The sequence below is a fragment of the Oncorhynchus masou genome, chromosome 6, assembly GCF_036934945.1.
Source record: "Oncorhynchus masou masou isolate Uvic2021 chromosome 6, UVic_Omas_1.1, whole genome shotgun sequence".
Classification (NCBI taxonomy): domain Eukaryota; kingdom Metazoa; phylum Chordata; class Actinopteri; order Salmoniformes; family Salmonidae; genus Oncorhynchus; species Oncorhynchus masou.
Genome location: NC_088217.1, coordinates 40,480,584 through 40,602,479, shown reverse-complemented (window position 1 = coordinate 40,602,479; position 121,896 = coordinate 40,480,584). Strand labels below are relative to the sequence as shown.

At 43.1% G+C, this 121,896-nt stretch overlaps 2 protein-coding genes and 1 pseudogene across 9 annotated transcripts; 1 reads left to right on the top strand and 2 right to left on the bottom strand.

The window, feature by feature from the left end:
• Positions 1 to 1,556: 1,556 nt before the first annotated feature.
• On the top strand, positions 1,557 to 49,463 carry LOC135542061 (ankyrin repeat and SAM domain-containing protein 1A-like). Of its 5 annotated transcripts, XM_064968687.1 has the most exons (14): positions 1,557 to 2,190; positions 9,441 to 9,510; positions 28,055 to 28,170; positions 38,042 to 38,140; positions 38,451 to 38,597; positions 38,905 to 39,021; positions 39,898 to 40,071; positions 40,686 to 40,823; positions 41,084 to 41,155; positions 41,254 to 41,340; positions 41,536 to 41,673; positions 42,148 to 42,330; positions 45,147 to 45,245; positions 46,145 to 48,673. In XM_064968687.1, the coding sequence occupies exons 1-14, from the start codon at positions 1,900 to 1,902 to the stop codon at positions 46,262 to 46,264; spliced, it is 1,851 nt and encodes a 616-aa protein (XP_064824759.1). In that variant the 5' UTR covers positions 1,557 to 1,899; the 3' UTR covers positions 46,265 to 48,673. The 5 variants fall into 5 exon arrangements, with proteins under 5 accessions (XP_064824759.1, XP_064824761.1, XP_064824758.1 ...); XM_064968689.1 differs by lacking the exon at positions 45,147 to 45,245; XM_064968686.1 differs by lacking the exons at positions 1,557 to 2,190; positions 9,441 to 9,510 and having other exon boundaries at positions 27,551 to 28,170.
• Positions 49,464 to 51,575: 2,112 nt separating this feature from the next.
• LOC135541611 (T-complex protein 11-like X-linked protein 1) lies at positions 51,576 to 62,578 on the bottom strand (annotated as a pseudogene).
• Positions 62,579 to 66,376: 3,798 nt separating this feature from the next.
• On the bottom strand, positions 66,377 to 114,822 carry LOC135542060 (polyhomeotic-like protein 2). Of its 4 annotated transcripts, none has more exons than XM_064968682.1 (15): positions 114,672 to 114,822; positions 94,248 to 94,470; positions 93,135 to 93,293; positions 92,836 to 92,922; positions 92,567 to 92,734; positions 89,158 to 89,307; positions 88,225 to 88,507; positions 80,909 to 81,261; positions 80,561 to 80,744; positions 69,748 to 69,953; positions 68,930 to 69,062; positions 68,671 to 68,791; positions 68,299 to 68,419; positions 67,890 to 68,196; positions 66,377 to 67,677 (listed from the first exon to the last, which is right to left on the bottom strand). In XM_064968682.1, the coding sequence occupies exons 2-15, from the start codon at positions 94,410 to 94,412 to the stop codon at positions 67,523 to 67,525; spliced, it is 2,592 nt and encodes an 863-aa protein (XP_064824754.1). In that variant the 5' UTR covers positions 94,413 to 94,470; positions 114,672 to 114,822; the 3' UTR covers positions 66,377 to 67,522. The 4 variants fall into 4 exon arrangements, with proteins under 4 accessions (XP_064824754.1, XP_064824755.1, XP_064824756.1 ...); XM_064968683.1 differs by having other exon boundaries at positions 92,845 to 92,922; XM_064968684.1 differs by having other exon boundaries at positions 94,260 to 94,470.
• Positions 114,823 to 121,896: the final 7,074 nt, after the last annotated feature.

Genomic DNA, 121,896 nt, shown 5'->3' with positions numbered 1-121,896 from the left:
CCTAATGGAGCAAATATCATGACTAGAAAATATACTCTACTAATTCATGCAGGGGCTTATCCAAGACCCAGTGGTACAGCACACATTGTGGTGGAGGAATCATCCCAGACAACCCTCCCTCTGAACAGGCAGGCACCCCAGCTGTCAGTCTGAATTAGGCCAGGCCTTAGATCCCCACCACGAATCAGGGCAGGACAGACTAAGTCCTCCGATAGGGAGTCAGAGTACAGGCGAACAACGGGACAGCAGCTCCTCTCAGGATACAGTCCAGACAAAGTTTGCAGGTATGGGAAAGCTTATGAATGGGGATTTCACATGGTCTTTTGAAAGCTATTACAGTTCCTGTAAGCAGCTGTTTTTTAATGGAGTACTAATTGTCAAATGACTTACTAACTGTCGCTATGTTTGATGAGTTTTAGAATAACAAGCACAGAGAGCATCCTTCTAGAACAGTAAAAAGCAGCTCGATTCTTGAAAAATGTGGAATCTGATTCTATTCTAGTGCCTTATTGGGATCATTTTCTTTTTTTCTGTCTCTCTGTCTCTCTGTGTGTGTGTGGTCTAACTTTACTATCATTTTGGGTTCCAAAAGTCCTCACAAGGACAGTAAAACAAGGAAGATTCTGACAAGGCTATTTTAGGGGTTAGGGTTCGAATTAGGGTTAGGGGATAGGGTTAGGAGTTAGGGTTAGCTTTAGTTTAAAGGTTATGGTTAGAGGTTAGGGAAAAAAAAGATTTTGAATGGGAATACATGTTTTCTTGAGCACTTGGATAGTAAAACCAATGTGTGTGTGTTTATCACACACGTTTTGTGATTTTCCTCCTGTTCTTTCACTCGAGTGTCTACTTTCAGCCATACACTGAGAATGCAAACTTTAAGAACCATGACATAGACTGACTAGGTGGATATAGTTGAAAGTTATGATCCCTTATTGATGTCACTTGTTAAACCACTTTAATCAGTGTAGACGAAGGGGAGGAGACAGGTTAAATAAGGATTTTTAATCCTTGACACAACTGAGTCATGGATTGTGTATAGTATGTGTGTCGTTCAGAGGGTGACAAAAAGACTGCAATGCTGCTGGGTTTTTCTCGCTCAACAGTTTCCTGTGTGTATCACGAATGGTCCACCACCCAAAGGACATCCAGCCACCTTGACACATATTTGGGAAGCATTGGAGTCAACATGGGCCAACATCCCTGTGGATTGCTTTCAACACCTTGTAGAGTCCATGCCCTGACGAATTGAGGCTGTTCTGAGGGCAAAAGGGGGTGCAACTCAATATTAGGAAAGTGTTCCTAATGTTTTGTAAACTCTGTGTATGTCCTGTCGGGAATAGTCTGTCTAGCCATGTTTGTTTAAAATCCATTTGAACAATACTATGTTGGTTAAGAATAAGAAAGGAGGAAGAGAGAGAGCGAAAGCAAGCGAAATACATTCAGGGAGGGGAAGGAAAACATTAAAAAAAGTCTCTTTGAGGCAGCAGTCACTAAGGGGAGGGCAGCCGGATACCACTAGTGGGTGGCGCCTGATGATTGTATCTGAGCCATGGACACACATAGCAGCAAGCCTCTCTTTTACATACTCCCTTCCCCTAAACAGGAATATATGTCATGTTTTAAACAGGAATAGATTTTATATATTTTAAACAGGAATGGATGTAGTAGGCGGTTTTCTGTCACACAGTTTCTTACATCATCCCTTCTGTCTGGATTTTTCTCAGAATTCACCCAGAAAACAACAATTCGGCACAGACTGAGACTCCTGGATCCTACAGTGTTTTACAGCACTATCTACTCTTACCAGTGGCTGCTGAAATAGGAGGAGAAACTGCTGCCTGAGGCCTGAGAACAGGGAGGCTAAGATTCTAAGACTGCCACACAGGCAGCTCAACAGTCATGTCAGCCTCCCTCCTGGTCGCTGATCCCATCTATGCCACGGTTGTCCACACTGCCAAGGCTAAGGCATGGGAGTCACCAGGTGCCGTGCCTGTACCTCCAGTCAGGCTGAGGGCTCCGGTGGACCTGAAGCTGACCCGCAGTCTCTCCAAGTCAGACTCAGACCTGTTTGTGTCTTCCCTGAGTGAAGAGGATGGGGGTCTGAACGGCCACTGTGAGTCTGTGACCAACTGCAACTCTGGGAAAAAACGGATGGAGAGATCGCCCTCCTTCGCCTCAGAGTGGGATGAGGTAATACTCTGGGCTCTCTGGGTGGGAGAAGAGGCAGGGATTGGCACTGGGAGAGTTAATGCATAGACAGGCTACCAATTGAGCTTTTTAACTCCTATAGGGGCTCAGGGGGAAGGAGGGGGAGTATTGTAATGAGGGATAAAGAGAGGAAGGAAGAAGAGTAAGAGGCAGGAGGGAAAGGGGCAGCAGTGGCGCTGACTTACCTATACAGTCACTGCAGAATGCCTGCAGGCAAGTTCTGAACGCATGAGTGGCCTGAACACTCCCACCGATACCCCATAGCAGCACTGGCACAAATGGCTAATTGGGCTTGGAATGTCACTCCAGATACAGCCAGACTGCTTCCCAGAGGTCAGCCCATGCATGGTTCAATGTCTCCCCTGTTCCCACTGTTTCTCCTGCTCTCTGGAAGGCTAATACAGGACAGAGCCCCAGCCTCAGCGCTTACTGTATGTATACAGATTCCATCCTGGTCTAAAGATGCATTGTGCTGAACTCTAGTCTAGATAGAGGTTATTGCCTCTTTTGGCTCAGCAGTGTCTCCCCCCGTGGCCATTCCCCCTGTTATTCCCTAGTTCCCCGGCCCTCTCTCTGCTCTCCCCTCTATTCTCTGCCCCTGACAATACTGTTTACTCAGGCCCTGCTGGGTGGGGTGTCCTGTTCTCAAGGGCATCCTGTTTTGCAGCTGCCCCCGTGTGTCTGTTTCTCGTGTAGATTGTAGGGATTCATTTGGAGCAGGATGGGGGAGAGGACGCAGGGACAAATACTTACTCAGACATACTCATAAGGAGCTTAACAACCGCCCGTCCCCCTCAGACAGTCCAGAGCCCGGGTCTATTACGCACACACACACACACACACACACACACACACACACACACACACACACACACACACACACACACACACACACACACACACACACACACACACACACACACACACACTTCATAATTTCTGAAGTCATTTACCGGTATATTTGTCATTTCTTGTCATTAGCCTGCCCTATGCTTGTCCCAATTATTTGATTTGATGTAAGGGTTATATTGAGGGCCTTTAAGCATAAGAGTGGTCCTCCATGCACTCAAGCAAGCAAGGGATCATCACACAGTATGCTCATGACAGGTTTGATGACATCAATGATCAACAGCTTTACATCTTGAGCACAAGTGTCCGACCCAGACATGTTAAAGATTGCATATCTCCATACCTCCACTCATTAGTAATGCTTTGAACATCTCCATTCATTAGTGATACTTTGAATATCTTCATTCATTAGTGAGAGTACTTCAAATGAGCTTTTTATATCAGAGAGATGATTGTGGTTCTATTGTGTGTTTGCTCGTGCATGCGTATAAGTGTGTTGTGGCATGCTCTCGTCCATTTCCCTCATTGTGTTAACATTGCTCTAGTCTATTGGGCGCTGGCTGAAAATAATTTCAGCTTGGAAAGACTAACATGTTCAGCACATATGCTGGTTTAAGTCCTTCCATAATTCATGTGGCTAGCTGGGGCAGAGATCTATTTATAATATCTAGTTTGACAAACTCACCTGACAGATTGGGTCTGCATTGGCTCACCCAGCGAAACACAAGGGATGTCCCCATCCCACTGCACCAGACTGACAGAGAGCATGCTGTGTCGGGCATGTGAGCAAATATGCTTGATTGAACATCTGATTAAAAGTCTCTCCTCTCGTCATCTAGGCATGGAGCCAATGGGCAGTTCAGCTGTGAACATAGTCCATAGGTGAAACAGGCATGGCAATGAGATCCATAAAAAAACTCTCGTCTTTGAGGTGACCTCTTGGTTCCACCATCAGTCTATTAGTCTGTACTGTGGCCTGTCCTGCATTAGTGATCCTGTTACATACCAATCTGGCTTAACCCCCTGCCTCATATTACCTCCTGATGGCTAAACTTCACCGTTCATTTGTAATACACACTACAATTAAAAAGTTTGGAGTCACTTAGAAATGTCCTTATTTTTTAAAGAAAAGCACATTTTTGGTCCATTTAAAATAACATCAATTTGATCAATTTGATTTAATGGACAAAAAAATCATTTTCTTTAAAAAACAATGACATTTCTAAGTGACCTCAAATTTTTAACTGTAGTGTACTTGCAGTCAAAAGGCAATACTTATGGACCACACATTCTTATTGTGCCTAGATACTGAGAAAGGCAGGAGAAAAGTTCCATAAAGAGCTGCTGCTATTCAATCTGGCAAAGGGATTTACAGTCCAGGCTCCTAATTGCTAATTGGTAAAGTAGTTTAATGGCTATCCAGCTCAAAGCTTATAGCTGACAGTGATTCGTCATGATCTACACAGATGGGTATATAATTAACCAATTAACTTTTGTTCATATGGGGACTTAGCTAAATTAATAGCTGTGGCTTGACTGTCTTAAATGAGTTGAATTCCCATTAAAAATAATGTGGATACTATACAATACTATACAGATTTAATCCTGAGCGATAGGCCCATGAGAGCCCCTGGTTAGGGTAAGCTTCCCAACAGGTCTTCTCCCTGGGTCTTTGATGTGGGTAACAGAACAGTGTGACAGCAGCAGAGATTGAAGTGCCCACTAAGAGGATTAGCATATAGATCCCACCTGAATACAGTCTGATCACTTTTAAGAGGAGCACAATTGATTTAACAGAGTCCATCAACAGGCCCTTGACTTCATAACTGTGCTATAATATTTATAATGTAATATATTTCTTTGTGGTCACCATTAGAGGTCGACCGATTATGATTTTTCAACGCCGATACCGGTACCGATTATTGGAGGATCAAAAAAAGCCGATAGCGATTAATCGGCCGATTATTTATTTTTTATTTGTAATAATGACAATTACAACAATACTGAATTAACACTTATTTTAACTTAATATAATACATCAATAAAAATCTATTTAGCCTCAAATAAATAATGAAACGTGTTCAATTTGGTTGAAATAATGCAAAAACAAAGTGTTGGAGAAGTAAAACTGCAATATGTGCCATGTAAAAAAAGCTATCGTTTGAGTTCCTTGCTCAGAACATGAGAACATATTAAAGTTGATGGTTCCTTTTAACATGAGACTTCAGTATTCCAAGGTAAGATGTTTTAGGTTGTAGTTAATATAGTATTTATAGGACTATTTCTCTCTATACCATTTGTATTTCATATACCTTTGACTATTGCATGTTCTTATAGGCACTATAGTATTGCCAGTGTAACAGTATAGCTTCCGTCCCTCTCCCCGCCCCTACCTGGGCTCAAACCAGGAACACATCGACAACTGCCACACTCGATGCAGTGTTACCCATCTCTCCACAAAAGCCGCGGCCCTTGCAGAGCAAGGGGAATAACTACTCCAAGTCTCAGAGTGAGTGATGTTTGAAACGCTATTAGCGCGCACCCCGCTAACTAGCTAGCCATTTCACATCGGTTACACCAGCCATTAGGCTGATAGGCTTGAAGTCATAAACAGAGCTGTGCTTGCTAAGAGCTGCTGGAAAAACGCACGAAAGTGCTGTTTGAATGAATGCTTACGAGCCTGCTGCTGCCTAACATCGCTCAGTCAGACTGCTCTATCAAATCATAGACTTAATTATAACATAACACAGAAATACGAGCCTTTGGTCATTAATATGGTCGAATCCCGGAAACTATAATTTCGAAAACAAAACGTTTATTCTTTCAGTGAAATATGGAACCGTTCCATATTTTATCTAACGGGTGGCATCCATAAGTCTAAATATACTTGTTACATTGCACAACCTTCAATGTTATGTCATAATTACGTAAAATTCTGGCAAATTAGTTCGCAATGAGCCAGGCTGCCCAAACTGTTGCATATACCCTGACTCTGCGTGCAATGAATGCAAGAGAAGTGGCACAATTTCACCTGGTTAATATTGCCTGCTAACCTGGATTTATTTTAGCTAAATACGCAGGTTTCAAAATATATACTTCTGTGTATTGATTTTAAGAAAGGCATTGGTGTTTATGGTTCAGTACAGTCGTCCAGCGATTGTGCTTTTTTCGCAAATGTGCTTTTGTTAAATCATCCCCCAGCGTTGCATCGATTATATGCAACGCAGGACACACTAGATAAACTAGTAATATCATCAACCATGTGTAGTTAACTAGTGATTATAATTTTTTGTTGTTGAATATGACCCATTTTTCTCCCCAATTTCGTGGTATCCAATTGTTGTAGTAGCTACTATCTTGTCTCATTGCTACAACTCCCGTACGGGCTCAGGAGAGACGAAGGTTGAAAGTCATGCGTCCTCCAATACACAACCCAACCAAGCCGCACTGCTTCTTAACACAGCGCCATCCAACCCGGAAGCCAGCCGCACCAATGTGTCGGAGGAAACACATTGCACCTGGCAACCTTGGTTAGCGCGCACTGCGCCCAGCCCGCCACAGGAGTCGCTGGTGCGCGATGAGACAAGGATTTCCCTACCGACCAAACCCTCCCTAACCCGGGCGACGCTAGGCCAATTGTGCATCGCCCCATGGACCTCACGGTCGCGGCCGCTTACGACAGAGCCTGGGCGCGAACCCAGAGTCTCTGGTGGCACAGCTGGCACTGGAGTACAGCGCCCTTAACCACTGCGGCACCCGGGAGGCCAACTAGTGATTATGATTGATTGATTGTTTTTTATAAGATAAGTTTAATGCTCGCTAGCAACTTACCTTGGATTCTACTGCATTCGAGTAACATGCAGTCTCCTCGTGGAATGCAATGAGAGGCAGGTGGTTAGAACGTTGGACTAGTTAACTGTAAGGTTGCAAGACTGGATCCTCCGAGCTGACAATGTGAAAATCTGTCGTTCTGCTCCTGAACAAGGCAGTTAACCCACCGTTCCTAGGCCGTCATTGAAAATAAGAATGTGTTCTTAACTGACTTGCCTAGTTAAATAAAGGTATAAAAAAAATGCAAAATAAGAATCGGCAAAATCGGCGCCCACAAATACCAATTTCCGATTGTTATGAAAACTTGAAATCAGCCCTATTTAATCGGCCATTCCGATGAATTGGTCAACCTCCAGTCACCATACTTGATTATTCCCACTCATTGTCAAACTAATCAAAGGCTTGCCACTCAAGAGCTTACTGGAAAATAGTGCATATGTGCATTCTACTGTAAGACATTTCACAATTCAGTTTGAAAAATAATCTATTATGTTATGCGTTATGATAGCTACATTGACTAGTTTTTTGTACATATTTTCCACCGATTTGTTCTCAACTGATGTCCTGCACATCTGGAAAGAGTGATGATGTGGGACAGTTATGTAGCCTTAATTCTATTACTCTCGGGCTGAAATAATCTACCTCTTTAATTGTAATGAGATGGAATTCCTCAAAAAGCTGCTTTTGGGCCGAGATAAGGTGCACTATGGGCAATGTGGTGCTGGTATGTGTGTGATATAGAATGTAACTGGGTTAATTCAAAGTGGAATATGTAAGGTTGTATCACTGTAGGGAGCTGCCATGCTTCCCACGTGTCTGACTTCTAAATGAATCAAGGCTTTTCCTGAGTGTTTATGCCACTAGCAAAGTGCATAGGAATTCTCAAATACTAAATATTGCATCAAATAGCCCTATATTTGTCTCCAGTGTAATTAGTGAAAGCAAATTCAGATTTTCATCCTCTTATAGTTGTATACAATGCAGATTTAATCACAGGATAGCACTGTATTATGGCATTAGCTACCACTTGAACAGATAGTGTACAGTTAGCTCCCTCCATGGCTCTGAGAAGCTCTCTTCCCATAATCCCAGTCTGTCTAGAGGAAAGGGTGCTGGAGAATGTCACACCAGTTCTCACACAAAAATACAAGGCTAAACTGTGCAATATTACTGCAATATTCTTCTTGACTTTGCTTTTAAGATACATTATGATCTTTTCTTTTTCAAGAGAGAAGAAGTTTAGGTCCATAATCTGCTGTATTGTTCTGTGTTAACCCCCAGGCAGACTTGTTGTTTCTCTCTGTATACTGCATGTTTTCCCTTTCTGTTCAGAGAAGGGGCAGAGAGCCTTATTTATTAATCTCATAAAGGTCATTTTGCAGAGATCTATTTGCCCTGCCACTTTCCCCTGTGCTTCGTGCACACAAGGTTCAAATGCTTTAAATTGGGAGTGACCCTATTACCCCGCTGTGTTTTTGCTGAGTGGTGGAGGGAGTGTGAATGACCATTAAAACGCTACCAACATTTTTGTGTAAATGCTGACCAGACCGCTTGCGCACATGCGTCCGCGCACATGCGTCCGCGCACATGCGTCCGCACATGCGTCCGCGCACATGCGTCCGCGCACATGCGTCCGCACACGTGTCCACGTGCGCATGATGATTTTGTCCACCCACACCAGACATGATCAGGGCACGCAGGTTGGAATATCAAAATTAACTCTGAACCAACTATATAAATTTGGTGGCAGGTTGAAAAGCATCAAACATTTATGGCAATTTAGCTAGCTAGCTTGCTGTTGCTAGCTAATTTGTCCTGGGATATAAACATTGGGTTGTTATTTCACCTGAAATGCACAAGGCCCTCTCCTCCGACAATTAATCCACAGATAAAAGGGTAAACCAAGTTTGTTTCTAGTAATCTCTCCTTTAGGATTCTTCTTCCTCATTGGACTTTGTTTGGCAGTTGGCAAACAAGTTTAAGGTGCATTACCACCACCAACAGGAGTGTGGACCTCAGTACATTTTTCAATCACCCATGTGGGAATATGCTCATAAAAACCAATGAGGAGATGGGTGAGGCGGGACTTGCGGCGCGCAAACGTCACAAATAGAAACAAGTTCTATTTTAGCACCTGGCTATGTAGACACTTGTTGACGCACGCGAGCAGTGTGGGAGAAATGATTGAATAACATGTTTGTGTACATTTATTTTGCAATGCTCGCACACGCGACACAAGCGGTGTGGTCAGCATGTTACTCTTAAACAACCCTCCTCCATCTTCATCCCTCCTCCTCTGTCAGCCTCCATGTTCAATCAACATTACACTGTCTGTGACATACAGACATGAGATGTATGAGCAAATGTTGAAGCTTATTAATCAAGGATTTGGCCTGTCTTAAGAAATGTTAGCAGTAAAGGATAAGGTTACAGACTCTGAAAATATACTATATTACATTTATTTGTGTTGTGGAAATGATGAATATGTTTAATAGTGCTATTGTTGAATCTTAGGGTAACCATATCTGGTTTGTTCTGCTGCTCCTCCTCAGATTGACAAGATAATGAACCTGATTGGAGCAGGCATCGAATCGTCCAATGACAAGCAGTGCATATCCCCAGGTAAATGTTATTTATTTGTATTGTCTTGAATACCTTCATGTAGGTAAATGCTGCAGTAAGCTGTATGTCAGCCTTGTGATAGAGTGTTCTGGTAAAGGGTTAACCTTCATTACAGGTAGAATTTGTCTTCGATGTGTCTTCGACTAACAGCCAACAACCCTATTATCTAAGACGTAAATGATAGCCGGTGCGAATTGTGGTGGATTACCCCACCAAGGTAGTGGCAGTGCTGGGAACACTGGCTGTAACCCTTTGGGTGATGGTCACATTCTGACAATCAGGGAGGGGGCAGAATACTGTGGCCTTGGCAGCACAGCATCATAATGGTCTGACTGCATAGGGGGTGCCGGGGAAAAAGGGTCTCCACAGGGGACCAGCGTGAGTGTGTGTTTTGGGGAAGGGGGTATCCAATCTCCATCAGCCAGGAATATACATTGGCTTATCAAATCTTACCATCCCTGCTCAATTTTGGTACGCCTCTCAAACAACTACAATGGTCTATGCATTCACATAGCAAGTCTACTCTTGAGCTAGGCTCTGGGGATGAAACAACTGTTTGTGTATGTGTGTGCATGAGGGCCTGTGCGAGTGTGTAGGTGGTGGTATTGGTGGAAGGGGAGAGGTGTAGATGTGTATGTGTGGATGGGGCGTGTGCTTGTATGCATCAAACAGACGTTTCTATAGAGTAATGATGTTAGGGACCATACAGGATGGAATCACAAGCTGTAATATAAAATAAATAATTTCTGCATGCCTAAATGTTGATTTTCTACTGCTTGTCCTTGATAAAGATAACAATCCTTTGTAGGAAGTGCCTACATTATTATTTTTCAATTGTGTGAAGGAATAAATGTATGCGATTAAAATTTAAATAATTACGTATAGTATAACCGAGGCGAAAAGGTTAGACATGCTTATAGCTACTAACCTGGTTTTGTTCTGTAAGTGTCACTTTGTGCTCTTTTCAAGTGTCCCAACCTCTTAAGGACCCTAGGATCTATGTGTACGGGGGTGGTCTCTCAGTGACAGGGACGACATCTCTACTTGGGAAGGGGAAGGTTTTTGCAGGAGGGAAATTGTAGGATAACTAGAGGTCTACTTAGAGCCAGTTGGGGCTACAGTATGTTTAGCAGGGCATCTATCATGGTACAGCTACATGGATAACAGACAGGTATTGATTCTGGTGGCACTGGTAGGTATGGATAAGTATCTCAAAATGGTGACTAGGATAGTGGTAAGTTTTTCAAATAGAGTCCAACATGGTAATTGGTGAATTGAGTATAGCAAGCTATAATTCCAATGGTTTGGCGATAATAGGGAAAGAAGAGCAGTTTTTACATGGTTAAAGGAAAAGGATTGCGCTATTTATTGTTTACAGGAAATGTATCATTCGGTACATTCTGATGAAGTGGCTTGGGAAAAAAGTGGGATGGTCAAATCTATTTCTGTCACGGTGCTAAGGAATTCAAAAGGTGATAGAATTCTTATAAAAAACAATCTAGATCTTGAGGTGCAATCTGTTAAACTAGATCCAAAAGGAAGATGGATTGCTTTGAATGTACTACTTGAAGATAAAAAGTTATGGCTAATAAATCTATATGGACCGAATAATAATAATAATAATAATAATAATGACGATTCAAAATATTTATAACAATCAAATTAGTCTCCAAGATACAAATAACTCTATTGTAATGATAGGGGACTACAACACATTTTTAAGTACTTAAATAGACCATAAAGGCTATCATGTAAATGTAAATGTAAATGTAATACTACCAACTATCACCCTCTAGCGCTCAAAGAGATTATGGTAATTATGGATACGTTGGAATTGACGGTTATTTGGAGGCTCAAAAAATCGGATCTCATAAGATATACTTGGAGGAGACTTAATCAAGCTCGTCGGATTGATAATTTTCTGGTATCCTTTTCTATGGTGCCAAAAGTGAAAAAGGTATTGATTTAAGAATTGAATGTGATCAGATCATCAACATATCCCTCCATATACAGTTGAAGTCGGAAGTTTACATACACTTAGGTTGGAGTCATTAAAACTCTTTTTTCAAACCCTCCACAAATTTGTGTTAACAAACAATAGTTTTGGCAAGTCGGTTAGAACATCTACTTTGGGCATGACACAAGTAATTTTACGAACAATTTTTTACAGACAGATTATTTCACTTATAATTCAATGTATCACAATTCCAGTGGGTCAAAAGTTTACATACACTAAGTTGACTGTGCCTTGAAACAGCTTGGACAATTCCCGAAAATTATGGCATGGCTTTAGAAGCTTCTCGGCTAATTGACATAATTTGAGTCAATTGGAGGTGTACCTGTGGATGTATTTCAAGGCCTACCTTCAAACTCAGTGCCTCTTTGCATGACATCATGGAAAAATCTAAATAAATCAGTCAAGACATCAGAAAAAAACATTGTAGACCTCCGCAAGTCTGGTTCATCCTTGGCAACAATTTCCAAATGTCTGAAGGTACCACATTCATCTGTACAAACAATAGTATGCAAGTATAAACACCATGGGAACACACAGCCATCATACCGCTCAGGTAGGAGACGCATTCTGTCTCCTAGAGATGAACGTATTTTGGTGCAAAAAGTGCAAATCAATCCCAGAACAACAGCAAAGGACCATATGAAGATGCTGGAAGAAACGGGTACAAAAGTATCTATATCCACAGTAAAACCAGTCCTATGTCAAAATAACCTGAAAGGCCGATCAGTAAGAAAGAAGCCACTGCTCCAAAACAGCCACAAAAAAGCCAGACTATGGTTTGCAACTGCACATGGGGACAAAGGTCATAGTTTTTGGAGAAATGTCCTCTGGTCTGATGAAACAAAAATAGAACTGTTTGGCGATAATGACCATGGTTATGTTTGGTGGAAAAAGGGGGAGGCAAGCCAAAGAACACCATCCCAACCGTGAAGAACAGGGGGAGCAACATCATGTTGTGGGGGTGCTTTGTTACAGGAGGGACTGGTGCACTTCACAAGATTGATGGCTTCATGAGGAAGGAAAATTATCTGGATATATTAAAGCAACATCTCAAGACATCAGTCAGGATGTTAAAGCTTTGTCGAAAATGGGTCTTCCATTTGGACAATGACCCCAAGTATACTTCCAAAGTTCTGGCAAAATGGCTTAAGGAAAACAAAGTCAAGGTATTGGAGTGGCCATCACAAAGCCCTGACCTCAATCCTATAGAAAATTTGTGGGCAGAACTGAAAAAGCTTATGCAAGCAAGGAGGCCTACAATCCTGACTCAGTTACACCAGCTCTGTCAGGAGGAATGGGCCAAGATTCACCAAACTTATTGTGGGAAGCTTGTTGAAGGCTACCCAAAACGTTTGACCCAACTTAAACAATTTAAAGGCAATGCTACCAAATACAAATTGAGTGTATGTAAACTTCTGACCCACTGGGAATGTGATGAAAGAAATAAAAGCTGAAATAAATCATTCTCTCTACTATTATTCTGACATTTCACATTCTTAAAATTAAAGTGGTGATCCTAACTGACCTAAGACAGGGGATTTTTACTCTGATTAAATGTCAGGAATTGTGAAAAACTGAGTTTAAATGTATTTGGTTAAGGTGTATGTAAACTTCAACTGTAGCAATGACAAACTTTCCGCGAGGACAGAGATATTGGAAATTTAACCAGGGATTATTGACTGACACTACTTTCTTACCAAAAACGAAGGAATTCATAACATACTTTTTGTTGAACAATACAGGTTCATGGGACCCACTTATCATATGGGATGCCTTTAAGTGTGCCTTTAGAGGCCATTCAATTCAACTTTCATCCCAAAAACAAAAATGTTATCGGTCAATGGACAAAAGACTTACAACAGAAATTGAAAATCTAACATTACACATCAATGGTGTAGATAAATGTAATACATAAGCACTAAATAATCTAGATGCGAAACAAAACGAGTTTGAGGAACTTATTCAGGAAAGAAAGGTTTCATCTTTATAAACAAAACTGAGCAAATTGGATGGAGAACTGCAAAAAAGTTTTTTCTAAACCTTCAATATAGAAACACAACCAAAAAGATCCTACAAATGTTTTTTTTGCAAACGATGGAGAAATCTTTATCTCACCAACAGAGATTTTTTTAATGAGGAAGTACAATTTTTTAAACAATTGTTCTTTTGTCAAGTTTCTTCAACCTCACTTGACGATGATTTTTGTGATATCCTTCTCCCCCCAAAAATAGATTAAACTATCTGCAACAGAAAAAAAAATATTGTTGTGAAGTATTAATTGCACATGACGAGCTATGGTTGGCAATTGATTTCTATCAGATGGGGAAAACCCCTGGTCTTGATTGCATTCCAATAGAGATATGTACAACTTCTTATGAACTACTGACATATCCATGACTATCATGTTTTAATTACTCATATATAAATGGCAGACTGTTGTCGGACACACAAACAAAGGGACTGATTTTTTCTCCTACTGAAGCAGGAGCCAGGGAGGCAATACAAAGACCCCGTCTCATAAAAAAATTGGAGGCCCCTTCAATGTTGCGAAGCAAAACTATTGGCAAAACGTATTGCTCATAGAATAAAAAAGGTCCTACCAGTTATGTACAACAATTCATCACGATCAGACGGGATTCTTAAAAGGAAGATATATTGGAGACAACATTAGACAACTACTAGAAATAATGGAAGACAATGAGAGTGCAGGGAAACCAGGTACAGTATAATCTTTATGGCAGATTTTGAGAAAGCCTTTGATACAGTATGTCTAGAATCTGTTTACAAGTGCCTGGATTTTTCAACTTTGGAGAATCTTTAATAAAATGTGTTAAAGTAATGTACAACAACCCTATATGTAAAATAATAAATAATGGTTACTTCTTTGATAACTTTGAATTGTCAAGAAGTATAAAACAAGGTTGCCCTCTGTCGCCATACCCATTTATTATGGCCATTGAACTGTTAGCTAATGATAACATTAAAGGGCTAAACATGTTTGGATTACAGACAAAAGTATCAATGTACTCAGATGATTCAAGTTTTCTCTTGAGTCCTCAATCTTCAACCTTGAAGGGCCTCATTAAGGAACTGGATCATTTTTCCAGTTTCTCTGGACTAAAGCCCAACTATGATAAGTGTACTATATTAAGGATTTGGTCTCTAAAAGGCACAAACTTTAAATTGCCATGTGGTCTCCTGATTAAATGGGTGGGTGGTAAAGTCGATATGCTTGGTGTACATATCCTAGAAAGTTGTGCGAAGTTGCAACAATACATTTTGATAGAAAACTTTACAAAATAGATAGAATCTTGAAAATGTGGTGAGGGAAACACCTATCCATATACATGAAGATTACCCTGATTAATTGTCTAGTGATATCACAGTTTACATATTTCTTCATGGCTCTCTTGACTCCGGGAGAGTCCTTTTCAAACCATGCGAGAACAAAAATATTTCACTTATTGGGAATGGGAAACCAGACGAAGTTAAATGAGCATATTTACATAGTGAAAAGGAGTTTTGATAGTAAAGGCTTTAAATCTCTCTCATAAAGCCTCCATTGTACCAAAATTGTATCTAAATCCAAACTGGTTTTCGACTGAGAGGCCCATCCATTGTTTAAGATTGGGCTCTTTGCCTTTTTGCAGATGAAAACTTTACATTTTAGGTGGATTGACAATGGATCCCTTTTTAAAGTATCGTCCTTTTAAAAAGAAGTCATACAGAGTTGGGTACAATTTCAATTTCATCCTCCAGAAAAGGCATATCTAATATTATAGCTAATAATATGGCTAAACTCCAATGTACTGATAGAAAAAATATATACCCTACCGTTCAAAGGTTTGGGGTCACTTAGAGAGGTCCTTGTTTTTTTTAAAGAAAAGCACATTTTTTGTCAATTAAAATAACATAAAATTGATCAGAAATACAGTGTAGACATTGTTAATGTTGTAAATCACTATTGTAGCTGGAAACTGCAGATGTTTTATGGACTATCTACATAGGCGTACAGAGGCCCATTTTCAGTAACCATCACTCCTGTGTTCCAATGGCACGATGTGTTAGCTAATCCAAGTTTATTATTTTAAAAGGCTAATTGACAATTAGAAAACCATTTTGCAATTAGGCCATAAAGATCATCAAGGACAACAACCACCCGAGCCACTGCCTGTTCACCCCGTTATCATCCAGAAGGCGAGGTCAGTACAGGTGCATCGAAGCTGGGACCGAGAGACTGAAAAACAGCTTCTATCTCAAGGCCATCAGACTGTTAAACAGCCACCACTAACATTGAGTGGCTGCTGCCAACACACTGACTCAACTCTAGCCACTTTAATAATGGGAATTGATGGGAAATGATGTAAAATATATCACTAGCCACTTTAAACAATGCTACCTAATATAATGTTTACATACCCTACATTATTAATCTCATATGTATACGTATATACTGTACTCTATATCATCTACTGCATCTTTATGTAATACATGTATCACTAGCCACTTTAACTATGCCACTTTGTTTACATACTCATCTCATATGTACAGTGCCTTGAGAAAGTATTCGGCCCCCTTGAACTTTGCGACCTTTTGCCACATTTCAGGCTTCAAACATAAAGATATAAAACTGTATTTTTTGTGAATAATCAACAACAAGTGGAACGACATTTATTGGATATTTCAAACCTTTTTAACAAATCAAAAACTGAAAAATTGGGCGTGCAAAATTATATACATATATATATACATATACATATATATATATATACATATACATATATATATACATATACATATATATACATATACATATACATATATATACATATATAGACATATACATATATATATATACATATATATACATATACACATATATATATATATATATATATGTGTATATATATGTGTATATATATGTGTATATGTATGTGTATATATATGTGTATATGTATGTGTATATATGTGTATATATATGTGTATATGTATGTGTATATATATATATATGTGTGTATGTTTATGTATATATATATGTGTGTATGTATATGTATATATGTATGTGTATATGTGTATATATATGTATATATATGTATGTATATATATGTATGTATATATTTATGTACCTTAAATGTGAGCGAAAATAGCTGTAAGTAGCAGTAGAAGTATTGTTGTCCATTAGTTTTCTCCAATCAGGTTAGGGGTTGGGGGGAAAAAAATAATAAATGTATTAATAATATTAATTCTAATAATTTAATAATTTAAAATATATATATATATTGGGATTAGAAATTATGTGAACAATTAAATTGATAGTACCCACAATCTATCTGAAATATTAAAGCTGATCTACCCCCCCCCCCAAAGTACTATAAAATCAAATAAAAATATATGAAGATTTGTTTCCCCCATAAATCGAAACAATCCAATATGTCATTAGTTGTGTGTGCAACTTATGTCATCTGTATGGGTTTTTTGTGGGGTGAAGTGTATTTCCACTTTAAAATAAATCTAATTTAAAACTCACTTGACTGTCATTTTTCCTGTGCTGTGTCTCAATAGTGGCTGAATTGATGCTCTGCTTCATCGAGTCTGTCCTTCAGGCTGTGCTCAGGGGGAAGCCAACTGGCAATGGCTGAATTTGTTTAGATTACATTCCCAACTTGATATATGGTATCTCCATTGCACAACAGCCTCGCTTAGATCCCTCTATAAGACTATGTACCTCAGTGAAGTATGGGTCATTTTGCTTTGAGGATTTTTTTGTCAAACTCATATTGATAATGACACTCTTTAGGCTTAATGTTGTAACATGTATTGTAGGTGGGCCTAATGTACAGTATCTTATGAATTAATTTGCAGAAATAGCTAGCTACCCACTGCAGGCTGACTGTGCTGTGGTCTTTTTCATGACATCATACAGCACAGCTGCCTCCCTCTGACGATGTGTGCCCATTACACCGAACAGGCCTCAGTCATAACGTCCATAAATTATCCTTGACACATCATTTATTATCATTAGTCATAAAACTCACCAATTTAGTTTTTCCTCTCCTTCACTTAAAAATATGTATTGTATCCCAATTACTCAATACCACTGGATATTATTTTAATTTCCTTTTCTTTTCAAAGCTGAGGTTATTGTACTCTACGTAATGTGGCTGGAAAATACGGTAATTGATGTGTTTGTTGATGTAGATGGTGCTACTACACTAGTTCTGTATTTACATTTGTCATACAGAGGACTTAGCAGGAGCCTGTCACAGATTTAGCTGAGTCATAGCTTGCTGATTTTATCTCCTGATTGTACTCAGGCTTATTACACTGTCATTGGAATTGGACCCAGGGAGAGAGGGGAGAGAATGAGTGAGGGAGGGAGAAGCCAAATTGTCACTCTTCTACCCTCCCTTATCCCACCATTGTAAAATAGCTCAATTTTCCCACATTCCTTCCATCTCTCTCTCCCATTCCTCCCATCCCCCTCTCGCCATATATCATTTCCCAGGGATGGCCTGGAGCCAAGTTGTGCTAATTAATTCTAAACTATACGATTTTTTTAATATGAGACTGCTGTGCCAAGTTTCCTCTAGAAACATCCCTGCAATTCCATGTGGCATTTTGAATGCTTAAGCATTGTGCTGTTTGCATTTGTGGTTTGAAGGTGCTTCAATTGTCTGTTACATGAGCATTGAGTAAATGAGCTTAAAAGGGAGCAGGGAAAGAGAGAGAGAGCTTTCCTAACAACACACAGGAGACATCCTGCAGCTCAGTTTGTGTATGCCATTCTTCTGACGTTCAAAGGAATAGAGTCCGTCTTCCGTTCCCGTGAATTAATTCAACTCTGCGGCTCATTTTGGTAGAGTTGTTGATGTGTTGACAGGGAGCAAACATTCCTTTCACGCCGATAAAATAGACAGTGCTTCATCTAGGCAGTAGAGCGTTTACCTCTCCCTAAATAGGTCTGTCTGGTTTCCCTCTGAGCCAAGTCTAGACCTAGGTAGCTTTCTCGTTCCATATGCAAAAGCACACTAGCCCAAACTGGATGTCAAGACACATTTACCAGGCTGAGCTGGTGACCCAGTTCCCCCTAACAGTAACAGGAGCGATGGAGTGACCCTCTGTCAGTCAGTAATTAGGCCCGCTGGTCCCTGGGAGGGGTTGTCGTCCCAAATGAATGGCTGTAATTGGGTGGTGAGGGCTGGTATTTTATACAGGCATTGTTTGAGTGATATAGTAAAGGAGCTGACATGGGTGAAGTTTGGGGGGGAGGGGGAAAGGAGAGGGGTCTGACTGAAACATAATGAGTGTTCTCCAATCTTTCCTATTTTTCATTACCATCTTATCTCCCCCACATGCACATTTCATCACCTTCACTATTCATCTTCTTCTGTGTGTCTCTTTTCTGTCTTCTCCTTTTCTCTCCCCCTCCCTTTCTCTCTATCTCAGAGTGTGTCTAATAGAAGGGCTGTCTGTTCTTGATTATGAATTATAAGCGTCAGCTCTTGCTCGCTTGGATGTGTGGCCACAAAGACAGGGCCAAGATTCACAAAACACTTCTTAGGCAAAAACATAAGAGGCTTCTTAAGAAAAAAAATAGGCAGTTCATAAGATAGTTTGTAAGTGCATTCCTCCACAATATCTTAAGATTTCATGATTTTGTTACGAACCTCTCAAATATCTTCTTACAAACTTCTTAAATATCTTCTTAAGATGATTCTCGCTAGGCAACCAATTTAGCTAGCTTTTTAGCTAGCAATGGCAATCATGTTAGCATATTTCCATCTGAGATTACAATTCTAAAACATGCTCTTGAGTTTCAAATATTAATACTGAAACTTTCAGATGAAGTTTGTGAGTGAATTAAACAATTGCTTCCATTAGCTTATTTTCTCACTGCCCTGAGTTTATGACAAGGGTTTAGCTATCTTGGAATTGAAAACATTTCCAAGAGCAAATCCAAGAGCTTTCTTTTCAATAATCTAATTTCTTCCGAACATTTTGCTAAAGGAGAAACATAAGAAATAATGCAAGAACATTTCCAATAACCTTTTTGAGGAATAGAAACATTGCTCAACTTTCTAAGTCTATAGTTAAGGAAAATATTGCAGTGAAGAAGAAGGTTTTGTGAATATGGGCCCTGACCTTTACCTGATCGTTAAGGCACAGCAATTGGGTCACAGCTGGCCAATTACGGCAGGAGCTCAATCGATTGCTCCTCACTTTGCTTCTGTAACCTCCTCTGGCCAGCTGGCTGGGGATGTGATGTGTAAGGTGTTCACAGGCAGACTGAAAGCCTGAATAATTACTCTATGCCTGCAGCTGCATCCAGATAACACCAGTGATGGAAGCAGTAAGCAGCCCTGCGTAGGTGGGTGCTAATGCCTATTTGGACTTATGTCAATAGATGTCTGTGTGCCCATTTTGTATCTTCCTGTTGCATTTCACTGTATGATTCCAGCAGTAATCTGACCTGTAAACGTCATGCATCAACTGTTTTATTTGTGATATGTGCTAACATGAAAACAGAAGCTAATGGAATATGTCTCTCCTGTCATCTTGTAGAATGGGGGGTATCGAATGACAAGGACTTGAGAGTCACTATGTTTGACAGTATGAGAGTCACTCTGTTAAAGCACTGTGTGTATGTGTGCGTCCGTGCGAGTGTGTGCGTAGGTGTGTGTGTGCATGTGTGAGTGAGCGCTGCACTGACTTGAATATGCGTTGCCCCCAAGTCCTATCATCAAAGAGAAATGTAAATGAGTTAAAGCCAGTTGCTAATAAGCTAGCGCTTGAAAATGGTCTTTGTTTTAATATCCCTTGTTAAGCACTGGGAAGCCAAGCTTCAAAATCACTGTCCATGTAAACTCAGCAAAAAAAGAAACGTCCCTTTTTTTCAGGACCCTATCTTACAAAGATAATTTGTAAAAATCTAAATAACTTCACAGATCTTCATTGTAAAGGGTTTAAACACTGTTTCCCATGCTTGTTCAATGAACCATAAACAATTAATGAACATGCACCTGTGGAACGGTCGTTAAGACACTAACAGCTTACAGACGGTAGGGAATTAAGGTCACAGTTGTGAAAACTTAGGACACTAAAGAGGCCTTTCTACTGACTCTGAAAAACACCAAAAGATGCCCGGAGTCACTGCTCATCTGCGTGAACGTGCCTTAGGCATGCTGCAAGGAGGCATGAGGACTGCAGATGTGGCTAGGGCAATAAATTGCTATGTCCGTACTGTGAGACGCAGTGTTACAGGGAGACAGGACGGACAGCTGATCGTCCTCACAGTGGCAGACCACGTGTAACAACACCTGCACAGGATCGGTACATCCGAACATCACACATGCAGGAATAGGTACAGGATGGCAACAACAACTGCCCGAGGTACACCAGGAACGCACAATCCCTCCATCAGTGCTCAAACTGTCCACAATAGGCTGAGAGAGGCTGGACTGATGGGTGTAGGCCTGTTGAAAGGCAGGTCCTCACCAGACATCACAGGCAACAACGTCGCTTATGGACACAAACCCACCGTCGCTGGAACAGACATGACTGGCAAAAAGTGCTCTTCACTGACGAGTCACGGTTTTGTCTCACCAGGGATGATGGTCGGATTCGCGTTTATCGTCGAAGGAATGAGAGTTACACCGAGGCCTGTACTCTGGAGCGGGATCGATTTGGAGCTGGAGGGTCCGTCATGGTCTGGGGCGGTGTGTCACAGCATCATCGGACTGAGTTTGTTGTCATTGCAGGTAACCTCAATGCTGTGCGTTACAGGGAAGACATCCTCCTCCCTCATGTGGTACCCTTCCTGCAGGCTCATCCTAACATGACCATCCAGCATGACAATGACACCAGCCATACTGCTCGTTCTGTGCGTGATTTGCTGCAAGACAGGAATGTCACTGTTCTGCCATGGCCAGCGAAGAGCCCGGATCTCAATCCCATTGAGCACGTCTGGGACCTGATGGATCGGAGGGTGGGGCTAGGGCCATTCACCCCAAGAAATGTCAGGGAACTTGCATGTGCCTTGGTGGAAGAGTGGGGTAACATCTCACAGCAAGATCTGGCAAATCTGGTGCAGTCCATGAGAAGGAGATGCACTGCAGTACTTAATGCAGCTGGTGGCCACATTTACATTACATTTAAGTCATTTAGCAGACGCTCTTATCCAGAGCGACTTACAAATTGGTGAATTTACCTTCTGACATCCAGTGGAACAGCCACTTTACAATAGTGCATCTAAATCATTAAGGGGGGGTGGTGAGAAGGATTACTTATCCTATCCTAGGTATTCCTTGAAGAGGTGGGGTTTCAGGTGTCTCCGGAAGGTGGTGATTGACTCCGCTGTCCTGGCGTCGTGAGGGAGTTTGTTCCACCATTGGGGGGCCAGAGCAGCGAACAGTTTTGACTGGGCTGAGCGGGAACTGTACTTCCTCAATGGTAGGGAGGCGAGCAGGCCAGAGGTGGATGAACGCAGTGCCCTTGCTTGGGTGTAGGGCCTGATCAGAGCCTGGAGGTACTGCGGTGCCGTTCCCCTCACAGCTCCGTAGGCAAGCACCATGGTCTTGTAGCGGATGCGAGCTTCAACTGGAAGCCAGTGGAGAGAGCGGAGGAGCGGGGTGACGTGAGAGAACTTGGGAAGGTTGAACACCAGACGGGCTGCGGCGTTCTGGATGAGTTGTAGGGGTTTAATGGCACAGGCAGGGAGCCCAGCCAACAGCGAGTTGCAGTAATCCAGACGGGAGATGACAAGTGCCTGGATTAGGACCTGCGCCGCTTCCTGTGTGAGGCAGGGTCGTACTCTGCGGATGTTGTAGAGCATGAACCTACAGGAACGGGCCACCGCCATGATGTTGGTTGAGAACGACAGGGTGTTGTCCAGGATCACGCCAAGGTTCTTAGCGCTCTGGGAGGAGGACACAATGGAGTTGTCAACCGTGATGGCGAGATCATGGAACGGGCAGTCCTTCCCCGGGAGGAAGAGCAGCTCCGTCTTGCCGAGGTTCAGCTTGAGGTGGTGATCCGTCATCCACACTGATATGTCTGCCAGACATGCAGAGATGCGATTCGCCACCTGGTCATCAGAAGGGGAAAGGAGAAGATTAATTGTGTGTCGTCTGCATAGCAATGATAGGAGAGACCATGTGAGGTTATGACAGAGCCAAGTGACTTGGTGTATAGCGAGAATAGGAGAGGGCCTAGAACAGAGCCCTGGGGGACACCAGTGGTGAGAGCGCGTGGCGAGGAGACAGATTCTCGCCACGCCACCTGGTAGGAGCGACCTGTCAGGTAGGACGCAATCCAAGCGTGGGCCGCGCCGGAGATGCCCAACTCGGAGAGGGTGGAGAGGAGGATCTGATGGTTCACAGTATCGAAGGCAGCCGATAGGTCTAGAAGGATGAGAGCAGAGGAGAGAGAGTTAGCTTTAGCAGTGCGGAGCGCCTCCGTGATGCAGAGAAGAGCAGTCTCAGTTGAATGACTAGTCTTGAAACCTGACTGATTTGGATCAAGAAGGTCATTCTGAGAGAGATAGCGGGAGAGCTGGCCAAGGACGGCACGTTCAAGAGTTTTGGAGAGAAAAGAAAGAAGGGATACTGGTCTATAGTTGTTGACATCGGAGGGATCGAGTGTAGGTTTTTTCAGAAGGGGTGCAACTCTCGCTCTCTTGAAGACGGAAGGGACGTAGCCAGCGGTCAGGGATGAGTTGATGAGCGAGGTGAGGTAAGGGAGAAGGTCCCCGGAAATGGTCTGGAGGAGAGAGGAGGGGATAGGGTCGAGCGGGCAGGTTGTTGGGCGGCCGGCCGTCACAAGAAGCGAGATTTCATCTGGAGAGAGAGGGAGAAAGAGGTCAGAGCACAGGGTAGGGCAGTGTGAGCAGAACCAGCGGTGTCGTTTGACTTAGCAAACGAGGATCGGATGTCGTCGACCTTCTTTTCAAAATGGTTGACGAAGTCATCTGCAGAGAGGGAGGAGGGGGGGGGAGGGGGAGGAGGATTCAGGAGGGAGGAGAAGGTGGCAAAGAGCTTCCTAGGGTTAGAGGCAGATGCTTGGAATTTAGAGTGGTAGAAAGTGGCTTTAGCAGCAGAGACAGAGGAGGAAAATGTAGAGAGGAGGGAGTGAAAGCATGCCAGGTCCGCAGGGAGGCGAGTTTTCCTCCATTTCCGCTCGGCTGCCCGGAGCTCTGTTCTGTGAGCTCGCAATGAGTCATCGAGCCACGGAGCGGGAGGGGAGGACCGAGCCGGCCTGGAGGATAGGGGACATAGAGAGTCAAAGGATGCAGAAAGGGAAGAGAGGAGGGTTGAGGAGGCAGAGTCAGGAGAAAGGTTGGAGAAGGTATGAGCAGAGGGAAGAGATGATAGGATGGAAGAGGAAAGAGTAGCGGGGGAGAGAGAGCGAAGGTTGGGACGGCGCGATACCATCCGAGTAGGGGCAGTGTGGGAAGTGTTGGATGAGAGCGAGAGGGAAAAGGATACAAGGTAGTGGTCGGAGACTTGGAGGGGAGTTGCAGTGAGGTTAGTGGAAGAACAGCATCTAGTAAAGATGAGGTCGAGCGTATTGCCTGCCTTGTGAGTAGGGGGAAGGTGAGAGGGTGAGGTCAAAAGAGGAGAGGAGTGGAAAGAAGGAGGCAGAGAGGAATGAGTCAAAGGTAGACGTGGGGAGGTTAAAGTCGCCCAGGACTGTGAGAGGTGAGCCGTCCTCAGGAAAGGAGCTTATCAAGGCATCAAGCTCATTGATGAACTCTCCGAGGGAACCTGGAGGGCGATAAATGATAAGAATGTTAAGCTTGAAAGGGCTGGTAACTGTGACAGCATGGAATTCAAAGGAGGCGATAGATAGATGGGTAAGGGGAGAGAGAGAATGACCACTTAGGAGAGATGAGGATCCCGGTGCCACCACCCCGCTGACCAGAAGCTCTCGGGGTGTGCGAGAACACGTGGGCGGACGAAGAGAGAGCAGTAGGAGTAGCAGTGTTATCTGTGGTGATCCATGTTTCCGTCAGTGCCAGGAAGTCGAGGGACTGGAGGGAGGCATAGGCTGAGATGAACTCTGCCTTGTTGGCCGCAGATCGGCAGTTCCAGAGGCTACCGGAGACCAGGAACTCCACGTGGGTCGTGCGCGCTGGGACCACCAGATTAGGGTGGCCGCGGCCACGCGGTGTGGAGCGTTTGTATGGTCTGTGCAGAGAGGAGAGAACAGGGATAGATAGACACATAGTTAACAGGGTACAGAAGAGGCTACGCTAATGCAAAGGAGATTGGAATGACAAGTGGACTACACGTCTCGAATGTTCAGAAAGTTAAGCTTACGTAGCAAGAATCTTATTGACTAAAATGATTGAAATGATACAGTACTGCTGGAGTAGGCTAGCTGGTAGTGGCTGCGATGTTGACACTACACTAATCAAGTCGTTCCGTCGAGTGTAATAGTTTCTACAGTGCTGCTATTTGGGGGCTAGCTGGCTAGCTAGCAAGGTTGATTGCGTTCCGTTACTTAAAAGAACGACAATAGCTGGCTGGCTAACCTAGAAAATCGCTCTAGGCTACACAATTGTCTTAGATACAAAGACGGCTATGTAGCTAGCTAGCTACGATCAAACAAAACAAACCGTTGTACTGTAATAGTTACTACAGTGCTGCTATTCGGGGCTAGCTGGCTAGCTACGTTAGAAGAACGACAATAGCTGGCCAGCTAACCTAGAAAATCGCTCTAGACTACACAATTGTCTTAGATACAAAGACGGCTATGTAGCTGGCTAGCTACGATCAAACAAATCAAACCGTTGTACTGTAATGAAGTGAAATGAAAATGTGATACTACCTGTGGAGCGACGCGGAATGTTGACCGGGTAGTTAGAGTTCAATTCGGTAGAGGTTGGCTAGCTGTTGGCTAGCTAGCTAGCAGCATTTCCTACGTTAAGGACGACAAATAGCTGGCTAGCTAACCTCGGTAAATTAAGATAATCACTCTAAGTCTACACACTCTAAACTGCACAATTATCTTGGATACGAAGACAACTATGTAGCTAGCTGACACTACGCTAATCGAGTCGTTCAGTTGAGTGTAATAGTTTCTACAGTGCTAGTGGACAGTGGATGTTAGCTAGCTGCTTAGCTAGCTGCTGGGCAGATACGTTAGGACGACGAAATACGATAATTATGCAATTGTCGTTGATACAAAGACGGCTATGTAGCTGGCTAAGAAGAAATTGCTAAGATTAGACAAATCAAACCGTTGTACTATAACGAAATGTAATGAAAAGTTATACTACCTGCGGACCGAAGTGTAGATGCGACCGCTCGCTCCAACCGGAACCGGAAAAGCCACACCAGATACTGACTGTTACCCCCCTTTGTTCAGGGACACATTATTCCATTTCTGTTAGCCACATGTCTGTGGAACTTGTTCAGTTTATGTCTCAGTTGTTGAAACTTGTTATGTTCATACAAATATTCACACATGTTAAGTTTGCTGAAATTAAACGCAGTTGACAGTGAGAGGATGTTTCTTTTTCTGCTGAGTTTAGAACGGGAGAAGGGGAAAAACCTACATACCATATTTATTCCGTACAGAGGTCTGTGATCTGGGGCTCCCAGATCTGTTCCCTGCCTCTGATGGTGGTGTCCTTTCTGCACTAGCAAGATCAGAGGGCCTCTGTTCAATTCTAATCAGTGCAGAGGGTGGGAAGAGAGAAAGACTGTATGGTAGAGGTAAAGTAGAGAGACATAGACTGTGGTAGAGGGAGAAGGAGGGTAAGAGTGGCTGTGAGCAAGAGGAGAGAGGCTATGAGTAGAGGGAGAGGGAGGGTGAGAGAGAGCGAGAGACTGTGAGGTAGAGAGAGAGGGAGGGGATTGATATAGTGAGAGTGTGAGCCAGAGAGAGGTAGAGGAAGGAACAGAGAGAGAGCTGATACGTGGAGCTGTACCCTGCTCTATTAGGCAACATACGACAGCCCTGCAGTGCACTGAGACTATGTGAATGAGGGAATGTGATAGAGAGCAAGAAAGAGAGCAGAAGAGAGAGAGCAAGAGGGACAGGGTAAGAGAAATCTTGAGGAATTTGGGAAAGGGGATGAGCATCAAGACTGCCTGTTGTGCATGCAGGAAGGGCACGGTTGAGGCTGCTTTCTGGGCTCGTGAGTATCCAGCATCAGGACGTTATGCCCTGTGAGGGAAGCAGTTTGGAGAGCGTGTGAGCCGAGAGCAGCTTCTTTGTGACAGTACGTGCATCAGACAGGGGATGCAGCAAACCTCTGCCCAGAGCACAGGGGCTTCTGGAGCTAGCTGTACCCACAGCGGGGGAGAGCCAGGTGGGTGGAGGGGGTTTATCGGATGGGGAGGGGGAAAACTGAACCAAGGTGGTCCTGTGGAAATCTCAGCCAAGAGTCAAGAGGTTCACCTGCGCTCTGTTGGAGCTGAGCTTGGATTTACTGGTGTGAGATATAAGAATGTTCTCTGAATGAGCCAGCCTCCAGAGGAGTGTCTATGTTGGGAAGCACCAGGTTTACCACCAGGATCTCTGGGAACACCAAGGACATAGAGCCTCTTTTCACAGGCAAGCAGGTGGGCAGGCGACTGGAGTTTTATCAATGGGCTGGTAATTGAATTCTGATTTGATTCCATCAGTTTTTCATCAACAGTCGGGAGCCACAAGGGAGACCTGAGTTTTGGTGTATGAGATCGGACTCTCATTCCATTTGTGGAGTAAGAAAATAATCCTATAGAGAATATCATGATCCAGATTACATTAATAGCTTACTTTATCATGGATATACCTTTATTCAATGAGCCACATCAGAGCTCTCAGACAGGTTGTCCACTAAAGCCATGGGACTGACACAGAGGTGACCAAGTGCTACAAAGTGTACTCTGGGAGCTGTAATTTACTGTGGTTTATCATACTTTAGTGGAATATAATCTGTTTTAAGGATTATGATGATGGTTTAACCAGGACAGAGGACACAATGTGGAGTGTGGTATCCAGTAATTCTGTATCATTTTTGTGTGGCATTGAAAGTTATTTTGTTTAGTGCTTCGTGTACTGGAAATATTGACACATTTTTAGGCATAGGCAAAGTCACAAACACTTTTTTTGTAGTCAAGGATGTACCTACCAAAGGGATCAATTTTCATGTCAGTAATTAGCTAAAGATTTTTATGGAAGATGCCAGATTGGCTCAATCAATTGAACGTGGTGATCAATATTCAAAGGGTCTACATATCCAACTCTACCTCTACCCTTGCCTGACATTAACACTCACAGTAACGACAGTGGGTGTACAGTATATCACGGCGGGCTGGTTCCACCACTATATCTCCAGTGTAAGAGTAGCCGGGCCCCTCCTGCTCTGTGGGAGCTGCCCTCCCCCAGCCTGGACCCTGTCTCCTCTGCCCTGTTGGTGCTCCTGCACTCGGCTGTGCTGGCCGAGGATGATGTGGCAATGTCATGTCTCGTCCTCGGAGTGCCGCTGCTACCGGCTGAACGGCTTCTCCCTGCTGAAGCGCTTCCCTCTCTCGGCAGATGGGGCCTGCAGCAAAGCCTTGGACCAGCCCGTGGGAGAGTGGCTGGAGCATGTGGGGCTGCCACAGTATGAGAGCAAGCTGCTGCTTAATGGCTTCGACGACCTACGCTACATGGTGAGTCAACATGTCTAAGATATTTTCTACTTTCCATCTCCTTTTCTCCCTCTTCACTTTCTCTATCCATCTTATTCTCTCTCTCCCAGTTTCCATCTCCCTTCTATGGCACAACAAAACCTATTAACATGCCATCTCATTTACAGTAAAATCCCAGTCACGACCATTCCACCTATCTTGGTAGGCTGATTTATGTTCTATAACCTCAACCCCCATGCTTGCCCAGCCAGATAGCATACAGAGTAAAGCTCAGCCAATCATCAGCAGATACGACAAGTGGCTCTGTTGAGGCCACAGTATGGATATTACTTCAATTTCTGCTAACGTCAACTGCAATTCTATGAGATATATTGTGGCAAAGTTAAGATTCCTTTTTTTCAGAGGCATGAATCATTTTTGATGTAGAGACTTAATGCTGTAGTGACTGTCTATTGTGATGTCATGGTCAAATTGTATACTGATTTTTAAAAATGAAATTTTTGTAGTCCTGAAAAATCTTTAACTGATGCCACTTCAGCCAGAAAAACAGTTTTCAACCAGAAAGTTTCATAATTATGACATCCCTTGTGCTTCTTACAGATGCAGGATCTTAATTTGATCACTCATTTGTTGCTGAGTATGTTCCTGCTCAGCAGGAAATGCAAACATGTAGTGTATTTGAGGTTTAAAAAGCCATCTAAAGTTTGTAATTTACACAATTTACACAGATTAGATACACACATTTTTTTTTCAATCCCTACAAAAATGTCCATTCATTATAATCCACATAATAATTCACATTTCCTGTTGCTGCAGGATTTTTTATTTTTCTATTTTTTATTTCACCTTTATTTAACAAGGTAAGCTAGTTGAGAACAAGTTCTCATTTGCAACTGCGACCTGGCCAAGCAAAGCAGTTTGACACATACAACAACACAGAGTTACACATGGAATGAACAAAACATACAGTCAATAATAAATAATAAAAAAAGAAAACAAAGTCTATATACTGTGAGTGCAAATAAGGGAGTTAAGGCAATAAATAGGCCATAGTTGCGAAGTAATTACAATATGGCAATTAAAACACTGGAATGGTAGATGTGCAAAAGATGGATGTGCAAGTAGAGATGCTGTGGTGCAAAAGGTGCAAAATAAATAAATACAGTATGGGAATGAGGTAGATAGATGGGCTGTATACAGATGGGCTATGAACAGGTGCAGTGATCTGTGAGCTGCTCTGACAGCTGGTTCTTAAAGCTAGTGAGGGAGATGAGAATCTCCAGCTTCAGTGATTTTTGCAGTTCGTTCCAGTCAGTGGCAGCAGAACACTGGAAGGAAAGGCGACCAAACGAGGAATTGGCTTTGGGGGTGACCAGTGAGATATACCTGCTGGAGCGTGTGCTACGAGTGGGTGCTGCTATGGTGACCAGGGAGCTGAGATAGGGTGGGGCTTTACCTAGCAGAGACCTGTAGATAACCTGTAGCCAGTGGGTTTGGCAACGAGTATGAAGCGAGGGCCAGCCAACGAGAGCGTACAGGTCGCAGTGGTGGGTAGTATATGGGGCTTTGGTGACAAAACGGATGGCACTGTGACAGACTACATCCAGTTTGCTGAGTAGAGTGTTGGAGGCTATTTTATAGATGACATCGCCGAAGTCAAGGATCGGTAGGATGGTCAGTTTTACGAGGGTATGTTTGGCAGCATGAGTGAAGGAAGCTTTGTTCCGAAATAGGAAGCCGATTCTAGATTAAATTTTTGATTGGAGATGCTTAATGTGAGTCTGGAAGGAGAGTGTACAGTCTTGCCAGACACCTAGGTATTTGTAGTTGTCCACATATTCTAAGTCAGGACCTTCCAGAGTAGTGATGCTGGACGGGTGGGCAGGTGCGGGAAGCGATCAGTTGAAGAACATGCATTTAGTTTTACTTGCATTTAAGAGCAGTTGGAGGCCACGGAAGGAGAGTTGTATGGCATTGAAGCTCGCCGAGAGGTTAGTTAAAACAGTGTCCAAAGAAGGGCCAGAGGTATACAGAATGGTGTAGTCTGCATAGAGGTGGATCAGAGAATCATCAGCAGCAAGAGCGACAGCATTGATGTATACAGAGAAAAGAGCTGGCCTGAGAATTGAACCCTGTGGCACCACCATAGAGACGACCAGAGGTTCGGACAACGGGCCCTCCGATTTCACACACTGAACTCTTACTAAGAAGTAGTTGATGAATCAGGCAAGGCAGTCATTTGAGAAACCAAGGCTGTTGAGTCTACCAATAAGAAATATTGGGATTGACAGAGTTGAAAGCCTTGGCCAGGTCAATACCCAGGTCGATGAATACAGCTGCACCGTATTGTCTCTCATTGATGGCGGCTATGATATCATTTAGGACCTTGAGCGTGGCTGACGTGCACCCATGACTAGCTCGGAAAACAGATTGCATAGCGGAGAAGGTATGGTGGGATTCGAAATGGTCGGTGATCTGTTTGTTAACTTTCATTCGAAGAAAGGCCTTTGAAAGGCAGTGTAGGATAGATATAGGTCTGTAGCAGTTTGGGTCTAGAGTGTCTCCCCCTTTGAAGAGGGGGATGACCGCAGCAGCTTTCCAATCTTTGGGGATGTCAGACGATACGAAAGAGAGGTTGAACAGGCTAGTAATAGGGGTTGCAACAATTTCAGCAGATACTTTTTTAGAAAGAAAGGGTCCAGATTGTCTAGCCCGGCTGATTTATAGGGGTCCAGATTTTGCAACTCTTTCAGAACATCAGCTATCTGGATTTGGGTGAAGGAGAAATGGGGAGGCTTGGGCAAGTTACTGTGGGGGGTGTATGGCTGTTGACCAGGGTAGGGGTAACCAGGTGGAAAGCATGGCCAGCTATAGAGAAATGCTTATTGAAATTCTCAATTATCGTGGATTTATCAGTGGTGACAGTGTTTCCTAGCCTCAGTTCAGTGGGCAGCTGGGATGAGGTGCTCTTATTCTCCATGGACTTTACAGTGTCCCATATTGTTTTTGAGTTTGTGCTACAGGATGCACATTTCTGTTTGAAAAAGCTAGCATTTGCTTTCGTAACTGCCTGTGTATATTGGTTCCTAACTTCCCTGAAGAGTTGCATATCGCGGGGGCTATTCGATGCTAATGCAGTATGCCACAGGATGTTTTTGTGCTGGTCAAGGGCAGTCATGTCTGGGGTGAACCAAGGGCTATATCTGTTCCTGGTTCTACGTTTTTTGATTGGGGCATGCTGAGGAAATTACTTTTAATGAACAACCAGGCATCCTTTACTGACAAAAAGAGGTCAGTATCCTTCCAGGATACCCGGGCTAGGTCGATTAGAAAGGCCTGCACGCTGAAGTGTTCTAGGGAGCGTTTGACAGTGTTGAGGAGTGGTCGTTTGACCGTAGACCCATTACGGACACAGGCAATGAGGCAGTGATCGTTGAGAACCAAGTTGAAGGCAGCAGAGGTGAATTTCAAATCAAATCAAATCAAATTTCATTTGTCACATACACATGGTTAGCAGATGTTAATGCGAGTGTAGCGAAATGCTTGTGCTTCTAGTTCCGACCATGCAGTAATAACCAACAAGTAATCTAACTAACAATTCCAAAACTACTGTCTTATACACACAAGTGTAAGGGGATAAAGAACATGTCCATAAAGATATATGAATGAGTGATGGTACAGAGCAGCATAGGCAAGATGCAGTAGATGGTATCGAGTACAGTATATACATATGAGATGAGTATGTAAACAAAGTGGCATAGTTTAAAGTGGCTAGTGATACATGTATTACATAAAGATGCAGTAGATGATATAGAGTACAGTATATACGTATACATATGAGATAAATAATGTAGGGTATGTAAACATTAAGTAGCATTGTGGCTAGTGACATATTTTACATCAATTCCCATCATTAAAGTGGCTGGAGTTGAGTCAGTGTGTTGGCAGCAGCCACTCAATGTTAGTGGTGGCTGTTTAACAGCCTGATGGCCTTGAGATAGAAGCTTTGATGCACCTGTACTGACCTCGCCTTCTGGATGATAGCGGGGTGAACAGGCAGTGGCTCGGGTGGTTGTTGTCCTTGATCATCTTTATGGCCTTCCTGTAACATCGGATGGTGTAGGTGTCCTGGAGGGCAGGTAGTTTGCCCCCGGTGATGCGTTGTGCAGACCTCACTACCCTCTGGAGAGCCTTACGGTTGTGGGCGGAGCAGTTGCCTTACCAGGCGGTGATACAGCCCGCCAGGATGCTCTCGATTGTGCATCTGTAGAAGTTTGTGAGTGCTTTTGGTGACAAGCCGAATTTCTTCAGCCTCCTGAGGTTGAAGAGGCGCTGCTGCGCCTTCTTCACGATGCTGTCTGTGTGGGTGGACCAATTCAGTTTGTCTGTGATGTGTATGCCGAGGAACTTAAAACTTACTACCCTCTCCACTATTCCATCGATGTGGATAGGGGGGTGTTCCCTCTGCTGTTTCCTGAAGTCCACAATCATCTCCTTAGTTTTGTTGACATTGAGTGTGAGGTTATTTTCCTGACACCACACTCAGAGGGCCCTCACCTCCTCCCTGTAGGCCGTCTCGTCGTTGTTGGTAATCAAGCCTACCACTGTTGTGTCGTCCGCAAACTTGATGATTGAGTTGGAGGCGTGCGTGGCCACGCAGTCGTGGGTGAACAGGGAGTACAGGAGAGGGCTCAGAACGCACCCTTGTGGGGCCCCAGTGTTGAGGATCAGCGGGGTGGAGATGTTGTTGCCTACCCTCACCACCTGGGGGCGGCCCGTCAGGAAGTCCAGTACCCAGTTGCACAGGGCGGGGTCGAGACCCAGGGTCTCGAGCTTGATGAAGAGCTTGGAGGGTACTATGGTGTTAATTGCTGAGCTGTAGTCCATGAACAGCATTCTCACATAGGTATTCCTCTTGTCCAGATGGGTTAGGGCAGTGAGCAGTGTGGTTGAGATTGCATCGTCTGTGGACCTATTTGGGCAGTAAGCAAATTGGAGTGGGTCTAGGGTGTCAGGTAGGGTGGAGGTGATATGGTCCTTGACTAGTCTCTCAAAGCACTTCATGATGACGGAAGTGAGTTCTACGGGGTGGTAGTCGTTTAGCTCAGTTACCTTAGCTTTCTTGGGAACAGGAACAATGGTGGCCCTCTTGAAGCATGTGGGAACAGCAGACTGGGATAGGGATTGATTGAATATGTCCGTAAACACACCAGCCAGCTGGTCTGCGCATGCTCTGAGGGCGCGGCTGGGGATACCGTCTGGGCCTGCAGCCTTGCGAGGGTTAACAAGTTTAAATGTTTTACTCACCTCGGCTGCAGTGAAGGAGAGTCCGCATGTTTTCGTTGCAGGCCGTGTCAGTGGCACTGTATTGTCCTCAAAGCGGGTAAAAAAGTTATTTAGTCTGCCTGGGAGCAAGACATCCTGGTCCGTGACTGGGCTGGTTTTCTTTTTGTAATCCGTGATTGACTGTAGACCCTGCCACATTCCTCTTGTGTCTGAGCCGTTGAATTGAGATTCTACTTTGTCTCTATACTGACGCTTAGCTTGTTTGATTGCCTTGCGGAGGGAATAGCTGCACTATTTGTATTCGGTCATGTTTCCGGTCACCTTGCCCTGATTAAAAGCAGTGGTATGCGCTTTCAGTTTCACGCGAATGCTGCCATCAATCCACGGTTTCTGGTTTGGGAATGTTTTAATCGTTGCTATGGGAACGACATCTTCAACGCACGTTCTAATGAACTCGCACACCGAATCAGCGTATTCGTCAATGTTGTTGTCTGACGCAATACGAAACATATCCCAGTCCACGTGATGGAAGCAGTCTTGGAGCGTGGAATCAGATTGGTCGGACCAGCGTTGGACAGACCTCAGCGTGGGAGCTTCTTGTTTTAGTTTCTGTCTGTAGGCAGGGATCAACAAAACGGAGTCATGGTCAGCTTCTCTGAAAGGAGGGCGGGGCAGGGCCTTATATGCGTCGCGGAAGTTAGATTAGCAATGATCCAAGGTTTTGCCAGCCCTGGTTGCGCAATCGATATGCTGATACAATTTAGGGAGTCTTTGTTTTCAGATTAGCCTTGTTAAAATCCCCAGCTACAATGAATGCAGCCTCAGGATGTATGGATTCCAGTTTGCAAAGAGTCAAATAAAGTTCGTTCAGAGCCATCGATGTATCTGCTTGGGGGGGAATATATACGGCTGTGATTATAATCGAAGAGAATTCTCTTGGTAGATAATGCGGTCGACATTTGATTGTGAGGAATTCTAAATCAGGTGAACAGGATTTGAGTTCCTGTATGTTTTTGTGATCACACCACGTCTCGTTAGCCATAAGGCATACGCCCCCGCCCCTCTTCTTACCAGAAAGATGTTTGTTTCTGTCTGCCCGATGCGTGGAGAAACCAGCTGGCTGCACCGACTCCGATAGCATCTCTCCAGTGAGCCATGTTTCCGTGAAGCACAGAACGTTACAGTCTCTGATGTCCCTCTGGAATGCTACCCTTGCTCGGATTTCATCAACCTTGTTGTCAAGAGACTGGACAATAGTGAGAAGAATGCTAGGGAGTGGTGCACAATGTGCCCGTCTCCAGAGTCTGACCAGAAGACCGCCTCGTTTCCCTCTTTTACGAAATCCTTTTTTTGGGTCGCCGGCTGGGATCCATTCCGTTGTCCTGGGTGAAAGGCAGAACACAGGATCCGCTTCGCGAAAGTCATATTCTTGGTCGTACTGATGGTGAGTTGACGCTGCTCTTATATTCAGTAGTTCTTCTCGACTGTATGTAATGAAACCTAAAAGGACCTGGGGTACTAATGTAAGAAATAACACGTAAAAAAAAAACTGCATAGTTTCCTAGGAACGCGAAGCGAGGCGGCCATCTCTGTTGGCGCCAGAAGAAAGAGAAGAATTTGGAGGGCAGGTTGGTTAGGATGATATCTATGAGGGTGCCCGTGTTTATGGATTTGGGGTTGTACCTGGTAGGTTCCTTGATAATTTGTGTGAGACTGAGGGAATCAAGCTTAGATTGTAGGATGACCGGGGTGTTAAGCATGTCTCAGTTTAGGTCACCTAACAGCATGAGCTCTGAAGATAGATGGGGGGAAATCAATTCACACATGGTGTCCAGGGCACAGTTGGGGGCAGAAGGTGGTCTATAGCAAGCGGCAACGGTGAGAGACTTGTTTCTGGAAAGCTGGATTTTTAAAAGTAGAAGCTCAAATTGTTTGGGTACAGACCTGGATAGTATGACAGAACTTTGCAGGCTATCTATGCAGTAGATTGCAACTCTGCCCACTTTGACAGTTCTATCTTTTCGGAAAATGTTATAGTAAGAGATGGAAATTTCTGGGATTTTGGTGGCCTTCCTAAGCCAGGATTCAGACACGGCTAGGACATCTGGGTTCGCAGAGTGTACTAAAGCAGTGAATAATACAAACTTAGGGAGGAAGCTTCTAATGTTAACATGCATGAAACCAAGGCTTTTACGGTTACAGAAGTCAACAAATGAGAGCACCTGGGGAATGGGAGTTGAGCTAGGCACTGCAAGGCCTAGATTAACCTCTACATCACCAGAGGAACAGAGGAGGAGTAGGATAAGTGTACGGCTAACGGCTATAAGAACTGGTCGTCTAGTACGTTCGGAACAGAGAGTAAAAGAGAGTAAAATTTTTGGGGACTGTGAGGCCTACTGGCTAAAAACCATACAAAAGAACCAGAGAATCTCTTTAATAAGGTAATAATAGGATGAGGATAATAGGTCATTAGCAATGTGATGTTAATGTTAATCTCATTACTAATGTGTCTGAGATGTAGAAGCACCAAGCAGATAATTGAGGAGCTCCCTGCAGGACATATTACTCTCAGATACTTACAAGGACTTGTAGGTTGTGTCTGAAAAGGTCAGAGCAGTCAGAGAGATGTTGTAAAGGTTCAATGGTGTCCTATTGAACTGTCTGTCTGCCAAATTCTTTGTATCACTGCAGAGCTGATGTGTTAATTATTGTATTTACTTGGTGGGCTGATTCTGGATCAGGAAAGGTGTTGTGCTGGGTTTTGCCCTGAATCATTTTTGTGAATAGTTGACATACACTGTGAGATATTGTTCGACCCTATCATCAAATGAATTTATAAATCACATAGAAATACAATATCATGAAGCCATGAGGAGCAAATGTAATGGTGACTGTGCCAGAGATGCACATTAGTTGGTGAACAACTGACCTGAAAGATGCAAATATAAAGATGTCATCTTCATTAATAAAATAGGAGAGAAATCAAATCTCTCTTTTTTATTCTAAAGCTCAGTGGGGAAGATCTGAATGCCCCATTTTCCTGCTGACCACACAGGCAAGGGTGTCATAGAACAAATTCTTCATTACTGAGAAATCATAGTTTGACTACCCTTCAGACCTATCAATGTAGATACAGTGTGACTACCATCAGAGAACACAGGCTCACATACACTCTGTAGGGATTTGTCTCAGCATGGGATGGTTGCTCCAAGTGCAGCTTTTGAGGGATCATAAATAATAAACCGCTGTGTCCCCATTTTCCTAATTTTTACAAGTTGATAATAATTTTTTGTTGCTTTCATCAACCATAAATGGGTCTCTCATGTCTCTCACGATATGGCCTATCGCTTTCCCCTTATTGGGCTTTTGGTGCTTTTTACATCGCAAATCATAAAATACATATATTTTTAGAGCCTCCTCATTTCATGACACCTTCCTCCTTTGTGATGAAGTAGACTGTAGACTGTATGTATCGCAGTTATGTAATAAGCAGTTATAGATATGGATAAAAATAGATATTCATTACTTAATCATATTTTCCTGATGAAGTATAAATGACAAGCTCCCATGGGACTTCCTGGAACATCCAACAATCACTTTAGTTGAAATATCTATTTCAGGCTATTCCTGAAGTCAGTCACTGCATTAGTTTGATCCCTGTTCTAGTGATAATCAGTGTGTAATTTCCTATTGTCATACCTTCTGACTGTAACTGCTGCATTGTGCTCCAGAAACAAGCAGTGATGCCATATTAGACTAGCTCCATTTTAACATTCTTGGCCAGGAAGAATCAATCTGCGGCAGTCCACTGGGAAAATGCTGAGCTACACATTTTTAAGGGTCTCCCTGTATCTTTGTTCCCCCCTATAAACCTGAATTAGATGACGAAGCTTGTGCCTCTTATGGAGAACTACGTAAAACAAATGGTGCACATTTATTGTTGTCAATCATTACTGTAAAGGAAAATGGGAAATGTTAAGTTGACTTTATTGTATTCACAATTATATGCAGTGAAATCCTCCTTCCTTGTCTCCAACACCACAGCTGTTTGCACACACACACACAGGCACACACACACACGCACGCAAACACACACACACACGCACACACGCACGCACGCACGCACGCACGCACGCATGCACGCACGCACACACACACACACACACACACACACACACACACACACAGATGCGTAGTCCTAAACATTTCCCTCATAGCAGATGTAATGTTACATTGCAGCTCAGATGTAAAAGCTGCTGCAGTTTTGATTGCTTTTCCCTTGGTGGTTTTTCATTAAAATAGATTGATTACCTTTGGCATGCACAATTTATTTGACTACAATGTCCTCCAATTCTTGTTTGTCTGAGGACATAAATAAGTGTGTGTGTGTGCTTTTACTTGTGTGTTTGTTTGTGTGTGTGTGTGTATTATTGATTGCATATAGGGACCTATAGAGTGTAGGAGATGTTGTAATGCCTATGTTAATAGTTATCTTAAGGGATTTATACGTGTTTCAGTATACTGTGGACTTTGGGAAGTGTCTGCAGTTTGTGGTACTTGTGTAATTAACTTATGCGTGTGCATGCGTGCGTTGATGCTTTTGTAGGGCAGTAACGTGATGGAGGACACGGATCTTAGAGATATGGGAATCACTGACCCTGGCCACAGAAAGAAGATCATCCGTGCAGCACGCAGCTTGCCCAAGGTACAGTAGTTATCATCAGTCCAGGGCACTGCCTGCAACCTTGTGCCGGGTTGACCATTCATCCCTGTCTAAGAAGACACCGTACATCAAGGTGTCTAGGAGTGTGCATTATCTATCTTTGTGCACAGTATTTTCAATCATGATAATGTATTGTAAAGTAGCTTTGATCTAGTCTGCAGCTATGTTTGGCAATAGCAATCATGTGAACAAGCCTTTTGACATTGTGTACGGTTTTAAAATCTTGAAAGAAATTGAAAAATCCTGCTTCTATTTGAATATAATTTGATCTCCTTTCTGTCCCTCTTTGTAGGTGAAAGCCCTGGGCTGTGATGGCAGCACCTCTCTGTCCACCTGGTTGGATGTGCTAGGCCTCCAGGAGTACTTGCCTAACTTCCTGTCCAGTGGCTACCGTACCTTGGACTGTGTGAAGAATCTATGGGAGCTGGAGATTGTCAATGTGAGGCCAATGTTTTGTTAGTGAATTATGTAGTGCCTCAGGGAAGAGACAGCACTGTGCTGAGCTTAAGGCAAAACAGATTTGAGCTGAATAATTGAGGAGAGTTCATTCTGTCTGCTTGTCGAGTGCCAGCATAGGTGTCAGACTCACTATATACAGTCAGTGTGAGTCGATAATGTGTATTTCCATTCATATTTGTTGGTTTGTACTTGTTTGTCAATATTAGTGTCTGTGTTGTTCATATGAACGTTGTCCTATGTACGGTCTAGTAGTTACCATTGTGTCTTATCTGTGCACGTCTCTGCAGGTGTTGAAAATCAGCCCTCTGGGCCACAGGAAGAGAATCATAGCGTCTCTGGCAGAGCGGCCCTATGAGGAGGCCCCGACCAAATCACAGATCTCTCATCGTCTCTCACAGATCAGGGTAAGTAAGAGTAATCAGTGTCTTACATTTGAACAATAATCCCAGCTAGCACATTTGGTTCCTTGGAAGTTGTGGGAACATACGTTTTTGGTTTCCCATTGGATCTGGAAACGAAGCCATAAGTTTCCTGACTGGTAAAACGGAAGGGAACATTTATTTTTAGGTTGCAGGGAGGTTCAGAGAACATTTTAACCTGGTTCCTTGAAAGTTTTTCTGGGAAGTTTTATTAAAGCTCTGAGAACTAAAATTATTATTTTGATGTTTTTTTAATAACTTCCTTAAAACTACTACTGAATGTTTCAATAAGACTTTTAATAACACTGCTAGCTTATTATTGCATTAACTTTTTTTTAAATCCAAGTACAGATAGAAATTAATTTCCTTAGGCATTAATCATGCAAACATATTTCTTTTGAATTGTGACACAGCATCAGTGAGCTTCAAACCTATAATCTTCTGTTTGTCACATAAACATAAAATCAGGCAAATTATTAGAATTTTAGCAACCATAAAATGTCGGAGCGATTAAATGTAACCATGTTTGAACTTTTAGGAAACGTTCTGTTGATGAAATACCAAGAAAATATATATTTTTTGTCAAGTTTCTTGTGCTAAGAATGTTTTAAAGCCAAGGAACTATCCTGCACCATTCTCAGAAAGTTGTGGGAAGGTAGTATGCAAAATAACCATAGAACAATCAAGCTCTAAGAAACATATGGTTCTCAGAACATTATGTGCTAGCTGGGATCTCATTTGTACTGTATGCCATTACATAATTCTCTAATATCTTATTGAAATCTGTATTGTGTCACTATGTTTTCTTATCTTTCACATCCAATCAGTCATCAATATGATCAATCAATCTGTACGTGGCAGTTTCAGGACCTGTTGTCCCAGACAGGGACCTCTCCTCTGAGTCAGATGGACCCTTCCACCAGTCGCTCCATGGACATGCTCCTGCCCTTGGGAGAGGGAAGCAGGAGGAGGAGAGCCATGGACCAGGACTGTAGCGTGTCCCTGCGCTCCTACAGCGAGAGACCCCGCTCCCACGTTAGTCCTCCTGCCAAAACGCTGTCTTTACCTGTACCTCATGAAGTAACAGAAATACAGTATGTGTCTCTGTGGTGTAATCATGTTATAAAGAGAGCAATCTGCTGCTGGGGTGATCTGAAACAGAAGCTGTTATGTGTTTAACAGATTATCGAAGTCATTCCATGCTTGTATTAAATATGCACTATATAACACATTAACACATTAAGAACACTTGCTCTTTCCATGACATACACTGACCAGGTGAATCCAGGTGAAAGCTATGATCCCAGTGTAGATAAAGGGGAGGAGACGGGTTAAAGAAGGATTTTTAAGCCTTGAGACATTTGAGACATGGATAGTGCATGTGTGCCATTCAGAGGGTGAATGGACAAGACAAAACAAGTGAGTGCCTTTGAACGGGGTATGGTAGTAGGTACCATGTGCACCAGTTTGTGTTAAGAGCTGCAAAGCTGCTGGGTTTTTCACACTCAACAGTTTCCTTTGTGTATCAAGAATGGTCCACCATCCAAAGGACATCCAGACAACTTTTGATCAGTCAAAGTGTTACAGTATGTTCTGCCATAAAATCTTTGTACAGTACAGCATTAATCCATGTCTATCTGTCTTTCTAGGACAGGCAGAGTGACCGACAAAGGGAACCCCGTTTGACCCTCCGGCCGCCGAGCCAGTCTGCCACGTACACCACGGTCTCTGCTTGGCATCACCAGCCTGAGAAACTTATCTTAGAGTCTTGCGGGTATGAGGCCAGTGTAAGTCATGTCAATGGTCAATCTCCTGTCGTGTTGTGTCAATGGAAGTACCCTTGAATCTCGGCCACTAGAAAAGTCCTCAATCCGTGTTTGATAATCGCTTCATGTTTCAAGAATTGATAGTTCCCACTGGGCACAAACTGGTTGAATCAACATTGTTTCCACATCATTTCTTTGAACCAAATTGGAATATACATTGAATTGACATCTGTACCCACTGAGTTCAGAGATAATAGCCTGTTTTGTTGCTTATTTTCCAGTATATGGGATCAATGATTATCAGGGATCTAAGGGGGATTGAGTCCACTCAAGAAGCCTGTGCTAAAATTAGGGTAAGTCTGACTGTCATACTACAGATCAATACTCAATCACTCTATTCTAGCACTCCATATTAATATGGATCCCCTCACCATTTTCTTTCTACTTGTAGAAGTCAAAGGACCATTCAAAAAAGGGTCCCGTTGTCATCCTCTCCATCACTTATAAAGGGGTCAAGTTCATTGATGCCGCCACTAAGGTAATGGGAGCCTGTTGGCAATGAGAAATGCATGATGAACTCAACTGCATTATTTTTCTCTCTCGCGTTCTCATATTATTTCCCCTACAATAAAGATTGCACTGTTGGTTCGGATGAAGTCAGTGGTTGTTACTGGTCGATGGTTTTGTTCCTGTTGCTCCTCAGTTCCAACCTGTTCTTTTGTCCTCTCACCAGACAATAGTAGCCGAGCATGAGATCAGGAACATCTCCTGTGCGGCCCAGGACCCCGATGACCTCTGCACCTTCGCCTACATCACCAAGGACAGTAAGAGTGGCCACCACTTCTGCCATGTCTTCAGCACTGTGGAAGTGGTGAGGAACAAAATGATGACACCAGCCCAAACCCCTCAATTAATCATTCCATAAGGCTATGCCAAAATACAATCACCCATTTCCCACCTTCTAAAGTACTCTAATTTGTATTAATTTGTTTCTAAATGCCATATCATATCAAAAACTTGATTGACAAAACTGCATGCAGCTTCTTGATTAATTAAATTGCCTTAATGTCTTGATTAAGGTAATGCACCTGCTGTCATGGAAGTAACATAATATCTTGATTAGTCTCTTTTATAAGCCATGTGCCAAACATTCCTGGCACATGACACAGCTACATCTTGATTATCTAATTAAATACTCGATCAATAATAGACTGAACTCTCGAACTTAGTTCCACTGCTATGATTGACAACGCAATGATAAAAATGCAGATTGTGCCTCATTCAAAGTAGCTGTCAGTCATTACTGCAACTGTCTCTTCATTCTTCACTCTCTCCCTCGGTACAGACTCAAACTTATGAGATCATCCTGACACTGGGACAGGCATTTGAGGTGGCCTATCAGCTGGCTCTCCAGACCAAGGCCAGGCAGTATGTCCCAGTCCCCCCACCGTCTCTGGGGTCAGAGGTCATTGAGACCAAATCCAGTCGGCCCACGTCACAACAATGGAGCAGCATGAGGAGATCAACAGTGAGTACCACACACTGAGCATAAACAAAAAATTGACATGTAGCTGTGTGTGTGTGTTTCTAAATGATATGCATACTGTGTTTGGGTATACAGTATGTACAGGTAATTGTCAAAATAAAGGAAACACCAACATAAAATGTCTTAATAGGGTGTTGGCCACCACGATCCAGCAGAACTGCTTTAATGCTCCTTGGCAAAGATTCTACAAGTGTCTGGAACTGTATTGGAGGGATACGACACCATTCTTCCACAAGAAATTCCATAATTTGGTGTTTTGTTGATGGTGGTGGAAAACGCTGTCTCAGGCACCGCTCCAGAATCTCCCATAAGTGTTCAATTGGATTGAGATCTGGTGACTGAGATACACACACACACACACACACACACACACACACACACACACACACACACACACACACACACACACACACACACACACACACACACACACACACACACACACACACACACACACACACACACACACACACACACACACACTTTAAACCCCTTATGCTCTTTTAAGACCTCTTTCAAAGTCACTGTGATCTCTTCTTCCTGCCATAGTAGCCAAAATAATGGGCAACTGGGCATTTTATACATGACACTAAGCATGATGGGATGTTAATTGCCTAAATATCTCAGGAACCACACCTGTGTGGAAGCATCTGCTTTCAATATATTTTGTATCCCTCATTTACCCAAGTGTTTCTTTATTTTTTTCAGTTACGTATGTATGTGTACATGCGTAGGCATGTATGCATAAATATGCACAATCAGATAACACACAGTCCTCGTGAGCAAATGTTCCTCTGGATTTTAAACCACTGATCACACTATAAAAAAAGGAAGATTTGTAGTGCGATGAAAGTGATGACTCATTACTTTGCTACCAATCTCACCTCCCTAACTCTGAGTCATTCAGGTCGGAGTAGACATTCCTGCAGCAATACAGTATGCGAAACTTGTTGAGTGAATAGTCGTATTTCTTGCTAACAGGCAGGATATAATATAATCTGTAAATAGAGAGAGAGAGGGAGAACTGTGCATCTCTCTGCTGGTCACCCGGCCCCTCCACTGATTCCCAGGATATTGATTGAGAATGTTACATAAATGTTTACGTATGCCCTGGGCCATGTATGGATGTATTGGCCTTTCAGGACCCTGAATAATGAACACTCCAGTGATCACAGTCACCTGAGAAAGCTGGACCATCTGGACCGTGCATGCACACTGCTCAACATGTTTATGCGTGCACGCAAATCACTATGCTTTATTATCTGCTATAAAACATAATATATTATGAGGTGATCAGTTCGCTGCATAATGTACAGGGTTGGCAGTATTTATTATCTACTTTTAGGCAGTGGAATTCTAGGAACATCTAGAACAAAACAACTCCATTTGAAGCTTTTAATGTAGATTAATTTCACAATTGTGAGATGACCTGTCATTTTCTTTATGTACTTTCATTCTTGCCAGGTATGCACTATTTTGGTCCGATGTACACTACTGTTTAAAAGTTTGGGGTCACTTAGAAATGTCCTTGTTTTTGAAAGAAAAGCAATTTTTTTGTCCATTAAATTAACATCAAATTGATTAGAAATACTCGATCTTACTCAGTCTATTATTGTTCTGAGAAATTAAGGCTATTCCATGTGAGAAATTGCCAAGAAACTAAAGATCTCGCAAAACGCTGTGTACTACTCCCTTCACAGAACAGTGCAAACTGGCCCTAACCAGAATAAAAAGAGGAGTGGGAGGCCCAGGTGCACAACTGAGCAAGAGGACATGTACATTAGAGTTTAAGAAACAGACGCCTCATAAGTTATCAACTGCCAGCTTTATTAAATAGTTTCTGCAAAACACCAGTCTCAACGTCAACACTGAAGAGGCGAAAAACGTGGGCCAATGGACAAATAACCAGTATCCTGCTCCAGACTCAATGTACAGAACGTAGCATACATAGCTCTGAGTTCAGGAGTGACATTCCACAGATTCTAAACAGCTGTTGAACTGAAACCCAACTCGTACTTACAATTCTCTATTGAGCATTAATACTCTAGTTTTTAGTCCTCTCGTCCTCTGCATTGTGTATTTATCTTCAAAATATTCTTATAAAAGTTGAGACTGGTGTTTTGCGTGTACAATTTAATGAAGCTGCCAGTTGAGGACTTGTGAGGCGTCTGTTTCTCAAACTAGACATCCCAATGTACTTGTCCTCTTGCTCAGTTGTGCACCAGGGCCTCCCACTCTCTCTATTCTGGTTAGAGACCATTTGCTCTGTTCTGTGAAGGGAGTAGTACACAGCGTTGTACGAGATCTTACATTTCTTGGCAATTTCCCGCATGGAATAGCCTTCAATTCTCAGAACAAGAATAGACTGACGAGTTTGAGAAGAAAGTTATTTTTTTCTGGCCATTTTGAGCCTGTAATTGAACCCACAAATTCTGATGATCCAGATTCTGAACTAGTCTAAAGAAGTCATAAATCACTGTGGAGTTGATCACTTTGTACTGTGCTGTACTGGCTGTGTCTAGATATGGGAGGAGCCTTGCTAGTACAGTCCAGTCTCGTTGACAGATGTGATAAAGCCCTGCTATGCCAGCTGCTGTCAAGTATACATTTTTTTCTGTGATAAATCTTTATAACATTATTTGTCTACACCTAATAGGTTGTGATAAATTACCTAGATTATTCACTTTTTATATCTTCCACCACTATGGTCAGTTCAGTGCCACTATAAATGCTCTGTCTTTCTATTTCCCTGTTTAACATTTCTTTGTTCTTGTCTTCTTGGTCCTCCTGTTTCCCAGGGTGCCCCTCTGCTAGAATGCCGCTGCTGTTACTGTCACACGTGTACTACCCACCGCCCCTCCTTCCTCCCGTTGCACTCTGTTAGCCCTGGAGTCCAGGTCCTGCTCTCTCCTCCTTTCCGCTATCCTTCATCATCCATCTGCTAACCTACCTGACGTACCTCTAACTCTCTCATCATTCCATGTTCACTTTTTGGTTTGCTTCCAGGCACTTCATCTAGCCACACAATATTTGCCCTTTTGATATGGCATAGCCTACACTGAATTTCTGCCACATTCTCATAGTCATTCCATTTGAGCTGATAAGAAGCTCTTTCTCATTATTCTTGCCTGAGGATAAGTAGGCTATACCTTAGCTTAGACTTAACCATCTATGGAAGATTCATGGCTTTGCAGTTCTGCTGCTAATGATCTAGTGCTTTAATTGCATAGCTGTCTGATCAGTATAAATAGCAACATGCTTGAGGTGGCCTATTGAGTGTTAATCTTCCTATATCACTAAGCTTTTGCATTCGGATGAGTCTTATATTGGACAGCTAGAATTGAATGATGGCCTTGTACACCCGAGTCTTTCATTGCCACAATGTTCTTAATTTGGGGTGTATCAGTGGTGTTTCATGTAATTAGATATACAGGACTACTAATTTAAATTAATTTATTCACATGGAACAGCTATAACATGTGTGTATGGCTGCTCATGTGTTAACAGAGACTTTTGTTTGTGTAAGAGCATGTTATGAGCGCATGCTTGGATCCTTATGGTGTTTAAAACCCAGATTAAGAGACAGATGGGACTGTGTGTGGTCTGTTAGGTCTCCAGCAGCCTGTTTTGCTATCAGACATCTCTATGTTGTGGATTGAGCCCTGGTGTCTGTGATTCTAATATCACTGGACTGTGCCTTTAATCCACTTGCACGTGGGCTGAGGACTTGAGTGTGCATTGGCCTCCATCACTCCTGCAGTCTTACGCCCGTCTCTCGTCCCCCCTCCCCCGGCAGATTGACCCTCTGGAGATGGACGCAGACATGCAATCCCTGGGCAGCGCCACCTGGCTCTTCAACCAGAGAGACTCCAACAAGCGCCCTGTCAGCACCAAGTACGAGACCACCATATTCTGAGGCTGGATCCCCTGCACCGACCTCACCCTATCCTAGCACCCAGTTTGCCCCCTTACCTCCACCGCCCTCTCTCTCTGTCTCATGAGCCCTGTGCCTTCTCACTGTGATGGTAGCATCCCTATGCGCTGCCCCTTCTCATCTGCCCTGCTCTGACCTACACAAACCTTGCACTGCTCTGAGATCACACATCCCTGCTGCCCTCTCTCCTGTCCTGTTCTCACCCCTAGGCAGCCCGTTACCCTACTCCTCCTGACACTGCTGCAGCCGCTGATGGGGCCCCTTGACTTGTGGATGGACCTGGTGTGAACCTACAATGGCCCTGTTCTCTCAACCAAACTGCCTCCTCCTCCCCCCAACTACTCATCTGCATCCACCCCTATTACGTTTATCATCATTGAAGAGATTGTGGCTTTTTTGTTCTCTTCCTGTCATGCTATTCTTTTTCCAAGTGACTCCCTTCAGTCGAAACAATCCTGACTTTTTTTTCTGTTGAGCTACCTGTTGCATTTTTACCTGACAGTAACATGATTTGCATTGGCTGTACTGCCAATGTAAACAAGAAAATTGCAAACCTTCATAAGTTCCTCTTTTTATCTAATACCAAAGGAGTACTGCTCTTGGGCTATTATCCACAGAGTTTTGGTCCCATGCAGTGGAATAAAGATCATTATCATGTCCCAAACTCAGCCTAACCTTCCCAAACAACCTCCTCAGTCATAAACAATATTTTATTCCCTTCCCAAAGGGATTAACAATTTTTCTCATCTTTTTAATGTGTTTATTTTTGTATTTCACTTTTTCCCCCTCAGACAAGTTTAATATTTTTCTTTTCCTATCTGTAGTTTGTCCTGTCTTACCAGGCATCTACCACTGTGAGGCACTGCGAGGAGACATATCTAGCCTGGGATGCATGAAGGACAGAAAATCTATAAGACAAAAAACAATCAACAAACTTTTTTCTATGCATTTTTAATCGTACAATGATGGATCGTCAAGGAATCTTCCCTTTCCATGTATAATGGATCAAAAACTGAACCTCAATTTCCTGTGTGATTCTGTACACAAATGGACAGGACAACTCTTCCATCACTCTGCCAAGAACAGTAATAGCCTTACTTCAATCTGGCAATCTATCAGTTTAAATCTAAACATAATCAATTGAGCATCCTTGCCACCATCACACATTCTCCACACTTGCTGACTGCTGCACGCATCTTTCGTGGTTTAAAATACTTACAACACTTTTGAGTTGACAACACATGAACACTTTGGCTGAGCTGCAGTGAAGGTGTTGTAATGGTACAGGTTTGTCTAGATAATAATGTAAATGATGCTCTGTAGCTCCACAGTGTGCAAGGTGCCTCACCAGTCATTTTATTACCAAGAGAGACTGTTCGGCTCATCAGAGAACACTGTGTTAAAACATGGCACTATCCCCTTTAAAACCTTTTTGTTTGTTTCAAAAATGATACGGTATGTATTTTGTTTAACAATTATTAATAAGGAATGCTTTTAAAATTAACTGGGATTCCTGAAAAAATGTATTTACTGAAAGAAACCAAGGGAAATCGTAGCAACACCACAATGTATTGCCATAGTAAAATAATGCAAATACAAATTCATGACAAGTTGCCAAAACACCTCATGAAGGTACATTTGATGGCAATAATTTCATTTGCCAATTCATTGTGAAAGGTATAAGATATCCCCAATAACATTGCTTAAATTCTTTTATATGAGGCAAGGCAGGTTGTGTTGCCGGACTCCTGATGCAACTGATTCAGCATGAGGTAAAATGTGTCACTAGAAAATGAACAACAGTGCCAAGGATTCAGGCTTACTCATAGTTTGAACTTTAAATTTGAGGGATCTAAATGTAATTAGATATGGTTTTATTATGCAAATTTACTTTGGGTTGAAAATATATTTGAAACTGCATTCTTGTTTTTCCTTTCACTCTGTCTAATACTGCAGGTCTACAGGAGCTATCTGTTTGTATTATCTACTTGTGTTTTGCTCAACCTATTTTGTGTGCTATGTTGCCTTGTGTTGTGTCCTCCTGTGAGGATGGCCTGTTTTGTCTCTGTCCGCTGTCCTCATTCTGTGTCCCCTGCTGCAGGATATGTTATGCTTAGCCTCTCTCCAAATGGCACAGGATGGCTGACTGGAGAATGAGTGTTAAGACTTGACAGTCTCTGTGTGGTACTGTAGCTGTGTCTCATCGTTGTTCTGTTCTGACTGATACTGTATCTGGCACTGATGCATGTGGCAATATTTGTGTTTCGTCCTCTGATGCACTTGGCCCATTGAGGTGTACATATGTAGCAGTGTCTGTTTAGTTTTTTCATATCATTTGCCTTTTGTTTAACTGTATCCATTATTACAACACAAATACAGCACCTCATCTCATTTACATTCTCCAGCATTGTCATTTCTCGTGCACTAAGTATGTTCCTCCCTGTTATGTGTTGAAATCATGAAGACACATTCAACCTGCTCTGGTTTGGGTGCATATAAATGCCTTACATTTTAGAGAGCAGAAGCTATTTTAAGCAGACACAATGTGGTGGCATGATTTGGCTGTGCATGTTTCTGTATTTTTTAACACCAGTGTTTTCCTTGTGTAGCTCACTCCAGCGTTCAAGTTTCCGGACACCAAGCTGTGAGTTGAAGTGGAGCAGCCAATGTGAGTGTCTGCGTGTGTGTAGACTAGAGACAGAGAGACAAGCAGCGGGTCTAGGAGTGACTGTTTGATAAGGTCTGCTGCCTTCTACAACCTCACCTGAATACAAAGTAACAGATAAAGGATAACCTTACACTAGCTGTCTGTCTCAACTGGGCATGGCAGGGCCTGTCTCTCACTCCTATCTCGAGAAAGTTCAGTCTGAAATCTCCTCCCTGGCCTCACACTGACTGCCTTTACCTCCACTCCTTACTTCATGTAGGTACTGTAATCTGCAGAGTATAGACAATTAATGTTGGGCCAGCAATGACAATTTTTATTGATTTAGGTCTATTTGAGATAATCATGTTGTTACTGTAAGGATCTAGGAGAGTCAACGTGAGAGTACATTCATCAAATGTAGCACTACTGTACCAGCATAATAATGCTATGCCCATGTATTTGTGGACAGAATATAGTTTGTCAATGATTATGTGATGTATATTTATTCCAATTAAAAGCAAAATATACCTGAAATTAAATAGTACAATGGAAAATGTTATTCTTAAGGTATTTGATTTTGTCTTGAGGCATATTCTTTGCATGAGTTTGACGGAGCTGGCAGACAATATATTATCTGTTAATTGCATCTCTAGCCCAGGGACTGGCAGAGGAGTGTACAAAATCATATTCCCTGACTAGCAGACATTTAGAACAGAAAATATGATGGAAATAAACTGATGCATTTTTTAAATGCATTATTTTCATATGGCTAACTAAGGTAGGCTAAAATATATTATTCAATGGAGAAACAAATGTTTCAAATTAGGGAGAAAATGCAACTTAGAAACTCTGTACTCTTGAAAAAACCTGGAAGCTTCTACACATGTAAATTCAGCAAAAAAAGAAATGCCATCTCACTGTCAATTGTGTTTAATTTCAGCAAACTTAACATGTGTAAATATTTGTATGAACATGACAAGATTCAACAACTGAGATAGAAACGGAACAGGTTCCACAGACATGTGACTAACAGAAATGGAATAATGAGTCCCTGAACAAAGGGAGGGGGGTTCAAAATCAAAAGTAACAGTCAGTATCTAGTGTGGCCACCAGCTGCAATAAGTACTGCAGTGCATCTCCTCATGAACTGCACCAGATTTGCCAGTTCTTGGTGTGAGATGTTACCCCATTCTTCCACCAAGGCACCTGCAAGTTCCCGGACATTTCTGGGGGGAATGGCCCTAGCCCTCACCTTCCGATCCAACAGGTCCCAGACGTGCTCAATGGGATTGAGATCCGGGCTCTTCCCTGGCCATGGCAGAACAGTGACAATCACACACAGAATGAACAGTATGACTGGTGGCATTGTCATGCTGGAGGGTCATGTCAGGATGAGCCTGCAGGAAGGGTACCACACGAGGGAGGAGGATGTCTTCCTTGTAATGCACAGCGTTGAGATTGCCTGCATTGACAACAAGCTCAGTCCGATGATGCTGTGACACACTGCCCGAGACCATGACAGACCCTCCACCTCCAATCGATCCCGCTCCAGAGTACAGGCCTTGGTGTAATGCTAATTCCTTTGACGATAAAAGTGAATCCAACCATCACTCCTGGTCAGACAAAACCGCGACTCGTCAGTGAAGAGCACTTTTTGCCAGTCATGTCTGGTCCAGTGATAGTGGGTTTGTGCCTATAGGCTTTTTTGTTGCCGGTGATGTCTGGTGAGGACCTGCCTTTCAACAGGCCTACAATCCCTCAGTCCAGCCTCTCTCAGCCTATTGCGGACAGTCTGAGCACTGATCTGCAGTCTTCATGCCTCCTTGCAGCATGCCTAAGGCACGTTCACGCAGATGAGCAGGGACCCTGGGCATCTTTCTTTTGGTGTTTTTCAGAGTCAGTAGAAAGGCCTCTTTAGTGTCCTAAGTTTTCATAACTGTGACCTTAATTGCCTACCATCTGTAAGATGTTAGTGTCTTAACAACCGTTCCACAGGTGCATGTTCATTAATTGTTTATGGTTCATTGAACAAGCATGGGAAACCGTGTTTAAACCTTTTACAATGAAGATCTGTGAAGTTATGTGGATTTTTACGAATTATCTTTGAAAGACAGGGTCCTGAAAAAGGGAAGTTTCTTTTTTTTTGCTGAGTTTAGCTTCTACAGGCTGTAGTGTCTGTTATTTAGTTAAACGTGTGAGATCTTAGCATGTTAATGTGGTCTAAATCACGTACTTGTAAGTAAAGGGTGTACATCAGCAGATTCTGGGATTTTAAAAGACGGCCATACTACAATATGTATGTAGTGCATTTCAGAAGGGTTGTTGCGCTAGGCTAAGGCCTCTGATAATAATAATAATAATATGATAATAATGTTTACCTCTGTAATAAGATGTCAATTGCATGCTGTATTCCATCAGGCTGGGAGGCATCCTTTATTATTTGTTATGAGCATTGATGGCATAATATACTGAACAAAAATATAAACGCAACATGTAAAGTGTTAGTCCCATATTTCATGAGCTGATTCCAGAAAGAAGAAGATCCCCCGAAACGGTCCATTCGCACAAAAAGCTTATTTATCTCAATTCTATTAACGTAAAACGTTTTTTTTTTACCCCCTTTTTCTCCCCAATTTTGATCTTGTCTCATCGCTGCAAGGATGGACGCGGGAGAGGCGAAGGTCGAGTCACGTGTCCTCCAAAACATGACCCGCCAAACGACGCTTCTTAACTCCCACTCGCCTAACCCGGAAGCCAGCTGCACCAATTTGTTGGCGGAAACACCGTACAACTGACAACCGAAGTCAGCCTGCAGGCTCCTGGCCTGCTACAAGGAGTTGCTCGAGCGTGATGAGCCAAGTAAAGCCCCCCCCGGCCAAACCCTGGCCAAACCCGGAAGACACTTGGCAAATTGTGCGCCGCCCTATGGGACCCCTGGTCGGTTGTGACACAGCTGGGATCGAACCCCAGGCTGTCGTGACACCGCAACACTTTGATGTAGTACCTTAGACCGCTGTGCCACTCGGGAGGCTTCACATTTTTACACAAATGTGTTAACATCCCTGTTAGTTAGCATTTCTCCTTTGCCAAGATAATCCATCCACCTGACAGGTGTGGCATATCAAGAAGCTGATTAAATAGCATGATCATTACACAGGTGCACCATGTGCTGGGGACAATAAAAGGCTACTCTCACTACTGAGTTCCAAACTGCCTCTGAAACCAACGTCAGCATTGGAACTGTTCATTGGGAGCTTCATGAAATGGGTTTCCACAGCTGAGCAGCCGCACACAAGCCTAAGATCACCATGCACAATGCAAGCGTCGGCTGGAGTGGTGTCAAGCTTGCCGTCATTGGACTCTGGAGCAGTGGAAACGCATTCTCTGGATTGACGCTTCACCATCTGGTAGTCCGACGGACAAATCTGGGTATGTCGGATGCCAGGAGAGCTCTACCTGTCCCAATGCATAGTGCCAACTGTAAAGTGTGGTGGAGGAGGAATAATGGTCTGTGGCTGTTTTTCATGGTTCGGGCCAGGCCTCTTAGTTCCAGTGAAGGGAAATCTTTAATGCTACAGCATAAAATGACATTCTAGACGATTCTGTGCTTTCGACTATGTGACAACTGTTTTGGAAAGGCCCTTTCCAGATTCAACATGACAATGCTCCGTGCCCAAACCGAGGTCCATACAGAAATGGTTCGTCGAGATCAGTGTGAAAGAACTTGACTGGCCTGCACAGAGCCCTGAACTCAACCATTTCTAAGAACTTTGGGATGAATTGGAACGATTGAAACACCGACTGCGAGCCAGGCCTAATTGGCCAACATCAGTGACCGACCTCACTAATGCCCTTTTGGCAGAATGCAAAGAAAGTCCCTGCAGCAATGTTCCAAACCTCTAGTGGAAAGCCTTCCAAGAACAGTGGAGGCTGTTATAGCAGCAAAAAGGAAACCAACTCCATATTAATGCCAATGATTTTGTAATGACATGTTCAAGAAGCAGGTGTCCACATACCTTTGGTCATGTAGTGTATGTAAGTGTGTATATACAGTTGTAGTCAGAAGTTTACATACACTTAGGTTGGAGGCATTAAAAGTAGTTTTTTAACCAATACACAAATTTCTTGTTAACAAATGATAGTTTTGGCAAGTTGGTTAGGACATCTACTTTGTGCATGACACAAGTAATTTTTCCAACAATTGTTTACAGACAGATTCTTTCACTTATAAATCATTGTATCACAATTCCAGTGGGTTAGAAGTTTACATATACTAATTTGACTGTGCCTCTAAACAGCTTGGAAAATTCCAGAAAATTATGTCATGGCTTTAGAAGCTTCTGATAGGCTAATTGGAGTCTGGTTAGACTGTAAACTCTCCTTCCAGGCTCACATTAAACATCTCCAATCCAAATTTTAAATCTAGAATTGGTTTCCTATTTCCCAACAAAGCATCCTTCACTCATGCTGCCAAACATACCCTCGTAAAACTGACCATCCTACCGATCCACGAGTTCTGTGATGTCACGGGGTGGCAGCATCATGTTGTGGGGGTGCTTTGCTGCAGGAGGGACTGGTGCACTTCACAAAATTGATGGCATCATTAGGAGGCAAAATTATGTGGATAGATTGAAGCAACATCTCAAGACATCAGTCAGGAAGTTAAAGCTTGGTTGCAAATGGGTCTTCCAAATGAAAATGACTGCAAGCATACTTCCAAAGGTGTGGCAAAATGGCTTAAGGACAACAAAGTCAAGGTATTGAAGTGGCCATAACAAAGCCCTGATCTCAATCCTATAGAGAATTTGTGGACAGAACTGAAAAAGTGTGTGTGAGCAAGGAAGCCTACAAACCTGACTCTGTTACACCAGCTCTGTCAACTTATTGTGGGAAGCTTGTGGAAGGCTACCCAAAACATTTGATCAAAATTAAATAATTTAAATGGAATGCTTCCAAATACTAATTGAGTGTATGTAAACTTCTGACCCACTGGGACTGCGATTAAAGAAATAAAAGAGTAAATAAATTATTATTCTGACACTTCACATTCTTAAAATAAAGTGGTGATCCTAACTGACCTAAGACCGGAATTTTTACTAGGATTAAATGTCAGGAATTGTGAAAATGTATGAGTTTAAATGTATTTGGATAAGGTGTATGTAAAATTCCAACATCAACTGTACAGTCGTGGCCAAAAGTTTTGAGAATGACACAAATATTAATTTCCACAAAGTTTGCTGCTTCATTGTCTTTAGATATTTTTGTCAGATGTTACTATGGAATACTGAAGTATAATTTACAAGCATTTCATACGTGTCAAAGGCTTTTATTGACATTTACATGAAGTTGATGCAAAGAGTCAATATTTGACAGTTCTTTTTCAAAACCTCCGAAATCCACCCTGGCATGCTGTAAATGAACTTCTGGGCCACATCCTGAATGATGGCAGCCCATTCTTGCATAATCAATGCTTGGAGTTTGTGACAATTTGTGGGGTTTTGTTTGGGTTTAAGGTCTGGGGAGTTCCCTGGCCATGGACCCAACATATTGATGTTTTGTTCCTCAAGCCACTTAGTTTGCCTTATGACAAGGCGCTCCATCATGCTGGAAAGGGCATTTTACATCACCAAACTGTTTCTGGATGGTTGGGAGAGGTTGCTCTCTGAGGATGTGTTGGTACCATTCTTTATTCATGGCTGTGTTCTTAGGCAAAATTGTGAGTGAGCCCACTCCCTTGGCTGAGAAGCAACTTCACGCATGAATGGTCTCAGGATGCTTTACAGTTGGCATGACACAGGACTGATGGTATCGCTCACCTTGTCTTCTCCGGACAAGCTTTTTTCTGGATGCCCCAAACAATCAGAAAGGGGATTCATCAGAGAAAATAACTTTACTCCAGTCCTCAGCAGTCCAATCCCTGTACCTTTTGCAGAATATCAGTCTGTCCCTCATGTTTTTCTTTGCTGCCCTTCTTGACACCAGGCCATCCTCCAAAAGTCTTCGCCTCATTGTGTGTGCAAGCTCTGTACTGGTGGTGCCCCGATCCCGCAACTGAATTAACTTTAGGAGACGGTCCTGGCGATTCAGTTCATTTGAATTGCAAAGAGGGACTTTGCAATTAATTGCAATTCATCTGATCACTCTTCATAACATTCTGGAGTATATGCAAATTGCCATCATACAAACTGAGGCAGCAGACTTTGTGAAAATGTATATTTGTGTAATTCTCAAAACTTTTGGCCACGACTGTATATACACTACCATTCTAATATCCAAATCAAATCAAATTTTATTTGTCACATACACATGGTTAGCAGATGTTAATGCAAGTGTAGCGAAATGCTTGTGCTTCTAGTTCCGACAATGCAGTAATAACCAACGAGTAATCTAACTAACAATTCCAAAACTACTACCTTATACACACAAGTGTAAAGGGATAAAGAATATGTACATAAAGATATATGAATGAGTGATGGTACAGAGCAGCATAGGCAAGATGCAGTAGATGGTATCGAGTACAGTATATACATATGAGATGAGTATGTAAACAAAGTGGCATAGTTTAAAGTGGCTAGTGATACATGTATTACATAAAGATGCAGTAGATGATATAGAGTACAGTATATACGTATACATATGAGATAAATAATGTAGGGTATGTAAACATTAAGTAGCATTGTGGCTAGTGACATATTTTACATCAATTCCCATCATTAAAGTGGCTGGAGTTGAGTCAGTGTGTTGGCAGCAGCCACTCAATGTTAGTGGTGGCTGTTTAACAGTCTGATGGCCTTGAGATAGAAGCTGTTTTTCAGTCTCTCGGTCCCAGCTTTGATGCACCTGTACTGACCTCGCCTTCTGGATGATAGCGGGGTGAACAGGCAGTGGCTCGGGTGGTTGTTGTCCTTGATAATCTTTATGGCCTTCCTGTGACATTGGGTGGTGTAGGTGTCCTGGAGGGCAGGTAGTTTGCCCCCGGTGATGCGTTGTGCAGACCTCACTACCCTCTGGAGAGCCTTACGGTTGTGGGTGGAGCAGTTGCCGTACCAGGCGGTGATACAGACCGACAGGATGCTCTCGATTGTGCATCTGTAGAAGTTTGAGTGCTTTTGGTGACAAAAGCACTCCTGAGGTTGAAGATGCGCTGCTGCGCCTTCTTCACGATGCTGTCTGTGTGGGTGGACCAATTCAGTTTGTCTGTGATGTGTACGCCGAGGAACTTAAAACTAACTACCCTCTCCACTACTGTTCCATCGATGTGGATGGGGGGTGTTCCCTCTGCTGTTTCCTGAAGTCCACAATCATCTCCTTAGTTTTGTTGATGTTGAGTGTGAGGTTATTTTCCTGACACCACACTCCGAGGGCCCTCACCTACTCCCTGTAGGCCGTCTCGTCATTGTTGGTAATCAAGCCTACCACTGTTGTGTCGTCCGCAAACTTGATGATTGAGTTGGATGCGTGCGTGGCCACGCAGTCGTGGGTGAACAGGGAGTACAGGAGAGGGCTCAGAATGCACCCTTGTGGGGCCCCAGTGTTGAGGATCAGCGGGGTGGAGATGTTGTTACCTACCCTCACCACCTGGGGGCGGCCCGTCAGGAAGTCCAGTACCCAGTTGCACAGGGCGGGGTCGAGACCCGTGGTCTCGATCTTGATGATGAGTTTGGAGGGTACTATGGTGTTAAATGCTGAGCTGTAGTCCATGAACAGCATTCTCACATAGGTATTCCTCTTGTCCAGATGGGTTAGGGCAGTGTGCAGTGTGGTTGAGATTGCATCGTCTGTGGACCTATTTGGGCGGTAAGCAAATTGGAGTGGGTCTAGGGTGTCAGGTAGGGTGGAGGTGATATGGTCCTTGACTTGTCTCTCAAAGCACTTCATGATGACGGAAGTGAGTTCTACGGGGTGGTAGTCGTTTAGCTCAGTTACCTTCGCTTTCTTGGGAACAGGAACAATGGTGGCCCTCTTGAAGCATTTGGGAACAGCAGACTGGGATAGGGATTGATTGAATATGTCCGTAAACACACCAGCCAGCTGGTCTGCGCATGCCCTGAGGGCGCGGCTGGGGATGCCGTCTGGGCCTGCAGCCTTGCGAGGGTTAACACGTTTAAATGTTTTAATTACCTTGGCTGCCATGAAGGAGAGTCCGCATGTTTTGGTTGCGGACCGTGTCAGTGGCACTGTATTGTCCTCAAAGCGGGCAAAAAAGTTATTTAGTCTGCCTGGGAGCAAGACATCCTGGTCCCTATCCCTATCCATGTTTTTGAAAGAAAAGCACATTTTTTGTCCATTAAAATAACATAGAATTGATCAGAAATACAGTGTAGACATTGTTAATGTTGTAAATGACTATTGTAGCTGGAAACGGCTGATTTTTAATGGAATATCTACATAGGCGTACAGAGGCCCATTATCAGCAGCCATCACTCGTGTTCCAATGGCACGTTGTGTTAGCTAATCCAAGTTCATCATTTTGAAAGGCTAATTGATCATTATAAAAACCCTTTTGCAATTATGTTAACACAGCTGAAAACTTTTGTCTGATTAAAGAAGCAATAAAACTGGCGTTCTTTAGACTAGTTGAGTATCTGGAGCATCAGCATTTGTGGATTCGATTACAGTTCTGCAGGTACTATTTTAATGAAGCTGCCAATTTGTTAAAAATAAACTTAAATATCACATTTACAATAGTATTCAGACCCTTTACTCATTACTTTGTTGAAGCACCTGGCAGCAATTACAGCGTCAAGTCCTCTTGGGTATGACACTACAAGCTTGACACACCTGTATTTGGGGAGATTTTACTATTCTTCTCTGCAGATCCTCTCAAGCTCTGTCAGGTTGGATGGGGAGCGTCGCTGTCCTGCTATTTTGAGGTCTCCCCAGAGATGTTCGATCGGGTTCATGTCTGAGCTCTGGCTGGGCCACTCAAGGACATTCAGAGACTTATACTGAAGCCACTCATGCATTGTCTTGGCTGTGTGCTAGTTGTCCTGTTGGAAGGTGAACCCTTGCCACAGTCTGAGGTTCTGAGCACTCTGGATCAGGTTTTCATAAGGATCTCTCTGTACTTTGCTCCGTACCACTCTACCTGATTGGTTGATTGATGCAGAGATGGTTGTCCTTCTGGAAGGTTCTCCCATCTCCACAGACAAACTCTGGAGCTTTGTTAGTGACCATTTGGTTCTTGGTCACCTCCCTGACCAAGGCCATTCTCCCCCGATTGCTCAGTTTGGCTGAGTCTTGGTGGAAACAAACTTCTTCCATTTAAGAATGATGGAGTCCACTGTGTTCTTGGGGACCTTCAATGCTGCAGAAATGTTTTGGCACCCTTCCCCAGATCTGTGCCTCGCCACAATCCTGTCTCGGAGCTCTACGGACAATTCCTTCGACCTCATGGCCTGGTTTTTGCTCTGACATGCACTGTCAACTGTGGGACCTTATATATACAGGTGTGTCTTTCCAAATCATGTCCAATCAATTAAATGTACCACAGGTGGACTCCAATCAAGTTGAAGAAACATCAAGGATGATCAATGAAAACAGGATGCACCTGAGCTCAATTTCAAGTCTCATAGCAAAGGGTCTGAATACTTATGTAAATAAAGTATCTTTTTTTTATATATATATAAATTAGGAAAAATCTAAAAACCTGTTTTCGCTTTGTCATTATGGGGTATTGTGTGTAGCTAGATGAGAGAAACAATTCATTTAATACATTTTTGGCTGTAACGTAACAAAATGTGGAAAAAGTCAAGGGTTCTGAATACTTTCCGAATGCACTGTACATTTATGTTGGGAGTATATTGTGCTTTGCGTTACTTACCACTGATTAAGAAATGAATATGTTTTTCCTCATAACTCTAAAAACCCAATTATTAAAAATGTTAACTGAATTCAGTTTGTAAACTTGTTTAAATAGATGGAACAAAATCTATTTTCGTATCTATGATAACATTGTGAGGAGTATCATACTTGGGTAGAATGTATTAAACATATGAACCTTTTGGGGCAAATTTCACTCAACAATACCCCAACAGATGATGTAATGTACTGTTAAAAAAATACAAATGTATTTACATTTTTCAAAAGTGCATAAACAAATCTTTGCTGGGGTGCATTAAATTATAGAGTACATACCAATTAAACATGCTCAGAAGCAACTCAATCCTACATCCACTCAACATTATCCAGCTAATGTACAGACAGTAGCTGACATACATGCATACTCTATGATATGAGTAAAATTATTATTAGGGTTGCCAAACCTGTAAACAGTGTTGAAGACATGGAATTTGAAATGCCAGTATAATTTGTTTATATATTACATACGGTGTCTTGAGGGAAATACACTACCGGTCAAAAGTTTTAGAACACCTACTCAATCAAGGGTTTTTCTTTATTTTCCCTATTTCCTACATTGTAGAATAATACACTTTTGACTGGTACTGTCCACTATCTCATGGCCTGTCATATGTTTTTGTATAACAAACTTAGCTAATGTATTTACATCCTTCTCAATTCTAAATAAACAGTATACACTCTTCGTTCTGTAAGTGTTGGATGGCAGTGTATGCAGGTGACCAAGGTGTTGGGGGTGGGAGACTATCTCGGCCTCTCCCAGTGGGAACAGGGTCCAAAGGGGTGCAGTTAATATGGACCATTCGCCCAAAGGCCATTCCCAGCTCTGCTAGCTCAGCAGCCTCAGATCAGGGGACATGAATCGACTACTTTCAGTGGGGCCTCTCTCCAGCATGTCCTGGAGGTAGCTCTGTACTCTCTCTACTACAGTATGTGTGGGACGCAAAGAGAGAAATCAGCCTGCTGCAATCGCCCATTTGACTTACATACCTTCCTAAACTGGACAACTGTATGGGACTTACAATTCTATCGATAAAGATTCAATTGACCTCCATATATCACTGGATAAACAAAGTACTCATGCAGTATTTTTTTTATTTTATTTTTATTTTTACCCCTTTTTCTCCCCAATTTCGTGGTATCCAATTGTTGTAGTAGCTACTATCTTGTCTCATCGCTACAACTCCCGTACGGGCTCGGGAGAGACGAAGGTTGAAAGTCATGCGTCCTCTGATACACAACCCAACCAGCCGCACTGCTTCTTAACACAGCGCACATCCAACCCGGAAGCCAGCCACACCAATGTGCCGGAGGAAACACTGTGTACCTGGCAACCTTGGTTAGCGCGCACTGCGCCCATCCCGCCACAGGAGTCGCTGGTGCGCGATGAGACAAGGATATCCCTACCGACCAAGCCCTCCCTAACCCGGACGACACTAGGCCAATTGTGCATCGCCCCACGGACCTCCCGGTCGCAGCCGGTTACGACAGAGCCTGGGCTCACATTTGATTGTACTTACTGTATTACTTGTTTTTTTTTCAAATGTTTTGGGGGGGTTACGTTAACTATGGGCTATTTCTTGAGCCTGCAGAATCTGGGGTTTGTTGCATAATTTTACACAGCAGCAGTTAGGCTCTTTTGTCAACTTCCCTGCTTGGTCAAACATTACCTGCGCCCAGAGACAGCCAGTAAACCCCCCCCATCTCTTACCTCCAGTAGGGCAGTGATGGTCTGCTTGAGTTTACCTACAAACCCCTACGAAGAAAAAACTGCGTCCCCACGCTGTGTGCTGGTCAACAGCAGAACTGATGCCTCAAGAACTAGCGGGCTCAGTCTCTGTTCCAGCGCCTCCAAGCGGGCTCTGTCCATCAGAACTGTCTGTGGAGGGAGAGTAGAAATTTGAACGAGCTACTATAACTATGTTTTACCGTTTTATGTGGGGTTTCACCCCCACATAAATTATTGTAGGGTAATCTCAGTCTATTGTCATTTCCTTGTTGAAAATTGCTTCAACCACCTACCTGGATTAGATTTGCCACTCAACTGCATGAACTGTCAATATGCTTTTGTGCCACTATGAAAACCAGAACCAAGCAGGGTCCTGTTGTTTGATTACCTCAGGGTAGGTCTGGTTGTTGGGTCCCAGCTCAGCAGACGCAGGTAAGCCCTGTCCAGAACAGATGTAGGACTGACTGGCCTGGGAGTCCCAGGATCAAGGTCTGACTGGGCACTGACCGATGCCTCCACTTGTGCTGCCACCTGAAGTCAAACGTTGGTATTGTCCATGAACTCTAGTTAGAAAGGTTTATTAAATTACTTCAAAACCAGCAAAATAAACAACAAAAAAACACATGGATCCACTTCCTTCTGGATGTTAGGAGCATGTCAGGATTGACAGGACTGAAATGTTTTTAAGTGTAGATTTACTCCAAGCACCTTGTCTCACTCACCTGGATGCTTCAACAGGTTCTCGTGGAACGTGGCTTGCTCGTACTGGACAGCTTGCTGCATGAGATGAGACCTGAGGCTCTGAACAGTAAAGTTGACCATGTTTGTCTTCATCAGGCCAAGGACTTGGAAGATCGCCCTGTTAGTCAGGAAAGGAAAATATTTCTTAGCATCAAACCAAAAGTAGGCCCATGTCCATTTCTGGACGTGTGGACCATAGCCAGGGTAATTATGATTAGAGCAGTGGAGGCTGCTGAGGGTAGACTGGCTCATAATAATGGCTAGAATGGAGTCAATGGAATGGCATCCAACCATGGGTTTCATGCATTTGATACCATTCCACCTATTCCGCTACAGCCATTACCACGAGCCAGTCCTCCCCAATTAAGATGCCACCAACCTCCTGTGGATGAGAGGAATATTCTGGGAAGAAACTTCTGAGTTTAACTATTTTGAGATTTAGTCTTTCACAAGGTAACTTGGTTACATTTCAATATCTGATATGATACATATGAACTTATTTTAACCATAAAATGAGTTCATTGAATCTGTCCTTCACCTGAGAAGCTCCACTGGGACCGATAAGTCCTGATCTCTGGATCTTGTTTAGGGGCACACAGGGAGGCCATGGTATTGATGATGTAGCCTGACAGTCTTTGCAGGACCAGGGCCCCATGATCTGCTGCTGTTGGACCAGATCCAGGTAAAAAACCTCCTCCACTTGAGCCCTCAGACAGCACATGGCCTGGCAGGAGCAGGGACAGCACGGTCTGACCACACAGGAGACAACCACACAGTGGGTCACTTAAATTAACATCTAGTTGTTGCTACTTTTTCACTGTCAATGCTGAGAAACTGAGGAGGAGGGTGTAATATTCTTATGTGTAAACATTCTGAATTGTAATTGGATGCATTTTACCGCCGTATCATACTGTGCTATGATTGGTTAAGATCACCCAAATGGTTAGGTCATGGTCAGGTTGATCCTGGTTGATCCTGGTTGGTTGAGAGGGTACATGACCATATTTACAGTTTTCACTTCTTGTAGCAGAATGACTACATGGGTATAGTCTGGAGGGCTGCATGAAAGCTGCTCACGAAGACAGTCCCAGAAAGCACGGTCAACTATGTCAGTCACTCTCCCTTCCAAGCTAAAAGGAAATGAAAAAAAAAATCTGTGACTTCAAAATGACTGAAATATTTATTTAGACAGGAATTGTGTGTTTCATAGCTTGACTTCTTACTGGTCTTTGGGTGGGCTGGTCTGTCTGAAGACAAAGTCTCTGTTTATCACTATCTCATGTGCAAGGTTGAGATTGGAAACACAATTCTCCAAATCCATCAGGTAGCCTAGTGGTTAAAGTGTTGGGCCAGTAACTGAAAGGTAGCTGGATTGAATTTCCAAGCTGACAAAGTAAAAATGTGTCATTCTGCCCCTGAACAATGGAGTTAACCCACTGTTCCCCCATATGCTGTCATTGTAAATTAGAATCTGTTCTTAACTGACTTGCCTAGTTAAATAAAGGTTAAATTAAATTATAGGTTAAATTATACACACACGATAAAATGCAACAGTATAGCACATGAATGTATCAGGGTGTGCATTTACTTTATTTATTTAACCTTTATTTAACAAGAAAGGGCTCATTGAGATTTGAAATCTCTTTTTCAAGAGCATCCTGGCCAAGATAAGCAGCACCAAGTCACTACACAATTACAGACAGACAACATGAAAAACTACAAGTAATCTAGTAAAAACCATAGAATTCACAAGAGTATAACAGAATCATAAAACAACAAATTAAAAACATTAACAGGTCAGGGAATCAGCCTCACAATCCTTCATCAGTGATTTAAAAACACCAATCAGGACAAGTTCTTCCAGGAGTATTTTGTAAGGCGTTCCAATGCAATGGCACAGAGTACATAAAAGCCCATTACCAAATTCAGTTGGAACATTTGGAACAGTTAGCAGGATAAAGACCTGAGAACGAAGAGAGTACCCACCACATTTCTGCACAATAAAAATGGGCAGATAAAATTATACTTAAACACAAAATGGCTTTGTAAATAAAAGTATACCATTGACTAAGCATACGAGTGACTAGGGAAGACCAGCCAACCCTGGTATACAAAGTGCAGTGGTGCGTAAGGGTTTTGCAGTTTATAAATACATAAAAAAAATATCAATGAGCCAGGGTAAAGGGGGTCAATTGATCTCAAACACTGAGCGGTAGCATTCATGATACGTACAACGTATCATCAGCGCAACAACGTTTAAAATCGGACCAAACCATTGCAAGTGCGGGAGACTATTCATAAAGGTTATATGTGTAGTAATCATACTACAAATCTATACGCTGTGCACACATATTTGAAATAAGTAATAATTATCAATTCAACATACCCAAAATTGCCCTAATGTTTTATGTTCTGGTTTCAAGCTTAATGTTTGACACATACTGATGGTTTGCTCCATGGTTGAATGAAAACAGAGGGGCGTGTGTGTGCGGTGATACTAAATCTAGCAACAAAATTGCTAAATTGGCAACTTTTTTTTCAAACAGCACCTAGCAACAAATGTAGCTACTTTAAAAAAAAATATTTGGAACTTTTAGCAACTTTTGAAAAGTGACTCAAATGCTAAAATGCACGCATTTTTACTCTAAATGACACAAAAACGATTTTCTCGGTCACACTCATTCACAACACGTGCATTGTCAGTGACGTCAGCAGCAGGCGCTCAGCTCGTGCACAGGCAGCAGCAATTTCAGCAAATTGCAAATCATTGTTGGCTGACTGCAGCAGCATAAACCCAATGAATATAGTTGGTAACGAATGTTTGATCTTGAACAAAACTTACAACATCAATCAACATGTCTCAATCAAAATTGTACAGCCAGAAGTACAGAAAAGAGTGGGAGTCTGTACCCGAACAAATGTCAAATCATATTTTTTGCAGAGCCGGCCATTCAATTCGAGTAAGATTATTGTGAATTCTACATAAGGACACAGTTTTACGTTATCATGCAATGACAGCACAATGTAATTTAGAAACCTTTAGCAACAAATCAACATGCATCCAGCAACTTACCCTGAAAAAATAGTTGGCAACACTGTGTGTGCTCTTCCAGTTCAACCTCGAGACTGTGCGAGGCGACAGCAACAATTAGGAATGGTAGAAAAGTTCACCTTTATGTATAATATTATCAGGGAATAAACAAAGCGGAAATGTTCTTGAGTCAATTGTTTTATTTGTTAAAGCACACCAGACAGGTGTGAAACCTGGTTTGAATGTCTATGGTGTGATCGTAACCATGGCAAGTAAACTCGGCCAAAAAAGAAACGTCCTCTCACTGTCAACTTATTTTCCGCAAACTTAACATGTGTAAATATTTGTATGAACATAAGATTCAACAACTGAGACATAAACTGAACAAGTTCCACAGACATGACTGACAGAAATTGAATAATGTGTCCCTGAACAAAGGGGAGGGGGGGTCAAAATGAAAAGTAACAGTCAGTATCTGGTGTGGCCACCAGCTGCATTAATTACTGCAGTGCATCGCCTCCTCATGGACTGCACCAGACATGCCAGATGATGCTGTGACAATGTCCCAGACCATGACGGACCCTCCACCTCCAAATCGCTCCCGCTCCAGAGTACAGGCCTCGGTGTAACGCTCATTCATTCGACGATAAACGTGAATCCGACCATCACCCCTGGTGAGACGAAACCCCGACTTGTCAGTGAAGAGCACTTTTTGCCAGTCCTGTCTGGCACAGCGACGGTCGTTTGTGCCCATAGGCGACGTTGTTGCCGGTGGTCTGGTGAGGACCTGCCTTTCAACAGGCCTACAAGCCCTCAGTCCAGCCTCTCAGCCTTTTGCGGACAGTCTGAGCACTGATGGAGGGATTGTGTATTCCTGGTGTAACTCAGGCAGTTGTTGTTGCCATCCTGTACCTGTCCCACAGGTGTGATGTTCGGATGTACCGATCCTGAGCAGGTGTTGTTACACGTGATTTGCCACTGCGAGGGCGATCAGCTGTCTGTCCTGTCTCCCTGTAGCGCGGTCTTCGGTGTCACAGTACAGACATTGCAATTTCTTGCCCTGGCCACATCTGCAGTCCTCATGCGTCCTTGCAGCATGCCTAAGGCACATTCACGCAGATGAGCAGGGACCCTGGGCATCTTTCTTTTGGTGTTTTTCAGAGTCAGTAGAAAGGCTTCTTTAGTGTCCTAAGTTTTCATAACTGTGACCTTAATTGCATACCATCTGTAATCTGTTAGTGTCTTAACGACCGTTCCACAGGTGCATGTTCATTAATTATGGTTCTTTGAATAAGCATGGGAAACTGTGTTTAAACCCATTACAATGAAGATCTGTAAAGTTATTTGGATTTTTACAAAATATCTTTGAAAGACAGGGTCCTGAAAAAGTTTGTTTTTGCCGAGTTTAGAAGTGACTGACATATGGCTAAGCCTAAAAGCAAAACCCCAGACCACACATCACTTTTTGAGTGATAGTAAAGGATTCACCAATCATAACACTAGGGACTAAAATAATCCCAAATCACTGATCAATTCTTCCCGTGCACTGAACGGTGACGTTTGTCTGCCACATACCCTAACTATTCATTCGCATATATTATAATTGAAAGACTTGAAAGCAGCCACTATTAACGTATTCAATACACCAACCTATTCAATATTCAAACCCACTGTACTTCAATTGTTGTACAATCACTACCCTTTAAGCACCACTAGAGGACAGGCTACATTTGTGACAATAAAATTCAGATAAATATGTTACCATGTACTTACACTAATACATGTCCCATGTAATAATGATACAAGACAGCAGGAAGGAAGGAGAATCTTTCGGAGTTCTGGAGACAACTGCAATCCACCCAAAGGACTATGTGCGATCAGTGAAGCTGCTGGTCTTGCTACTGTACCGACATGCCATAATATCAAACTCAAGCAAATATAGATTTTAACACAAAAATAAAAACATACAACTGACTATGCTGCAGATTTATCATTGAAAAATGTTGTGTAACAAATTCAGTACTTCGATAAATACAGGCATTTGACAAAGCATCATCTCAAACAATTAAAAACACAATTGACCATTCATCACATGACAAGCATACAATATTTTTTTAATAAAAACACTAAAAAGACACCTTCCCCAAGCCATGATATTTACATGTTTGCATATTTCAAAATACTTAATTTTTTATATAAAACATTATGGATAACTTAAAAAGTAAATACAAGCATGTAATTCCTTAAAGGTAGTTTTAGACTCATACAGATCTTGACAACTCACCAAACCAAATATTTGAATTTCAAACCCAATCCAGTAATGTTGGTTGTATTAATTTAAACTATGGAGAAGAGAACCAATCATTTTAAGTGCTAGTGGAATAAAAGAGGTATGATGGTGAACATCCACAGTGAGTTCATTGAGTTATGCATCTTTTCAGCCTTGTGGTCAACCCATAGATAGCATGGGTCAACCCTACAGTCATAGAAGATCTCACAGGATGTGAAATCTGACCCAGGAATAAATAAAGGCATGGCATCTTGGTAAATCACATTTGGAAAGAAGATCATCTCTCTAAGCCCATAAAATGTACAGAGAAAGTATCAATGTCACAAAGTAACAGCGTAAACTGCTCTGAACACAGTGAAATGCCATGCAGTGTATAGTTGCTGATCATTATGAAATGGTGCTAAGCATCTGTTGTATAAGACTCTAACTGGTGACTGGCTTTCATTTGTTCCCTGACAAACATACTGTACACGTACGGCTGTCAATAACATCAGATCAGCACCAAAATAAAACATACCACATATGTGGTCAATGATAATTAAAAATCACAATTATACTTCAGAAGAAAGTAATGCAGATATACCCACATTTTCACATCTTTTCCTACAAGCTCAAATATATCCTTGCAGTGCTTTTAGCACTATTTGTGCCATTACTCTAACGTAGTCAGTCCATTAAAGTATTTCCCTGGAAACTTCTCGTGGACAACCAATGGAATGACCAGTTGTCCACCTGTCTGCAGGCCATGGATAAATGTACCATGAAGGAGCCAATCCAAAGGTGGGACGAAAAATGGTAGTGCAGAGGTAAGGTAGTCATCAGTGCGATGGCGACATGTTTAATCTTGTCCCAGAGTATGACTCCTTCCCACCAAACACAGACTAACACGCACACAGACATACACACAAATGCACACACATCAGCACCATATCAACCTATCATGGCTAAGAGTCTTTGAGCATGTTGATGCTTGCGTAGATCTTAAGTGCAGGTCCCAGTTTAATGTTCATGGCACTCATAAGGTGGTCCTCTTTCAGTAGGAGCATGGCCTGCCCGTCTATCTCCTGAGTGCGGAACTCATCTGCTATCTCCTGGCAGCCTAGGAACAAGCCACAGCGAACCCATTAAATAAATGATCTCACGTCAAAGACAAGCATGAACACTGTCTACATAAGACAATCCACTGAGGAATTAATAAACGTTATTGATCCCCAGAGGGGAAATAAGCTTACTATCATCACATCATCATGCCTACAAAAGAATATAGTTATGGTGTAGGCCTAAGCTAAATACTGTATTTATGAGACTTACCTGGAAGGGAGCGAATGAACTCGTATACTTCCTCCACATTCCACTTGGTGGGGTCGTTGGGCAGGAAGTGCTGAGTGAGGAGAGGCAGCTCTCGGCTCCGGGGTGACTCCTGGTCCGAGTCTCTCCCTGCCAGGAGTGACACCGCCTGGGGTGCTGGGGGCCCTGAGCTGGCTGCTGACAGGGGCGACGGAGGCTCCTCATAGCTGGACATGTCAGAGCAGGGGCTGGACTCTTCCTGGCTGGGTTGGGAGGGAATCGGGGAGGACACTGAACCCCCCTGGGTCTGTTGAGGCATAGGGGACAGCTTCTGAAACACAAAACCCATGAGTCAGCTCTGGTGTCACTGAGGGGAGCATGTTTGTTCACAGAGGAGCTGTGATGTCAGTGGAGAAGTAGGATATTATCCTACCTGCTTCTTAGAATCGATACTTTGGTGGCCGCTGTTGTGTGACCTTCTGTGCCAGCGATTGGATGTTTTGCTCCTTTCTGGATGGAAAAGGCCTATCCGCTTCCTGCAACCAACATTATACCTGTTCCACAACAAAGATAATAGTTATGTCCACTCCCATCCCACATCTCAAAGCAACACTGCTGAGGAGCTCTGACCATGATGGATTTAAACCACTGAAAGGATCTAAACATTCTACATCTATCTGTATTGCTTGCAGTTTGGGTTTTTTAGGCTGGGTTTCTGTATAAGCACTGTGACATCTGCTCTTTATAAAAAGGGCTTTATGAATACATTTGATTGATTAGAAATGGTACACCAAATGTGAATTACCTTTTTGCACACACCATGGAACAAAACCGTTTTGACCCCTTGAATTTGTAGGCAAAGTCCACCCAGCCACAGAATTCACAGCTCAGTTTGGGAGAATCTGAATCCTCTTGGTCTTTTAATTCTGTGGACAAATCAAAATAATTCCATGAAAGATCAACATCTCTTACATTGTTATGAAGCTGTAGCACTTAGAAAGTCCATAAATGTGTTGCTTGCCAAATAAGATGGCTTCAATCACTCCATACATGACATCCCTTACCTTGAGGGGTCAGCTCCTCTGTCTCAGAGTCTGTGGTGTTGGTGGGGTTACTAACAGGAGTCTTGTCGGGGTCAGAGGAGAGCTGCTCATGCAGCTTTTTTGGGCTGTCCATCATCACAGGCAACCGCTCAATCTGGGGAAGACAACATATGATGGCTTAATGGCACTCTTTCCAAGCTATTTATTTTTAAATTTTTTATTTTACCAAGTCAGTTAAGAACAGATTCTTATTTTCAATGACAGCCTAGGAACAGTGGTTTAACTGCCTGTTCAGGGGCAGAACGACAGATTTGTACCTTGTCAGCTCGGGGATTTGAACTTGCAACCTTCCGGTTACTAGTCCAACGCTCTAACCACGAGGCTACCCTGCCACCCCAATGACAGCAATACAATGGCAAACTAACAATGCTGTGTCCATAAGCTATAATAAAGCTTGTGCAGCAAACATCCACTAGGAAACAGGGAGTTGTTAATTGGTAAGTCAAATAGGCACAGTCACTCAAGTGTGTATCAACATTTTGCACCCCACCTCTCTCAAAAATAACACTTAATTGTGGTCTTAACATCTGTGTGCCTTCTTTCACAGACATCTCTGTATGGAACAATATTTTGGACTACAGAAGGCTATTAGAATGTATGACCAAGGCAAACAATAGTAAGACATTGCCCTTTGTCATTGCTTAGCACAGAGAGTGATGTTGCATGATTGTTTGTGTTTGTTGCTATTAGAAATATGCCCCTGTGGGAAATCACTCTTGAGATAGTGGCATGTTGTTTACTCCTAGCTGCTAAGGAGTACCATGGGAGAAGGCACTTACAGGGAAGGGTTCAGCTCCCTCCTGGATGACAAAGCCCTCAATGACGTGGGTGAGGACCTGGGGCTTGACGATAGCCTGGGGTGGCTTGTTCTCCCCATTCTGTGGGATGCACCCTGTCAGAGTGGGCGCCTCATTCTCATTTCCCGAGGTCATGGCCGGAGGTGGAGTCCCAGGTGCAGCATTCACACTGTTGGTAGTAGTGACTCCTGCCAATTACAAATTAAAAGGAGCAGATAACGCATTGCATCATTCAATGATGTGGCCCACATTTGTACTCAATGTTTTAGAATGTATTCATGTCACTTTAATTGAGCTACAATATTATTTCACAGTGTGTACTACTGTTGTCTTCTCTAGTCATTCAAGTACTAATGTAAATAATTATATCGATCATGCACCTGTCAAATCCTGTGTCAGGGGCCCACTTCCATGACCAAGTGTTTGTAATGTAACTCACTAGATACGCATTAGTTACTGATGAAAATGTATCAGGATATCAAAATACGAAAACGGCGCAGTCGTTTTTGACGGGCCACCACAAAAATACTTATGGCTATCGTAATGAAGTAGTAACCTATGCATGAAAACAACAAACGCTTCCGTGGCTGTTTGCAAAAATGTTAAAACCCTTAAAAGTACTAATCAAGTTCAACAACTGTTCCATTTCAAAAGGGAAATAAGAATTGGCTCACCTAAATTCTTCCTGCCGCTTCACTTGTGCTTTTATCCGATTCAATACACAAGCACGCGCTATGGCCTGCCTCTCTCTTTCAAAGCAATAACTGTACTACAAAGCATGCAATACAGAACAGAGACACTCGCTCGCTCGAGCCCTGCACCAATGGTGAGAGGCGGGCAGAGCAGAATAATTAAATACTTCAAAAAGGTACCGCCCTCTCTTTTTCCTCCATAGACATGTACTCTGCACTTACACTCTAACAATTAGACACATGAAAATAAAAACACTTCACTTATGTTGACAGACACATTTCTGGTTCTTCTCACGTGAATAATCTCAGCCCTGCTAATTCACAGGGCTCAAGTCTATCTGAGCAACGTCTGACACACAGGAACCGCTCTTTAGTCTTTATACAAATGCAGGTCCTGTGACCCAATGTAGCATAACATTCCACAATTGCAAACCAAAAGAAACCTTCATTCTCTTTATAAGGAAACATACTACAGGATACTGCACAAAATATGGTTTAAGTAAGCATAATAAATACTAGGAGCAGTTGGCTATATTCTGCAACTTTGGGTTATGTTCAACCACACAGTAGGCTCTGAATGTGTTGCAATCTGGTCCAAGCAGAGAGCCAGAGGTCCTGCCTCTATTTTTAGACATCAAAGATGACTGCCTGTTTATTTTGAACCTCAGTGGCAAGCGGAGCACCTCGACTATGCATTCACACCCAAGCACTTTTACAAAAACAGTAGCAATAAAAACGGAACCTCTTAATATGATCTGCATGTTCAGCATTTTGAATGTGAGAGTTTAAGACTACAAGCCTCATAAAACACATTTTCCATTTGACTAAAAGATTAAAGCACAATATTTTTGTCCATAACAAATTTGACATTTAACTCTCTCCGACAGGAACACCGTGTCCACTGCTCCTCTATGGTTCCATTGGGGATAACCAGACAAGATTCCTCATCCCTGACCAAAGCCACGAGCACAGCTGACAAACATTAAGAACAGATCTGCCTCCAAACCCGGTGCATAATTTACCAACTGTGTGTAAATGTCTTACTAAATTAGGGCATATGTGACCCGTTTCAGGAAACTAAGCATATATCGCGGGTCACTACGTCACAGGAGAGCCATTTGAACTTAAATGTTTTCCATCAAAATGTGTTTTTGGGTCAGAAATGCCTTCTCGAACATGTGAACTTTCATGTTTCTTAATAACAAACGTGTATGCCATCTGTATATACGAATAAAATTGTTAAATTACAAGCCTAGTTGGTTTAGCAACAGAAAAAGCAGGAACCTTCCCGCTAGTCATGATTGACTGAGAATGAGTGGGCTCGACATGCCGAGAGACGAGTTTGGATTGGTCTGCCATATAGCACGCGTCTGTCCATTTGGGCTGGGCAGTATGTCTAGGTAATTCTGTTTAACACAGCTTTAATTTTTTTTCACCACGTAGTAAAACTGCATAAGTGTTGCTCTCCACTTTATGGAGGACCGAGTTTTGAAATCCGTGGAATTTGAGTATGATAGCTAAGGAGATGGAGAAAACACCTGTCTCCTGATTACATCTTCAAACTAAGGGCAACCATGGCATCCAACAGGAGATGCATCCATCCATGATATATACGGGTAAGATAGTCTAGCTAGCTACATTTTCAGATATTACATGTTTCTAATTTTGACAGAAAGTGGTTTCATTTCAAGTTAGTGTACTATTAGCTAGCTAACGTTTGCTGGCTGGCTCGCTAACTAACATTACCTGTATGATCTTATTATTCATATCTCAGAACCATTTGCTTGGCCAGTTATAGCCTAATGTTAGCTAGCTAACATTGAACCTGGTTGGTTAGCTACCTGCAGTAATTTAATTGTTGCAAGAAGCACAGTCACCATATTTCCGGATAACATGAAAACAACTTAACCAGCTCTACCAGGTTGAGTAAAATGGTCTGAGTATTGGTGGGGGCTAAAACTTAAAAGGGTGTGAACGATGCTGAATGGGTGTAGACAAAAGAAGAGCTCTCCAGTAGGTACCAACACTTTCAAGGCCATTTTCTCAAAAGTGAAGTTACAGGTTTATCAACTTTCAAATTTTGCTACATAAGACCGAATCAAGGCGGTCGGTTATATGTCTTGATTCTAGAATTTTCTGGTGCAAAACATTATTGGGATTTATCCCATGGAACATACAGTATGAGTGTGGAAAGTTGTCATCAAGGCAAAGGGTGGCTACTTTGAATAATCTAAAATATATTTTGATTTGTAACACTTTTTTGGTTATTGCACGATTATACATATAATCCAAGATGACGTAGCAGTGCAGTGCAGATGCGGTTTGTTGTCCTCTCGTTTACTTTTTGCATTTGTCTTTTTTTTATATATTCCAATTTATTTTTCAATCTCTTTTTCCATTTTTAAATTAAATATACCTCACAGTAACCCGCCTCACTCAATCTGACAAGGATACGCTATTTTTGTAGACCCTATAGCAAAAACGTTCATCAGAAGGTAGCCAGCTAATTAGCTAAGTTACTAGCTATTTAGTCATTGTTAAAACACTGCTAGCGGCCTTTACCTTCTGCTCAGGCACCAGCCGTTTTTTTTAGCCTGGATAATACCTGCCAGCCTCGGACTGTTTTTCTCCACTACAACGCCAGATTCCTGCCGTAAACCCTGGACCATTGATCATCACAGCTAGCTAGCCCCGAAGCTAGCCCTGAGCCAGGCGCATCTCCCGGCTAGCAAACAAAATTATCACAACTACAATACCTCTTTCGCCATCTGGCCCGGTCACTTCGTCGACACGGTGCCCCTCCGCACCACCACGACTGGTCCGCAGACGTAATTCCATCAGCTGTCCGGCCTTAGCCGGACGACGGAGCAGACGCTTCCACTTACCCCGGACTGCTAACTTTAAACGCTGTGTCTCCCGTGTGCTAGCTTAGTAATTGACTACCTAGCGGCTTCCCTGTTTCATCTATTGCTGTACACTGGACCCTATGATCACTTGGCTACTTAGCTGATGCCTGCTGGACTGTTCATTTATCACGGTACTCCACTTTGTTTACCTGTCGGCACTAGCCCCGAACTCAGGCCCTGTATGTAGTTAACCGACCCTCTCTGCCCATTCATCGCCATTTTACCTGTTGTTGTCTTCGCTGATTAGCTGTTGTTGTCTCACCCGTTGTTGACTTAGCACGGTACTCCACTTTGTTGACTCACCCGTTGTTGAGGTTTACCTCCACTATACCCGCACCCCACCATACCCCTGTCTGCACATTATGCCCTGAATCTATTATATCACGCCCAGAAATCTGCTCCTTTTATTCTCTGTCCCCAACGCACTAGACGACCAGTTTTGCAAGCCTTTAGCCGTACCCTCATCCTACTCCTCCTCTGTTCCTCGGGTGATGTGGAGGCTAACCCAGGCCCTGCGTGTCCCCAGGCACTCTCATTTGTCGACTTCTGTAATCGAAAGAGCCTTGGTTTCATGCATGTTAACATCAGAAGCCCTAAGTTTGTTTTTACTCACTGCTTTAGCACACTCTGCCAACCCCGATGTCCTTGCCGTTTCTGAATCCTGGCTTAGGAAGGCCACCAACAACTCTGAGATGTCCATCACCTACTACAACATTTTCCATCAAGATAGAACTGCCAAAGGGGGAGTAGTTGCAATCTACTGCAGAGATAGCTTGCAAAGTTCTGTCATACTTTCCAGGTCTATGCCCAAACAGGTCGAGCTTCTAATGTTTAAAATTAATCTCTCCAGAAATAAGTCTCTCACTGTTCCCGCCTGTTATAGACCCCCTTCAGCTCCCAGCTGTGCCCTGAACACCATATGTGAATTGATTGCCCCCCAATCTATCTTCAGAGTTTGTTCTGTTAGGTGACAAACTGGGATATGCTTAATACCCCAGCAGTGCTACAATCTAAAATAATTTGTCAGCTTGAGGGCATCTATCAAGGAAACCACCAGGTACAACCCTAAATCCGTAAACATGGACACCCTCATAGATATTATCCTGACCAACTCACCCTCCAAATACACCTCTGCTGTTTTCAATCAGGATCTCAGCGATCATCACTGCCTCATTTCCTGCATCCGCTATGGGTCCGCGGTCAAACGACCACCCCTCATCACTGTCAAACGCTCCCTAAAACACTTCTGCGAGCAGGCCTTTCTAATCGACCTGGCCCAGGTATCCTGGAAGGATAATGACCTCACGCCGTCAGTCGAGGATGCCTGGTCGTTCATTAAAAGTCATTTCCTCACCAATTTAAATAAGCATGCCCGTTTCAAAAAATGTAAAACTAGGAAGAGATATAGCCCTTGGTTCACTCCAGACCTGACTGCCCTTGACCAGCACAAAAACATCCTGTGGTGGACTGCAATGGCATCAAATAGTCCCCGCAATATGCAACTGTCCAGGGAAGTCGGGAACCGATACACACAGTCAGTCAGGAAAGCAAAGGCTAGCTTTTCAAACAGAAATTTGCAAAAGTGTTCCAAAAGGTTTTGGGACACTAAAGTCAATGGAGAACAAGAGCACCTCCTCCCAGCTGCCCACTGCACTGAGGCGAGGTGACACAGTCATTACGATAAATCCATGATAATCAAAAAATTTCAATAAGCATTTCTCTACGGCTGGCCACGCTTTCCTCATGGCTACCCCAACCATCAGCTCCGCACCCCTCGCAGCTACTTGACCGAGCCTCCCCAGCTCCCCTTCACCCAAATCCAGATAGCAGATGTTCTGAAAGAGCTGCAAAACCTGGACCCGTACAAATCAGCTGGGCTAGACAATCTGGACCCTCTTTTTCTAAAATGATCTGCCGCCATTGTTGCAACCCCTATTACCAGTCTGTTCAACCTCTTTCGTTTTGTCCAAGATCCCTAAATATTGGAAAGCTGCCGCGGTCATCCCTGTCTTCAAAGGGGGTGACACTCTAGACCCAAACTGTTACAGACCTATATCCATCCTGCCCTGCCTTTCTAAAGTTGTTGAAAGCCAAAGTTAATAAACAGATCAATGACCATTTTGAATCCCACCGTACCTTCTACGCTGTGCAATCTGGTTTCCGAGCTGTTCACGGGTGCACCTCAGCCACGCTCAAGGTCCTAAACGATATCATAACTGCCATCGATGAAAGACAGTACTGTGCAGCCATCTTCATAGACCTGGCCAAGGCTTCGACTCTTGTCAATCACTGCACTCTTATCGGCAGACTCAATAGCCTTGGTTTCTCAAATGACTGCCTCGCCTGGTTCACCAACTACTTCGCAGACAGAGTTCAGTGTGTCAAATCGGAGGGCCTGTTGTCCGGACCTCTGGCAGTCTCTATGGGGGTACCACAGGGTTCAATTCTCCAGCCGACTCTTCTCTGTGTATATATCAACAATGTCGCTCTTGCTGCAGGTGATTCTCTGATCCACCTCTACGCAGATGACACCATTCCGTATACATCTGGCCCTTCTTTGGACACTGTGCTAACAAACCTCCAAAAGAGCTTCAATGCCATTCAACACTCCTTCTGTGGCCTCCAACTGCTCTTAAACATTAGCAAAACCAAATGCATGCTTTTCAACCGTTCTCTGCTCGCAACCGCCCGCCCGACTAGGATCACTACTCTGGACGGTTCTGATCTAGAATACTTGGACAACTACAAATACCTAGGTGTCTGGCTAGACTGTAAACTCTCCTTCCACACTCATTAAAAATCTCCAATCAAAAATCTAAACTAGAATTGGCTTTCTATTCTGCAACAAAGCCTCCTTCACTCACGCCGCCAAACTTACCCTAGTAAAACTGACTATCCTACCGATCCTTGACTTTGGCGATGTCATCTACAAAATAGCTTCCAATACTCTACTCAGCAAATTGGATGTAGCCTATCACAGTGCCATCCGTTTTGTTACCATAGCGCCTTATAACACCCACCACTGTGACCTGTATGCTCTAGTCGTCTGGCCCTTGCTACATATTCGTCGCCAGACCCGCTGGCTCCAGGTCATCTATAAGTCTATGTTAGGTACAGCTCCGCCTTATCTCAGGTCAATGGTCACGATAACAACACCCACCCGTAGCACGCGCTCCAGCAGGTATACCTCACTGGTCACCCCCAAAGCCAACACCTCCTTTGGCCGGCTTTTCCTTCCAGTTCTCTGCTGCCTGTGACTGCAACAAATTGCAAAAATTGCTGAAGCTGGAGACTTACATTTCCCTCGCTAACTTTATACATCAGCCATCTGAGCAGCTAACCGATCGCTGCAGCTGTACATAGTCCATCTGTAAATATCCCACCCAATCTACCTACCTCATCCCCATATTGTTTTTATTTACTTTGCTGCTCTTTTGCACACCAGTATCACTACTTACACACCATCATCTGCTCATCTATCACTTCAGTGTTAATCTGCTATATTGTAATTACTTTGCTACTATAGCCTATTTATTGCCTTACCTCATGCCATCAGCACACACTGTATATAGACTTTCTTTTTTTCTATTGTGTTATCGACTGTACGCTTGTTTATTCCATGTGTAACTGGGTTGTTGTTTCTGTCGCACTGCTTTGCTTTATCTTGGCCAGGTTGCAGTTGTAAATGAGAACTTGTTCTCAACTAGCTTACCTGGTTAAATAAAGGTGAAATAAAAAACTTCATGTGTTATTTAATTGTTCTGATGTCTTCACTATTATTCTACAATGTAGAATGAGTAGGTGTCCAAAGTTTTGACTGGTACTGTATACATGTTTTTTCATGAACAAGCGCTACACAACCCCGGCTGGAAAACTCCCTCCATTCCCCTTTTATGGTAACAAAAATGCCCTCATTTGCTGTATGATTCAGAAATGTTGGAACTGGGCCATGTCAGTTTCTAAAAGAAAGTACAAAGGCAAATTTGATCACATTTCTGTAGAGGTGTGGGCAGAATGTTTACAGGGACTTTTTCGGACTAAAAATGCCTGCCGCTTACACAGCGAGTCCCAAACAAACACTGGCTGAGCATTACGCAAGATTGTCTATTTGAACAATTTAAAAGTAGACTAAATGCTACAGCCCACACTTTTATGCAAAATTCAAATTATGGATCAATATTTTGTTAAATCAACAGTTTTATCTCCTGTCTTGGTATAGCCTCTGAGTTAAAATAGGAGAGCTACATCACAGCCTACCACACTACAATACTGTAGCCTACCCAGTCTATTTACATGTCACCCTCTGGTCACCCTGGGATCGGTCGGGCAGTGAGCTATTTGAGCGGGAGGTACTGGTGGCATACCTTGGCTAAGGACGTGAGGGTTTATGTTTCCTCCTGCTTGGTGTGCGCCCAGTGTAAGGCTCCTAGACACCTGCCCAGAGGTAAGCTACACCACTTACCCGTTCCAGTGGCCTTGGTCGTACCTGTCGGTGGATTTTCTGACTGATCTGCCATCCTCACAGGGAAACACAGCGATTCTGGTCGTTGTGGATTATTTCTCGAAGTCCTGTCGTCTCCTCCCTCTACCCGGTCTCCCTACGGCCCTACAGACTGCGGCGTACTCCGTCCGCTCCATACTGGATTCGATGGGGGGGGTCGGGCGAGGGGCCTTCAGGATCTTGTGGAGTGGGAGGGGTACGGTCCGGAGGAGAGGTGCTGGGTTCCGGGCGAGAACGTGTTGGACCCTTCAATGCTGCAGGAGTTCCACCGTCTTCGCCCGAATCGCCCTGCGCCTCGCCCTCCGGGGCCGGTGTCGACGCGCTGCTGGAGCTGCATGTCAAGGGGAGGGGGGGGGGGTACTGTCACAACTTCTGCCAAAGTTGGTCCCTCTCCTTGTTCGGGCGGTGTTCGAAGTCACCGACATTCTAGCCATCGCTGATACACTTTTCATTGGTTTTGTCTTCCATCACACCTGGTTCCAATTCCATCAATTACATGTTGTGTATTTAACCCTCTGTTCCCCTTCATGTCCTTGTCAGTAATTGTTTCTTGTAGTGCTTATGCACGGTATGCTGGTATTTACCGGGTTTTGTTTGACCCATTTATTGTATTGTTCTGTTAACCTGTCTAGGACTGAACCCCTCGCCAACAGCCAACGAAATTGCAGGGCACCAAATACAAATCAACAGAAATTTCATAAATCAAATTTCTCAAACATACAAGTATTAGGCACCATTTTAAAGAAAAAAATATCATTAATCCAGCCACACTGTCTGATTTAAAAAATGCTTTACAGAGAAAGCTACACAAACAATTATGTTAGGTCACCACCAAGCCACAGAAAAACCCAGAGTCACAAAAAGCACAAATAGAGATAAAATTAATCACTAACCTTTGATGATCTTGACACACATAGGACTTCATGTTACACAATACATGTATGTTTTGTTCGATAAAGTGCATATTTATATAAAAAAATCTAATTTTACATTGGCGCGTTATGTTCAGTTATTCTAAAACATGCGGTGATTGTGCAGAAAGCCACGAGTTCACAGAAATACTCATAAATGTTTTTGAAAATTCAAGTGTTATGCATGGAACTTTAGATACACTTCTCTTGAATGCAACCGCTGTGTCAGATTTCAACAAAAACTTTACGGAAAAAGCATAATCTGAGTACGGCGCTCAGAGCCCAAACCAGCCAAAAGAAATATCCGCCATGTTGCGCAGTCAACATTAGTCAAAAATAGCATTATAAATATTCACTTACCTTTGATTATCTTCATCGGAATGCACTCCCAGGAACCGCAGTTCCACCATAAATGTTTGTTTTGTTCGATAATGTCCATCATTTATGTCCAAATAGCTTCTTTTGTTAGGGCGTTTGGTTAACAAATCCAAAAGCTTGTTCGGGTCTAGTCGGATGAAAAGTTCAAAAAGTTATATTACAGGTCGAAGAAACATGTAAAACTATGCATAGAATCAATCTTTAGGATGTTTTTATCATAAATGTTCAATAATGTTCCAACCGGAGAATTCCATTGTCTGTAGAAAATCAACGGAACGAGAGATGCCTCTCACGTGACTGAGAACGAGGCTGCTGCCAGGCCCCTTAGTCAAACAGCTCTCATTTGCTCCCACCTCACAGTAGAAGCCTGAAAAAATGTTCTAAAGACGGTTAACATCTAGTGGAAGCCTTAGGAAGTGCAAAATAACCCATATCCCACTGTGTATTCGATAGGGGCTGAGTTCAAAAACTACAAACCTCAGATTTCCCACTTCCTGTTTGGGTTTTTGCCTGCCATATGAGTTCTGTTATGCTCACAGACATCATTCAAACAGTTTTAGAAACTTCAGAGTGTTTTCTATCCAATACTAATAATAATATGCATATATTAGCATCTGGAACTATGTAGAAGGCAGTTTACTCTGGGCACGCTATTCATCCAAAGGGAAAATGCTGCCCCCTATCCCAAAGACGTTAACGGTGGTTTATGCATATTAAATGACACCATTGTAAATCAGTTTTCGCTCTCCTGCGCCTGACTTCTCTGACACCAGTACGCACCTCACGACATTGAATGAGCGATGGATAAATGGTAGGCTAATAATTGATGTGTAGCGGGAATAAACCAGTCATGTTAGGAAATATGATTATGACCTATAGGCCTATACAATAAAAGTCAAAGAACCATATTAGGCTGTATACTGCTATGTGATCTCCTTACCAACATCAAATGCATCGGTTTTATCATTACGTTTCAAAAGTCTTTATTAGCCTACCATTATAATTCCTGTGCATCAAACAAAAATTTCCCCAGAAGAACAATATTTTCTTGCAATAGAATTGATCAACCACTAGAAGTTGTGCGTACGCATTGGTCTGAGCTGTAGGTGAGATACGCACACTTTCACGTCAAGTTCTAAATGGATAAATACCAACCTGCGGGAAAACTGGCACACACAAGGTTGAAGGAGTCTTTCTTGTGCACACACCTTTGATAAATTAGGCCCCTGGAGAGCAGTACATGGCAGAGCGGCTTATGTTTGATCTGGCTTTCCGAAATTGTAATTGGTTGTAAATATGATATGACAACAATAGACCACCCCCAGACCTGCCTCTAGGCAATAGAACTAAGAGATGGGGTGATACAAACTTGTTAACATCAATCTTTAAAACCAAATGTCCTGCTACCTTGTAGTTGGCTGATGGGTGTGACTGGGTCAGTCTTTGGCTGCTCTGTTGGCTTGGTGGCTTGTGGTGGAGACTGGGCAGATGGGGTACACTGCTGCTGTACTCTGGTAGTTGGGCAGCACTCTCTGACCACCAATGACGTGGGCTTGTCCTGCCCTTTACTGTCCTGGACCAATCGGGAAGCCTGAGAGTACGTAATAGAATATAGAGAGAAGGGAGAGAGAGTTTAGTGAAACATATTTGACTAATGACAAGAGATTATTGATATATTTTAGGCTTACTGACACATTGTTACAGAGTAATCCTCTCCCATTTCCATAATTCTTGTTGTGACTGCTGTGTACTAACCTGTGAGGGCGCTGGTTGTATCTGGAGGTTAATGGCTGTGAGTTGTACTGGCTGGGCTTTGGCTTGGCTCAGGTTGGAGTGGAGAGCATGTGGGCTGATGGTGGAGTGAAAGATGGTTGCCTGCTGACTGGGTGTAGTGGGTTGGTGGTGAGAGGTGGGTTTGGGCAGCACAGGGATAGGGCCTGGTTGGCTGGGGGAATGGGGGACCAGAGAGGTAGTCTGCAGGTGTGGCTGGATGGAGGCAGTTTGCAGTAGCTGGCCCTGGGTCCTCTGGGAAGCCTGGGTCTGCTGGATCACAAACTGCTGCTGTTTGTGCTGTTGGACCAGGGAGTGGGGCTGGATCTGGGTGTATGCTGGAACAAGAATCGAGGATTAGGATACATTAAAAAAATCTTATCGTTAAGTCAGTACATGTACACAAAAGGAAAATCGAATCTTCCCACAAAAAAAAAACCTGAATAGTGGACCTCTAAAAAGGAATTAATTTATTTGCTATTGTTGTCAAAAGACCTTGTTGAAAAGCACAAGGCAGACTTGCCTTAAATCATTTGTCGAGGTTTTGACCAGCCATTACTCACTAATGTCTCCAAAGGGTCTGTCATCACCTGACAGGGCTTCTGCTGACAAAATGACAACCTGAGGACTTAACTTCCCAGAACCCAGGGACACAACTCATCATTCATGTATTGTACTGTCGTTCAGTGAAATGGGCTCTACACAGCAACAGCCAAACATATGCAGGAGGAAAGCCAGAGGGAAATAAGAAGAAGCCAATGCTCCATGACATGCTGTATGTAGTCATCTGTGAGTCAATCCCCCAAGACTTCAGTTGCCCAAACACTCCCAAACAACTCTCCCAAGGAAACAATGAGATTGGATCTGGCCCTCATCATTACTGTGAGGGAGGGTTCTCATGAATCATCTCTCCTAGGAGCTGTTAACCTGTTTGTCTCAGGTGTAAGCCCTAGGGCCTTACAGTAGCTTCACTCAGATGATCTTAGTAAACTAACAGTGTCTGAGGAGTCTAACATTAACCTTCGTGGATCTCTTTTGATTATGAAGGATTGATGCCAAAGATATTAGGGTTCCTCCCTGCCCCCCCTTTTTAGTATATTTTGTGTGGGATAGGCTCCATCTGGTATGAATGTTTCACTGTTTCGCGGTAACCACAGTCTACCCTGCTGTGAAAATAGAGACGTTTCCATCCGGCAGAGTTGCATGTCATTAGTCATTTATACCACAGGATCTTCTGGAAAGTGCTTGATTTTCACGTGGCAAAACTCTATGAAACCCACAGCATGAGGTTAGTTATAGTTTCACCAAGTACAGGGTGAAGACTGACATCTCTCAGAAAGTAGCATGATAAAAGCCTGACGGATACTCTCAATTACATGATAACATAGTAAAGGTCTACCTACCACCCAGCCCTCACTAAGGATAAATGGAAAAGAGGCTGTATAATAACGGCTATCAATTCAGCAGATAGGCCTAGCACTTGTGTGAACAGATGAGTGGATTTCCGAACGACTGCACACCGGATACAAGCAACAAAACTCAGTCCTGCTCGATAGCTTTCTCAAGCACTGTAATGAGTAACAGAGAAAAGTCTTGGAAGGAGAGGAAGGGGGATTCATTTAAATGCCTTTTGTCCCTCAAGGCCTTTGGATTAAGGCCTCACTAAGCAACCACTCCCCCATACCTGTGTGTTGTTTCAGAATGTCTAGAGGAAAGGACTCAGTGCACATTCCCTATGGGGTTTCAATAGCAGACTGGAAAATACCGGAGTTTCTGCAATCTACTATTGCTGCTTTAGTTTAGAAACCTCACCCACACATCACTGTAAATCACTTCCTAACAAACAGGTAGAGTGCATATGGAACGTGTTCAGACCCCTTCCTTTTTGCAATTTTTTTTTTACATTACAGCCTTATTCTAAAATTGATTAAAATATTTTTTTCCCCCTTCAATCTACACACAACACCTCATAATGACAAAGCGAAAAACAGGTTGAAGTAAAAAAAAAAAAAAAAATGTAATACTTTATTTACATAAGTATTCAGACCCTTTGCTATGACACTCAAAATTGAGCTCCAGTGCATCCTGTTTCCATTGATCATCCTTGAGATGTTTCTACAACTTGGAGTCCACCTGTGGTAAATTCAATTGATTGGACATGATTTGGTAAGGCCCATACCTGTCTATATAAGGTCCCACAGTTGACAGCGCATGTCAGAGTAGAAAACAAGCAATGAGGTTGGCGGAAATGTCTGTAGAGCTCAGAGACAAAAACAAATAATTCTGCAGCATTGAAGGTCCCCAAAAACACAGTGGCCTCCAGAGTTGCTCTGTGGAGATGGGAAAACCTTCCAGAAGGACAACCATCTCAGCAGCACTCCACCAATCAGGCCTTTATGCTAGAGTGGCCAGACGCTAGCCACTCCTCAGTAAAAGGCACATGACAGTCCGTTTGGAGTTAAAAAGGCACCTAAAGACTCTCAGACCATGAGAAACAAGATTCTCTGGTCGGATGAAACAAAGATTGAACTCTTTTGCCTGAATACCAAGTGTCACATCTGGAGGAAACCTACCACCATCCATACGGAGAAGCATGGTGGTGGCAGCATCATGCTGTGGGGATGTTTATCAGCAGCAGGGACAAGGAGACTAGTCAGGATCGAGGGAAAGAAGAACAGATCAAAGTACAGAGAGAACTTTGATGAAAACCTGCTCCAGAGCTCTCAGGACCTCAGACTGGGGTGAAGGTTCACCTAACAGGACAACGACCATAAGCACACAGCCAGGAATGATTGTGGCGTCGGAACAAGTCTCAATGTCCTTGAGTGGCCCAGCCAGAGCCCAGACTTGAACCCGATCGAACATCTCTGGAGAGATATGAAAATAGTTGTGCAGAGATGCTCCTCATCCAACCTGATATAGCTTGAGAGGATCTGCAGAGAAGAAATGGGAGAAACTCCCAAAATACAGGCGTGCCAAGCTTGTAGCATCATAGCTAAGAAGACTCAAGGCTGTAATTGCTGCTAACGTAAAGGGGCATTTCAGTTATTTTATTTGTAAAAAAATTGCAAAAAAGGTCTAAACCTGTTTTTGCTTTGTCATTATGGGGCATTGTGTGTAGACTGATGAGGGAAAAAAGTAATTTAATACATTTTAGAACAAGGCTGTAATGTAACAAAATGTGGAAAAAGTTAAAGGGGTTGGAATACGTTATGAATGCACTGTAAATGTGCATATTATGTGTGAGTGAGCAAATAACGGAGTGAGTGAGTGTGTGTGAGATGGAGTGACAGTGTGTGTGAGTGTGTAGGGCCCAGTGAGTGTTCATAGAGACAGTGTAAAGACCAAAATAAAAAGTCAATAATAATATATAAGTTCTCTCAAATAGTCTGTGTAGCTATTTTGTTAGCTCTTTATCAGCTGTATTGCTTGGGGATAGAAGCTGTTCAAGAGCGTGTTGGTGTAAGACTTGATGCACCAGTACCTCTAGAAGTGCGGCAGAAGAGAATATAGTCTATGGCTTGGGTGGTTGGAGTATGATGATTTTCCGGGCATTCTCTTCACACCGCCTGATATAGAGGTCCTGGATGGCAGGGAGCTCAGCCCCAGTGATGTACTGGGCTGTCTGCACAACCCTCTGTTGCGCCATACAATCGAGGGCAGTGCTATTGACATACCAAGCAGCGCTGCACCCAGTTAATGTGGTCTCAATGGTACAGCTGTAGAACCTTTTGAGGATTTGAGGGCCAATGCCAAACCTTTTCAACCTGCTGAGGGGCAAGAGGCACTGCCGCTCCTTCTTCACGACTTCACGACTGTGCGTGTGTTTTAATTCTTTAGTGATATGGACACCGAGGAACGTGAAGCTCTCGACCTGCTCCCCTGCTGCCCAGTAAATGTGGATGGGGGTGTGTCATGCTGACATTGAGGCAGATGTTGTTGCTCAGGTACCACACTGCCAGGTCACCGACATTCCTCCCTGTATGTGGACTCATCGTTGCCGGTGATCAGGACTACCACTGTCATGTGGTCAGCAAACTTGGTAATAGTGTTGGAGTTGTGCGTCGCCACACAGTTGTGGGTGAACAGGGAGTACTAAGCACACACCCCTGTGGGGCCCCTGTGTTATGGGTCAACATGGCGGAGGTGATGTTGCCTACCCTCACCAGCTGGGCTCGGCCCATCAGGAAGTCCAAGATCCAGTTGCAGAGGGAGATGTTCAGACCCAGAGTCCTAAGCTTGGTGACGAGCTTGGAGGGGACAATGGCGTTGAACACTGAGCTGTCAATGATCAGCATTCTTACATAGGTATACTTCTTATCTAGGTGGGTGAGGGCAATTGAGATTGAGTCGCCTATGGATCTGTTGGGGCGGTATGCAAGTGAGTCTAGGGTGGCTGGGATGGTGGAGTTAATGTGTGAAACAACCAGCCTGTCAAAGCACTTAATGATTATCGAAGTGAGTGCTCCAGGGTGGTAGTCATTGTGGAATTAAGCCTTAGAGTTCTTAGAAACAGGGAGGATTGTGGTCATTTTAAAATTAGGGGATTACAGAATGGGACAAGGAGAGATTGAAAATTACCGTGAATATGCCTGCCAGCTGTTCTGTGTATGCTCTGAGAATGAGCCCTGGAATACCGGCAGGGCCCGCAGCCTGGGGGGTATCGAACTGATTAAAGACCCTTCTCACGTCAGCCTCGGAGAGCGAGATCACCCAATTCTCTGGGTTGGTGACAGCCCTCACACCTGGCTCGATGTTGTTGTCGATTCATGCATAAAACAAATTGAGTTAGTCTGGTAGAGAGGCATCGTTGGGCAGATCACGGTTCAGTAATCTGTAACTGTAGCCCCTGCCACATGCGATGGGCATCGGAGCCTGTGCAATGATTCCGCCTTAATCTTATATTGTCCTTTTGCTCGTTTGATGACTCTGCGGAGGTCATAGCGGGCCTTGTACTTATTTTGGCTACCATGATCAGAAGAAGAGATCTCTGTGACTTTGAAAGAGGGGTCTCAAAGGAGCATAGAGAGTTTTAAAGGGTGTGTGTGTCTCAGTCACCAGATCTTAACCCAAATTAACACTTATGGGAGATTCTGGAGCGGTGACTGAGACACTGTTTTCCACCACCATCAACAAAACACCAAATGATGGAATTTCTCATAGAAGAATGGTGTCTCATCCCTCCAATTGAGTTCCAGACACTTGTAGAACCTATGCCAAGGTGCATTGAAGGTGTCGGCTCATCGTGGCCCAATGCCCCATTAAGACACTATGTTGGCGTTTCCTTTATTTTGGCAGTTACATATAGCTTGAGAAGAAAAACTACACCAAACATATCAATACGTTGTGTGTTTTAAGTATTTGCAATGGAGCTACTATGTATGTACACATGGAACCATACAATGGTTTGATAATGTAACAGAATGGGGAGATCCTTTTAGGCTTACGGAACTGCACGCCAAGTTTGGAAAAAAATGAGACAAAACAAAACAGAACACCACTGTGCAGTTAGCAGGGGCATATAATGAGACTAAGTCTGCAAGGTGGTCTTTGGTGCTGTGCTGTAGGTTTAGTAGTAGGGTGCTGGGATAGCTTCTCTGTCAAGGAGGTGGTGAAGAAAAGACTAAAGTACACAATGAACCCAACTGCGGAACAGCTGCTTCCAGCCAATCTCCATTCAAAGAAAAATCAGCCAGTATGTGATAGGAGAAGCAGACACACGGCTGCTCCCACAAGATCTGCTCTCTCCTTCTCTTGGAGGCTCAATTAATACACAGTACAAAAATAGACAATTAACTAGGCCTATTCCTGTGGCAGTGTTCTCTCAGATGTCGAAAATAAAACTACATGAGCCATTTGTTATGTAGTCTATTATTGAGGTGTTGATTAGAATTGTTTCATTCAAGTATTTCCTTCTTCAAAATGAGTGTGATTCAACATGCATAATTAATGACCCAGTAGATGACAGTGCACATAGGATCTGTGGGAGCCCCTATCCAACCATAAACCCAGTCAGCCACCACAGCTGCTACTCCATCTCCCCCTAGTGTAATCCACTGAACTGACAGAGTGCTTCTCACATGTCCAGGGCACACCTGTCTGTCACCCACGGCCACTACCAGGGCAGCCCATGTACATTTACACGTTTATGTAGTCAGGTTTTCAGATACCTCCTCCCTTTCATTTCATCTGAATCCATTACTTAAAGCGAGACAAAGACACAGTTGTGCAGTCGCATGCGCAGCTTATCCATCAAGTCTGGCGCAACACACAAGCCACGCAGTGCTTAGCACACACACACACGCACACACACACGCACACACACACGCACACACACAGAGTTATTCTGTTCAACTGCTGGCATAGATGCAGCCATTCTCTGTGACCACACAATAAGTGGTCTAGAAAGACAACTGTGGCACAGAGCCCTCCTTGGCTTCTCATTGAAAAACCAGCTTGACTATTCCAGAGGCAGAGCCCATGTTCTCCCCTGTAGTAGTGAATACAGTATGGTCGGTACAGGCCTTGACATGCCACGAACACAGGGTTTAAAAAAAGAAAAAATAAATCCCATGACTGAAACTCAATTGTCTGCGGGGCCAAGTTAACCTCCCATTTCATGTAAAAAAATTTTTTTTTAAATAAGTCATGGCCATCATGCTTGTGGGGAAAGAGGTTAATTTTGAAATTCTAGTCCTTATAAAAAAAAACATTTATAAAAAAATAATCTACATGACTGAAATCCATTGCTGTGACAACCCCAGCATACAGTAGAGAAATCTATTAAAAATAACTAGTAGACTTTTACAACTCTATTCTTAGCTTACTGTAAACATAGGGTCGGGTTTCCAAAAGCAGGAAACTCAGGAAGTAGCAACACTGGTAACATCATTTGACTGGTTGAAATGTAACCAAACATAGAAGCGTAAAAGAAGCGCCTGAGCGGGGGCCACCTATCCGGTTCAGGGGAAAAGGAAGCTAGGTTGAAGATACTATATCCCTGACAAACACAAAGCTGTTGAAATGTAGTTGTGTTCCAGAAGAGGCATGAGGAATGCACCGTTGTCAGGCTACTGGAGGCATGATTAATGTTCCAGACTAAATTGCTCAGTCACAGGGGCAGAATATTCAACATCATCAGAGTGCAGAAAAACCCATCCCTTATCACAATAGCCAGTACTGATACGAATACTCTCCATCATTTGAGGAAACATTCCTAATTGGGTGCAATGGTGTCATCCTAATATAGGAGTCTTGCCTGTGTCTGTAAAAGCTAGCTAACATTAGGGTTGGATACATACCTGGAGTGCTGAGAGGCTGTCCACTAACAGCCGTGACACTGCGACTCATGTTTATAGCGTGCACCTCCGTCACTATGCTCTCTCCCTTCTTGCTCCCGTCCAAGGCACCGTCGGGCCGACTGCTTTTCCCCCCAGCGCCCTGGCTCCCCTGGCTGGGGTTCTTAATCAGGGGAGAGGGCTGGATGGAGATAGGGCTCTGCTTTAGGCTGAGGGCCTGCAGGTTGTGTGTCTGGGAGGAGGACGTGGTCGCCCCTTGCTGGCTACGGATAGCCAGGTTCTGGACCTGAAAAGACACAGAGGTCAGGTCCCGGAGGCAATGAGACATGGCCTAGGGCAGGAGAGGTGGGGAGCACCACAGTCAAGGGTCCACCCACAGGCCATCTGCAGAATTAGTGAGAAATACATTTTAGATTAAATGAGGTATCACAGCATAACTGTAAATCTAATGCATTTGCTACAGCTAGGGGTTAAAGCAACAACAAAAAATCCCATGAATGAAACTTAAGTCAATGTCAAATCAACAGGCAAACTATGGCTCAAGGGCCACATCTGGATTTTTCGAAGTTCAATGGAGGCCGCACAGATTTATTTTTTGACCGATTTGTTAGTCAACAAAAGATTTACGGGCCAGAAAAATGTGATTTGAAAATATATAGGTCCATTAGCATTTCTACATACTTTCTATCTAGTTTTAGACGTTCAAGTGTGGCCAGGAGTGTTTAACCCTCCCCACCCTCATCCCAAAAAATAAACTCATGCATCATCATGATGGAAGTCTGTTGCAGTGACGGATAACTTTAAGCCTTGGCTAAACCCCTCGTTTGAATTATGGTGACTTGTGTTGATCATCTATGCCCTCTAGTGCTGCTCCAGGTTACTACAGCAGCGCTGTGTGTATGGCATTAGCCTATAGTTGAGATAATAATAGTGTACCTGTGAGGAGGACTGTTGTCCAGAGGACCGCGTGGAGCTCTCAGACTGGACTGCAGCCACTGTGGCCGTAGGTGTGAAGATGAGCTGGGGGGACAACGGAACAGCACGGCCTAGGCTCCTAGCTACTTGCACAAGGTTACTTTGCTGTGCCTGAAAAAAAAATAAAAAATAAAAAATAATAATTCACACCAACATACAGTATATGTAAATAATCTCTCCTTGGTTTTGGGTAGAGATAAATTATACTGTAAACAGCTGATCTTTCTCTGTTGCTTTCTCACACTCTCTCAAGCTCACTCTTACTATGCATAGTGCGTCAACAAATCTAATCAGACTGAACTGATTCAGTTTGACATGCAGGACAACACTTCTTCACACTCCTTCCAGCAGGCTCATGCACAATTCTCTCCAGACCTGACTGCCCTTAACCAACACAAAAACATCCTGTGGCGTTCTGCATTAGCATCAAACAGCCCCCGTGAAATGCAACTTTTCAGGGAAGTTAGAAAAGCCAAGGCCAGCTTTTTCAAGCAGAAATTTGCTTCCTGCAACACTAACTCAAAAAAGTTCTGGGACATTGTAAAGTCCATGGAGAATAATAGCACCTCCTCCCAGCTGCCCACTGCACTAAGGAAAGGAAACTGTCCCCACCGATAAATCCACTATAATTGAGAATTTCAATAAGCATTTTTCTACGACCGGCCATGCTTTACACCTGGCTATCCCTACCCCGGTCAACAGCACTGCACCCCCCCCCCACAGCAACTCGCCCAAGCCTTCCCCATTTCTCCTTCTCCCAAATCCAGTCAGCTGATGTTCTGAAAGAGCTCCAAAATCTGGACCCCCACAAATCAGCTGGGCTAGACAATCTGGACCCTTTCTTTCTAAAATGATCTGCCGAAATTGTTGCAACACCTATTACTAGCCTGTTCAACCGCTCTTCCTTGTCATCTGAGATTCCCAAAGATTGGAAAGCAGCTGTGGTCATCCCCCTCTTTAAATTGAGGGACACTTGACCCAAACGGCTACAGACCTATATCTATCCTACACTGCCTTTCTAAGGTCTTCTAAAGCGAAGTTAACAAACAGATCACCGACCATTTTGAATCCCACCGTACCTTCTCCGCTATGCAATCTGGTTTCAGAGCTGGTCATTGGTGCACCTCAGCCACGCTCAAGGTCCTAAACGATATAACCACCATCGATAAGAAACAATACTGTGCAGCCGTATTCATTGACCTGGCCAAGGCTTTCGACTGTCAATCACCGCACTCTTATCGGCAGACTCAACAGCCTTGCTTTCTCAAATGATTACCTCACCTGGTTTACCAAATGCTTCTCCGACAGAGTTCAGTGTGTCAAATCTGAGGGCCTGTTGTCCGGGCCTCTGGCAGTCTATGGGGGTACCACAGGGTTAAATTCTTGGGCCGACTCTCTTCTCTGTATACATCAATCATGTTGCTCTTGCTGCTGGTGAGTCTCTGATCCACCTCTACGCAGACGACACCATTCTGTATACTTCTGGGCCTTCTTTGGACACTTAACAACCCTCCAGACGAGCTTCAATGCCATACAACTCTCCTTTGGTGGCCTCCAACTGCTCTTAAATACAAGTAAAAATAAATGCATGCTCTTCAACCGATCGCTGCCTGCACCTGCCCGCCCGTCCATCATCACTACTCTGGACGGTTCTGACTTAGAATATGTGGACAACTACAAATACCTAGGTGTCTGGTTAGACTGTAAACTCTCCTTCCAGACTCACATCAAACATCTCCAATCCAAAGTTAAATCTAGAATTGGCTTCCTATTTCGCAACAAAGCATCCTTCACCCATGCTGCAAAACATACCCTCGTAAAACTGACCATCTTACCAATCCTCGACTTCGGTGATGTAATTTACAAAATAGCCTCCAACACCCTACTCAACAAATTATTGCAGTCTATCACAGTGCCATCCGTTTTGTCACCAAAGCCCCATATACTACCCACCACTGCGACCTGTACGCTCTCGTTGGCTGGCCCTCGCTTCATACTCGTTGCCAAACCCACTGGCTCCAGGTCATCTACAAGACCCTGCTAGGTAAAGTCCCACCTTATCTCTGCTCGCTGGTCACCATAGCAGCACCCACCCGTAGCACGCGTTCCAGCAGGTATATCTCACTTGTCACCCCCAAAGCCAATTCCTCCTTTGGCCGCCTCTCCTTCCAGTTCTCTGCTGCCATTGACTGGAACGAACTACAAAACTCTCTGAAACTGGAAACACTTATCTCCCTCACTAGCTTTAAGCACCAGCTGTCAGAGAAGCTCACAGATCATAGCACCTGTACATAGCCCATCTATAATTTCCCCTACTGTATTTATTTAGCTCCTTTGCACCCCAGTATTTCTACTTGGCACACTCATCTACTGTCAAAGCTACCATTCCAGTGTTTTACTTGCTATATTGTATTTACTTTGCAACCATGGCCTATTTATTGCCTTTGCCTCCCTTATCGCACCTCATTTGCTCACATTGTATATAGACTTATTTTTCTACGGTATTATTGACTGTATGTTTGTTTTACTTCATGTGTAACTCTGTTGTTATATGTGTCGAACTGCTTTGCTTTATCTTGGCCAGGTCGCAGTTGTAAATGAGAACTTGTTCTCAACTTGCCTACCTGGTTAAATAAAAGGTGAAATAAAATGTAAAAAATAAACAGTGGCGACACAAACAGCAAACAAACAAACACTTCAGTGTTGGGGAAGCTTATCTGAAAATATATAGTTTATTAAGCTACCAATTACTTCACAGTGGAACAAGGTAAGCAACACTAAAGCTACCCTTAAGAGAAATAAGTGTACTTAACTAAAAGGTAACTACTTCATGATAAATTACCATAACTAAATGTCAATGACAAAAAAATAGGAAGAACAGATCACTCTGGAGCAGTAGAGGCTGCTGAGGGGAGGACTGCTCATAATAATGGCTGGAACGGCGCAAATGGAATGGCATCAAACCATGCGTTTGATGTATTTGATACCATTCCACTGATTTCTCTACCAAGAGCCCTTCCTTACCAATTAAGGTACCACCAACCTCCTGTGCTCTGGAGTCAGATGTTAACCGAATGTGTAATTTAGCCTATTAAACACAAAAACTGTTTCAAGTGAGAACTAGGCAGGTCTGATGTAAAAAAAAAAGGAAATCCTTGCCTACTTCACCCCTATTTTATGTGTGTAGTTTCAGTAGTTAGCTACATCGCAAAATAAAACAATACCAAGATTTGAATTTAGTTCAACTACCACCAAGCTACTGCAAAATGTAGTTCACTACTCCCCAACACTGCCCTTCATCACACAAAGCCTCCAGAAGTGCGGCTGAGCCAGCTAGTGTGTGCCAGTCGGCATGCTTCTGGGGGCTTACCATCTGTGCACGCAGGTACATATGAGCCTGACTGGCAGTGAGGGTGGTGGGGCTGGACGGGCTTCCCAGGATTACGGCCTGCTGGGAGATGCTGCCGGCGGGTGCAGAGCTGACACTCTGGGCTCTACTGATCAGCTGGGCTGCAGCCGGGGACGTGGTCAGGTTAATCTGGGGACAGGACAGGGAAGACAGGAAGGATTAAAAAACTTCACCAACAAAAACACTACACATCTTGGAACCCAACCCCTTAGTTACTAGACATGACTCACTGCACTCACTGTGGTCTGGGATGATCCTGTTTGCTGGGACGAAGTGGCATTTTGGGTGGAGCTCTGCCTTCCTGCCGCAATACTGGCCTGTGATATGACAGGTGAGAACCGTTAAGGGAGTATGTAGGGGTCAACACTTAAATTCCTCTTCATCTGAAGATAACTGTTTGATTGACCAACCAAACCCCAGCACTGGCCTCATCCCTCATCTTTGTCAAAACCCTAACACTAGCCCACAGCCTTGTTGGAGGCCTGTTTCATTCCCTAGTTTAACAGTTCCTTAAGTCTCTGCTGCTCACCTGCTGTACGGCGGCCAGGCTCTGGAGCTGTGCATTGCTCAGGTGCTGCTGCTGGAGTGCTGCTGTCTGCAACATGAGGTGCTGCTGCTGCGCTGCGTACATCTGCTGCAGGTACTGTGCAGCCGTGTTGGGCTGCCTGTGCAAGGCCTGCTGGATCACCTTCAGTACACAAAGAGAAAGAAACAGGTTAGCGGTTGGGGTAATATTCTCTACAACAGGCTTTAAAAGGGGACTTACAGGGTTGGAGTAATACTTGGAAAAAAGTTCCCATTTACATTGTTTTTACAGATCCATTAAAAGCAGGTAGAGAGATTCCTTGGGTGGAAATGTGTTCCTCCTGTTAGGGAGAGTAGGCTCACCAATGTATTCTCTCATCCAATGCCAAGTCCTTCGGTCCCTGAGCACGTCCTTTATTCATGACTCAAATTGACTGACAACCTCACCACAGTTGCTAAGGCAACAGGAGAAAGGGATTGACCCAGGGCACATGGCCTAATAGAGGTTCTCTGACCTAAGCCTCCAGGGGGCAGAGAGGGTGGTGATTGTGATGGAAACATCCATTCACTTCTCTCTTATTGAGCCCAAAGGACCAGGAGTCCACTATGTTGAGTAGGCAAGTAGTGACAATACTGCTAGTTCTCTTGCTAAGGGCAGAGGAGAGCATGCAGATGAGAGAAAGGGTAAAGGATAGAAGAGAACTAAGACCAGTCTGTCACCCTTCAAAACGCTGACAGTTTAATTCAGGCTGGGTTTCACATCAGTCAAGGGTCAAATAGCAGAGGACCGAGCCTGGAACGTGGAAACATAGCAACACTGATCAGCTGTCATTAGTATTGACAGATTGCATGATGCCAGTGTACTACATCGAATAAACAATGAGATAAAATTATAAAATTGCACAGTCTCATTTATTATGAGCATTCCATAGCATTCTAAAATTCTATAGTGAGCTAAGTGCAATACTGGGCAGTTTACGGTACATGCATGTTTTACCAGCAGATGGCAGTAGGGTAATGACAATAATTGTATTATTGCAGGGAATGCAATGGGAAGACAGTTCATGCAAAACATGTGAATGTGTGTGTCACACTGGACTGGCATGTTTCTTTTTACCCTGAAGTTTACCTGAACCGTCTGCCTGTCAGGAATCCCGCTGTACACAGAGATGTGAGGCACAGCCTGCCTCCCCGCACTGCTGCTGCTGGTGGTACTTGTGCTGGAGGCAGTGGTCCCAGTGCTGCTGGCACTGGAGGCTGGAGGCACATGTTCACTGTCCATGGTGCCCTCTCCTCGTTTGGCCCTTCCCCTGCTGCCCTTCGGACAAGCTCTCCTGAACCTACAAAAAACAGGAGTTACAATGCAGCCATAGGGCTCAGACATAGTGGGCCATGTCCAACCATGTCATGTGCAGTCATTGTGTTGGCATATTCAGTGTAACTTCATGAAGCAACCCTATAGCCTATAAGCCTGTATAAGAATGACATGACTTTCCTAAGATGCAAAATGTTGCATGTATACATACTGTACTTGTCTCATTTCAGCACTTGTGCTAACATGGGACACATAATTGAGCACAGTCACTAGGCATAGACACTGGGCATAGACACTGGGCATAGATATAGTAGCAATCCTCACTATATGAGCCACATTACAATTTCCACCAAGTGGGTTAACCCTATTTGCATTATGCACCTGAACGCACAGCCTGGATGTGTGAGGGGGCTGAGGAGTTGAAGCACGAGGGCGTGCCTTCCCATTGGGAGGGGGCAGTGTGGCGATCATCTCTATATCAGCCATGTTACAATTCCCACAAAGTGGGTTAACCCTATTGGCACGATGCATAGGGTAAACAGGAATTCTCAATGCGTTTCCAGTAAATATTTACTGGATTCATATTTTCAAATACACATACCATAATAATATAATATTAGGCCAAATGGTCTTCCCCAATGATGTCATGCCAATCAATAATAGTGTGTTCCTCTGCAAGGACGCCGTTTGGCTGAGCGCAGGAAAACATCAGTAGAACCGGGAAGTAACAAACGTGCTTTACAATTAAGAAATGCAATGGCAAAATGCTAATAATATTTGGATGTAAACATATTTTCCAATGAATGGAGCTTGGTAACTGCCATGTGTTTTCTACTGAACTGCAGTTAGCCAGAAATGTGTAAACTATAAAATGCAGATAAATGCTAAAACAAACTAACAATGGGTTATGATTTGCGCGGAGAAAGACGTCAGTTTCCTCCTTAACTCGATTTAAATCGCTCGTTGGTGGAAAGAAACTGGGAAAATATGCATACTGTAGGGCTGACCCCATTTAGTCGACCGGATGATTGTTTGGTTGATCAAACATTTTTTTTAGTCGAGCAGTTGCAAAAATATATAGATCATAATTATGTCATGTCTTGCTGTCTCGGTGTACTAATCCATTGTGGAGGCCGCGGGGATGGCACACTAGTATCATCAGTACTACATTTACCGTTAAGTCCCATATTTTCTAATCGACACCGGCTCTGATGCTCGTCGGATGTGGCAGGGTGTGAAAACTATTACGGACTACAATAGGGAAACCCAGCTGCGAGCTGCCCAGTGACATGAGCCTACCAAACAAGCTAAATGCCTTTTATGCCTTCTTCGAGGCAAGAAACACTGAAGCATGCATGAAAGTACCAAATGTTCTGAACGACTGTGTGATAACGCTCTCGGTAGACGATGTGAGCAAGACCTTTAAACCGGTCAACATTCACAAAGCCGCGGGGGGACAGACGGATTACCAGGACGTGTACTCAGAGCATGAGCGGACCAACTGGCTAGTGCCTTCAATGACATTTTCAACTTCTCCCTGACAGTCTGAAATACCTACGTGTTTAAAGCAGGCCACCATAGTGTTGTTGGGCACAGGGACTAAGCTAACCCGCCTAAATGATTACCGCCACGTAGCACTCACGTCAGTAGCCATGAAGTGCTTTGAAAGGCTGGTCATGGCTCACATCAACAGCATTATCCCGGATACCCTAGACCCACTCCAATTCGCATACCGCCCCAACAGATCCAGATGAGGCAATCTCAATTGCACTCCACACTGCCCTTGATCACCGGGACAAAAGGAACACCTACAGTGGGGCAAAAAAAGTATTTAGTCAGCCACCAATTGTGCAAGTTCTCCCACTTAAAAAGATGAGGCCTGTAATTTTCATCATAGGTACACTTCAACTATGACAGACAAAATGAGAAAATAAATCCAGAAAATCACATTGTAGGATTTTTAATTTATTTATTTTCAAATTATGGTGGAAAATAAGTATTTGGTCAATAACAAAAGTTTCTCAATACTTTGTTATATACCCTTTGTTGGCAATGACAGGGGTCAAACGTTTTCTGTAAGTCTTCACAAGGTTCTCACACACTGTTGCTGGTATTTCAGCCCATTCCTCCATGCAGATCTCCTCTAGAGCAGTGATGTTTTGGGGCTGTTGCTGGGCAACACAGACTTTCAACTCCCTCCAAAGATTTTCTATGGGGTTGAGATCTGGAGACTGGCTAGGCCACTCCAGGACCATGAAATGCTTCTTACGAAGCCACTCCTTCATTGCCCGGGCAGTGTGTTTGGGATCATTTTCATGCTGAAAACCCAGTCACGTTTCATCTTCAATGCCCTTGCTGATGGAAGGAGGTTTTCACTCAAAATCTCACGATACATGGCCCCATTCATTCTTTCCTTTACACGGATCAGTCGTCCTGGTCCCTTTGCAAAAGACAGCCCCAAAGCATGATGTTTCCACCCCCATGCTTCACAGTAGGTATGGTGTTCTTTGGATGCAACTCAGCATTCTTTGTCCTCCAAACACGAGTTGAGTTTTTACCAAAAAGTTATGTTGGTTTCATCTGACCATATGACATTCTCCCAATCTTCTTCTGGATCATCCAAATGCTCTCTAGCAAACTTCAGACGGGCCTGGACATGTACTGGCTTAAGCAGGGGGACACGTCTGGCACTGCAGGATTTGAGTCCCTGGCGGCGTAGTGTGTTACTGATGGTAGGCTTTGTTACTTTGGTCCCAGCTCTCTGCAGGACATTCACTAGGTCCCCCCGTGTGGTTCTGGGATTTTTGCTCACCGTTCTTGTGATCATTTTGACCCCACGGGGTGAGATCTTGCGTGGAGCCCCAGATCGAGGGAGATTATCAGTGGTCTTCCATGTCTTCCATTTCCTAATAATTGCTCCCACAGTTGATTTCTTCAAACCAAGCTGCATACCTATTGCAGATTCAGTCTTCCCAGCCTGGTGGAGGTCTACAATTTTGTTTCTGGTGTCCTTTGACAGCTCTTTGGTCTTGGCCGTAGTGGAGTTTGGAGTGTGACTGTTTGAGGTTGTGGACAGGTGTCTTTTATACTGATAACAAGTTCAAACAGGTGCCATTAATACAGGTAACGAGTGGAGGACAGAGGAGCCTCTTAAAGAAGAAGTTACAGGTCTGTGAGAGCCAGAAATCTTTCTTGTTTGTAGGTGACCAAATACTTATTTTCCACCATAATTTGCAAATTAATTAATTAAAAATCCTACAATGTGATTTTCTGGATTTGTTTTCTAATTTTGTCTGTCATGGTTGAAGTGTACCTATGATACAAATTACAGGCCTCTCATCTTTTTAAGTGGGAGAACTTGCACAATTGGTGGCTGACTAAATACCTTTTTTGCCCCACTGTATGTGAGAATGCTGTTCATTGACTACAGCTCAGCATTCAACTCCATAGTGCCCACAAAGCCAATCACTAAGCTCAGGACCCTGGGACTAAACACCTCTCTCTGCAACTGGATCCTGGACTTCCTGACAGGCCACCCCCAGGTGGTTAAGGTAAGCAACAACACATCTGCCACACTAATCCTCAACACAGGTGCCCCTCAGGGGTGTGTGCTTAGTCCGCTCCTGTACTCCCTGTTCACCCACGACTGCGTGGCCAAACACGACACCAACACCATCATTAAGTTTTCTTATAACAACAGTGGTAGGCCTGATTACCGACAATGATGAGACAGCCTATAGGGAGGACGTCAGAGACCTGGCAGTGTGGTGCCAGGACAACAACCTCTCCCTCAATGTGAGCAAGACAAAGGAGCTGATCATAGACTACAGGAAAAGATGGGCCGAACAGGCCCCCATTAAAATCGATGTTGTGGAGCGGGTTGAGAGTTAAGTACCTTGGTGTCCCCATCACCAATGAAATATCATGGTCCAGACAGTTGTGAAGAGGGCACGACAACACATTGACCCCCTCAGGAGACTGAAAAGACTTGTCATGGGTCCCCAGAGCCACAAAAAGTTATACAGCTGCACCATCGAGAGCATCCGGACCGGTTTCATCACTGCCTGGTATGACAACTGCTCGGTGCGTACGGCCCAGTACGTCACTAAGACCAAGCTTCATGCCATCCAGGACCTATATACTCTGCGGTGTCAGAGGAAACCCCCAAAATGTGTTTCATCTCAAGGCCATCAGACTGCTATAACAGCCATCACTAGCACATTAGAGGCTGCTGCCTATAGGAATAGACTAGGAATCACTGGCCACTTTAAGGAATGGAACACTAGTCACTTTAATAATGTTTACATATCTGGCATTACTCATCTCATATGTATACACTGTATTCTATACTATGGTATCTTAGTAAGTTCCGCTCTGACGCCGATCGTCCATATGTATATAGTCTTTATTCATTCCTACTTAGATGTGTGTGTGTAGCGTAATTTGTTTGATATTACTGCACTGGCGGAGCTAGAAGCACAAGCATTTAGCTACACCCGCAATAACATCAGCTAATCACGTGTATGTGACCAATAAAATTTGATTTGAAAATTGTCAAAGACACCAGTCACCCAAGTCAGACTGTTCTCTCTGCTTCCTCACGGCAAGCGGTCTAGGACCAAAAGGCTCCTTAACAGCTTCTACCCCTGCTGAACAATTAATAAAATTGCCACCCAGACTATTTACATTGACGACCCCAAACCCCCCATTTATTTTTACACTGCTGCTACTCGCCGTTTACTATCTATGCATAGTCACTTTACCCCTACCTACATGTACAAATGACATTGACTAACCTGTACCCCTGCACATTGACTCAGTACCGGTACCTCCTGCATATAGCCTCATTTATAGTTATTTCATTTGGGTTTCTTTTTATAATTTTTTTATTTTAATTTATTTGCTAAATATTTTCTTAAATCTTTCTTGAACTGCATTATTGGTTAAGGGCTTGTAAGAAGGCATTTCACGGTAAGGTACAACACCTGTTGTATTCGGCGCATGTGACAAATAAAGTTTGATTTGATTTACAATGTTTGTTCCGCTACTGTAACTTCTGTTAATGCATTCAACATATTGGAGTGGACATATTGTTCGCACAACCTAAGCTACACTTGAGATGAACAAGTTTTGGTTTATTTCATTCCATTTACAGGGTTGTCAGTTTATTAAATTGTGTTTTGTTTGGAGTGCTCATGTCAATGTTGAGTAAGCGTAGGCTTATACATGTGCCAATTTTGGGATCTGATAGTATTTCTGATTGTCCTAACTCACCACCACTAATGAGCTGTGGAGCTTCTCAAAGTAATTTTTTCTTTACCTCAAAACAGAAAGTAAACAAAGCCTGTTTTTACATCCATTGAGAATGACAATAGATCCTCAATTTAGCCCACTTGGAAAAATCTTTCCAGCACTCTCCCTTTTGATAACCACTCGATGTGAAAGGGAAAAAAACTCATAAAATAGGTCAACCTGATTACTTCTTATCCCTTGCACAAATAGTCTACAGCTTTGTCTGTCTGGAGCTCACTGGCTCTGGAAACTAAGGACCCAGAATATTTTATACGATGTTGCAAATTTGTTAGTGCAAGCTTGAGGCTGGACCAAGTTGATACAATGTTTCGAGTTCCTTGCAGACAGGCCAGGCATAGCTAACATGATTTTTTAAATATATTATATATATATTTTTTTTTTATCAGAATATTTTCTACCTGCAGGCTGCAATGTTTATTTGTAGGCTTAATGTATTAGTACATAACATAGTTGGCAATGGCAATAGAAGTTACATTTTGATTTGTATAATTTTCATTTAGATAGATATAATTTTTATTTAATCACATGACAAATTACTGAGAGAAGACTTTATTATAAAATAAAATAAATTAAAACTGTTCCACGAAAAGGTGTATATGAAAATCATAACTGGCACGTGGATTGGTACAAATGTTAAGATAAATTGTCACTCCAAATGAAAAAGGTTGCCGAACCCTGGTGTAGCCCAAGCTTTTTTCCCCTCCTGGTTAGGCTTTTCTGGCTCCCTCGAGTCATTTGTGCGTCTTGATTATTTAAATTACAGTGTGCTTAAAGCATTCGACAATAGCCTACATATAGTTGATTTTATTAAAACACATGGGGTGTGTCTATATATGTAAAAATACACGTTTCAACCAGTCGAAGGAACAGATGACTCTTGTTTGACCTTTTTTTTTTTAGTTGGGGACAGCCCTAGCACACTGCCTTAATAACACAATCTTCCACCACCATTAATACACATATAGAAGTGAATGTGCCAATATTTCTGGTCCCATAAAATGGGGGGGGGGGGTCTACGTACACAAACTGCTGTAATTTCTAAATGGTTCACCCAATATGATTGAAAATACCCTCAAATTAAAGTTGATAGTCCGGACTTTAACCTCAGTCATTGTAGCATTTAAAATACAAAATGCTGGAGTACAGAGACAAAAAATATATAATGTCACCCAATACTTTAGCTAGGCCTAGATGCAGTCCACATCATCACAGGCCCAGCTCTCTAGTGAACGAAGCCATTCAGTTTTGTTTGATTTTGCATTGAAATACATAACCGAGAAGAGGAATAGAGTTTCAGGGGCCTTTTTAAATAAACTTTCTCCACCATTCTCAGATTACCACAGCAACAACTCACTTTCTTCAACATGTCTAATGGTGAGCATGATGTGAAATAAGGAGAGAAGAGTACATTCTGAAAGACAATGAATTCCAGTGACACATTTAAGTTAAATAAAAGTATCTAATCACAGCTGGTGTGATAATGACTTCAACGAAGTTAAAGTACACCGATACTGAAACTGTCTACTATCAGGCTCATATTAGGCGTTTGGCTACTGAACCCTTTCTGTCTCCAACATGTGAAAATTAGCAGATTAGTAGTGGACTCTAGAGCAGCAGAAGCATCCCAGTGACTGACTGTCCCCCTAGTGCCATACTGTTCCATTAGCAGAGGACGTGAGGTTCAGAGTACACTGGGCAGATGAGATGGAGTGGCTGAGAGGGCAGAACAGCTGAGGGGTTAAGGGAACTTGGAGGAAGAGAGGGGGCATAGGGCTCAGGTTGAGTGTTTGGAATGGATTGTGGATTTTGACTGTGTGAGTGGTTGGGGTAGGGTTGCGATGGAAGTAATTAAAAAGGTCTGTAGTAGCTATGCAGCAATTCCTAAGCTATTTCCTCTCCCCTCTTAATTATATTTTCAGTGGGTTAAGGCAAGGTGTCATATGATACAGCCTAGGCCTACATTGCACGGTAGGTCAAGAACCATCCAGTGAAGACAGACCTCACCTTGTTCCCCCGTAAAGTTTGGTAGTGTGCACTACCACACGCAGAACTGGACTAGCTAATAGGTGCCATATGTTTTCCTGGTTATCCATGGCTATAAGCTACAATGCAAAAGCCTTTTCCTGCCAATAATTCCAATCATTGAGAGCATTACTTCACATCTGGATGTCCCCCCTATAATTAACTTGTCTGCCCCAGTGAGAAATTTATGTCTGACATCTAGTCTGGTTACACAGTGATTTTAGTTCGAACAAAGCCTTGTCCTCCTAATCATGGTGAAGCATTCCACAGGAACAGCCTGGGTCTTAAAGCCTGTTTAGGCAGGGAGGGATTCCCCTCTGGCAACGCTGCTGCCCCCATCTCTCCAAGAGGAATCACTCCTCCATCAGTCATGGAAACCCCACTCGACCAGCTCGGCTGCCAGGCAGCAGGAATTCTGCATTGGGTTGATTAGAGCACGGGGCTACACTAGGAGTGGGCAGTATCATAAACCAAGCCCCTACACACCAAGATGTTACAAATCCATGGCCCACAAACCCCTACATCCAGTATTAACAGAAATCAATTCTATTTGATTCATGGGCTTGCTCTTGTCATTCCAAGACTAAAATAACCATCTGTCTGATGTCTGAAGATCTGCATATAGTTCAGAGTACAAGAGCTTTAAAGACAGACATGCTGTCTATACAGAGCTAAGAGTGCAGCAAGGACAAGAGCCCCCATCATGTAACGAGCTCTAGCCAATTTGTAATGACACACAATAAAAATATTCTGCAAAACACAGTCAAAAACCATGATCAATATAGGAAAAGAGCATAGGATATGTACATTAATGGCTTTACAGCAAGGCTTATGGCTATAATAGAAAGAGGGGTGCCACAGAGACAAAGCCCATGATGCTCCTACCTCCTCTGGCCCCCCCAGCGCGCTGCAGGAGTGTGATGCCCCATCCCCCGGGACCCTGGTCCTGTAGGATGCTGCTCCTCTTTGTCTGACTGTGTCTGTGTGTTGGAGCCAACCAAACCTCAGCCTCTCTCTCTATCCCCTACAAACACTCTGCTCTGTTCCCCATCCTAGCATCAACACAGACACAGCCCACCAACCTATCCCCTGCCTTCCTCCTGATTATGTGGTATCCTAGCGACAACCAACAGGGTGCCTATGGAATCCCCATGCAGTGCAGCATGCCGATTGGTCGGCAGCACCCCCTCTAATATAGATGGTGGTAATGATTTCACCCTCTACCCTCCCCCTGCCAGAATACTGAATTTGGTAGCATGAAGCCTCAGTAACATAATATTCGAACCAGAATCAAAACCATATTGGGTAAGTACAAAACCCAATCTGTAAATGTATAGTCCCATCTATTTAAATATATTTTTGTTTTTTTATTACAGAAAATTTGATTCCATCTGTTATTATTGCATAAGGACATGGGTTATAACAGTCTATTATCATTAATTATTAGTCTACACACACAACGAGCATTCAGGATAGGATCATATATGCTAGTCATGGGAATCTTCTAGCAAATAAGCTAATAGGCACTGGAAAAAAATATGCAATATTATTGGGTATTATAGTCTGTTTGAAAGATTTATTGAGTATATTTCTCAAATTAATTATCTAAATTATATCTGACAGAAACATGAAAAAGAGCCACACAATTATAAAGAGGCATTTCATTATAGCGCACATTAATTGAAAAGATAATTGAAGAGGACTATAGATATGAGCAAAATTAAATTAGTTTTTGGTTTCAGTGGAATCCAAACGTCACTATATAAAAAAAATACTATGGCCTAATCAGCTGCTTGATGATGGCACCACATTAAAAACACCAATGACCATCAAACCTTATAACATGCCTGGCTGTTAGAAATGCAAACATTTCAGTGGTTTTCTGCTGTAACGTATTGATTGGGGCCTGGCAGGCATAGCTTTCATTGATTATAATCTTCTCATTAGCATATAGATTAGCCTAGCTGCCTGACGGTGAAGGAGAAAGCATGAACCTTGAGTTCCAAAGCAAGGAAAATGAGCTTGGGGACTGAGATGGGTCGGGAAGGGTTGGAGATGAGGGAGCAATGGTAAGGGAAGGCTGTCATGAGTCAGATCTGTTTTGATGCAATGTCTGACTGACAGCCCAGGGCTTGGGATGGCCATGGTGTGGCTTGTTTGTATTGGAAAACAAACATGTCCTCTGAGAAATGCTGGCGTCTAGCCTACCCCACAAACCCTCCCTACCACTGTTTGTCTGGACCTCCTGTCTCTTGGCCATCCCAAGTCACATAAGAGCCTCTTGGAATAAGAAATGAGCATATTGAGTTAAAAAGGTGTGGAGTTAATGGTGTGGACCACAACTTTAACTCAATATGCCCATTTCTTATTCCAAGATGCTCTTCTGGGGCTCTAAAAGGCAAAAAACACTCATCTATATTTAGAAGGCATATACGTTTTTTTTCTTCTTCTGTGGGACAGCTTTGGCATGAACCAATTCCTTTCACAGTTCCTGTATCTAGGGTACTGCAGAATATTCATCCTCCAAAATATCTAACAATGATCTCGTGGGCCTAATTTAGAAGGAATAAGCCTGGATGAAGACTTCAAACTGTGATATGCTTTTGATGCACATCCAGGCTTATTCCTTGTGCATCAAAAACATATCACAGTTTGAAATGCATCTCATATTTAAGTGATAATGCCAGAGAAGCCAGAGTTGAGGGTATATTGGCGCAGGGATTGTCTCGGGCCGGCAAACACTGGCTTCAAGGGCATTAGCAGTTTTATACAACAGGTTACAAACATATTCAAATAATTGACATCTTTTAATATAAAAACATTATTTTGATATATGTATTCATACTATTTCATCCTTCCACGAGATATAGTCCCGACACAAATCTAGGGTTGCTACCCAAGCCGGCTGGTCGTCCATTATATCGGTTCGGTTGCCAGAGACGCGACACAGTCATTCAGTCTTTCTGTTCTGTATCTATGGAAGCGACCCAGACGTTTGTTCTAAATGTTCCATTGCCATGCTGGCAAAGTTCTTATCCCTTGCTAGCTAGCCAGCCAACTACGGATAACACAGTCAAGTCAAAAATTGCAGCCAGAATAACAACAAAGTAGTTGAATTTGCTTAATCTGTTTTGTAGTGACATTTACTTAGATACATGATACATCCAATGAGTTTGCAAGCGACACTACAGTGGTAGGCTTGATTACCAACAACAACGAGACGGCCTACAGGGAGGAGGTGAGGGCCCTCGGAGTGTGGTGTCAGGAAAATAACCTCACATTCAACGTCAACAAAACAAAGGATATGATCGTGGACTTCAGGAAACAGCAGAGGGAGCACGCCCCTATCCACATCGACGGGACAGTAGTAGAGATGGTAGAAAGTTAAGTTCCTCGGCATACACATCACAGACAGTGTGGTGAAGAAGGCGCAGCAGCGCCAACCTCAGGAGGCTGAAGAATTTCGGCTTGTCACCAAAAGCACACAAACTTTTACAGATGCACAATCGGGAGCATCCTGTCGGCTGTATCACCGCCTGGTACGGCAACTGCTCCGCCCACCACCGTAAGGTTCTCCAGAAGGTAGTGCGGTCCACACAACGCATTACCGGGGGCAAACTACCTGCCCTCCAGGACACCTACACCACCCGATGTCACAGGAAGGCCATAAAGATCAAAGGACAACAACCACCCAAGCCACTGCCTGTTCACCTCGTTATCATCCAGAAGGCAAGGTCAGTACATGTGCATCAAAGCAGGGACCGAGGGACTGAAAAACAGCTTCTATCTCAAGGACATCAGACTGTTAAATAGCCACTACTAACATTGAGTGGCTGCTGCCATACATGTAAAAAAAAATGTATCACTAGCTACTTTAAACAATGCCACTTAATATAATGTTTACAAACATATGAGATGAGTAATGTAGGGTATATACTGTACTCTATACCACCTACTGCATCTTGCCTATGCCGTTCTGTCATTCATATATCTATGTACATATTCTTCATCCCTTTGCACTTGTGTGTATAAGGTAGCTGATTACGAAAATGTTAGGTTAGATTACTCGTTGGTTATTACTGCATTGTTGGAACTAGAGGCACAAGCATTTCGCTACACTCGCATTAACATTGGCTAACTATGTGTATGTGACAAATAAAATTTCATTTGAGATAATGATGCACAATTTAGAGGTTGACTGTCAGGACACTGTTCATAGGAGCTAGCCAACTCCACTTCTAACACAATGGCGTCAAACTGAAGCTGGAAAGACCGCAAACTACACTAAACAAAAATATAAACACAACATGTAAAGTGTTTCATGAGCTGATATAATAGATCCCAGAAATGTTCCATGCGCACAAAAAGTGTTGCTTAAATTTTGTGGACAAATTTGTTTACATCCCTGTTAGTGAGCATTTCTCCTTTGCCAAGATAATCCATCCACCTGTCTAGTGTGGCATATCAAGAAGCTGATTAAACAGCATTATCATTACACAGATACCCCTTGTGCTGGGGACAATAAAATGCCACTAAAATGTGCAATTTTGTCACACGAATAAATATTTTTAAACCTGCATATTTAGTTAATATTGCCTGCTAACATGAATTTATTTTAACTAGGGAAATTGTGTCACTTCTCTTGCGCTCCACGCAAGCAGAGTCTGGGTATATGCAGCAGTTTGGGCCGCCTGGCTCATGGCGAACTGTGAGAAGACAACTTCTTCCTAGCAAAGACCGTAATTAATTTGCCAGAATTGTACATAATTATGACATAACATTGAAGGTTGTGCAATGTAAAAGCAATTTTTAGACTTAGGGCTGCCGCCCATTTGATATTTGATAGAGCAGTCTGACTGAGCGGTGGTAGGCAGCAGCAGGCTCGTAGGAATTCATTCAAACAGCACTTTCGTGCATTTGCCAGCAGCTCTTTGCTGTGCTTCAAGCATTGAACTGTTTATGACTTCAAGCCTATTAACTCCCGAGATTAGGTTGGTGTAGCCAATGTGAAATGGCTAGCTAGCTAGCGGGGTGCGCGCTAATAGCATTTCAATTGGTGACGTCACTCGCTCTGAGACCTTGAAGTAGTTATTCCCCTTGCTCTGCAAGGGCCGCGGCTTTTGTGGAGTGATGGGTAACGATGCTTCGAGGGTGGCTGTTGTCGATGTGCCCCTGCTTCGAGCCCAGGTAGGGGCGAGGAGAGGGACGGAAACTATATTGTTACACTGGCAATACTAAAGTGCCTATAAGAACATCCAATAGTCAAAGGTATATGACATACAAGTGGTATTGAGAGAAATAGTTCTATAATAACTACAACCAATAACCTCTTACCTGGGAATATTGAAGACTCATGTTAAAAGGAACCACCAGCATTCATATGTTCTCATGTTCTGAGCAAGGAACTTAAACGTTAGCTTTTTTATATGGCACATATTGCACATTTACTTTCTTCTCAAACACCTTTTTTGCATTATTTAAACCAAATTAAACATGTTTCATTTATTTGAGGCAAATTGAATTTATTGATGTATTATATTGTTAAAATAAAGTGTTCATTCAGTATTGTTGTAATTGTCATTATTATAAATAAAGCCGATTAATCGGTATCTGCTTTTTTTGATCCTCCAATCGGTATCGGCGTTTAAAAAATCATAATTGGTCGACCTCTAATCCATAGATTAGGGCCTAATGAATGCATTTATATTGACTGATTTCCTTATATGAACTCACTAAAAATCTTTGAAATCGTTGCATGTTACGTTTATATTTTTGTTCAGTATAGTATGAGAACTACAACATGCTCTCTACCTATTAGCTAGCCCCGACGTGCTGAGGCTATCACTTGCTTTGAAAGCATCGTCACACTTTTTTCCATTGACAGAAACATACATCCCGTCTGTCACGAATGTTAAATACAGTTATTTGAACTTAGTCTGCCGATTGTCCAGACAGAATATTTTGAAACAGCACTATGAATTTCATCCCAATAGCCAGAAGGGGGAACCATGGGAAGCATTGAACTACAGAAATGTAGCTGTGGCAATATTAATTTTGCTGATATTTGTAGCAGTTAAAGAAACTAGGATATTATTCCATCTACAGAGGTCAGATTAAACTGATTTGAGCTTCTGTTAAAAAGTTTCTGGCAATGGTTTCATCTAGAAGGAGGAAATATATCTACTCCCAAATATTTAAAATGGGAAAGGCCTCAATCGGGGTCTTGAGGCAGTACGGCTGATTTGGTTAGACTCATTTTATAACTTGAGATGAAGCTGAAATATATCTACGATCTTCAATGTTTTTGGAAGCAATTGAGATACATTGTCGGGATATTGTAAAACATTGTCTGGATCAGTGATCAGTAGATTTTAAAGTCAATTCCCATGTCTTTAAAAGACAGACCAGTGATATGACCATACTAGTTTATCAAAAGCTTTTTCTGCATTGAGGGATAATACAGCCTATGGAGCTGTTGTTTCTGATGAAGCTTCTAAGATATGTAACAGTCTGAGGATATCTGAGGATGAACGCTTTTTAACAAACCCGCTTTGAACCTCGTGGATAAATTTGGGTAAGAAAGTCTCTAGATGGGACAACATTTTGGAAAACAGTTTAATGTGTGTTTATCAAAGATAGTGGGTGATGGTGATAACTAGGTGGCATCCTTACATTTATTTTTTATAAAAGCAAAATTATTGCTGTATTCACATTGCTCACAAATGAACCCTTCGTGAATGGCTCAGCTAATAATTTTGAGCAATAGTGAACATAAGATTCCAAAATGTTACATAGATCTCAGGAGGAATTACCGTCCCAGCCAGGTGATTTGCCTTTATTTATGGTATCCAATGCCCTTTTAAAATTTATTGAGAGAGATTTGGGTTCCCAGCAAGGTGGCTTCCTCTGAGATAAGTGGCTCTTAATTTTTTTAGAAAGGACATTGTCTGGCTTGATGTGGATTTACAATTAGAGGTTTACAGTTCTTTGAAGAAGCAGTAGAAACTTTGATTGATTCATTTGGGTTCCAATTGAAAGGGGAATTACTGATTCAATAGTTGCTATATCAGCTAATCAATCATTACTGCATAGCTTGTTGGCCAGTAAATGGCAAACAATTACCATGGAAGTAATGGTTGAATCTAACCCAACTGGATGGCAAATTCTGCTTGGTTTTATCAATAAATTAAAGTTATGTCTTGACTTTGGAAAAAGTAACAGCTACCTGGTCTGAAAAGTGTGCTGAGAACAGTTAACATTTCAAATATCTTCTTTCATTGTGATTTATTCAACCCAGATGCAAATGCTGTGACATTCCTTTTTATAAAACCTTTGGTGGCATCTCATAGAATCCACGGGTCATCGACTGAATTCTTATTGATCATTATGAATTAATTTAGTTCAATTTCAAATTGATCACAGAATGTAGAATTTTGTAGTAATTAAATGTTGAAATGCCATCTTGTGGTTCTTAAGAGATTCTGAAGTACGAAATTGATTTGTGAGAATGCTAATAACTTACAATTTAAGTTCATGCTGTCAATTTTGTTCACTCCATGGAAATCAAATGTAGGCCATCCCTTGAGGTTGTAGAATGGTCAATGAGTACTGTCCAAAATGACAGTCAGTGTACTACATTTGTTGGAGTGTGTAACGAGAGCGAGAAAGTCTCCCTTGATCCAGAGGCCCGATAGGACTGAGGTGTAATTGAGCCGTCTGCCTCTGATAGACTTGTCTTACACAGCTGAGTAGTACAAAGAGAGTCTGGCCCCCTTCCAGGTGTGTGTACTGGATGCATGGCAGTGGTGTCTTGTGCGTATGTGTGTGTGAATGTTGACACTCCGCCACACGTGGCCCATTCCCTAAGGCAGTGTGGGGCATACTACAACACCCACACCAGATGTACCCCAAGGGACCTGCCTGCTCTCTCTGTTCTTCTCTACATCTTAATATAGAATGCCACTTAAGGAGTCTGCATGCTTTCCAGACAAAACCATTTGGAAGAGTTTTTGGAAATATTATGGTAACATTTTGTGACGTTTTTGACTTTGGTGAGGGTTTTTTAGGGGCACACATTTTTTTCTGGAGGAAAGCCAAAGTCAGGAACCGAAGTCTATGTCCTTTCGTCAGTGATTGGTCAACAGTAAGGAATTTTCAATAAAGTGTTTGGTGTCATTAAACGAGAGAAGTCTTGTTTTCATGCACATTTTTAATTGTGAAATACTGCACCAAACATCTATTGCACGACTAAAGTCCCTGGGCAAAAACATCAAAATTAATAAACAGATTTCTTGAGTTATCTTTTTGAGGAAGTGTATACTGACTAAGGTGTCTCAAAAACAAACAAACCATACTATTGCGGTACTTCAAGCGAAGGTCTTTTAAGAGAGTATGAGAGCACACTTGTTCCCGAACTGAAACATGCTGATGCCTTTAGCCTAATTGTTACGTGTTAAAATCCTGCTGACTCCCCTGTAAACCTAAATAACAAAACCACAGTATCTCCTCCCATACCGAACATTCCTCACTTACTCCACTCTATAAATACCTGTATCAAACAGCACTCCCAAAGCCGCAGATTAGTAATATGCGTCAACCCAGACACTATGACTCAATCTCAAAAGAACCATTCCCCTACAAAGGGAGAAATAGGTCAGGCATGATCACTGGTAGTGAGCACAGAGTATTGAAAGCCCTGGCCTCATTAGAAGACATTTAGCATGTCTATGCCAGCTGTGGGCCAGCCTGCCCCTGGGAGGACTAGACAAGACTGGCAAAACCAGATGTTGACTGACTTGACTCCTTACCAGTAAACTATCTTCGATGCAGCTGGGTGTCTGGCCTGCTATGCCCTTGTTTTGTCATGATAGTCAGGGTCTCCCAAGGTCTTCCAAAACCCTTGGCTGGATGTTCTGCTCTGATACCATTCTCAATGTTTTAAGAAATGTTTGCACTGGGACACAATGTGCTGTGACACCTCAGTGTCATAATGGTAAATATAGGCTAGCTTGCCTGTAGACATGAACTGCCTCACTGCTTACTTTGAACTAACTCTAGTTGCAGTCAATAAATTGAAATCGACAACTAATCTTGTTTTATTCGTGGATGAAAAAAATATTACTTTTCAGTTACAAGACAGCAGACACCCACTGACACTCCTGGTTCAAACTAACGCCAAGCGTCCATCCACAAAGGGGCCCAGACTGCCATGACAGCAAGTCTTTAATTATCCCTCTTTCCCTGGGATACAGTGGAGAGCTCGGCTTAAATTGGTATTCCCTGGTAGAAGACAAGAGGCCTGGGCTGGTGGGTTCATACAGCTAAAGTCTGCAGAAACCAATCCCCCCATGACCAGGTCTCTTCCCTGTGGGGGGGTTTATTTTTTACTTTATTTAACTAGGCAAGTCAGTTAAGAACAAATTCTTATTTACAATGACGGCCTACTGGGGAACAATGGGTTAACAGCCTTGTTCAGGAGCAGAACGACTGATTTTCACCTTGTCAGCTCTGGGATTCGATCCAGCAACCTTTCAGTTACTGCCCCAACCACTAGGCTACCTGCCGCCCCAAAATGATGATCTCTGTGGGGAAAGGATTAGCTCTCCATATAGAGGTAAATAAATACAAATATTTGATGAGGCATTATGGTGGGACAGGGGCAAGCCAAGGGATAAGGTCAGTGCCCCCTCCTGCTTATTTACAGATTAGGATCTAAACCATAAAATAATGCTACTTTATTCCAATAGCATAGATTTTCATCTTTCAAAAGTCTTTCAGAAGCCTTGAATGATATTGAATCAGTGCCTTGGCAAATAGCATGCTGTGGTCATATATTCTGAAACCTGAACAGCTGATTAGGTTGGGTAATATGAGTGTTGAGAATCACACACACAGAAGTTTTTTTGTCATGAGTCTTGCCCTTGAGGCAGAACTGAGCAGTTTCCACTAGATGAGCAAGCTGCAAATGCTAAATTGGTTATATCGTAAAAACGAATAGAAACAAAAATGTGCTTTTTGGTCTAAATTTAAGGTTAGGCGTTAGGTTAAGGTTAGGGATAAGGTTCAAATCTGATTTAGACTTTATGGCTGTGCCAGCTAGTGACCACTGCAGAGCTGCTTCCAGTATGAGTCATCTCAATAAATGCCAACCTGCCACTAACGCACACTAGGATGGGTATGACTGTAAATTGAGAACACACTATTTGAACACACTACTCCGAATGATTCTCCCAGAGCACTGTGGCCTGGGGTCCAAGGGGAGATACTCTATCCATAATAATTTTCAGTCATACTGAGCAATAAAAGAGAGTCCCAGTACAATTAACCTCAAAAGCCTAGAGGAAATTCTAGGCGCTTCACTGTAATAGAGCATACTTTTCTCCAGTTTCACAGCTAACATAGTGACTATTGGTATAGTGCCTTCAGAAAGTATTTACACCTTTGTCCAAATTTTGTTGTGCTACAGCCTGAATTTGAAATGAATTCAATATTTTGTCACTGGCATACACACAATAACCCATAACGTCAAAGTGGAATTATGTTTTTCAAAATGGTTACAAATGAATAAAAAATGAAAAGCTGAAATGTCTTGAGGCAATAAGTATTCAACCCCTTTGTTATGGCAAGCCTAAATAAGTTCAGGAGTAAAAATTGGATTAACAAGTCACAAATTGCATGGACTGTGTGCAATAGTAGTGCTAAATATAATTTTCTCACGGTTACCTCATCTCTGTACCCCACTCCACAATACTAACCTAAATGACAAAGTGAAAAGGAAGCCTGTACAGAAAAAACTAAAACATGCACCCTGTTTGCAATATGGCACTAAATGAAAATAAAGAAATTAACATTAGGTCCTGAATACAAAGTATTATGTTCGGGGAAAATCAAACACATCAATGAGTCCCACTTCATATTTTCAAGCATAGCAGTGGCTGCATCATGTTATGGGTATGCTTGGCAAGGACTATGGAGTTATTTATGATAAAAATAAACAGAATAGAGCTACGCACAGGCAAAATCCTAGAGGGAAAAATGTTTCAGTCTGCTTTCCAACAGACATTGGGGAAAAAAAAAAAAATTCACCTTTCTGCAGGACAATTACTTAAAACACAAGGCCAAATATACACTGGAATTGCTTACCAAGACATTTAATTTCCCTGAGTTACTAGTTACAGGTTTGACTTCAAATCTAGCAATGATCACAAGCAACTTGACAGAGCTTTAAGAATAAAACATTTAAAAAATAACATGCAAATATAGTGTGTTAATGGGTGAGAAAATATATTTAGTCCATTTTGATTTCAGGCTGTAAAAAAAAAAGTGGAATAAGTCAAGGGGTATGAATGCTTTCTGAGGGCACAGTATGTAATATGCACATACACAAACATACATATTGAACGGAGTTGTGGGGTAGTCATGTAGCCTATCTTGTTGGTTTCATTTGGGTTACTGAAAGAGCCAAGGACACTATAACTAGCCTGTTAGGACAATGAACATTCAGACTAGAGGTCTACACGGATCCACCTGTACCCAAACACTCAAGACCCGATCCAGGACCCATATGGGTCTGAATCCAGAATTTGAAATAATGTCACGGGTCAGATCTGATTGTCACCGGTCACGGGAATGTGTAATTTTAACTGACTTGTCCGGAAGTACCAATACAGATCCGAACATGACTTCTGCAAGAAAGTATAATTTAGTATAAAGTATAATTTATGCTGCTGCTTGTTGTTGGTCAATCATAAGTTACCAAAGCAGCAATAGGCTACAGTCATAGAGCCTCCGCGTGGGGCAAAGGTTAGAAGATATCTAATCAGTTAATTAAAGAAGGATAGGCTACAATGACCAAGAGCCAACAGGTAGGCTGCTACTTTATATTCTGAATGGAGATGTGGTTTGTAACTGTAGGATGAGAATGCGCATGCAGCCTCAATTAGCCTAGCTAGCTAGCTTAACTCGCTTCTCCCGGTTTCATGCAGGCAAGGCCAGTATTAATGTTAATCATATTGGATGACACATAACCTAGCTAAGGCAGCTATTAGTCTACTATGGAGCAAGTTGGCTTGGTTTGTTACCTTCGCTCCCTCTCTCCTCCCAGTGTCACTTGCTCACACTCACAGTAGCCTACGCACAGCCCCTGCTAAGAGCGCCACCTTGCTCTACCTCATGCTTTAACAACTCCAGTAAATAAACCACAACTCCAGTAAATAAACCATCTTCAAAATGGACTTTTCTGCTGCTTCCCTCACTTGGATCGAAACGGCTCTGACCAGGTCTGGTTGTCCTTGGGTCTGTTCAGGAATGGGTCTCTATATTTAAAAAAAATATACATTTATGCCTATGGAGTACAGATGGGAAAGCCCCAGGTCCAACGTTTTGGACCCGTTAAGGCCTCTAGTTCAGACATGCTGAACTTGTCTAAATAACCAACCCTTCCCCCTCACGACCTTGTGACTCAAGGGACACGGTCTCAAAAGGCACCGACCCATCCAAAAATGTCCAGGGAGGGAAGCGCTGTGTTCGTAGGTGTGCAGCCCATGCAAATGAGCATGCAAGAGCTGAACACCAGCTAACTGATCCTTGCATCTGTTTTTAAAAAACAATTCATTTTTAAAATCGAATCCACAAAATAGTTCCGTGTAGGCCTTCTAACTCATGTGTGTTCCTGTTTATTGCACGCATGCACTGAAGTTCCTCTTGTCTAGCTAGTAGCTAGCCAGACAGCTCTGTCAGTCAGACACGGAAGGTTGCTGTCAGCTCAAAAAAGGTCCCTCACGACTAGCATGCACATGCTCAGACTAACACGGTCATTGACCGCAGAAGTACAACTAGAAGACCGAGGCCAAGAACGGCCTTTCATAACGAAATAAAATGTTGTTGCCATACCTTCCACAAAGGCCTTGTACTTCCCTGCTTGGAAATACTCTCGTGCTTCTTTCCTGCTATTCTAGCTACACCATTATTGGATATTGTTGAATACGATACACTTGGAATAAACCAGCGAGAGTGGAGGAACAGGGGTGTGAGGAAAAAAACCTATGCATTAGCGTTCCGAAATACAACATGTGACATGTATTCACCCAATGGACAGAACGTGTACCTCTTTGGCACTCCCCCTTCCCTTTCAGTCTAGGTCCCTCCGGTACCCTTCCATGCGCCTGTCAAATCGGTACTACGGAACCTGTCATGGTCTCCATAGCAACACATAGGGATTTAACCCTTGTCCGGTTTTTATTGGCTCATGCCTTTAAATGTAGACAGCGCAGTGTTTGCAAATAACGTATGATCAAAAAGAAAGGGAGAGCAAAAAAGAAAAGAATGTTGCATTGTTAAATATCTCATCTAATGAGGTCAGCATCAATTCTGAACAAATAAGTCAAAATTGGTATTTTCAAAATTATCATATAAAACCACAATTACATGCGAACTGTTATTGTCTTCCACTAAATTATGGCAATACTAGTCCAAGGTAGAATTCAGGGGTGGGGGAAGGGTTGCAACCCCATGTTATATGTCAGAGGGTAGGGGCTGCAATGCATGCAAATGTATTCAAATGTCAGGTCTATCATAAATACAGTGCATGAAAATGCACTAGGCTCTGTGGCTCCGGGGCAATGTTGATTGGTCACAGATGTAATGGTCCATATGGTGCCATAAAATGTCATTTATTTTGGGAAACCTCATTATGGGGCATGTGTGGCACAGAACCTTATCCTTGACCCCAGGGGGCTGTGTACCATCAAACACCTATTTAAAGCCTCAGTGAGCTTGAACTGTTGCCAGATTCTCCATCATTTTTCTCTCATTAACCCAAACAACATTTCTGAATCTAATTTTCTATTCATCACCCTCCCTCATGCAAGCTACTGCTAAAAGTAACATGTATTACAGTCAGCTTCAGAACAGCAAGTATTGTACATGATCATTGTGCTTGTGTGTTACATCTCCAAGGGACAGACAGGCTATTTCTTAAAAATCTAAAATGTTCTAAAGATGTAATTTTCTACCTTTCTTAAAAATACATCAAAGCCTTATCCACCAACTTTGAATCATGGGGCTGAGGCAAAATGTTGACCTATGATAATAATATGGACATAGACTAGATGAATTGCTAATGTTTCAGGGAGACCCTATTGTGTTTCCTGTAACACGAGGATGAAGTGTATTCATTGGCTTGCAAATGCTGAATAATTTATCAGAATATGACTTATTTGGTTGGACCATGAGTTAATTATCTGCTCTTTCATAGCCCCTTGATACCCAGCTCCCAGAACCTTCATAGACGGGACATTCCAGTAACTTAGTTAGTCCCAAAAGACCTGTTATTATGAGCTGAAGAGTCAGGCAGCAGGATAATGCAATAGAATACAGTATCTCAAATGAACCATGATGAGGTGTGTTCAATACACCATTCTGGCTGTCTAGAGTGAGTCTCAAAACTCATGTTTACACCATATCATGAACAATAATGGAGTGTGTATTATTCATGAGAATCATAATGAAATATTAATGATGGCTCCCTCAGTGGCATGTAGCCTAGCAGTTAAGAGCGTTGGGCCAGTAACCGAAAGGTCTCTGGATCAAAACCCTGAGCCGGCAAGGTGAAAGAAATCTGCTGTTCTGCCCTTGAGCGAGGCAGTTAACCCTGAACAACAACTGCTATATAGGAGTATATATGTCGTCCTAGATCTGAAACTAAGCCGACATGGATGTATTTATATATACTGTTGTGAGTAGAAGAGTTGGAATAACATGTTATAATAATAAAACATTTATAAATAAACAGATTCTGTGTTGTGGTACTGTTGTTGACCAGATGTGAGGAGTTCGTAGAGAATGGACTCATTGCATATGGAATGAGCTGCAGCAAGTATCACACTTCTCTGTAATCAAAATAATACAGCCACCTGCTGGTGGAAAAATAAGCTGCATTAATCAGGATGTGGTACCCTATCTCTACAATGATTACATTAAATCTACATGGAACACATAACCAACCAAAAGCTGAAATAAAAATCAGCATAATACAAACAAAATGTGATAAAAATGGCTGAAGATAGTGTGCCTAAGCTATGAAGTCTTAAAATGCCATCTCTGAGGCACACTATCTTCAGTCTGCTCTCACAGATTTGAGAGGTGGCCTAGTTGTTATTTCAATTAATAGACCTGAGATACTTACTGCCACATGTTCACTGAATGGCCTTGTATATAGTGAAAATGGCTGAAACCCCATGATGGGCTGGCGGTCTCCCTGAAAAGCTAACAGCTTCATAGCATTAGTGCGTCAGGTGATGAGAACAGAGGAGAGAAAGAGAGACTTGTAGATAAGTGAGTCATCTGTGGAAGGCTGGGACTGACTGACATTCGTTAACTTTCTTTTTCCTTTCTTTGTCTCTCTTTTCCCACCAGGATCATAGATTCAGAAGTCTGTTTCTGTATTCTCCTATAACAGATGGTCTTTCTGTTGTATTTATTGTTATGGTAACAGAGACTTGAGGATGACTGTTATCAATGGGGTTAAACAGATGCAGATCATCTCCACCGAGAAAACAGCCTTGATGAAGGGGCCATATGTTACTGAGGTAAGAGCCTCCTTATTTCAATGTGCAATGGTAGGCCATTTATACTTTTGTCAATGTAGGCTACTTATATTCCAATATAGGGGAGATAGACTTTTAGGAACTTGTTAGTTTAATGGAACTTGTTACTTTAAAGTGAATATCTTTCAACTTCGATTTTGCAGTCCCTTGTATTATAGCGCAGTAGCTAAAGGGTGACGCATGAGTGATGCATGTTTTATTGAATGAGTGTCAAAGAGATCAGCGTGACAAAAGAAAAGTTGGAGAAATTCATTAAACAATATTTCTGTGGTAGTGTAAGAATCCGGAAACAAAGTACAGTCCTACACTGTGTTGATAGGAGAGAGTCAATGATGAGGGTCAAGGATAGCATTCCTGTAATAAGATAATTGTTTGGTATGAAAGCAGAAATAATGCCCTGTATGTATAGTACATACCAGACATATTTGACTGGTTAGTATAGGTTACAACTGTAACAGAAGTTGATATGGGCGGGTAAAAACATTTGGCCTGAACTCACTGTGAGCTCTGCTAGTCAGAATTCCACTCTGACCGTGCCAGTCAGTTTGACATGTCTGTTGGTAACTGTGCATCACCCATCAAACTAAAATGTCTCACATATCACAGAGGGTAGTGCTTTCCTCATAGCATATCTATTTTGGCTCTGCAGGTTACCCCAGAGTAAGCTCCTGCTCTCACCTGGTAATGTGTTGCAGACAGTAATCTTGTCTGGCATGGAGGGTCAAGGTTGCTACTGAATGTCCAGCTACATGGCCAGGTCATAGAGCCTGTAAATATACAGCATTTACAAGTTAGTCCTTATAGAAATAGACCTATAAACTTAATATCTTATTCCATGAATGTATCAAAACTGCTATCACTATGCTATTACAACGCAATTACTAAATTATATGTAACAACATGTTAATGCAATGTTGTTAGCTACCAAACTGGATGATGGTGAATGTAATTTTGATGATGACAATAAGTAATGATGACATGACAGGGCTCTGTATTCTATCAAGAAAATGAACAACAGTCTGAGTAACATCACAACATTATATTATTTCACGACACTAAGGTTTGAAGTTGCATGGCAGCTGAGGACTACCACTACACAGTACATGACAAACAAGCAATCATTGTGCCTGTAAAAGATGGCCCTTTGGGCTTTGGCTGTAAAGACAGCTTAGCTAGAGGTGGCACTGTGTTGGCTGGGAGGCTTTGTTGTCAGGATTTGGCCAGGGTTGTTCCGGGTTTTGGTCAGTAGATGCCCCCATTGTGCTTTTTGACCTTATGTTTTTTCCCTTGTTCCCCATTATTAATTGCACCTGTGCCTCGTTTTCCCTGATTGTATTTAAACCCTTTGTTTCCCTCAGTTCTGTGCTCTGTGTTTGTATGTTAGCACCCAGCCCTAGTGTTCTGTGTATTCTTGTCGTTTCCAGTGGATGCTCTTGTGGATTTCTGTTTTTATTTTTGAGTATCTTTTGAGGCTTTTTGTGCTATACCTACCACCTTTTGGATTTGCCATTTTTGTATTGTAGGACTTTTTTACTTTATTAAATACACCGTCTTAAGTACTGCTGTGTCTGCCTCATCTTCTGGGTTCTGCTGACTATTCGTGGCTCAGTTGGTTAAGTGACTGTTTCTCACTCCGGAGACCCAGGTTCGTAACCGGGTCCTGACAGAAACACAGAGCCAAAATTGAACCCAGAGGCAGCCAGTTCCCAGGACCTTTTTGCCATGCTGTCCCACCACCAGGAGACTGTCCAACGCCACGCCGCCCTGGTTCAGCAAGAGGCCTTAATGGCTAGACATTCTCATCTTCTGTCGGAGATGCTGACTTCCATTAAGCAAATATCTGATCGTCTTACCCCGGCAACAGTTCCCGTCCCAGTACCTCAGATTCACGTTATGGCAGTTAACCCCCTGGCTGAACCTCGTCTTCCACCTCCCCAACGGTTCTCAGGTGATCCAAGTGCTTGTAAAGGGTTTCTCACCCAATGTTCTCTCTCCTTTGAGCTACAACCCTTCGTTTCCCACCGACCGGTCTAAGATCGCTTATATCATCACCCTGCTGTCGGAAAAAGCCCTGGCCTGGGCTACTGCTGTGTGGGATGCCCATAGTTCCTGCTGTGCCAGCTACTCTGCCTTTGCTGAGGAATTCAAACGAGTGTTTCAAGGCCCAAGCAGTGGTTCTGACTCAGCCAAACGGCTCCTGACTCTTCACCAAGGTTGGCGCAGCGTGACGGACTATGCCATCCAGTTCCGCACGGTGGCAGCAGCAAGTGGCTGGAACAACGAGGCGCTCACGGTGTGCTTTCTGAAAGGCCTTTCCGACACTATCCAAGATGAACTCCACTCGGGAACCACCGGACAATCTCGAGTCCCTGATCAAGTTGGCCTCACGCATTGACCAGCGTCTGAGAGAGAGAACTCAACCGTAGACCTCTAGCCCCTATCAGTCCCAGCTCCGAGTCCCCACCTTTATCCTCGCTGGCTCCATCGGAACCCATGCAGATTGGACGCATCTCCCAGGCTGAGAGAGACCGCCGGATGAGGGAGCGACGCTCATTCATTCCAGTTACCCTCTCCTGGGACAACCACAAGCTTCACCTTCAAACAATATTTCTGCCACGTGTCCCGGGCTCCAGGGAAACGCTCTGTCCCGTACAGACCGGGGGAACTGTAACGGGAAACATAACCTCCTCCCATCCATCCAACTCCCGTCTGCTCATTCCAGTTACCCTCTCCTGGGACAACCACAAGCTTCACCTGGCCTTGGTAGACTCTGGAGCCGCAGGTAACTTCATGGATGGTGTCTGGGCGAAGGAACCTCTAAGTGAACCCATGAACTACATTGGATGGAAGTACAGTCCTACATTTGTGTTGATAGGAAGCTGAGACTCCCGAGTCAATGACCTCAAACTGGTGTTTAGCAAACAGAGGGCCACCATGCTACCACCCCATAGACCTTACGATTGCCCCATCGACCTGTTTCCGGGCACTTGCCCCCAGGGGTCGGATCTTTTCCCTATCTCCACCCGAACGAGGGACAAGGATTGCATCGACTACCGGGGACTCAATGCCATAACCGTCCGTAACCGTTACCCGCTACCCCTTATGGCCACAGCCCACTGTATGCCCTTCGGCCTGCCCAACGCCCCAGCATAAGATTTGTGTTCGTTTACTTGGATGACATCCTCATCTTTTCGAGCTCCCTTCAAGAACACACTAAGCATACAGCCATCTGTTTGGTATGGCAAGCTTTAACCAAGGGTGGCAATTTTTGTGGGGGAAAAGAAGCTGAGACTGCCTTCCAGCGGATGAACCATTTGTGGTGGAGGTAGACTCATCAGAGGTTGGTGTTGGAGCTGTCCTGTCTCAGAGGGGTGAAGACAAGAAGCTTCATCCGTTCTTCTCACACCGGCTTACCCCGACTGAGAGGAACTACGATGTGGGGATCGTGAACTCCTAGCGGTTAAGATGGCATTGAAGGAATGGAGACACTGGCTCGAGGGGTTTCTCACCCGTTTCAAGTGCTTACGGACCACAAAAATCTGGAATATCCAGCAGGCGAAGCCAAGCTAGATGGTCTCTTTTCTTCAATCGATTCCAGTTTATCCTCACCTATCGGCCCGGGTCGAACATGCCTGTCCTTCCTGCTGATTGTGGCTCCGATCTCGTGGCAAGTTGAGGATACCGTGAGACGTGCTCAAGCTAGCGAACCGGACCCGAAAAGAGGTCCTGCCAATCGGTTGTTTGTCCCCAAGGCAGTGAGGACTCAGGTCCTTCTGTGGGGGGCACTCCTCTCGCCTCATACAAGAACTTCCATCTCTCAGCTTTAACCAAGGGTGGCAATGCAAGGTTTTGTGGGGGAAAAGAAGCTGTGCCATCTGTCAATGCCTGTCCACGTGTGTGCCCCTAGGGTTAAGATGGCAAATCTTCTCACCTCCGCCCTCAAGGACTCCTTCATTTATTACTGGACTTCCTCCATCCCCCATGGCAGGTCCTTCTGTGGGGCACTCCTCTCGCCTCACCTGTCATCCGGGCGTAGGTATCCCAGCGTAGTACAGGGCAAATAAGGACTCCTTCACCCTTTACCTGTTCCCACAGACCCTGGTCCCATATCTCATTGGACTTTATTACTGGAGGCAATACTACTATCCTAGTCATAATTGACAGGTTTTCAAAGGCGGCTTCGTCCCTCTGACTATTACCTTCTGCCAAGGAAACGGCTGAGTTGGTAATTAATCATGTGTTCCGAGTCTTCGGCATTCCTCAAGATGTGGTTTCTGACAGAGGTCCCCAGTTCGCCTCAAGGTTTTGGAAGGCCTTCTGCCAACTTATGGGGGCTTCTGCCAGTCTATCTTCAGGGTACCATCCGGAGTCCAACGGCCAAACAGAGAGGATGAATCAAGAGCTGGAAACCACCCTCCGATGTATGACTCGTGACAACCCGTCCACATGGTCATCCTTTATTGTTTGGGCCGAATACGCGCACAACACCTTGCGCTCCTCCTCCACTGGTA

Bases quoted from the DNA above. Each gene is read 5' to 3' on its own strand.
- LOC135542061 (XM_064968686.1), top strand. From the start codon at position 27,691: ATGGAAGATGCCAGATTGGCTCAATCAATTGAACGTGGTGATCAATAT. The intron at 39,022-39,897 runs GTAAGTAAGAGT...TGTACGTGGCAG, and splicing joins ATCGTCTCTCACAGATCAGG to TTTCAGGACCTGTTGTCCCA. The intron at 41,674-42,147 runs GTGAGGAACAAA...CCCTCGGTACAG, and splicing joins TCTTCAGCACTGTGGAAGTG to ACTCAAACTTATGAGATCAT.
- LOC135542060 (XM_064968682.1), bottom strand. From the start codon at position 94,412: ATGGACAGTGAACATGTGCCTCCAGCCTCCAGTGCCAGCAGCACTGGG. The intron at 88,508-89,157 runs GTACACTATTAT...GTGTCTTTTCAG, and splicing joins GACAACAGTCCTCCTCACAG to GTCCAGAACCTGGCTATCCG. The intron at 68,792-68,929 runs GTAAGGGATGTC...ATTTGTCCACAG, and splicing joins AGAGGAGCTGACCCCTCAAG to AATTAAAAGACCAAGAGGAT.